The following is a 140056-nucleotide window of genomic DNA, read 5'->3' on the forward strand; positions in this document are numbered from 1 at the left end:
TACCCCTTCAGTAGCACCCCTCTTCACCTCCACGCAGCCCCTTGCACCTGGTGACTTAAGGGCTCCGCCTGTGGGGGTCCACAGACAGGAAAGAAAGAGGTTTGTTACTGGAGATGCAGGCTGTGCACTCGTCAAATATCAGCCTGTCTTACTGTCATTCTAATCCAGTCTCAACATTTATTGATGCCTTAAATCTTTTCATCTTTGAGAGGTTTTTCCTGGGATCTTGTAGGTGGTGCCCTGCGCTGTGGAAAATGTCCTTGTCTAACTACATAATGTACAAGGACTCTGTTGCTTAAGTGACAGCTTCGAGGTCAGGAGAAAAGTCTATGACTGGTCACTGAAGGAGACAAAAATTAGGGACATAAGGAACCTAGAAGTGATGTGTGATTCCCAGGCCAATTTTATTGCTATTGTTAGCATTAGTCTATGATGGCTTCACAGAACACTTTGTTCGGACAACGAGGTTGGAAGGAAAAAGAGGAAGACAGGTAATTAATTGTTCCCCCTTAACCACTCTGAACATGAGGGTCTCAAAGCTGAAAAAAAGAGGGGAGGGAAGGCAAACATTTTTCAAAATCTTGAAATGTAGTTTTCTTCTATGCATTTTTCTCTTGTGAAATGCTTTGGACTGCAGTGGCTCTGCATCTTTTGTCTCCTACTTGGGTGTCTAAACCTCCATGGCAGCAAGTCCTGGTCCACCAGGTCAACTTTTAACTCTTTTTCCCTTATTGACAATTCAGTATTTTGCAGAACAAAGCGCCTGGGAGACTCTAAGCTGCTGCTGCAAGTGTCTTGGCCCTGGGAGTAGAATGCGTTTTAAAACTTGTCACCTTTTTTTATTTCAGCCCTACATCTCCTCTTTATCTCCACAAGCAGGCCATGTCACCACATGCACCATTAATTTTGGTACTTTCCAATCAAGCAGAAGAAATAAACCAGCCTGTAGCCCCTCCTTTGTGCTTCCATAATGAACCAAGCTAGGAATTTGGAAGATAAAGTGCTGACATTTTAACTTTTAATTGAAGAATTTCTTGCTCACGGGGGTATCAACAGGGAATGGAGCATCATCCTTCCTTTAAAATTAAAGGCCAAGTTCCTCTGCTGGTTTTGAGCCAGCATGGGTACAATGGGATGGCATAAAGGTGGCCCCTTCCAGGGCTGAAAAGCACAGCTGAGCTAAAGCAGTGGCAGCTCCGAGTCACTGTGCTAGCTAGCGAGACTGGCGAAGAGACACCTTGACTCTGCTACTCAGAGCCTGCTTGCTGTTTGCATATCCTGCACTGTCTCCAGCTAAACGTGATTCACCCTGTTGACTGCCTTATTCTACCATGTAACCAGGAATTCTCACCTCCCCAGTGAGATCACACAACACTCTGCAGGAGGAACCAGCCACTAAATCAGGTTTTGCAGCCTTCTTTCTGTTACACCTGCACATCTTTAATCTTAAACACAGGCTGCTTCTCTCCTGTGCAAAATAAAAGCTGCAGGTGATCTTTTCAGTGGATGTGTGCACTGTAGAAATACTGAGACACTGGAGTACTACAAGTGCCCCTTATCCTCTCTAAATAAATAAAGTGCTCCTCTAAATAATTACCTGGGTGATCCCTATGGACCCGTTAGAAGGGAGAAAGAGACCCACTCCACGCTACTGGAATACCTCTCCATGGCTGGTGCATTTCTTTCTATAATGAGGTTCAAAGGCTTCATCTCTGCTCACTCTCTCCTGCTCTCATCTTCCCAGTTGAGCTAAACTATCACCTTCTTCACATTTCAGTGTTCTTCATACCAAGACATTTTTGATACAATGGAAATTGCAGTGCATGTCAGAATATTACTCTAACTTCATATTTCATTGTCCAGAGTTTCTGAAGAAGTCCTGTGAGTTATTTCAGCTTAAGGAGCACATCAGTAAATCAATTAGGAGATGAAGTTGACTAATGTTGCAGTAGGTTACAACTCTCGAGGGGGTTCTCGGTGTGGTACCTTGCTCTTGGTTCTCCTCAGTTCCTGTCAAGGAAAGGAGAACCTCGTAACTGAGACTTTAAAACTTAACTGAGCAAAGCTGTTGAACATATACTGAGGAAAGAACATTGCATGGGACGAGACAGTGCAAGGAGCTCTTTTTTCCACTCTAAGGTTGTACTATACATTGTCCCTGACTTTAACAGTGTCTACTACAGCAGACACGAAAGGCACTCAACTAAATTAGACACCAGCTAATATAAGGAAAGGTACAGAATGCCTCGCTTACTTTTGGGCTTTAAAAAAAATTGTAATTTGTATGGATAGTATAATTTGAATGGGTACAATAATTCATTGTGATATTAAAGGAATTTTTTAAGACGCCTTGAGACTGGCAAAATAATTAATCAAACTTTACATTTACTACTTCGAAGTGCAATTGAAATTATGCTTGTTATAAAATTATCATTATCACGTCTGTATTTCAGACTGATTTATTCTTTTGGTGATGGCATATTTTTGAAATAGAAGCCACATTTTCCAGAGGAGTTTCTGCAACATACAGTCCAAAAATTGATTATCTATTTCCATTTGGGCTGGTATAAATACCTCTGTATATACATTTTTACCAATGAACAAATTATTGTAACAGTTCACAACACAAACTTTTTTTTGTTTGATTACACTGCTCATGTGTTATTATTGGTCTGTTTCAAACATATTTTTATTCTCATCTTGCAGAGGTGCACATCCAGCTGATATAAACTCTGGCTTTATGAATATATTTCAAAACCAGGTACTTCTCTGAAAACCTTTTTTTTACCTCAGATTTCAGAGATTTTTTTTCCAATAAAAAGGTTTTCTGTTGTGCAGTCTTCACTGTGGCAATGTATTATTCCTACCAATAGGAATTGCCTCACAAAGGCCTGGTATGTTATTTCTACACCTCTCAGTCACTGACTTACAGCTCCTGAAAGCACGTCACTTTAACCTATTTAAGGAAAATTTCAATTTTCAGAGATTTTATTTCTATACTGAGTCAGTCCTTCAAAAGGCACCTGAAAAATAAGATATCCTCACGTTTTACTAAAACCAAGTTTTAGTAAACTGTCCCATGAAGTAAGATTAGGATCCAGGGACTTCATTTAGTTGCTGTAGATTTACACAAATTCTTAGCATGTCTTATTTTTGCAGTAGCTCATTTGTATCATGGGTTGTATGTCTTGATATTGCATGTCTTCTTAGTCTGTATAATGGGGACATAAAATTATTATGACTTTGTGTTATATTTGACACCTTTGCATTTTGTTATGCCTGTCTCCAAACTATTGCAAAAGACCTTCATCTCTGTCCTTTGGTTACCCCTTACATCTTCTTTTGTCTTCCTTTTTCAAATCCTTTGAATGAGATAAATGCCTTTTCATTAACTGGTAAGATTTTCCTGCAGGAAGCAGGATTGTCATCAGCCCAGCTAAAAGACAGCTGTCAATCTTCAGTAAAGTCCAGTCCATTTCTTGCAGTATTGTTGTCTTGATATGGTTATGAGTACCATCAATTTGACTTCTCATTACCTAGCTTTATTAAGAGATAAGTAATATAATGATTTTTGGCATCACGCAGCAATTGTTTTTTTGTAAGTGCAGTGTACCTTTCCTCAGGTACATTCCCCTAAGAATCCAAATATACCTGACATTTAGCTTGACTTTTATCTTGCTCTTTTCAGTTTGCTCCTTGCTCCCACCGGGATATCCCACTTCTTCACACAGCACACAGATAGATATCCATGGAGATCCTTGTCACAACATGTTGAGAATGCTAAAAGTTTATTGAGTTCAAAAACCGTTTGCCCAGATTAATGGATGAAAAGTCTCTGTGAGTGGATTTCTGAGCCTGGGAAACAAACCACTGCTGAGAGCAAGAGCCATGGAGGAGGGCTGGAAGGAATGGATTTTTTGCTTTGAGTTATACTAAAACCAAACAAACAACCTTCCCCAAAATACAACACCACCATGTCCAAAAGCCCACAATGGATTTCCAAAAGACGTCACTGAGAAAATAACCCTTGTAAGAGAATGGAGCCAATATAACAGGAATTAGCACCAGACCAGATCCTCCTACAGAGATACAGTGGAAATGACAATACTATAGAAGGGTTGAGCAAAAGTAACTGGAGACTCACGCCTACTAGTGATTCTGGAAGATGGAAAGAGCTGACGTGCTTCCACTCTCCGGTACTGTTCAGTATGATCACTGGTGGCATTGCAACACAGGGTATATTAAAAATTCGCTGAGGATGTAAAGTTGGGAGTAACTGTTGAGTACACTGGAGGAAGTATGCCCGCGGATAGAATTAGAATTCAAACTTATTTTGAATATTGCCCAGCTGTTGGGCAATGAGATGCCCAAAATTTAAGACAGATGTCGCCCATGTAAAGACTGGAGGGGAGAGAAGGAATGTCCACCAACCCAGAGAACATGACCTGTGAGAAATGACCGAACAGACTGGGTTTGTTTAAAACAAAGAAGGAAGAATTCAGGGACACATGATACAAGTTTCAAGTATGACTATCCTCAGCTCCAAAGCATTCACCAGTATAATGATGACTTGTATGACAAAAGACAAAAACCTTCAAAGCAGTCTACCACAGGAAAGGAGCAAGAGTGATCAATGACATCATGGAGGCCTTCAGGTCCTGTGCCAACAACATTCTCAGCTTTTAAGGTGAGAATGCAGAGATTATACCATCAAATAGAAATAGGCCATGTTCCATGCAACACATATATTAGGAAAACCTTGAACAGCCTTGCCAGCTTACCCTTGGAGTGAAAGAACTCCTTCTGGGCACAAATCTAGCAGATGATTTTATTTTTGACATGTGAGCAAGGTACATGAGCTGGTCACCGGAGAAACAAAGATGTTTAAAATATTAATTAAGAAAATACACTTCCAAGTTACACATTAAGATGGTGGAAAAAAAATCCTTTGGGCTTTAAAGACAACTAGCAACATAAATATAAAATAAAATTCTTTCACAATTACAATTGATTGAAATAATTAACAAGTATTAAATAACACGTCCTAGAACACATCTGTTTAGCAGTCTTTGCATTGACATCTTGCAAGTACTGTTGGTGATACACAGAATCCTTCTCAGTTTCTCTGAACTGAGGAGGGTGCAAAGTTACAATAAAAGATCTCATTGTCAGTTTTCAAGTGTGCAAGCTCCACCACAACCTGCTTCTGGTACGCTATTATGCTCCTGCTCCTGTAGTCTTCAGTAACAGCGGTCTACCAGCTTTGTGACGGTCACATACTTCATAACCACACATAAATTCCTTAAACCAAACATCACGGTCTATCTTGCCTCTGTGCTGCTCCTTGAGGTGCACTTGAGACAACCTGCCTTTTTCAGAGTACCTTGGCTTCCCTTTAGCAATCTCCATACCTGATGGTGACCTCCACTTGGACTTGTCTGCTCCATGTTAAATCATTTTCTCTGCAGGACCCTATGGTGTAGCATACTCCAGACAGATTTGCTTCACCACATTGCTTTTGTCTCAGGAATCACGTATCTTATCAGAGATCTTGTTAGTCTGACCTGATCTAGCTTTGACGAACCATTCTGTACTTGAATCCATTTTTCACTTACCTCTAAGACCTAAGTTAATGAGGCATGGAGTTGCTGTTCTCCTACTCCCTCAGCCATTTTATAAGAGAAATTTCCTATTCTCTGGTAGTAGTGCTTCATCTCTGACTTGGCTGATTCACTGAAAATGCTGCTCAGAACTTGAAAATACAGTAACCAATTCTTTCAACATTTGGGGTGCATTTTTTTCTGGCTATTTCACAAGAAACGCCCTAATTTATGCTTCCACTTCACATCTACTAATTTCGTCATTTATGTTACACTTACTTGCTTTAGGTTCTCTGCCAATACACTCATAAATAAATTTTTGATTGAAAAGTGAGGTAATGTACACATTCAAGTTTTGGCACAGCCTCAATCTTTATCCCACCTCTGGCATTCTGCAGCAATACATCTTCCTTCTTTGAAATGCTTTTATTTATATAGTTGAAGAATACTTCATAACCTGTTATCCTATTTTGTGCAACACCTGGCTCAGCTAGATTTTTTTCTAAAATCTAGAAGGTAGTCACTTACGCACTAGGTCTACACTTGTATTTGACCAATTCCAACCTCTTTTAGGAGATGAAAGTGCCATACAGGATTTTTTATTTTGGATTTAAAGTAAGTCCACAATTCTTCCACTTCCAAATTCTTGAGTTTTTAGGTCCAGGCAGCCTTACCAAACATTTTTCCATAGATTTTTAGTGTTTGCTCTGTGGTATCCAGGACTGTAGGACCAGATCTATTTTTGACTCTTCCGAAATTTGCAGTGAAGGGCATGAGTAATTCATCAAAGGTTATTTGCTATGGTCAAATTACTTTTTAGAAGACATATAATATCCTTTTTATTTATTGAAAAGAAGCCTAAAGCAAATTCCTTTTGGGCTGTTAAGTCTCTTTGATGGCTGCTGGTAGAAAAAGTTCATTAACCATTACACCCAAGAATACATGCTACATATAGCATCTCTTTTCCAAGTTGTCTGGAGAATGAAAGTCCTCCCCAATTCTCCCTGTTATTTAATGATGATGGAAATCTCCATCTGTAGCCTTCCCTGAACCTGAGGGTCCATACCAGAATTTGGGGCATTTTCATCACTCTTATCCATGATCTCTTTCAAAGAAAGGTTTTATTTGTACCATTGCCTTTTCTGTCTTCTCAATCAATAACCTCATTAATTTCTATTAACAATTACTAACTAACAGGTAGCAAAAATACTACTTCAATGTACATTTTTGTCTTTTGTTATAGGATACAAAGAGAAAAAAAGTGGCTTTGTGGTTGGCCTTAGATTCTGGCTTACTTGGATTCAAAGACTAAGGGTGGTACCAGAGAAAATTGTCTCTTTCTATCTAACCATTTTCTGTGGAAATCATCCAGAGACTGAAGAAGTTAAATACAGGCACAAGTATACATTTAGAGGTGAAAGCAAAAGAAAAACAAGAATATAAACTAGAGTTGTGTTTGTTTCAAGTGGGATAGCACACTGTAGTGTAAGCAAAGCTTTTGGCTGCCTATCAAAAATATTGTCCATAAAAAAATGTGCTTATGCTCTCTGCTACCAGCAAGTCCAGCAAAAGGAACAGCAGGCACCAAAACAAGACAGCGGTTCTTGGCTGTTTCTTCTCAGTCACTCCTTGAATCTTCCCAACAGAGGTCACAAGTCCCTACAGTTAGTAGCAGTAGGAACAGCAGCTAGCAGTTCCTGTGTAGAAGCCGGATAAGTGACTGGATCTGCAGAGGGAATGAAAACCGAGATGGAAGGAGAGGGCCAGTGAGGCTGAGAAAGCAATAGATACTGTGTAAGAAAAAGAACAGCCTTACAATATATCTTGACTATTAATGTTGCCTGTCTTAGCCTATGCCTACCTTAAACTATGTCTCCAAGATGCCTTTGTTACTATTTTATAATAAAATTTCTGTTTGCTGTGGTATTTTATTTCTGATTGATGTTGTCTTTATTTTTTTTTTAAATAGGGAAGAGTAAAGCTGAAAGTAAAGCTTGAACAAGTGACAAATTGCTCCCCTGCCATAGGTCAAGAACAAATCAAGAGGTGAAGCCAGGGCTGAGGTACAGGTAGAACATATAATGTGTTATTTACCACTGCACAAATTTGCCACTGTGTTTTCACAAAGTGTTTGAGGACAGGTTGGATGGGGCTTTGAGCAGCCTGATCTGGTGGGATGTCCCTGCCCAAGGCAGGGGGGTTGGAACCAGATGATCTTTAAGGTTCCTTCCAACCCAAACTGTTCCATGACTATGGTTCTATGAAATAAAGACCTACTCCATGCCTTTCCCTCTGCCTCACATGTTCCAAGATCAGCCGGGAAACGAGCTGCTAATCATGTGCACAGGTAGTCAGGAGGAGAAAGATGCTGAGCCAAAACACAAGGAGGTGTCCCTGCCCATGGCAGGTGGGTTGGAACTGGATGATCTTTAAGGTCCCTTCCAACTCAAACCATTCCTTGATTCTACGAAATAAAGACCTACTGCACGCCCTTCCTTCTACCTCGCATGTTTCAAGATCAGCCTGAAAATGAGCTGCTTGTCATGTGCACAGGTGGTCTGGAGAATGATGCTGAGCCAAAACACAAGGAGAGATGTCCTTGTGCAGGAGAATCTAGAAGGCACTGAGGAAACGGACCTGCACCAGGAGACAACCTGTGGGACTTTTGGCCGTGTTGGATCGACCCAGGAGAGGCAGGGCCTGGGGAAGAGGAGCTGTGTAGCGGCTGAGGTTCCCTGGGCTGGGACACCTGCCCACAAGATGGAAAACCGGGAGCTGCCCCCTCCCCACACCCTGGCTCAAGAGGCACAGCTCCGGACCGCTCCATTCCCCACGCACCATCCACGTTGGACGTGACCCCTCGCTTCCCGAGAGGCTGTGGTACCCCCCCCGAGTCCCTCTCTGTGCCCTCTCCGGGCGGCGACCCCACGGTCAGGGCGCTGTCGGCGGCCGCCGTGGGTCAGCGCCGCTCGCCCCGCCCCGGCGCTCCCCGCGGGGCGGTCCCGCATCCCGCATCCCGCATCCCGCGGAGCGCAGAGCATCTTCGGGAGGGGATGGCACCGCCGCCCGTCCCCGCGCTGCCCGGGGCGCTGCCCGTGCTGGAACACACAGGTGAGACGCGGCACCTGCCCCGACAAGGCTTTCCAGCACCGGGGATACCTTGGCAGCGGGAGAACGGGAGCTTGGATGCGGGGGCTGGACGGCTGGGAGAGGCTGGAGGGGAGCCGGAGGCATTCCCCGAGGAGGCGCAGGGGGTTTGTCCCGCAGAGTGGGTGCGGGGGCGATTCCATCCTGAGATGGCCAGTGCGGGTCCTGCCGTCTCTTTTACTCCTTCTCTGACTTCTTTAAAAATACTAATTTCTCTTTTAAGCTTTAAGCCGCATCGCTGTGCTGGTGGTTTGGTGTTAGAACAGATAGCTATCTATGAGACGTTAATAGGGAATTAACGTGAGATGTATCCTTAGCTGCGGGATGGAAACGACCTGTGGATCAGGTAGGGATGTCAGCAGGGTTGTGGAGATGGTGTAGGGCAGGCTGGTGGCTATGGCTGGGTGCCCAGTGGCTTTTGGTTAGTTCACATCTGACCCCGTGTGCAGTGGGTTTCCTTCTCCCTGTTGTTGCTCAAGTGGAGCGCTGCTTGTGCTGGCAGCGTGCAGCTTGGAAAGTAAAGATGTCTGCAAAAGAAAGGCCAAATATTTCGTTATTCCAGTGAAATTCAATTGACAACATACAGAACTTACTGCTAGGGATTACTCCGTGTAGTGTTTGAAAGGGACTTTGCTGTGTACCCAGGGATCGAAGCAGCCAGTTAAAAGATGCTTTAGATCTTAATTTTTATCTTAAAGTTGGAGGGAAAATTATATCAGTGTTGAAAAGGTATCAGTGGAAGGTGTGCTGTAACTTAAGAATGTTTTTCAGGTGAACAGTGGAAAAAGAAGACTCTGAGCGCTATCTTTAAACTAGTGATTAGTTATGAGCTCATTAAATTATTTATTAGTGAAACAATTGCTGCCAAAACAATGAAGTCATGGTGAAACTGCTTGATATCGCTTACTACAGCTATACTACAGAGTATGGCAGGGTTTGTGGGTTCGATTTATTTATCTATTTACTTATTTTATTTTGTAATAGAATTGTAAGAGAGCACAGGAATGTTTCTTTTGGTCTTGAATATATAACACACTGACGGAGTCTTCCTCAACAAATTCATAATAAAGATAAGAGATGGGCCAGATAAAAGCTGCTATCTTGTGGCTTGAAATGAATGCTGGTGCATCTGGTTTAATTAGTTCAGCACTCTGGACAAGTCAAGCATTTAATCAGAAGAGGGAAAGTAATAACCAATAGCAGGTGTGACCATCTCTTTTAGGCATCTCAGTCCATCACATTTAATTTTAGGAGGCGATGTAGGCTTAACTCAATTTCACTGGCGTAAACCATTTTTGAAAGTACATGATAAAAACCATAGCCAAGAGAGAAATGGCACTGAAGTGAGCACTGCAGTAATTAAAGCCTATTAATTTAGCTCCAAAGATATTCTCTTAAATATTTTCTCAATAGCAGAAAAGCAGCAGATAGCAGTAGGGCTTTGCTTTGATGCTATACTCTTCTGTCTGTGGTGAATTTATTCTTAAATTATCCTGCCATATATAGTTAATGCCACTCTGAAACACATCACAACTCTTAGTAGTGTTCATTAGGTAATAAAAATGCACCATTTTTTTCTGCTACAAAACTTTCCTCCCTTATCTTTTCTCATATTAGGATGCTAATATACATCAGACAGGGACAATATTTGAAATAGGTGTTTCTATTTAGATCACCTTAACTAGATCAAGGTGGAAGGTATGAAATTGTGCTAATATTCTGGAAATGTGATTGTGATCCTAGCAAATTGCTCTACGCTGCAGCAGTTCTTCCCTTGCCAAAAATGATTCCATGCTTCTTAATAGAGTTTATGGTATCTGGAGCTGAATTTGAAATGGAGCAGTGAAGTTAGCGAAGTGTAGCTCCCTTGGTCTAAACGTAGACTTTTTTTCAGTTAATTTACAGATCATATGCATGCTTTCCAGAGATGAGAGATATGTTTTCACTCTGCTCTTTCTTTCTTTTGACCATTGGATGCATTTCATTCCATGGTTATGTTTCATCATAAACTTGTTTGTTCTCCTTTTAAACTCGCTCTTTGCTTCATTCAAACCCAGACCCTAACATTCATCATTAGATCCACCGCTTTGCATCCTACCAGCAATCTGCTCCATACCCTCCCTACAAACCCATTCATTTTCCACAATCTTTCTACAAATTGAATTTATTCCCTGACCATTTTGAACAGAACGTTGTAAATATAATTTTGTTTTCTGCAACTGATGAACAGACAAAAGGTTCTGCTGAGTCAAGCAGAGCTTTGTACTCAGGAGGCACTTCTTCACTCTCTGGAGGATAATTGCAATTTCTCTCCTCACAGGCCTCTCTCTGTCCCAAGGAGACAGTGTCTTGGTATCTCTCCTCCTTGCCCTGATGGTGTTCTCTTTCCTTTCTTTGGGATGGCTTGAGTGGCTTAAGCAGGTAGTTTCCCTGACAAGCGTTTAGCAAGCAAAGCAGGAAGTGTTTCTGGGACTGTTCCTTTTCATGCACAATTTAAGTCTCTGCTAGGCAGAGCATAAGCTGTGATGTGGAAGCAGCATTACCTCTCTAATTTATATACTAACTTTTATTGTAGTGCCCATTGCTGCAGTATCAAAACTCAATTAATACTTTGCTGGGCAAAAATGCTGAAGAATATAGCCAGTAGAAGGTAATAACATGTTCACACCCTCAATTGTCCCTGGCTTCAATCTAATGCAGATAAGGATATGATGAGAAGATTTCTTTCTACAGGCTTGATTTTTGAAACTACAAGAAAATTGGAGTAAGGTCCAGGCTAAGAGTTTATATGTTCATATTAATCATTGTTAAAGAAGTGAAAGGGGTAAATGTCAAAATTATTCTGAGACTCACTTCAGTATTAAAAGATTGGAAAGTCAATATCCTACATTAACTGTTTCCTGCACTACAGGAATATCAGTGTTGGAAGAAAACGCAGCCTATAAGTACTGACAGCAGCGTTTCCTGTGCTCTTAGTTTACCTGCTGTTCTTGTACATGGTCAGCCTTTGGTCCAAGCCTGGCCACGGAGAGTGTCAGGGAAGAACGCTGAGCCGGCCTCTCTGTCTGTGCTGAGGAGAACTCTTCTTAGGGAACAGGCTGGCATTGGGTTTTAGCTCGTAGGTACAGTAAAAGCAGATCCAAAGAACTGCGTGGCAACTGCTACAAACACCAGTCAACAAAAAAAAATCTTGGAAGCCAACGTGATGGAAATAGCAGAAGGGAGCCAATAGCAGGAAACCTTTGCAGCTGTAGCCTTTTTAATCTGAAGACATTATGCTGCTTTACAAATATTACTTAGGCTTCATAGTATGCTGACAACTTATATACGTGTAATTATACAGATTTTGAGAAGGATGCCAAAGAATTTTATTGATGTGGCTAAGGAAATCCAGACAGCCAGAGCAGAAAACAATTTAGACCTGATTTCTACCTTTTCTATCTTCTCTGAGTGTATGGGAGTCCCTGAAAGCAAGGACTTGCGCGTGCCAGTCTCTGTTCCAGAAGGGCCCTTCCTGTGCTCCTGCCTGTAAGTCATCTCTCCTAAGTGTGAAGTTTATAGCCAACAACGTGTAGTTATAAGAGTTTCCAAACTGGAGTTTGAAAAAGAAGATATATGATTGGATGTTTGCCTCTGATTTGAGGTGCAACTGATAAAAGATTCATAAATGTGAGGACTGAAGGATATTGCATATGTAAATGCTTTCTGGCATGTGTAAATTTCCAAGTCAAAATGTGGTTTGGTCCAAAAATGATCATATAAAAAATGGCATCCTTTTCTGTTTTATCTCACTAAATGGACATCTGATTTACTCCAATTACAAATAAAAGCATGCTTTTCTTTAGACATTTTCCAGCAAACTCAGTCTGGGCAGTCAGACTCATGCCTCTCTTTTTTTGCACTTTATTGATAAACGAAAACTCTGGAGGACAGGTTTATGTCCATGTAATCTGATTAACCTTTGGCAGTAAAGATGTTACTTTGAGAAAAATGTTGAAGTTTGGCTCCTCAGGCACTTTTCATGAAAGCAGACATTGAGTGGTTTCAGAAACACTTGGCTGAAGAGCTTTTGCCCCACTGACTCACAGAAGGTTTGTGTTCCTATATCCCTTTAGATTATGTCTACATGGCAGCTGCAGTTTCATAACAGTGGATATGAGCACACATACCCAAGCCACCTTTAGTCTGGCTGTCTTAACTATCATAAAACCATTGAATAATTCAAGTGGGAAGGTACTTCAGGAGCCTGCTAGTCTAACCTCCTGCTCAAAGCAGGATAAACTATGCGGTCAGACCAGGTTGCTCAAGGGTTTTTCTGGTTGGATCTTCAAAACCTCCAAGGATGGAGACAGCACAACTTCTTTGGGCGACTTGTTCCAATGCTTGACTGTCCTAATGGTGATTTATTTTCCCTCTATGCCTAGTCTGAAACATTTATTGTGTGTCAGTTTATGTCCCCTGTCTTTTGTCTTCCTGCTGTGCACCACTATGAAAAGCCTGAGCCTGTCCTCTTGACAACCATCTTGTTGGCACTGGAAGGCTGCCTATAGCACTGCCAAAATCCATCTCATCTGGGGTTGAGCAAAACCTGGTCCTTCAGCCTCTTCTTATACAGCAAGTGTGCCACCCCCCTGACCTTCTTTGGGGTCCTCTTTTGAATTCACTGCAGTTAATTGATATATTTCCTGTACTGGGGACCCAAAATTGGGTGTAGTACTATATGTGGTCTAAAAAGTGCTGAATAGAGGGGTGTAGTTACTCATGTGAGCTACTAGTGATGCTTTCACCATGAGAGTGGTGAGACACTAGCACAGGTTGCCAAGGGATGTTGTGGATGCCCCATCCCTGGGGGTATTCAAGGCCAGGTTGAATGGAGCCTCGGGCAGCTTGATTTAGTGGGATGTCCCTGCCTATGGCAGGGAGGTTGGAACTAGATGAACTTTAAGGTGCTTTCCAACCCTGACTATTCTATGATTCTATGATTCTGTTAATACAGCCCAGGATGCTGTTGCCAGGGCACACTGCTGGTTCATGTTCAGCTCTTTTCTACATAAAAAGTCCTTTTCAGCAGAACTGCTCCCCATCCTGGCAGTCCTTTGCCTTTATCATTGCAAGGCATTGTTTCTTCCTCTGTGCAGGACTTAGCATCTGCCTGTTAGATTCTACAAGTTTTCTGCTAGCCCATTTCTCCAACCTGCCTAGATCCTTTCAAATGGCAACCATGCCCTCCAGGGTATTGACTGACCCCAGTTTTGTGGCATCTGTGAGCTTGAGGAGCAGGCACACTAGCGCTTGCTGTAGGTTGTTGATGAATACATTAAATGGGGCAGGTTCCAAGACAGGCTGCTATGGTATTCCACTTTTTATTGGCCTCCAAGTAGAGTACAATTCGTTAACCACTCCCTCTGAAACCAATAACCCAGCTAATTTTTTAACCATCTGCTTGTCCTCCCACCCAGGCCATGACATCCCAACTGGTTATGAGAATGTTGTGGGATACTATGTTAATAACCTTGCTAGATCTAAGATGCAAGACATCCACTGCTCCACAAGTGCAGACATTTGTCATAGCAGGCAGCTGGGTTGGTCAAACATGGTTTGGCTGTGGTAAATCCATGCTGACGGTTGCCAATCACATTTTGTATGTGCCCAGAAATGTCGTATGAGAGGATTTGCTCCACGTTTTTGGTCCCAGCCTTCCAGGAACCAAAGTGAGGTTGATTGGCTTGTAATTCCCTGAACCGTCTTTTCAGCCTTTTTAAAAGGTAGGTAGAGCATTTGCCTTTCTTGAGTTATTCAGGATTCCCTGATTTCTATGACTTTTCAAACATGACAGAGAGTGGCAAGGCCATCAGGTATTATTTAATATCTGATAGATGTATTGAATAAAACATTTTAGCTTATGGGAAAGGCAATAGATTTGTGGAGTTATGAGACTGAAGTCTGCTTTCCGCTCTTGACCATGTGAACTGGCTTCATTGAAAGAACTGCCTTTAACCCCATACACTTGAGGAAGAACTGATTCATAAAGAAGAAACTCTCCGTTTTCATGTCCCCAGTGACAGTTCCCGGATTGATTAACAGGGAATTGCCAGAGACAGACATCTGGGGCACAGGCTGGAGGGGAGATGTCTAGGGGGTCTTGTGATTTATTTCTCGATATTTAGCCAGAAGATTTTGTACATGCAGGTGTAGAAGACTTACATAAGCTCATTAGATGGTATTTGTCTTCTGTAAAGTTGCTTGCATTTCATACTAAAAAACTGGACTTAGTTTGGCTGGTTCTACTGGGAAACATAAACGAATGCACAGATTTTTATTACAAATGCATTTAGTTATTCTTTGAAATTATTTGACTTGGTTTGTAAACATCACTAATCTAGCCTGGCACTTGAACTGTAAACATTTAACTGAGTTACCTGACTTTAAATTGGTCACATAACTCAAGTCACTCATTGCAAGTGGCTTCTGCTTTCTTTTTTACTTTCCTGTATTTCCTCTGCTTTTGCTTACAGCAGCGCTCTCAGAGCTTGATCCACACAAGGCTGCCATCCCCTCTCTCCTACTCCTCCGTGGCGAGGGCTCTCGCCTCCAGTATTCAGTGCAACACCACAGCCTCTGCCTCATCCTGAGAGTGTGCATGGAAGCAGATTCATGAGGCCATGGAGGGGAGAGATACTGACCCTGTGCTGTGGATGGGTTGTGCTCTCTCTGGAGCTCTGTGCTGCCCAATTGCAGCTTAGGGTCACACGGCATCTCATGGCCCAGTGCTCCACGCATATTTTTGCCTTGCCTTTCAAAGCAAAAAGAACCAGAAAGGGATATCACAGTTTGATTGATTTGTGTGCCTTTTGTTAGTTAGGATCATATATTGACTGCTGTTTTTAAATAAGGCTGTTATGGGCTGGGTCTCTGATGTAATCAGTGGCTGCAGTTCAGATATGCCACTACAATAGCAAGGTTAAATGGCTTGAAGCAGACTGAAAGCAGTAGATGAACCTACTGGCTTTTGATTTTGGGTGTCTGAATCCACATCCAAGTGAGACTCAATGTATTTCACTAAGCAGCTACTCTTTTGAGAGCGTAGTCCCATATATCATTTACTGATATTGAGGCTTTGCTTCAGAGATACAGATCGGTTTGCTTACTCTAGTAAATATGAGGAGCACATTCATTCTCATGAGAGCATGCGGAGTTTCTGCTAATCCTGTTTAAAATACGAATTTTTATGTTCTATCTGGGTAGAGTCAAATTGGCACTTCACACAGGTAAGCATTTAAGGCTTACAGGATCTGATGCATGGATGTGAGTAACACTTAATTACTAACTTTACTGAAGACAAGGCATAATTATCATTGTAACTTACTTTCAGTTCAGCTTAATAAAAAATCATCTCTTGCATGTACCCAATGTACGTGCATTAAGCTGTGCTGAGCTCTGTGTTTTTTAATTCTCCCTATTGTCTGCCAGCTCTTTTCCTTAGTGGGAGAACAACAGTGGGTTAACAAAGGAGAAGTTTAGCAAAAGAAAATAATTCATGCCTTTGTATTTGTTCTGCCATAATTACAATGAAAAGCTCACTGTTTTTTGTTTTTTTTTCTTCCTGCTCCCTACAGGACAATTTGCAAAAAGGAAGAAGACTTCGCTTTGGTTCACAGTCTCACTGCTGGTAGTGTCTGTTTTCATACTGACTATAGGTCTGGCAGCTACCACAAGAACTGAAAATGTTACTGTGGGAGGCTACTACCCAGGCATCGTTGTGAGTAAAGAAACTTATTTTAGATTATTGGGTGTATCCAAATAAATTAATATCAGCTGGATAGAGGAAGGTCTGACTGATGAAAAAGAAAGATCATTCAATCGTATTGCTTTTCACAGGAGAGAGATACTCCTTTGCTTTGATCTAGATCTGCTGTAGGTAGGGTAGTAAACTCTGGTTTTCTGAAATGCCCCAAAGAGGAGGGTGTTAGGGAGCAGAGTGGGGTCAAGATTGCACTGTGGAGCCATGTGCTGGGCTTAGGGCCCTGTGAGAGAACCTGTGCTTGACTTCCCACTAAACGTGGGTGTGTAAGTGACTGGACAGTAGGCATGGGATAGATTTAAATGATGTTTTAGTGTTTTGTTCCTTTGATGTCAGAATGAGCCTCTCTGCTCTTGTGTCCGTGTGCCAGGAATTCTGCTGGTCCATTGCAGGGAAAGCCCTGTGGATGGGCATCTCCCTGGAGCCTGCTGAACATCCTCTTGTGCAGTTTTGCACTCAACCCTCTCATACAAGATCCCCTTCTGCCATCCTTAGTCTTGTTTTTGCCTTGGGAACAGACTGCCTAAACACACTCCTGCACTGGGCACAAGGTTTGACTTCCATCTGTGTAGCTCTTCATGCCTTTGTGACTTTTGGGGAAGGGCACTCCTTCCAGGCCCTTGTCAGTTCAACCCCCAGAGCCCTTTCTGATCTCAGAAGAAGGGATTGGTCATATCCAAAAGGTTGGAAACTCCTGCAGTCAAAACATTTCTTTATCTGGGCTATGTTTTAAAGAAGAGGAATACAGACAGCAGATAGAGAAAGGCTCATCTGCCTCATTGAGTCTCCCCAAGCCAACCAAGAGGAGGCAGAGTGTGCAAGGTGAAGAAAGAAACTCATGTACCGGCTTGGGTGTGTGGCCCCACTACTACCAAAATGTGTTGCAAGATACTGTTGTTTCTCTACGGAATAAGATGCCCGGAGAAGAGGGATATGTATCTTTTAATACTCACATACATTTTGCATTGCCATTAATAATTTGTGAGTTAGAGCTGTTCCTCCTAAGCAACTCCTCTTACATCTTAGTGTCATGCTGAGAACAGGTCTTTCAGAGAGATAATTTTGGGATAAAGTTCTAGAAAGAGTGGTGTTTTAAAAATAGAACAAAAATAGTTCCTAGAATAAAACCTTAAAAGAATGAGTTTTCCTTTCATTAAGTGAAAATAGATTAATACTGATAAGGTCTCATCTTAATGTAATTTGAATGAAAACATTTAAAAGACCATATTAGCTGCATTCATTCCCTTGAAAGGAGTCTCATTTTTAAACCATTGTCTTTAATATGTGTAATGAACAATAAACCCATGTGCAAAAATCAATTTATTCTAGTGTTTAGTTTCTTTTATAAATAGCACAATGTCTATTCTCTCAGCTGAAAAATATGATCTACTAAAATACTTTTCTTAAAATCTTGGAGTCATTAATAACTAGACAGAATAGCTAGCACTTATCAGAACATTTTGAAAACAAAACCTTCTATTAATATTCCCACTCATGATCTTTTGTGCTAAATAATTTTCATAAAATTCTGATTTCTTTTTGTGCACGTGATTGATTATTGAAGTAACTGAGAAAGGGTGATGGGTTAGTCTCAGTGTAAACATCATTGATACACTAAATATCCTAAACATTTAACAAGAGTAAAAGGTTCTACACAAACTTTGCACGATCTCTTGCCAAAAGCCTGGTCAGAGGTGTATGACAGCACTGCTGTGCTCCTGCTCCATTGCCAGAGGTTACTGACTCCGGTGCAGCAGTGACAGATATCCGGGCAGTGGGATGGCCTCTCCTGCCACCTCTTTCCGAAGGAGCTGAATAACCCTCAAAAAGTGTTTCTCTTTTCTGCTGACAGTAGAGGGAGCTTAGAAAACCAGCATTGCACTAGTCCCAAACTGTTAGACACCTAAAATTATAGGGAAGTGAATTTGACGCTACGTACTGAACTGATGGACAGACAGTGTTTTAATTATAATTAAAAATAAAATCTAGTCCTCATAGAATTCGGTGTTAAAATATTAACTTCATAGCTGGTAAGTGAAATCTAAACCTCAACTGGCTTTAGGTAAGGGATTTTGGTCTTAAAAACTATGCAGAATTAGATTCCACCTTGAAAATACCTACAAATGTGAATAAGACTATCTACTCACACAAATCTGCTTGCATCTAGAAGAATTTGCAAAGCGGGGCTTTAGGGCTAGATCGTAACATAATTCCAGCCTTAGTTTAGTTGCCATTGGCTTCAAGAAGAATTAGATGCCTTAATTTCACTGCTTATGTGGCCATTTGTCATTTGTTTTGGGAAAAGCTTTTTTTTCTAAGTATATCTTTGCGATGGTTTGTATTATCTGCATTGATGCATCCAAAGTATTTTAACATAAAATATTTTGTTTTCATAATCTTTTGACCAGGAGTCTGTGGGGTCAGTTACTATACTGACCTGGAGTATAATAGAGTTCGCAACGCAAATAGCCTGTTGTCTAAACAGACGAAAGAGGCAGCGCATATGACCCTATCCAATTTCAGCAGTGCTGTGGCTTACATCATGATCCTCATCTATGGTTCTGCTCCTTCTGATTTAATTGCTGTTGTTCTTTATTTGCTCCTTTTTTTTTCTCCACTTGGATGATATTATTAAGGCCTGAGCCCCCTGCATCTGCCATTTAAGTGAGGCTTTATGGGTTTTTCCCATTTGGATGAAAAATAGGGCTTGGAACTAAGTGTCTTTTTGATCTAGTTATCTTAATCTAGAAAGTTGCTGTCCCCTGAACACAGTGTCCTTGCTCGTGGTTCCAGCTGTCTTTCCTATTTAGCTGTCAGCGTAGATGCACTTGCACACTCTTAAAAAGTCTCTGCTTTTAGTCCTTGTGCCTCCCCTTCATATAAATCTTGCCAAAGCTCTCTATAGCAAATCTCCTTTCCCTACATTTGCTTTCTTGAGAGGGAGTGACAGATTCCTCTTGTGATACTGAGTGAGTACAGTGCTTGCAGGAGATCTGCTTTGTGCTGTGGGTGGTTGTGCGTAACGGCAAGGAATTCACGGACATTGCTCAAGCCCTTGGCTGGGACATGTAGTCCTTAAAAACTTAACTTGTTCTGGGAGAAGAGGCTATTAACTTGATTCAGAGACCTCATCCAAGAGAGGGGTTTAGATTTCTTAGCAGAAATGTCATGCCCCGTCCTTAGGGTGGGTTGGGTGAATGGCCAGGGAGGAGTATCAGCTTCAGTGAAGAGGAGAGAAAGGAGCATGGAAGTGATGGGGAATTGAGACTGAGGTGACCACAGGGCAGAGTGTGGCCAGACAAGACAAGGAGGGAGCTTTATGGAAGGAGCCTGTTGATACCTGCACTCCAACTCTGGCTGCTTCTCAGTCTGTGGACGGCTGTGTTTCAGGTGTGTGTCACCAAGACCTGTTTTGTCCAAGTCCACATGATCCCAGTGGGAGTCTTAGGTCCAGGATCTCATCTGTTGCCACTTTACCTCATGTTAGCCACATATCTAAGGAGTTTCTACTTCCCCAAACCTTCATGGGCCCATCGGAATGAGGGGGCTTTTCCTGGCAGCCTGATGTTGAAACAGCACTGGCAAGAACAGTAAGATCAGCTTACTGTGTCCCTTCCTCCTCTCTCTCCCATGGCGGCTGGAGCTGCAACTGTACTGTGTTGAAACTAACTGTACTAGTCCTTTTGACACTTTAGCAAGAACTTATTCTGGGATGTGTGATAGTGTTTAGTCATTAAAATCAAATAAACCCCACCCTAAGCAGCTGAAATTTGGTCTATTGTGTGTAAAACTGCTTGTCTGCAGTTGCCTAAAGCTTTGCAGTTTTCCAAAATAATGATATGTGGGCTAAATATAAGTGTTCTTTTCTCCTACTTTGCCTTATTTTTGCTTTATGTTGTGTAAAACTGTACATGACTATGGTAACAGTAGCCAAGTTATGGAAGCGTATGTTTATATAGGCTTTCATTTAAAACCTGGCAAGAATTGCTCTGAAATACCAAAGATACAGTTTTGATCATTCTTCATTACGTTGTATTGTTTCTGTCCAGCAGGAAGTTCCACCCTTTCCCCCAACCTTGCCCATTTAGCCCATCTGTATGATACATCAGCTCAGATATTACTGTAATGCCTTCGTATGTTGACCAAATAAGGTGACCTGATGTGTTTCTGTCGTTTTTTTTTATTTGCCTTAGCTTGGCTTTGGATCTTTCCTAGGGATTGTTGGCATCCACCTGGTAGAGAACAGAAGACAAATGGTAAGCAACAGCCATTTTAGTTTTAAATTTTTTTGGCTTTACTGTTTATGTGAGAAAGTCGTAGAAAATCTTTCCGGCATCTGGGTAAAGGAAAGTGTGTAGGACTGGATTTGTGAAAAGTCTTACACTTTCCTTGCCTTTGGCAAAATATAGCAGTGTCTTCGTTGAATAACAGCATGTCCAATATGTACTTTACAGTAGACTGACTACAGCCAAGCATCCTGAAACAGGATTAATTTCATAATGCAGAGCCTTCACTGGTAGAAGTTGTGTGGTGTTAAGCTCAGAGATGAAAATGATTGACTTACTGTCGTCTTTACTAACAAGTAACTACTTTCAAGTAGTCTGTTGTGATTTCCTGCTTCTTTGTAAGCACAATGTTGTTGTCACTATTTGTAGGCAAACTTCTTTGATAATAGCAGATTTTTTTGCATTGCCTTTACATTTCAGTGATGTATTTGGAAGCTAAAAGCCCTGCTTTTAATTTTTATTTCTAGCTGCGTTTCTCAAAGGAATGAGATTTACAAAGCAATGATGTTTGTAAGCATCTTTGCCTGTTTCCCATTCCATTTTTTTAATGCGTTGACCATTTTCAGGGATATTCAGCAGGTAGGTAGAGACTTTAAAGGCGTGCAAATCCTTCAAGTTTGTCAAAATTCACAGGTTGGTAGAGGAGAGAGTTATGAGTTAGTTCCCCTATAGTGGTAAAGGCTGCAATGTCAGCTCACCTCTTATTAAACTCTACAGAATCCAAATGGGACGTGAGCTGTGAGACTCAAACCTGCAGCAGGCCAGTCCTCATTAATTTTGCTACTGACAAAACAGCTTAATTGATTCCAAGAATTATTGCCCCTGATTCTACATCAGAGACCAAGATGAACAGCAGGTTCCAAGTTGCAGACTCAGTGGTGGGCAAGTGAAAATAGCTTTATTTTCCACAGCATTCATGCTACTTTACTGACAGGCATGACATTTTAGGGTTGTTTTATCTTTCATTTTCCTCTAATCTATCTCTTAGTTTTCTACTGTTTCTTTCCTTAGCAGAAAGTAAAACGGCTGAAAAGGCTGTAAGATGGGTAAGAGGCAGTTAAGCCATGTAATATTCAACATGTTGTGTCATTTACACAAGAATGGTGGAGAAATCAGTGTCCAGTGTATTTGGTATTAGTGTCTGTTTGCGTTTCCCAGCGTGGAACAAGGAAAACTGCTTTCTGCTTATAACGTTTACTGATGATCTGACTGCTGAAGGATTTGGCTTCTGGGGAACAGACCAAGAAAATAACTGGAAGTTTAACTGTACTTCTTGCCTTGAGTACAATTCACATTGGGTTAAGCCTTTTAACACTGTCTTTGCTAAGGCTGAACTGCTTGTTTTCAAACATTACGGAAATGAGATGAAAAGGGTTTATGTCATACTGCAACTAATGGAGGTAATTATTCCCCGGGGTGTAACTTGAGTATATTTTATTGAGAGGGTTTAGGGCAGCTTTAACAAATTTACAGCCATCAATAAGATTGCAAGGACTTATGTAAGCACAGCAATGTCATATTCCTGTAACTAAAAATTCTATACACTGCAGCAGAACAAAGGGGAGTGGGAAGGAAAAGAAATTGTTTACTCAGTTGCTTATGTTATGAATGTACTTCCTCTGTGCAGCTACTGCAGTATAATTTGAGTTCCACCCAGAGTAGCTGTAACAATTGTCTGTCCCTGGTAGTGACTTAGTACTTATTTTCTGTTCTTTTTTTTTAGTTGAAAATGAATGTAGATTCAGTTACGTTAGAAAAAAAATCTATTTTAAATTGGCCTTTTCTCCATAAATCTGTTTATCTTTTTGTCTTTAAGTTCTGTTTCCTTCTGACCTATTCTCTGTAAGTCCAGATGTATTCAGGGTGGATGAAAAGCTAAGTGCAAGATGAAATATGTAAAGGTTAGCAGAAGTAGTCCAGCAAAATCCAGCACTCAATAAATGTGAGCACAGGGTTTGAGAGAAAAAAAGCCCAGTTAGGCAGAGTGGACCATGGTTTGTTCTTAAAACACAAGATTAATAATGTTGTACCTCTTTGACCTTGTTCTTGGCATCACAGGGCCCACAGTGGGAGTTCAAAGTGCTGACCAAGGTATAACCTTTAATTCAAAGGAACTGCTGCTTGCAGAAGCAGGCTCTGCCTCATTGACCAGCATGATTTCACTTCACCTCTTAGCATTCATGCTTGGCTCTGCTATGCAGAACTTGGCTCCAGCAGAACAAAATTTCCCTTTGACTAAAGATTTGCACTGATTTGGGATGCTTTTGACTGGCAAAGAGCAGAAATTGAAAAATAATGGGTTGCTGTCCCTTTCCGCCTCTCTTGCCTTCTGCAAAGCAGGTCATGGATTGAAGAAGAGTACAGCTGTAAGTTGTTTTGTTCCAAAGGCACACAGTCCAGCTGGGTGGGTGGGAAATACAATACTGCTCAAATCAAACGGATTTGATTGTAAGACATGAAATGTCCCTGTCTGTTTGCTTGCTTGCCATCTCCTCACATTACAGTACAAAGTATATTCAGTTAGAAAATTAGATGAGGAAATTACATACAGAGGTGGGGGAGGCTGGGTGCACAGAGGGGTTCGTGGCAGCAGAGCTGAGCTGAGAGCAGTAAATAGTGCTGAGGGAGTGCTGTAAGAGGTTTCTTCTCAGATAAATGCAGAGGTGGCATGAGCTAGCACCTAGAAATGAAGAACTCTCTAAATTGTGCAACATTGATAAGATACCATGAATGTTATTTTAGCTAACCCCATGGATAACCAAGCCCTGGCTCACAGTTTCCACTCACACATCTTTCCAATGCCAGCCTCATCAAACTGTACTGATCACAAGGCTGAAAATGAGCGTGCTGAAGCTGTGGTGCCTGCAAGGTGGGAGATGCAAGGCCACCGTAATAACTGTCAGGGTTTTCAACATTTTCAATATCACAGTGCTACCTACAAGAACTCTCTGTAGAGTTGTGGGAGTCACCTGAACAGCAGCGCAGCTACAGCAGAGAGCAGCAAAGGCAGGAAGGGGGTTAGAGGAGGTACAGGAGTGTAAAGGACACAGAGAGGGTGAGGAGGAATTAGAGAAACAAAAGTGACTTCTCAGGGGGTATGAGTTAGTGCGAACCTCTGTAATACTTAACAATGAAGACAGTTGTCTGCAGCAGGTCTGAGACCTGAATTAATACTTTGCTGAGTCTTGCTTGTATTTTCTTCATGCTAACAGAAAGTTAATTTTCTTGATGATGAGTCTGGGACATGCTCAAATACTAATCTGATGCACATGGCTCAGCCTGGTCCTTGACTTGTTCAGAGTGGTGGTTGTAGTGATTTTAGATGAGAAGACATTGCTTCTGAGGAAAGTAGAATTTGAAAACATGAGGGTGGTTAAAACATGGAGCTTTGCACAGAGTCAGAAAAAGCAAAGCTATTTTTTTCAGAATTCTGAAGGCATGCTAACTTTACGTGCTTTAATGTGCTTGCTTCTAGATCTCTGTCAACAATAACTAGCTTTCAAATTAAGTTCTGAAAAGCAACTATAGCAGAAGTTGGAGAAAAAAAGCAATAATTTTCTCTTCTGTTTTTAGTTGATAGATTTCCCTGACAGTGTGTGTGCCCTATGTTAAGATGTATGTGAGACAGTATTTCAGTATTATCTCCGATTACTTTCTTGCCTATAGAATTTGTGTCCGCTTCAGAAGAAAAGCTCTTTTAAAGGAGTTACATGCGTGAGCCTTTTTTTAGAACTGTAAGAGCCATCCTCTTTTGCTTTTCAAAACTGAAATATCTTGTAAATAAATTACATCCATCATAAAATGCCCACTGGACATTTTGTGTGAAGTGGTGGTTATTAATATGTATGCCAAAAAAGAGATACTGATATAGATACCTACTGTGCTTTATTCAAATGTGTTGTGCTTCATCTACTTTTTCATGCAAGTTGAACATCCTGGAAGAAACTGGCTTTAGTGCAGATTTTTATCAAAGATGCTAATTGCTGATACATTCTATACCACATATGAAGCTAATTAAAGCAGCTTGTTTACATAAAGAGAAAAAAATTACAATTCTGTAGGTCTCTTGAGACTATGTTTGATATTCCTGCATAAATAAATGGAAGAACTCTTCATTGCATTGCAGGGGAAATGAAGTCAATGTAAAAGCAGTTGTCATTACCAAGGTATTATTTCTCCATTCAAGCTTCAGAGAAAGTCAACAGCACTTCTTTTTTTCAGTGATCATTTTTTGGTGCTCACATTTCACATAGTTCATGGAAAAATAATTAGTGCTGATGAAAAAATTATAATAATGGAACAAATCGGCAATCATCCTTGTCTTGTTTAGTACCTTTGAAATTATTAAAACTGAAAAGACCTATTGCTCTTTATTCTGTCATAAATGTGCACTAGATTTTGTGATGTCATGTAACTGTACAGAACAGACAAGGAGATTTGTTTAAAGATAACCAGTACGGGTTGACACCGACACTTGTATGAGCTAAAGCATGGCTCTTCTTTAGGTATCTGTGTTCCTTTCAAAAATATAACAGCATCTTATTAGCTGGTAGGATCAAGTAGATTATTCTTTGAGAGCATCTCCCTGCTCTCCTATGTGTAGTTCTTAGACCGCTGTGATGAGGTGCCCTGTGGAGGCATCTCATTCTCCCCTTAGGGCTTGGAAGGATCCCTGAAGAGTGGTTTAGACTAGACTCGGGAGTTTTAGGTAGTTGAAGTGTGGTAAGAAGAATCCCGTGTTACGTGATAATTATATTTCTCTTCTGTAATATTGAGGAGATTAACAAAGACATCATACTAAAACTCTGCACAGTTTTGAATTTAGAGCAGAACACCCTGTGTATAGACTGTCTAGTCTCCTTTTGTGCCATAAACATGGTGCAGTCTTGGGTATTAGCCGCCTTATTTTGCAGGAATCAGCGTTGTGAACTCTTCTAAATACTTCAGGGGGGAAGAATTTTGAATGTGGTCTATCCCTGGGAGGTCTGAGAAATCTGTGTTATTCCTTGTAGTGCAAAAGAATATTCAGCAAAGATGGATAGGAGTGAGATGAATAGCTGGAAATGTTTTTAAGGCTCCGTTATTTCATCTGAAGAGGACAAGTGTGTGTCTCTGGGTATGAAAGCACCATCCAAAGTGAAGACAAGTGAGATTAATAGAAGAAAATTTTTATGGGCAGTAAAAAAAATAGTTGAAAAGTTGCTTATAATTTATTTCAGTTCACATAATATTATGAGAGGCATTTTGCTCTTATTAGCATTATGTAGTCCATGGATGAAGGACTCAGTAAAATATTTTGGATTTTTTTTAATGCACTTCTTTAGCCTTGTGCATTTAAAGTGAAGATTTCTAATTTATAATTAATATAAATATCCATTGACACAGAGAGGTCTTCCTTTCTCCTCTTCCTTCTTTTCCTTCTGCCTCAATCTTGCTGACTCCTTCTTCTCCTCTTCCTTGCTCCAGCTAAAAATAGTTTCCACTGGATTACTGAGTTAAAAGGTTCATAGCCAAGTGAGCATCAGACATAGAGGTAACTGGTAGGGCTGCATGGCGGAGAGTAGAGTCTGTGGGGGGAGTGAACAAGACTTGTCTCTTTTGATAGGAATAAAGTGTTGTATCAGCTCACTCTACTGTGAAATCATCATAGGCACGATGTCTATCTGACAGACCTAGAGAGATGCCACTAAGTACGTACAGCTACAGCCTAACACAGCAGTTCTTTCCCACTCATATGACCTTGTGCTGGTCTATTGGTTGTACCAGTCCCAGGTCTTACCTACCCCAGGTTACCCACTCTGTGACCCAACACTGCATTAGCTGGGTCTCGGTTAAGAAACTACCACGTTTTCACCATTACCATTGGTAGAATGAAATGGGAAATTTATTACAGGGTGAAAAAATTAGGAAACAGATATTTTGACTTCTATTTGGATTGCTTTCTTGGCAACCAGAATGGCTTCAGTTTGCTTCTAGAGGCTTAAATTATATAGAAGTAGATGGGAGTTCTATAGACACGCATATATCTGAGTGTGTATATACAGGTATGCATCTGCACAGCTTATTTTCAACATTGCAATGTTTAAATCCTGGCACTATTCTTTTGAGTCAGAGACTCAAGCCTCTAATTCAATTCAAATCCTCCATCTTACTAAGTGGGAGTCCTTAATGATGTGGTTCCTTTAAGATCTGAGCTTGGAAAAAGCATACAGAGTTAAGTGCATAGTAGGACAAGTTTTAACTGCCAGCTTGTTTTCTTGTGCTGTTTATGTAATGAAAGCATTACTGTCACACAGCTGAAAACAAAAGCAAACTTTATGACCCATGAAATGTATTTGTGGAACAACAAAGCAATAGATTACTTCCCCCAGCAAGCAGGAACAGGGGATAATAAGTCTTGATAAGGAATCCAGGCTAAATGCTCATGTGTGCTTGGTGGAGAAGGTGAGGTAGGTTGTGCCTTATGAAAAGGATAGGTGGTTTCTGATCCTTTTGTTCAAGAATGTGATCAAATGAAACAGATGAGTATCTGTGTTGACCAGTTACAATCTTCCATACTCTGCAGGTAGAAATTCACTACATGAAAGCTTGTAATTTAATTGTAATGCACTCCTGATAAAGGGTGCGTGTTTCTTAAGAAACCAATGCAATCACTATTAGCTGAAAGAGGTTTTCTAAAGATTCTGATGTAAAAATAGTTTCTTTTTCTAAAACAGTGTCAACTGTTGCAGTCTGAATCTATATCAATTCTACCACTTTCTACCAGGAAGCATAAACTTTCATGACACATGGTATGCTATTTATTACTGGCTTATTGTTCTCATAGTGCTCTGAACAGCTGCCTCAGTTTAAGTGACGAAATGAGCTTGTTCCATTTTAATCAATAAAAGAGCATCCATGAGAGGAAGTATGTGATGTATTCCTCTAATGTCAGCACTGCTGATCAGTAAATCTAAATTTATGTTTCACTTTTGTCCCTTTCCTTTTAATGCTGTACCTAGTTTTTGCTTCTTGACTATTTGTTACCCTTAAATATGTAATCATTTTGGCCATTCTTAGATAAGTGCTTTTGCTGATGTTTACTAGGGGGAAATTTTACCAGTTTGAAATGCTTACTGGACTAAGGCTTGCTTAGGCTGGTTCCAAAACTATTAGCATTTCTCCAGCTCTGAAATCCAGCTGATGGGGCTTTTTTTCCTTCTCTGTATAACATCACTCCATTTTCATCAAATCCCTGGCATCCTTCTTGCCTTCCACATTAATCTCTTCCCTCCCTTGCAAGTCCTAGGCAAGTAACAGAAGGGAACTACTGAAGTAAATAGAAAACAAATATCAAAGTAGCCAAGATCAATGAAATAAAAGAAGTATTGACAAGATCTTAGGTTTGGTGGTGCAGATACTTCCTCATCTAAGCTCCCTCTAGAGCCAGTGACAAAAAAAAAGACAGATACCATCAGAAGGTAATTCATCCCATTCTACAGTAGGTGTAGATGTCTGGAAGTGTCTGGCTCTGTGTTGACTACAGAGGAGCACAGATAACCATGTGAGACAAATACATACATTTTAAGTAGCTGGAGTAAAGTGATGAAATCTGTCCATTAGGAAAGTTTCCTTGGCAGTTTCACCACATACAGAATACCAGTCTTGGTACCACCAGCAGCATCAATAAGAGCTACTGCTTCGCTTTGGATGAAGGACCGCAACATTCCCCTTTCGGAAATATATACTGAGGCTTCACACTCTGTACTTCTAATGAGCAGAGCCTGGCTGGTTCTTGAACACAGGCCCATCTGCTTTGTGAAGGTCTGCTGCTCCTGGTTTTAGTATCCCCCAGTTTATACTTATATCCACACAAATGAACTGAGTCATGAGGATGTAATACCAAATGCTCCAATAATTTTGGTCTCAAATATTACCTGGAATCAGTTCATGTGATTTGCCTTAGAATATGGCCACACCCCCCTATGAAATAAAAGGCTAAAAAACATACAGATATAAAAAGGTGAAAATGAATGAAAAAGTACATTTCCAAAAGACAGTTCTTGAAACTAAGTAATTTGGGGGTGCCAGTTTTGATTCAGGAAGTGACTTGGGAATGGGAGACGAGGATTGGTAAACCAGGAGAACATGGCTGGAGAGTAGTGTTGCCTGTAAAAGCACACTACATCTGAAATTCCCTGGGAAGTTGCAGTGCTCCTCTACCTATGTGTAAGAAGCTGAAACAGGTGGAAGGGGGTTAATTGTATAGACAGCACCCTATTTAGTGGGCTGAAAGAAAAACAGAGCAGCTATTAAAGAATTTTTTTAAAAGCAGCTACAGCATAGGTGGAGCGGAGCGTATGTATTACACCTGCTCAAACTAGAGCGGATCCATCATTAGGATGGTTGTATCAGCACAGACTAGGGAGAAAATACAGGAGTGTTGTTTGAATGATCTGAGTGAAGCTGAGATGTTCTGCTCTAGAAGGAAATCAGTCACTGCGTTAATGATTACTGGGATATGAACAGGGGTCTTTAGATGCTGTGGGGCCTTAAAGGAGCACCAATAATAAAACTAACCCTGCCCCAGGAAATGAAAAAAACCAAACCAAAACAGAACTCTTTTAGGTTTTCTGTTTCTAGCCTTGTAAAATGTTAACCAAGTACAGTTCAGTCTTTCTTCCAACATTGTTATAGTAACATCTGCTGGACACTGGTGGCTGGAACTCTTAAGAGTCTCCCAAACTCCCAGGAGACCATCATCAGTGGTGACACTTTTAACTGAGTCAGGACAAGCACTTACTCATCAGTGAATGAATTATCTTGAACTTAATATGTGTTCACTTACACATATATCAAAATCATTCTCAGATTGCAACGTAATGGTGACTCCAGTTCTGAAGTATTCCGTGCACAGAAACTGCTTGATATAAGTTATTTCGTTTAGTACATTAGTCATTCTAGTATAGGTTTGCTTGTAAAACAATTTGAAATAATTTCCTGGCTGATTGAGGTCTGGTTTTGTAGCTCATATTAGATTATAAGAGAAGAAAAAATATATTAATCAGGTAATCTTTCTCAAGAACATTGTTTCATGTTTCCTAATGGCTATTGATTTAATTCCTGACATTCTTTCATTGCTTGAAGATAAAAGTACAGGAAAATTAATCTTTATTTCATACAGCATCTTTTACAGAAACTGTATCTTCAAATGCTTTAGCAGGTTAGAAGAAAAGACATGATACATTACAGAAAGAGTAGTGCAAAGTGGATTAGTATAAATTAAGGGTTAATGCTCAAGACAGCGTTTCTAGAGGATGAAATCAACTAAGAGACCTGGACCATGGAACTATGGCACTTAACATGTAAGGTTTTTATTTGGACAGTACAATGTTAAAGCAAAATGTTTCCCTGCTACTCTTGAAGGTAAATGGAGTTGCAGAAGATTTACACAGCTGTACTCAACACCCGTGAGAACAGCACAGCTCCTGCTAGCTGGCAGAGAGGGGGAAAGGAGGATGGGAAACATGCTTTATGTGTGGAAAGCTGGGGGAACTTTGTGAGGGTACTAAGGGCCAGATTTTAACCACAGGCTTTGACACCCTAAAGGGAAATGGCAAGCAAAGGTGGCTGTGAGCCACCTCCTGTCATGGGACCCAGAATACCCATCACACAACTCTGGGCATGTGTTGCTGTAATCAGATGCTAAGTTCTCCTATCTCCGTAACTAACTGTCACAGTAAACGGCATAAGTAAATTTCTTAATAGTTCAAGAAGTCTGTTTATCTGACCAGTAAAGAAATAGTCCCTGTCCTAAAGACCTCCGTGTGTGCCTGGAGGAGCTGGAGTAAGCAAACTCAGAACCTGTGTGGCTTTTCTTGACTTACTCAACCGTGCTGCATAAACCCTCTTGGGTTTGGGCAGAGTTCAGACCATTAAGTCACGCTGTCCACAGGTACTTCCTCAGTCCTTTGCCCTTTCAAGTAGCCAAATTGATGAGTTATCTGTGAAAGTGGAGCATCAACACTGCTGGAAGGGAAAAAGATAAAGCAATATGGATTAACTGCACCTACATAGGCTATAAATATAGTATCAAAGGCATAACAAAAGGTATTGTGAATTCTGCCTTTCACCATTCTGCCCTTCAGGCTGTGGGGCAAGAAAAACAGAGAAATTTTCTGAATGAAAACACAACCTTTATTTTGGAAGGAGATTTTGATTTTGCTTTTTTCTCCTTGGCATAATAATTGATACCTCTCATGTGGTTTCTGTATGCTTTCCCCGTGTTTGTTTATCTTATTAATTCTGCCATTTTGCGCATGTAAGTTTGCTTAAATTTCTCATGGGGCTTCTCTCTTGCCAGTATTACAACAACTGGCCTTTTCATGTTGCTATTTTGCCTAATTATCCCTGACACTATACTGAAAACAGCACAGTTCTTCACAGACAGTAAAACAAAAGTCTCCTTGACCACAAACTGCAAAATAACCCCAGTCCTTATCATTTATTCATTAAGGCTAAAACCTAGCTTTTACTTTGACAATCCCTAGAAGTGCAAATTACATGAAATACGTGAGACAACCTAAGACTTGCTGTTACCACTTCTACCTTCTTCTGTTCTGTCTTGGCCACATTGTCTCATCCTCTCATTCGCACTGGGTCTAGTGCTTGTCTTGCCTTACAGTTATCTCATTTAACTAATATAGGGGAATAAAATAGTGTTCTGCCTAGTGAGTGAATTGGCTTGCTGTGTATTTAGGCAAGCATGGGAGCTGGTATGCAGGGATGAACACCTTTTGGAGAGAGAGAGCAGGGGTGTGGGTTGGACAGCAGGGAACCAAACTAAGGACAAGAGAGCAAGACACGATTTCTGGTGGCATTGAGCAGTCACATAGGCTCAGCTCTATGCCCTGAGGTGCTACTAACAACAGCAAGAGGGAAGAAAACCTGAATCAAAGATCTGTGTTGTTGCTGATAATATTCAACAACATATGACTGGACTTGCCAAACTGAACAGTGATGATACTGCAGAAAGGCTGTAGATTTCTAACTTGGTTGCTTGAGCTAAACACAAGACTTGATCTAAACACCTGAGAACATCATGAATGCAGCATCTCTGTCTAAGGCAAAAATATGGTAAAAATAGGAACTTCCTGGTAAAATACAGATCTGCTGGGACGTTAGTTACATTATTAGGTGTATTACAGTCAGAAGCAAGTTATGAGTTTAAACATGGGATCCCAGCGCAGTCCTTATCTTCCTGAGCAGTACCAAAATCAGTGCCCTTAAAACCAAGAGATATTTTGTGCTTATTTTCCTTCCCTCCTTCATCTGGAAGCCAGCCGAGGAAACAGTTCTTCAAACGTAGATTGGATAGTAATAAAAGCCTTTCATCGTTAAGAAGTTGTGTCATTGTGCTATGACTGGAATTGACATTAATGAATAACAAACATGACATAATCCTATCTCCTGTGGTGTGACAAACTTCCAGCAGAGCCTCAATTACAGCAGTGCTATTACTGGAGAGCCAACTTTTGGAAGGAATAAGTTGGCAGACCATAAATTGTGAAGCACGTTACCTGGTGTAGTGAGAAACCTCCTAATTAGCCCAGCTGTGAAATCAACATAGTAAGAGCCTTGGCTGAGCTTGATTTTCATCACAAAGCAAAATTCAGTCCCAAGGGCAGGGGAAAAAAATGACTGTTGTGGAAGGGGTCACACAGGAGGTGACTTTCTGAATTAGGGAATATTAATTCTCTATTAAAGGTGCTTTTATATTGTCCCACCTCACAAGACAGGTAGTGTTTAGTTGATAGCAGCATCTGAGATGCAATGCAATGAGTTTAATTGTCCTAGTTTTGCAGGCTATTAATCTACAGCCCTGCTGAGGTAACAGATGCAAATCCTGGTTGAGATTGCACCAGGGGTGGAAAGTCATTCTCTTTTTAGGAATTATGATGTATTTTTGTAACCTTCTGCTCTTACGTCTTCATCCTCAGCATAATGAGAAAGTACTATTTAAACCTATGTTAACTTCTGAGCTTGGAGACGTAGGGCAATCAAACCAATAAAAAGGCCCACAGAATTAAACTGTGGTTTGGAGAATGTAATATTAGGGGCAGCCTACAACAAACTGGCTGTGGTCTTTCTTTTCCAAATACATTTCCTTCAACCTGTTTGGGGATCAAAAGGGTTTTAGAGACCTGTGGCTTAACATTTACAAAGCCTTTTGCAAAGCTTCCACTTTCCAGAGCAAAGGGCACTGGATGACAGTGTTTCTCAGTTTACATTGATGAGGGTAATCAGGATTCTTCTTCTGACTGGAAAAAAATTCCAGGGAGACTTGATGAACAATGCTTGGAGACATTGGAGATTGTGCAATGCAGAAATAGCCACTTAGCATGAGCAAAATGAGCCTGTTAGATAGAATATAACCTACATCTGATACCGAGGAGATTTTTAAAACAAAGATTATGCATTTTCCAAGGTCTCAGATCTACTTAATCTAGAGAGAATGAGGTACCTCACAAAGCATCTGGTGCTGGAAATGACTGTCATTATCTGAGCAGTCGTGCCTTTTGACTGAGTACAGGTAAAGGCTAAATTAGAGCCATGAGTAAATCAGATATGTGCAAGAGCGGAGACTAGGAGACTGGTGAAGTGTTTCACAGGAATGTTGGAAACAGCCAGTGAGGTATCAGCCTGTTGCAAGTGGATTTTTATGCTGGGGAGATGATTTTCTGTGTGTCTGCCGATTTTCCGTGTGTCTCCTAGCAAAAGCTGGCCATGCGTCTCTGTCACACGGCAGGGACATGGTGCCAGCAGCATATGATTCAGTACACAAAGTGCCTGGAGACCTGAGGGGTGGTGGTTATGTGAGAGTGTGGCTGCAGCCAAGGTAGCTTGCATCACGCTCCCCATTGGGTCTGTTTTGTGGACAGTTCTTCATTCCAAAACCATCCCTGGGAATCGTGGGAGACTCTTGGTTGCAAATACCTGTGCCAGGTACTTTTCCGCCAGCCAAACATCATCCGTGACCAGCTTTCATGGCCACAGGGTGTCCCCTGGCTCTGTTGCCTTCGCTAGGCTCACTTGTATGTAGCCAGTGGTGCTGTATGCCTGCTGAAGGACAAGAGGTTGTCTAAAACAGGTGGATTCTGCAATAAAATGCATGCCTTTTCAGAAAGAAGGCAGCATGCCAGAATTTAACAGTTCAGCCTTTCACTAATTTTGCATTTTTGTGTGATTTTATATTTCTGTGACATGACTGAAGACACACGACGACTCTTCGTTTAATACCGTGCACAAAAGTCCCTCATTCCAAGAGCTATTTTGCTCTCCCTTTTGCTGGAACACCTGTTAAACAACTGGCTTTTGGGTTTGATTGTTAGGCCCACACTGTACAGTTTTCAGTGTTTCATAACTGGCTTCATGGTTTCTTCATAAATAACCAAATTATTGTATTCTATACCAGATGCAAGTGTAAACACATTTTGAAAATAACAGCTAAAACCCTGGCTGCGCAACAATGGAACAGTAAAAGCAAAACTGTCTGTTGAATAAGGATTAAAATATATTGTTACAAACAATGAATAGTTTTCCTGGCAAAACATACTGCTATTAAAAATGGAGATGAGGTGATGTGATGGATCGGTGTTTATTTTTTTTAAAGAGCTGTTTCTTTTACCTGTCAACAAGAATTCTCTTATGTTTAAATGAAATGCGCTGCTTCTCTTGGTGGTGCTAGGCTCAAGAACTCACTCCAGCAATCACATACCACTCAGGAAAATTAGCTTTTGAATTTACAACAGCTCTTCATTTGGATGTCTTAGCTGAAATTTTCAGAAGCAATTGATTTTGTACTTTGTTTATGTGTTTCTCACGTTCTCAATAAGGAATGAGAGGTTCTAGATAGAATATAAATCTGGAATTTTATCTTAAGGATTTTTTTGTGTTGTTCTTGTATTATGTATTATCATTCAAATACATATATAAGGCAATTTAAGTCATAAAAACTTCTGAGTGTAGCATTCTACCACTTCAGCATTGTAATAAATATTACTTCGGTCAAGAAACGGTCCTCTTAGTTTGAAAGGGTCTACTCACAGAAGTATTTGCTAGTAGGCATGGATAAAAGCAGCAGACTCTGGTGGACAACCTTAGAATTTCACTGAATTCCTTGAATGGGTAGATGATCACCAACACAACTGAGGAGCGCAAAGCCAGCTCCATAGCTCCCGTCTATACTACAGCTTACTGTGCACCTTTGTATGTGGTCTCTGGTAGTTACATGGTGAAACTGAAAGGCCAGCATACTCGTTAGGCAATTTAAGCTATCGCAATGAGAGGAAAACGTTTAGGGATTTTAGATCATCAATAAGTTGCTCATGTGTGAAATGGAAAGCCACTTTGAGGTCAGCTTCCAGTATATTCATCATGAGCTCAGGCAATTTGGAAACACCTGGCTAAGCCCGCTAATTATTTGATTGAGTGCTATGATTTAAAAAAACAAGATAGAGGTGCCAGACAATAATGACTAAATCTGAAGGTTTAAACACTACCGCTTTTTCAAATAAAGAGATCAGGGTCTGTAGCAAATGCAGCTGCCACAGGGCGGTACAGCCCACTGGTTTGCAGTTCCTTGCTCTCTACAAGGAGCCCACAGCCTTTTTGATCTGGTGAGTTGCATGCCAAGTTCTTTCCAGGACCAGATTCATAAGACACGACCTGTCATACTGGGGAGCTGAGGGATAGCAGAGGTTGAAGGGCAACGCAGCCAACAGTGCTTTCTTAGGGTTTCTGCCTCCATATGGGAGGACAGAGCTGGTTGCAGGGGGGATGCAGCAGGTTCCCAAGATCAGCCAGTGTCATCAGCCTCAGCTGTGTACCCCTTTCCCAAACTGAGGATTCAGATTACATTGCGATCCCTGCAGCAGTGCTGTCTCCCCTCTGATTGCATGATTTCAGAGCCATAAAGTAATGAGAGATTAAAAGTGTATCAGAAAGCATTTGAAAGCTGTGATTCTTCTGCTTTTAAGTTGTGCTTTTTGCTGATTCCCCGAGAGCTCTTATTTTCAAGTGTTTGATATTGCTCTGATCTTTTTGTCTAACCCTATGGATTTATAAGGCTGTAATTTCTTACCTCCCCAATATGCATTTCTTTTAGGAAGTGATCAATGCTGTGTCCCCTGTTGACAGTCTTGATGTTGGACTGTTCTTAGCCTAACAGAAGTCAAAGGCTCAGTTTTTCAAGTGTTTGTGATGCTTTAAGATTTTTACAAATGTGAAAACATCATTTAGGTAATGCAGATACAAATTTTGTATAGACAAGAGGGGTATATGAACTGTATGGATGTAATTTTGGTAATCTATACCTGAGCATTTCCGAAAGACATGTTGTGAAGGAGCAATTAATAACTGTTAAATAACAAAGAATATGCATACCAGTGCTCGGCCTTTCGGAGTCCTATTGTTCTCTCTTCAAAGTGAATCGAGCGGTTAGCTTGCCATATCTGGGGCTGTGCTAGCCCTGCAGCTGTTGCTAGAGCTGCAGCTGAAGTTGTCTTCAAACATAAAGTGAGCACGGCTAGCGGGGAGCTCAGCATGCCCAGCTTGCACAGCCTTTTCTCCTGAGCCCTCCATACCACCACCACTCGTGCTAGAGCAGTGCTTTAGTGTTATGCCATCCACATTCCTGTTGATAAAAAAGTGATGATGCCTAATGTATGAAGCAGCTTGGGAGGTAAAATTAAGGTATGAAGCTATGACTGGTAGGCTGTCATGGACAGTGTGGTGTCTACGCTGCAGCTAGGACATCTATTGAGTTCTTCCATGCTCTGCTGTCCCCTCTCTGAGACTGGGGGGCAGGCCGGGAGCCCAAACAGTGGCAGGGGTCAAAGCAGCACACCCCAGCCCTTCCAGAGGTACCAGTCCTATGAGTCTCTGATTTTGTTGGGGCATAAGGTTTCATAAGATATTTGGGATGTTAAAAGCTTTCTGAGAGTTCACGGCTGCATTAGCAACTTATTACAATATCTTTATCTCTGTGTGTGAGCTACTACTGCTGTAGTTGAGCTCTAGAGATTGATGTGAGCCAACAGGAACATGGATTTTTGCCATGCTACCTATGGACACCAATGCTATTTTATTAAATAAGTTGATTTAGAAGAAATCACCATTGAATTTAATAACTCTTTACAGCTGACCTAATTTTCTCCAGGCAGATTTAAGCCTTTCCAGTAGACTTGATAGTATGACAACCCAGCATCAAGAATTTCTGCCTTTTTTTCTGCCATGTGACTGGCATCCTGCCATGCAGATCTGAAGTGGATTACAGTAGGGGGAAATGTCACTTCAGAATGCTAGAAAAATTGTTTTGCTTTAAGAATTATATTGAAAATACTATTTAATCTGGTTTTTTTTTTCATTCTCAGCTAGTAGCTTCCATCGTTTTTATCAGCTTTGGCGTGGTAGCAGCGTTCTGTTGTGCAATAGTTGATGGAGTGTTTGCAGCACGGCACATAGTAAGTACAGTGATTTTCTATCATCTTTCATTTTTTATTACTTACTCGTTTCTCTTAGGAAAGCATTTTCTTCAGGTTTATGATTAGCAGTGTACTATTTTTTTTAATAATTCTCCTTGTTGGATAAATGTGTTTTTGCAAAATATTGACAGGAAAGCCCATCACTCCAATACCCAGAAGTGGTGCCAACTGCTTATTCATCTTTCAGGGAGTTCCAAATACAGAGGTAACACAAAATGATGCAATGACAGGCATGCTAAAATGCACACCTACTGAAGAAAAGGAAAGCACTTCGGCCACCACCAGCATTTACTTCCTTTTGCAGAAAGGCTTTTTGGGCATATTCAGGGTTTGGAACACCAAGATAGTGATGAGCACCAGAAGTCTCCATGGGATCTTTAGAGGGAAGTGGATTGCAACAGCACAAAGGGAACATTTTTTTGGAGCAAAGACAACAGAGGAATTGGTAGGCATTGGATAGACTTAGTGTGAAAAGGGAACCTCCTGAGTAACAAACAACCCAAAACTTATCATCTGCCTGACATCAAAGGGTGGGGGCATCATATAACCAGGGCAACTAGCATTTCCTCTGTTGCCTTCAAATCCCAGTTCTGCTTCTTCCCCCAAACCTATTGCGATCTTTGCTTCAAAAGGATATTTTATAGGCATTCTTATTACTGTAGTTGCAGTAATGTTATTAGCAGTTCATTACTGTCTGTAAGTGCCTAGGAGCCTTTCTTATGACCCTATTGTGTAAGCAATATTTAGAACATTATTTTTAATTATTATTTTTGCTCACAGAGTTCAAATTAAAATTGTAGACAGAAAGGATCAATAGAAGGACAAGATAGATTGGGTTGTATGGCCTTTTGAATATAGGAGTTTACATGTTAGATATGTGTTGTTTTCTCTTCTGTCATTTGTTACAGAATAGCTAAAACTAAATCTAAGCCCCACCTTTTAACTGACTTTTGATTTCCAAAAGCATCAAGAAATAATTAGTTGTATGTTTTAAGGCACTAGAACTCGGATGTAGTGTGCTACATAATACAGCAGGTTTGATGGTATATGACCCCCTCACTCCTATGAAATATCATCTTTCTGCTTATGTTCATTGAGGGGCAGCATAACACCACTGACATCAGTAGAACTCTACTTAATTTTCTGTTAGCAAATGCTTCAGAATAATTAGGCTTTGGATCAGCTGTTAACCGATTTCTTCTTTACTGTTATTGAAGAAGTCTTTATACTAAATGTAGGCTTCAGAACCTCATGTGCATTGCACAAGGAAGGAGACATTTGTTAGTATAAACCACTGAGTTGTGCAATGTGAGCATGAATAAACGCTCTGGATTGTAATCATATTTTGTTCTATAGAGACCCATGATATTCACATGGTGCTGAAGTGGCCTGCTTTTACTTGGCTTTGCTCTGCCGTTGCTCTGGGTGACACCTGGTATAACTTTGTCTCTCGTTAGCATAAGGCCATAAAGCCTTTCTGTGGGAGCTGCTTAGAAGGGAAGGGGAGCAGATTCCTATTTAGGTTTTCTGCTCCTGAAAACTAGGTTGTTGTGCTCCAGAAAACCATTGCCACTTACTTACTCAAATATTGGATCTACTCCTGATTTCCCAGGAACCAGACTTATTTTTGTCCTGCTTTGATGTGATCATTAGGAAGTGTTCAGGTGGCACTTGTATAGTCTTACACCTTACAAGTGCAATGCAACCATTCAACCATAGCCCCTCAGCGCTGAGGTTAGACATGGTGCCTCCTTCTCTGGGAGAGCTACTATGTAAGAGGACAGTGTTTCTGCTCTGTCAAATTTATGTTGCTCACATCAATAACAAATACATCTTTCACATCAACTTGGAATAAGAAATGTCTCTTGATTTTCATTTTTTTAAAACTTCATTTCGGTTGGGATGGCTGTGAAGAGAATAAATCACACTATTGTTGATTTTCCTTAGTGTGTGCCTGCTGTGGAATGGATGCTATTGCCATTGCACATTTTCTCCTGCTCTTGTAAAACTGTGAATAGAATAATAAAATACTTTCTCTGCTTTATTTTCTTCCTAAGAAGGGATAAAATTAAAAAAAATTCTTCCTGGAGAGGGATGTATTTCAGAAAAGAGGTATTTAAATTGTTTAAGACTCATTTGAAAACACTTTGCTTAAAAGAAAGCTCTGGAGCACAGCACTTAGAAAATTAAGAACACTGAAGGAAATGTAGCTTGATTTAAAATAGCAGTAGCTTATTTGAAAAATAATGCAGATGTAATTTACTGTATAAAGTTAATTTCACCATTGTCCCTTCAGCTGCACTTCTTACCTTAAAAAAAAAAAAAGCCAGAATCAAATGATATAAATCAAAGCTGGAATTAACGTGCAGTGATGTTATTTCAGAAAATGTGGTGATCACAGGAGTCCATTATCTGCATTCATGTTTGCTTGAGACATTTTGTTATTTAGCAGATGAGCCTAGCCTAGTCGTGCAACAGCTAATGGAGATCAGTCAACAGCCTCCTCTCACTACATAGGGAGGCCCCCTGTCCCACGTCACATACACATTCTCTGCAGTACCTGCTACTTGTGGGCATGGGAGATTCCACCGCCGCGTATGCACAAGGACATCGGCCGTATTGTCTTGTGCACAAGTGGCAGTGGAATCTTCTGCGCCCACAGTTACCCTCTTATCCATGACTTTAAGCTTTGACCATTGCCACATGATCCTTAGCTTTGCAGTTGTCCCCTAGGCAGAACCTAAACTAGCCAGCAGCAAGAATTCCTGTTATGAAGTGAGGAAATTGCCTGCAAGACCTTCCTGAGAAGATTAGGAAGATGACAGGTAGAAAAAGCATGGGCAGATATTTTAAGCTGTGGAGACAAATACTTTGTATCACCTTTTCACATGCTCAGCTGGGAATCATGGAACATCAGTACTGACACATGGTGAGTTGCATTTTCCTGACGTATGGGAGAAAAAAAGACTCGGACATGCCTAAAAGCTCTCAGAGGAAGCAAGGGTTTAGGCAGGGGAAGTCTTCTTTGGTTGGCTATAAGAACTGCTTTTTTATCTTGTTGAGTGGAATTCACAGACCCCATCCAGACAGATTTATTAGGGGGAATCCACAAAAAAGAAAAAGCAGACCTCAAGAACTTCAGATAATACCAGTGAGAACACCAGAAGATACAGCAGTGAAATTGCAGCTTGGCAGTGTGGTCATTATCCTTTCTCTGTGCACCTTTTTTGGCTTTGTCTTCTCTATAACAATTCTTCAGGTAATGCAATGCAGCAATAAATATACCCATGAGCCTTTACTTTCTTCTCATTGAACAAGCCCAGTTCCTTCAACGTGTCTTGATACATCCTATCCTTCAGTCTTCTTGGGCAGGAGAGACAGGTGCTGCGTGTATGAACTCAGAAACTGATGGCACCTTCTGGTGGTTGCACATGCAATGGATAAGAATATCAATCCTCTTCCCATCTTTGAAGCTTCTTGTGCAGATTACAGACACTCAGCCAAGAATTGCAGCAGGGTTGCCCAGCGGCTTTGCTTATGACCACTGCATTTTACTACAGGGTGACTTCATAAGCCCATAGTGTGTAACACAGTTTACTGTCACACCCCAAAGTGTTGCACCCTTCAGGCCAGATCTCCTCAAAAGCCATCTGAGAAGGTTCTGAGCAAGGCTCCTGGCAATTTGAAGAAAAAAAAAAAATACATACTTGTATTCCATGTCTAACAAAGTTGTTACCTTGACGACTGGTGGTAGAAAACACAACTTAAAGAACAAGTGATTTCTCATTGCAATTAAGTTAACTAGCTTCTCTGGAGAAGAAAACTAAATGTATCTTACTTTCTCCATGCTGCTACAAGAGACAAAATTATAGCTAATTACTTTTAATTCCATTTGCATCCTGTATGACTCATTAATATAATAGCATGGCATAGCATATACATAAAGCGTTTTGGTTTTAGCAAAGTGAGGACTAAGCATTTATAACTGAAAACTAGCACTAGTTCAGTAATGGTATTTCTATTGATGATCCACCAAGGTGAAAAATGTTTTAATTCTTCTTAAATACAATATTCTGAACTTCTTAAATACAAATTGCTTAAGTTTGCAAGCAGTGCATTTTGAATCCAATGGTCAACTATTAACACTAGTGTTAAACGTTGCATCTGACACTTAGATAGGAAGCACAGGCTGCATTCCTACAGTACAAATTCAGTACAAGGGGGGATTAATTCTTTTTTACGAACTTTATTTAAGGAGTGGAGGAAAGAAGGGCTCTCGCAACCAGCTTAAGTCTGTGCCACAAGACTGTGCCACAGTCAGCCAGTTGCTACAACCAGCTTAAGTCTTTTGTGCCACAAGATGACCACATTCCTTTAACAGTTATGTTCATGCATCCAAATGCAATTTGGCCTATTTTAAATCAAAGGATGAATACCCTTCTTTGAACATCACAATCCAGGTGGTAGAAGAGCATCTCATGCTTTACAAATCTCCAGCCTAGTTGAAAGCCCTGGAGTGAGATATCTACAAATGTCTGGTGATTCCAGCCACATCAGATCCTGGAAGCTCTATGCGCTGTCTGCTCTGACACATACTCAATCAAAATCACCTCCTGTCCCATGAAGATCTCCCCTGCAGTAACTGCAGTTATATTGATGGTGTTGTAAGTTATTGTGCTTTTTACCAAAAGAAACATCCTAAGCCAAAAAAGGTGGGGTTTTTTGATGCCTTTTTTTTCCATGATAGTACTTTCAGCTGATGCACAGGGAGCAGAGTAGAGAAAAGGGACGTCCTAGCTCTAGGATGGAGCCACTGTGTTCTGGAAAGCAGCAAGTCTAAGGAGGAATGAAACATCAGTGTGGTAAAAAATCTGAATGTAAAGTAATCTTCCAGGGAGATACTGTAGCTAATTGAGCAAACATAACCCAGGAATTACTGGACAGTAGTGTCTACTAGCAAGACAAAGCTGAGTTACCTATAATGGCAGGTATTTTGTGACATGTTAGTGGTCACGTTTACTCTGCTGCTATGGAATACACTCAGGCATCAGGCCTCTGTGTAATGGTTAGCTGCCAATTCAGCTCAGCCTCAAACCACCCACACAAGCTCTTTTGAAAGCAAATCTGAACTAGAGGGATAATGCTAAGCCCCTGTGGGCAGTGTAAATGGGACCATGTGGCCTCGGGATTGGAAATCGGCCTCTGGCTTTTGTTCAGCAATATACGAATAGCTTGTGGGACCATTGATAGATAACTGACACCAGCTCTGGTGTTTCTTTGTGCTTTGCAAAGGACATTATCAACTTGGAAGGAGTTCAGAGAAGAAAAATCTGAAATTTGGAGTGGCACCTTTTAGGAACAGTACTCAGAAGTTTCTTTTATTATGTTTATCAAAGAAAAGACTGAGAGGTGAATTGATCTTAGCCTCCCTAAGGTATCTACTTACTCACAGGTTATCTGATAACAGAGGGCTTTTAGTCTCTCACACAAAAGCACAAGTGCAGTGGGTTGAAGTCAAGACTCAAAACAACAAAGCTGACACAATTTTGACAATAAGGAATTAGGGAACAGCTTTATCAAGGGTATGGATGGTTCTCTGTCACTGTAATATTTAAATCCCAAGCATCTTTTTATGTGACCTTACAAAGCATATCCGGAAGTTATGAAATTGGCACTTTTATCTTGGAGTGAAATTATTTAGCCTAGTTATTCAGAAGGTCATTCTAGAGCAGGGTCTTCAAAGAAGGGTTGTGCGAACTGGTTTTATGGTCACATGGAAACTCTATTGCCTCTTGTCAGGTCTCTCTGTGTGGTGCCAGGACCTGTTCTCTGCCGGGAAGTGTTTAGGTGTTCACAGATTAAAACCAGTTGAAAACCACTTATCAGCATTTCTGATTGAGATTTCCCGGTCTTCAAATCTGCAAAGGAAATACAATCTTTAACATGAACATAACTGAAATAATATCTCTACTAAAACCACTCAGATATTGGATAACACACAAGACAACACAATGATGAGTAAATTGGATGCATCCAGGGTCTTGTCAGCTAAACTGCTGTCTCACTAATGCTTTCTGGGCTAGATGTAGAAACAGGGAAGGGTTTCAGGGTATTTGTCCCCATGAATCCACAATCTGATTTTCCTCTGTTTCCAGATAGGTAAATAGTATGAATACTACCTGAATACATTGACATTACAGAGAAGCTAGTAGGATTAGTTTGGTTGCCAGATATTTTCCAGTAAGAAAAATAATGGCAAGCCATTTTTTTGGAAGAGCTTCTTAATTTACTCCCTCTGTTTTGCAGAACCTCTCATGTTGGCAATGATGAAGCCCTTGGTCATACAGCTCCCTTTTCTTTCTTTTTCTTTGTTTTGTTTTGTTTTGGGTTTGGTTTTTTTTGTTTTTCACTGCAATTCCTTTAAGGTTTAGCTGAATTGCAAATTCTCTAAGGTCTTTGTTTCTTCCCTGCTGTGACTTGTTTTCCTAAGGGAAAAAGTCTGATTTTGGGCCAACCGATCAGAAATTAAATCATTAGGCAGTACACACATTGTGTTTGGATGCCAAAGTGGAATTTGCTTGTCAATGGGAAGGAAAAAGAGAGATTCCAGGTTCCTTTCCCAGCAGCATCTCCCTACATCTACCACGTGGTCTTCTTGTGCTGTTCTGGCACCCCAGGACAGGGTTCTCAGAACCTCCTGGCTCTTCATCTGTGTAGGACAAAAGCCTCCATTGCTGGCAAATGCAAGGATTGGTCTTGCTTTCCCTAGCACTGTGACACAAACATTGGTCTCCTTCACTGAGATGTAACAACCCACACTGAGGTCTCTCATTAATGTCATTAGTTTGGTCATTCAAGCTGCAGTAATGCAGATTTGAAGGAAACAGTCCTTGAAGATTCAGCAAGGGACATCTTACTACAATTGCATGACATAGGGAGGGAGGAAGATTATTATTTTATTTTAAATCAGGAGTGTCCACTCTGAGAAGAGGTTAAGGGAGTAGCCACACATTTGAGTATATGAAAGCTAATGGCAGAATGCCACTGCCATGTAATTACATGACCCTGTTTCACACAGAGCCCAATGTCAATGCACAACAGGGAAGAATTTTTAGTGCACCAGGGTAGAGGCAAGTCTGGCACTTCCAATTTCTTTGATACTGAAAATTATATCTTTTTTTTTTTTTTTTAAGCTTTCCTTCCTGTTTAATGAAATAGGTGCAAACTCCACTGAGTATATTGTAAATCAACTCCAGAGATGTGGATGGAATTCCTACACATTTTCCTCATATTACTAACCATATTACTAGTGTGAAAATTAATACCGGAAGTGAGAAAGTGAGCAGGATTTGATCTACGTTTAAAGTGATGTGGGTATTCTACTTTCCATAGATTATAATCTTCTGCATTTGTACATAGATTAGTCTTCTACAATCAGCATCTGTTTCCATAGATTATAGTCTTCTTTCCATAGATTTATAGTCTTCTGCATATGTGTAGCTCCTGTACATGCAAAAATCAGTTTGAGGAGGGGAATTTATTTAACAATATAGAATAGCAGCTTGGATCAGGGGAGATTTACTGTCTGCTTCCATCTTTAACCTTACTTTACAAAGCACTAGCCACAATGGAATTCATGCAAAGCATACAAAGTAAGTTAATTACAGTTTAATCCTAGGAAACATGGGTGACTGGGGCAAAGGGCTTGCAGTCCACTCTGAAAAGCATAATCTACTTCCCTCTGCTGTGCTGCCAGCAGAAAATAATTTCCTTCATTGTTTCCTATTCTCAGAAATGTTTCCAGACTGTCAACAGATGTTTCTGTTCTATGAAAAAAATTCAAAGCTGCTACAGAGATACTTAGAGGGGAGGGGGAGTAATCACCTGCAGACTTCAGACTACTGAAATGCTTGGCATTTTTTTTCTGCCATTAGTCAAAGGTTTGAGTTGCCCTGCGCAGAAACTAGTGGAGTAAAAACAGGAAAAGGTGCTGTTTATTCACGTAAAAGTCCTAAAATTCTACTAGAGTAAAAATTTAGGGTATTTAAGTATGCTGCATTTTGCCATAGCTAAATGTTTAAAAATGCTGGAAGTTTTATTTGTTTCATCTTCAAGAAAAAATCGTGACTAGTACAATATTAATATGGAGCAGGAATTTCTCTCTGTGTGGGTGGATGGTTCAGTTGCAAATAACGCCCATGAAAAATATGTTCGCAGGTATTCATAAAGTTTTGATTGATAATTATTTATGACTCCAATCAGAGCTTATTGAAACATGTGTTGATACATTCTGAAAGTTCACACTTTTAATATATTTATTTAGTCTTTGATGAGAAATTGCAAGTTTTAAAAAGTATGTTTTTAAGATATCATAGTTTAAATAATTGGTTTACTGAAACTGTCTAGAGTTTCTTTGCGTGTATGCCTCAGTGCAGTTCTCTGCACACTCTCAGCCAGCAGTATATCCAGTGGCTTCTTTGCCTCTGGACCTCTGAACACCATGTGTTTGGACGTCTCTGATCTCCTGAAATGCATGGGAGCTTCAAAATGACAAGCCAGTGGAGATGGGGAAAAGCTTTTTGTACCTGAACAATCAAGGGACGCATGGTTCATTTCACTACTTGTTCAGACCATCTTAATTTTATAACTTATGTCCTTCCATTCCTCCTGGGGCTTCTCTCGTGGACTTTTTACTCTCTTATATTTTGAGGCCCAGCGCTGCAGTCCCTTTCATTTGGACAAGCCCTGTCAGCCTGGCCTCTAGCATGCTGTGATGTGTGTTGTTGGGGATCTTCCCTTTACAGGGGTGATAGGGAGCTTTGGTGGCAAATTGCTAGGCATAAACACCTATTTTCTGTGTGCTTTCTGCTCAATAAATAACGTAAAATTTTCATACATAAAGTTGTTATTATATTACTTAGATTAGAATGGGGATGTTTAAAGCTCTCTGTCAGTGGTGTTCCACACTCTAAAAATTAAAAGCACATTAAGCCTCCAGCATTTTATTTGAATATGTAGATATTCAATATATGTATTGCTCAACTAAATGCATTTAATACAGCCTCTTTTTCTTCTCTTTAATGTAAAATAAATCCAAAAGAGTATTATATATATAAACCCACTACATTTCAGTCAGCAAGATATTCGGTATTTTGTATGCGTAAAGGTTAGTGTCTTGCAAAATGACGTTTCTTGCAGTAATATACGAGACACATATTTTGTACATATTCTGATAGCATTAAGGCAAAAGGGGGATATGGGTTGCATTTCATGTATTTCAGTTACATTACCAGAAGCAGAATAAACAGCTCTTGCGTTCTTGTGGAAAAGTTAATTACTCACATGGTACAACATCATTATAATCAAGACAGAGCAATCAGTTCATAGAACAAACCCTATAATCAAGGTAATGTAATCAATGTAAGTAATCAACTATAATAAGAAATTAAATATGTAACTGCATCAAGCAATAACTAAAATTACAGCCTTGAATAATATCAGCTAATTGCATCATTAGCAGCTTGTGTGAAAGCCAATGGTAAATCTAAGTTTTTAACTGTAAAATAGCTGTTGCAGGTATTATGGGAAAGTCTGCAGCCTCATGCTGAGAGATATTAGCTAGAAAACCTTGACTAGAGAAAAGAAGTCATTCCAGTGCCAAGCTTGGATTTGCCAGAGGTCTGGAATATTAGGGCAGGAGTGGGCTTCCTCACTGGAGCCTTGTGTGGTCCCAGCTCCCCAGTACAGCCAGAACAACTGCCTCTGGTGACATACTGGTATGCAGCACGGCAGCTCTCAGGCAGACACGCACAATGTCACTCAGAGCTCTGCACACATCTCTTTTCTTCCTCCCACCACCTACACCTGCACCAGCTAAAGGCACCAGGACTGCTGAACCTCCATGGGGATGTGCATGGGAATCAGCTCCTGCTTTTTCTACTTGTCCGCCTCCACTACATATGTTGGTGAAGGCTGATGGGCCTCCTGACTTTGTGTCAGGGGGAGTGTGGCCAAAAGTCATTGAAAGAAAAAAAAAAAAACTATTTGAAGAAGATTTATCCTCTTATAGTAGAACTATATCCATCTGAGAACAGACCTGTCTGTCCACATCAAGAATAGACCTGCCTGTGCACATCCTCTAGCAATGGGGCAGCTCTGGCATCTGGAGGCTTTTTGTTTGACTTTAGCATTACTACTAGGTCGGAAATCTCCTCCTAGTAAAGGAGAGAGAAACTGAGCCTACCACTACAAAATATTTTAAATAGAAGAAAAATTACTGAGGAAATACAAAGTGAGACATATCCGTGTATGTGTGTTTTTCAGCCATGACAGTATATAGATACTCCGAGTACTTGCTGGTTTGAAAGATCTGAAATGAATATCTACTGTCTCAAGCATTAAGAGAAGAGGATTCTGTAGGATTTAGTCATTCAAATTAAATAGAAATTCTAAAAAGAGCCCCTGGAATGCACAGTGCAAAGTAAATCTGGTTTGTGAGAGTAAAGAAGTGTTTAAGCCCCACCAGCTGCTTTTCCTATTTTCAGCTGTAGTTTGGTTATTTCAGCGTAGCAGACAAGACAGGCAGGGTCCCTAGGCTGGAGCTCAGCATTTCTGGAAGAAGATTAGCTCCTAAGTTAAGTTCATGCAGGACAGATGGAACAAGCACTAGAAATGGTAAGTCTAGAGTAAAGCTTTCAGAATTACTTTCATGGCGTGACCTCACACAAAGGGTGTAAACAAATTCTGGTGCATCTGCCTCCTATTTATACAAAACTGGGAATGTGTTATTTGCATGAGGGAATCACTACTGTCTTGTAGTTACAGTAGGAGTGTGGCATGGACAGAAGCATCGTGTCCCTCTGTCTCATTCTACATCACTTTGAAGGGTTGTTCAGCTGTAGATTTGGGAACTACTGACTTTTAAGGCATGGGCAATACATATAGAAACTGAATCAATGTACACTAGCCAAGCTTGCAGCTTAGATCAAAAGAACATCTAAAAGCCTAGTTCTAGGGCTTATAACTTATCAATATCAGCTAATTATTGACTGAATTTTGAAAACATAACAAAAAATTTGAAAATACTCAGATTTTTGTTCAACAGAGTGTTCCTGATGGTCTGGTGCATTGGAGCCCTTGGCAGCAGCATAACTTCAGGGCTAGGCTGCTACACAGGTGTAGGACTCTGGGAGTCACGAAATGGCTTGCTCTTTTTTTTTTAAGCACTTACGCTTCCAAATTCCAGCCAGCACACACTGTGAACTCCCTGACAGCCCGAGGCTTTCTATGTTACTAGTCAAGAGGACAAAACACAGAGGAAAAAGTCAGAAACAAGCACTGGTATCACAGGGGAGGAAAACTGCTCAAATGCAGAAATGGAAAAACTTGGAGGCCCATTTGATGAAAAAAAACTAAACTGATACTTGGATTCAAAAGCTGATTATGAGCCTGGTAGCAATGAGATAAAAGCTGTTAATAAGTCTAGAAAAGTCTATGTGCATAGTCAAAAAGTGAAGCTGATAGGAGTTGTAATAGAATAATAGAACTATTTAGGCTGGAAAACACCTTTAAGATCATAGAGTCCAACTGTAAATTTAGCACTGCCAAGTCCACCAGTACAATTAATTTTCTTCTGATAACTGTACTTTCTCAACTTCCTCAATTTCTAATAAAATTAAGGGGGGTTATTTATTTGTTTATTTACTTTTTTTGTTGTTGTTGTTTTACAATTCCTGTCTTTCAGGCATCTCTCCATGGTGTTCAGGACTTTATTTTCTAACATCTGAACTTCCTTTCAGTGTCACAGTTTTTTAAAACCTGAAGTTCTGTTGCAATCACAGCATTCAGATTGTTGTCAGCCAAATGCTTACTGCCTATTTATATATGGTTTGAGTTCCTTATTGAATGAGAGAGCCAAAGATGCAGTGACTGGTTCAAGTATCAGCCCCTTTAATATCCCTGGCACTGACTGACAGAGCACATGTTTTGAACCCGATGTGGTAAAGGCCAGGAGTTGATGCCTGACACTCCCATAAGGGCAGTCCCTGATTTTGAAGGTAGAGAAGAGAAGCCAAATGAGTCCCATGGTGGTGTTGGGCAGCCCCAGGGCATTAGACTGTCCAAGGAGGCACATTTTTCTACGGGAGCAAATGTTCCACCCTGCCCAGAGGCTCTTGCAGTTGGGCAGTGACTCTTCCCTTCCTAGTTTCTCTCTGAAATGCAGAAGTTATGAAAATAATGCCATTACTCCACAGAAATAAATTTTGATGAAGCATACAAGGAATAGTATATTAATAGCTATCTGTAAGATATGAGCAAAAAAAAAATAACAACTCATGGATTATGGGTAAGGCATTTTGTTGGTCCACCAGGTAGATGAATATTCTTTAGCAACAAGAGAAGATATTGATCTGTAAGAAACTAGCCAGTTTAAAATGGTTATTGTAATTAGTTTATTTTCTTTTCCATCAGTTGATGTGGGTTCAATATTTGGAAATCTGAATTGGGAGAGTTTGAGTTGGTATTATTTCTGCTCTTTACTTAAAATAGTGAAATTATGAAAGGTAAATTGTTTTCTTAAAGCTTCTTCTGCTCCAGAAGTTGCAAATTTAAAACTGAATTGCATGTTTATCTGCCAATGAGTAAAAGCTCAAAACAATTACCAAAAAAACCCACTCTTGTTTCTGATTCCAGAAGGTATAATAATGTGCTTTATGTGGGATTTGCAAGGGTAGGGACCAAACAGAAGTATAAGATGCTTTATTTCTTAAAGTTGATACCCCCTCACTGCAGTATGGAAGATAGCGATCTGTGTCTTATGCTCATATATTCCTTAATACCCATCTTGTCACAGCCAATATGGAAGCTGTTCATAAGACCTTAAAAATGCACATTATTTCATTGGTTTTTGTGAGTGAAAGCACAAAGATGTTTGTATTTAAATCAGTCCTATGAACGCCTAGGATCTTCCAGCAGTGGTCTTCCTCAGGTGACACCCATCTCATCGAGAATGTTGTTGAAAAAGACTGAGAAACAGTGCTTGGTCAGAGGGAGACAGGAATGACAAAAGGTCTGTAGCATTTCCTCATATTATTTGTACAGAATGGGATCCAGTCAGCTTTAGCTTGGGTGCCCAGACAGTGATCCAGTTTGCCTGCTTTCCCAGACTCCTAGTATGTTGGCACCTTCTTTCATGAGTTTCTTCTGGTTTTGGTCTGAAAGCTCTTGGGTCTGTATGCTCCCAGGTACCATGTGGTCTCAGTGTGAGGCAGACATAGGTACACATGTTCCATCTATCCACCCAGAAAAGCATAAAAACTAGTTGCTGATACAATCTGTTTTGTTCATATTGCTTGCTTGCTTTGAGAAATTTAGTGGAGACCCTGGTCTTGAAGGGAGTGATAATCTCCAGAACACCCAGCAGTTGGCAGAGGGCTGAGTTGGCACTGGTAGGTTGTGTTTTGATTTGCTTTTAGAATTAAAGTTGAAAAATCTTGTCAGCTCCCTCTCCTATTCATTGCTAGCTGTGCTGTAGATTAAAAAGACCTACAAAAATGTTGTAGGAAGAAAACAGAAAATGAGAAACTTCAATTTAATGAGCCACTAAAAACACTAAGTCTGGTTTTGGACTCTTTAATTTTATCTATATTCATCTTTTACATGTGCCCAGGACCATTCTGTGGTTCCCAGGCCAACTGGCATGGTTAAGCCCACATCCTTACTCTTAAAGTCCTTTAGAGGCAGCAAGGCAATGTCCAAATTACTTGCTGGGAATGGTTCTTGGCCTATGCTAATTTCCGAACTGTGGCCAGAAATTATTTTGGAAGAGTGATAAGTTGCCTAGGCCAAAGCCACCGCAGGCACAGTTCTAACAACTTAATGGGCTAGTTCATCGAGTTTCAGACCTCAGAATGTTCTCTGGCACTGATTAATCCACACTTCTGTCAATGCTGCCATGGAAGCAAAGACTAAATAAACACTGTAATTGGAAAAAAATAGCCCTCACTATACTATTATTTCATTAAATTATTAACCATGTTTTGTGTCTGTAAAATATGGTATAAATTTCAGTCAACACAGCTCAGGTTGTATCTCAGTTTTCAGAAAGTGGACTTACACATAAGGGAGATGGAATTTTCACTGTGTTATCCAAAATATATGTCTTCTCCAAGGAAACAAAAACTGGAATAGAAAAATCTACTTTCCATACCTCACTTAAGAGGCATATAACCTCCTCCCCCACAGACATTGTATGGAATCTGCCAAATATACTGTTCAAAGAATATTTTCCTCACACAAATAACATGTTGCAATGCTCCCACCATCAAAGAGAATGGGGCCTTTATTCCATGCTCTTATAAGAAAGCAACCAACAAAACCTTCTATATTTGGACCAGATCTTCTCTTTCTTGGCATAAAGCCTTCCCTCTTAGTCATCTATTCATCACTCCCAGCTTCTAACGCACATGCAAACAAAATATTAAAATAAAAACTATGCAAGAATAGGGAGAATTGCGGTTTGCTCTGTAATTGCTTTCAAGACCGGGCAATTCTGATCTGCCTGAAGTTAAAGGGAATTACTGGGTTTTTTTGACACCTCTGAAAATGTATGACTAGTATTGGGTGTTGTAGGAGCCATGAGAGTCAAATCCCAGAAGCTCATGGGTGGACTTCAGTAGCCCAATCTTAATCTATTTCAGCTCAATTCAGCAGCAAGCTGCCTTTTGACTTCAGCACATCACGTTTTCATACTGAGTGCCACAAATTCAAAAGTATTTTCCAGCACAACTTATTATGTGATCAAATTTTACCAGGAACTTCCTCAACCACTATTATTGGAACGCAGCTTTGCAATACTTCCCACTGATGTGTAATATTAATATATTAACAAATAATAAGTTATGCATTCCCCTTCTCTGCTTTTTTTTTTTAGTAACTCTAACTGGAAATGGACATATGGGTAAGATCTGCTGTTTGGAGCTCCGCTAACATACACAGAGGACAAACACCAATAGACTGGCAAAAAGTGGAGGAATTCTGTATAAATCTGTAGTTGCATACGTGGGTTATTTACTGACATAAAGGACAAATGTCTGGATTTCATGCAATCCTTCTGCGCACTGGAAAAGACAATTTCTTAGCTATTTGTGCTTGGGTTTGTTGTGGTTATTTGTTATCTGTGTTAACACAGAGCTTAAGAGTGGTAGTCATCTTTTCTGCCCTATGCTTGCATATTCAGGTCTTTTTATTATATGTAGAAGTAGCTCTGTCTCTACCACTATTGCTATAAGCAGTGATATCAAGCAGAATCAAAGACTGGTAGGTATCATTTAGTCATACACAGTCACAAGCACACTTATGACTGAAAAAGGTGGGAAAGCTATGTGAGCCTGGAGATCGGAGTCAAGGTGGAGGTCTTTCTGTACTCGATGAAGGCAGATTAGACAGCTCTCTTACTGTGTTAGTGTGCTAATATCCTGTGGTAGGTTTTGACATTCTTCACAAAATCACAGCCGCTGAGACTGGGCAGCACTTCTGGAGGTTGTCTAATCCAACCTCTCTTACTCAGAGCAGTGCCAACTATAGCAGGTTGCTTAGAACTGTGTGTCTCCAAGGATGAAGACTTCACAGCTACTCTGGGAAACCTGTTCCAGTGTTTAATCACCCATAGAGTAAAAACTTTCTTCTTCTGTTTGATTGGAATTTCCTGTATGTCAGTTTTTGGTTTTGACTCTTGCCGTTTTCCTGGGCACCACTGAGAACTGTCTGACTCCATCTCCTTAACTCACCCCATCAGGTACTGATACAGATTGATAAGGTACACCCGAGCCTTCTCTTCTCTAGGCTGAACAGTCCCAGCTCTCTGAGCTTCTTCTCTTATGACAGATGCTCCAGTCTGTTAATTATCTTCACGGTCCTTTCCCGTACTTGCTCTAGCATATCTATGTCTGTCTCATACTGGGAATCCCAGCACTGGACCCAGCATTCCAGATATGTCTCACCAGTTCTGAGTAGAGAGGAAGGATCTCCTCTCTGCACCTGCTGATGATGCTTTTCTGCATGCAGACAAGGATCCTACTGGCCTGTCATAAGGACACATTGCTAGCACAGCAACTAGAATCCTGCTAGTCCTCCCAATCAGATCTGTCCCTGGAAGCCATAGCTAAAGGCTAATGTTTTCACAGGCCTATGGAAGAATGTTGTCCTAATTCAAGACATAGCATATGGTTTGTGTGGGACTTGCTTTTTCTCTAGAGAAGGAGAGTTACTGAGGTGGTTTTTTTCTTACACTCGTGCAATACAAGTAATTTTTTTTTGGATGCAGGAAGCTAACTTTTCCCTAACCCTTAGGAGTTGGTGTCCAAACTTCCTTGGGTTTGCCAGAGTAATCAGAAAAGCAAACAAGCTGCTGGATGAGCTTGATTCATTGACCTGTCTGCATTCCTGCCTAGCTCTGTATTTTTACTGATTATGCATTTTAGGTCAGCAGATTTATACAGTTCACGCTTCACTGTCCAACAAGCATGGACTACTCAGAAGTTATCTTAAGTAGTACAGATCTTTCTGCAGTTTCTGGATTATTCCTGGGTGGGTCATAAAGCTGTAAAACACAGTAAAAGTTATTCAGCACATATTATTCAGATTTCTGTTAACAACTTAAGTAGTCCTTTGCTTCAAAGTTAGCATGGAAAGAGGAGATGGCACATAACGGGTTTCCATCTTTTCTCTCATAAGTGGTCTGAGAGACATACTGGAGAGCACCTGAGTGCTTTTGAAGGCACAGATCATGACTTAGGACTAGATAAGCGACATCCCACACTTTGATTTGGGATAGACATTAGATCACAGAGAACTCTTCAGTTATCAAATCCTCCCTAGGCAAACTTGCTGAGGTGTGCACCCTCTAGCCTTTGAGTGGCCATTCACCAAGTTTGGAAACATACTACTTTAACCTGGCCAAGGATATTTCATTGTGTTCTTCCTTTATATCCATTTGTAGGAACTGTTACAAGCAAAATATGAAATATGAGCAATGAATGCATCTTTTGCAATAAGCATAGGAAGATAGGCAAAACCAAACTTCTCCTTTATGCCTTCATTTCTTCATTATTCTTTTGGTTTACTTTTGGAGTTTGCAATGTGTTGTAGTAAGTGGAATGCTTAAGGTATTAGCTATTTTAATTTGTTTTCACTGTTGACATGGTTGAAGTCCTCTAAAAAGAAACTCACATATCTTGAAGAGAAATAGCTAAGTAATTCTTTGTGCTAACTAAGAAACTGTACCAGGAAAAAGAGTGACTGGACTGTTGTCATAGAGCGGTACCATTTGACATCAGGGGAGGAAGTAATTAAATGACAGGGGCGGTGTTGTTGTAAAAGAGGTGATGGGTGCAGAGAAAAATAAATGATACTCACTCAGCTTAGTGGCAGGATGAGGAAGGAAAATATAACCCTGAGGAGAGCCGTTCTAGAAAGAAAGGCAACAAAGGGGTGTGTGAGCGACTTCACTAAGTGCATTGGCTTCAGCTCCACAGAGATGTAAGCTTCTGCCATGGGGACGTGGGACATGGTGCCTTCACAGTTCCTCCAGACTGAGTACTTTTTTTTTGGCTGTTTTTCTCTTTACAGGAACCCAGACCTTTGTATAACAAAAGGTGCCAGTTTTATTCAAGTGGAACAGGATTCCTATATGATACCTATCAGACAGAGGTAAAGAAACTCACCTAATGACACATTCATTTCTGCTGTGCTTTGAGGGGCCGGGGAGGAGGGAGGAAAGTGTTTGAGAGCACATCTGTGCACATAGGTCATGAGTTGATAGAAACCTTACTGTTTTTTAACTCACACAAGTCAATTCCCTCTTGTCAAAGCCTCTCATGATTGCAAATCATTACAGCTGAGGGTTCGAGTCATCATCAGTGTTTCTATCCAGTACATTACTCTGCAACCGGAATGATTTTTAGTCCATCTATTCTGTATAATATCTGCCTGGGATGTATTTGTCACATAGACATCTTCTTAAGGAGATTAAGAAGAGTGGAATAGGAAGCATGTAAATGAATCCACTTGTATTGTCCAGAAGACTTCAGTTCTTTTCTGTATTTATCCAGCACCAGCCAAGAATGTCAATGGTTTGAATGCAGTTTTTTATAATCTCAATGACATTAACATGGTAAGAAAATTACCCATACCCAAATGGCTAGCATCCCGAGAAGTCCAGATTTAGTTTCTTTTCCTATTTTTTATTTTATTATTATAGGAAATTGGTAGGAATGAAAAGAAAATCAAGTAGAGCAGGACTGAGAAGGGCTAAACAGTGGTATAGCTTACAAGGAGCCATAGGCCTTCATCACCATTCTTTCCATGGCTTAGAAAAAGTTATGGCGAATGTTACCATTAATAATTCTGGATAGCTTAGCAAAGTATATTATCAGGTTAAACAGCTAATACTCCTTAAATCTTGCTGCTAGGGCACCCTGTTGTTCATTTAAGGAAATGTATGACACAAATATTTCATTGACTTCCTTGCGTAAAGAGCTACCCAGACAAACTTATGATCTGTGACAACACCCTTTCCTGTAAGTTTTACTCCATCATATTCTAAAGTGTGTATGCACACTCAGACACAGATATGGCCCAATAAAAGCTTCTCTTCCCTGTGATAAGCAAGCAATAAGCACGTAAAAAACATGTAATAAGCATGGACATCACACTGACCACAACTCACTGCAGGTGACCCCAGCCTCTGACTTCTGGCCAAACAGATTTCCCCAGCTCTGCAGATTCTAGTAATGTGTAAAGTTGAGCTACCCAGAGCACCTTGCTTTATTTTGGCAAAAAAACCCTGTACTTTTAAAAAGCGTAGTTAGTTTGTAATAACATTTTTGTCTGTTTGTCTGCTGATCTAGATTCAGCATGTGCTAATTCAGAGTTAACGATACATGGCATTCAAACTTGGCTTTTGCTTTTCCAAAGTTAGCCAGCTAGTGAGGAGGGAACATGCGCAGCATGCCAGGCAAACACCTAACCAGGAAGGCACGTTGTTTACTGAGTGCAAGGTTCCTTTTGATTGCCATTGCTAGCCTACGAGTGGTCTTTAGCTCATGTAGTTTGCCCGTTTCAATTCTTTTTGATGAAAGCAGAAAGGTTTGGTTTTCTTGCAATTAACTATGAGATGAGAACATGTCTTCAGCTGGTGCTGAGGGGATTGACAAACACAAACAGCCAGAATATCAAAAAGGTACATCTGGTCACTGAAATGAAATAATAGGTTTTGACATGCAGCATACCCACACTTGCTTATACCACATAGTAATTTGTTTATTTTTGTTTATTCACTGTCCTCCTAAATAGGAGTGTCTTGCTCTTTGCATATTTTAAAAGTGCAGTGATAAAAATAGGCAACTATAGTAACACCCTTGGCCAATAATTTAATATGTCCTGTAGCCTAGAAGCAGATAAAAATATATTTAAGATCTTGCCAATCTCCCTCTTTTGTGCTCTTAGGTTTCTACAGTAAAGAGGAGCAAACAGGCCTTATTGATGCTTGGAGAGGAGAAAACTACTTTTATTTCCTATCAGAGGTGTCCCCAAAGCCATGCATCCAAACGAACCTCCTTTTTAGCAGCCCACTCCATCTTGTGAAACCCTCTGATCCCAATCATGCACGTTTAATGGGAAAAGGGTATTTTAACTATGCAGGTCCCAGGCCACTTTGACCACATGAGGGGGTCAAAACCAAAGTCTTAAGTTCCAACCAGTGTAAAATCACAAAGGCATCCCAACAAAATGGTTGTGGTAGTAGATGCATTGGCACACTCTGCTCCGGGACTGGTTTTCAAACTGCTTTGAGAAGTAGGCAGGTGAGATGTTTTGGTCACTTCTGAGCTGGATCTTGATTAAGCTGATATAGATGTTGACAGTAGAATGCTCCTCTTCTGCAGTGAATTGCAGCTCAGGCTGAAGACAGCTGTAGCTGAATGTGACTTCAGGACAACAAAGCCTTTCTGTGAAGTTCCAATAAGTTCAGACACAAAAGAACAAGGTTGATGAAATGAGGTCCTATGTCAGGGTGAGATATTCTTGTGGCAAGTAAGATGTGTATGTATCAAACTGTGAGCTCCATTTCCAGATAGCACCCTAGACTGAGACTGTCCTTTTATAACTTAACTTTCTAGCTAGAAAAGCTGTTTTGTATGAAACACAAACTACAGGTACAGCCTTGTCCTGGGCAGCAAAGCAATCCCAAGACATCATTTTAACTTCTTTTTAACTTTTAGATTTATCATCCTTGCAACTTTCACTGCTCAAGCAAATTCTGCTAATGACAACAAGTCTCAGACCAGATGCAAGATGAGATTTTTCTGGTGCTGATTTTTTATGTGTAAAGGCTTTCCATTTTGCTGGGAATAAACACAAGTGTATAGACTCATTAACAGTGGCAGTTTTCACACTAAAAATGATTTACAGATCCAAAATTAAGGAGCTGAGAAACATGGCTTAACGTCCTCTGTGGATACTATCCTACAGGCTTAAACATTCATGTCGGGACTGTCTGACAGAAGCTTTTCAACAGCAGGCACGTATTCCTAAACATGCTCCTTCTACTTTTCCATTGGAAGGAATTTTCCATTCAATAATGCATTTTATTTGCATTTTGCAGACAAATTACTTCTCAGTGGTTACAGTATATTTTTCCTATAAAAACTATAGAAAGAGTGTATTTTCTGACTTAGTAGCTTTTAAAATCTGACAGTTCTCCAGGATTTCAAAGTCAATAAGCTAAAAATCTCAGGGGTAAAAACATGCCTTGCATATAAAATATTTCACTTAGTCTGTAGAGCCAAATAAAAGTGATTAATGCTTACTGCACTTAAGAAGACATTACAATGATTTCTTATCTAGATGGAGAGTAGCTTACATGTGCCTACCTTTATTATTCTAACGTCTGCCCACCTCTCCAATCTCTGCTTACACAAACTAACCTTTTCCGTTTTCTCTTCAAGAGCCTGAGGTAAACAGTACTTATTTGCTGGAGTGCTTGGATCTTTTCTGAGCAGTTTTTGTTTCTAGATTTGGGAATTGTTCTTCTTATTGTTCCCAATTATCTTCTTCTTCAGGAGGGTGTTACTGAAAGGAGACAGCTCCCATTTATTGGAAACTGATCAGATAAACTGGTTTCTTTGTCTGTTTTCCCCACTGTAACAGACTGTTAGTTTTATCCAGTTCAGTGGCTTGCTATGGTGCATCTCTCAGGACCGATGGGATCCACATCTTGCTGCTGCAGACTGAATCTCAACAAAATAGCACCAGGCAGTGCAGCGAAGTGCTTGAAACCTCTGGCAACCCTGGCTGCAGGCTGGTGTTGGCTCTGGGCACCATAGTGCAATTGCCCAACACTCCGGGGCTCCTGTCGTAAATGAAACTCCTGGGAGCTCAGGGACATCCTCCTGCCCTGCAGTCATGGATTTTGGAATCACAAAATCTTTCTGCACAACAATAAATAAAACCTGATGCTGCAGTAGCTGCTTCTTTGGAGTCAGTGGAACGATTCACACATTGCAGTGATACACTGAGAATAAAAGTCAGTCTCTTCTTTTTTGGCAGGTGACATGCTATACCTTAAACAGCAACTGCCAGCTGAAAGTAAAAAGTAACACATGCTATTGCTGTGACCTGTACAACTGTGAGAAGTAAGTACCTCTGTATGGTCGGTGACCTCCTTGGTTGTTTGTCCCTCCTCTGAAATGATAATGGGCAGGGGGGTTGCTCTTAGGCCTGGAGAAGAAACACAAAGGGCTTGTATACTGTGAAAACCAGTCCCTCTGTGACTGAAGTCCTGATGTCAGCAGAGAAGAGGTCAGGGGTTACATATTAGTGTTGGCATTATTTCAGTTTCATTGTCTTTAAAGTGGTCCATAATCTTTTTGCTGTGTGATCAAAACTGTGTGATCAGTAAGTCATTGCCCTGTCAAGATTTACTGTTGATCTTGCAATGTGTTTTTCCCATTAGATTTAATGAATCCTCTTTTTTTCTACCAGATTGGGGGAAACCAATAGGAACACAGGTGTCCATGAACAGAGATCATGTTGTAGGCATATGCAGAGTTCTTTTGTTAGCAACAGCCTCTGTAGCCGTAAGAATTTGCTAAATTGTCATAGGATAGATACAGAGGTTCTTGTGTTTTCTGAAACTGTCCATTCGACTTCATCGATACCAAAACATGAGATTGCAGAAGCTAAGAGAGGAAATACCTGGATATGCTTACAAAGATCAGCTGAAGGTTAGCACAGGATTACTATGCAGTGATTTAACAGGAGAGAAAAAGGTGGTTAGGAAAACTACATCACAGAAAAATCCAAGGTTTTATAAGGATGAAATGAACTTCCACAACTGACTGGGCACCTGGCACATAGAGATTTCAACTGCAAGCAGCATAATGTCTTGCCAAGAAACTGGGGAGGATTTCTCAGAGCAGATCTTCTGCCTGACTCACTCTGCACACTTCAATATAATCTTATGCTGCTCTCCCTTTGCAGCCCCTGCAACCCTCTACAGTTCACCCACAGTCACATTTCCTTCTTTCCCTCTACACAATTCTCATCTCTCTTCCTTCCTACATCTCCTGGTTTGTTTTGGTTTCAGCAGCCCTAAATAATCCCAGTCCTCTGTAAGCCTTGGCTGGTGTGCTGCCAGACATGAACACTTTAGGGGCAGGAGAATGAGGATGGCACAAGGCTTCCACACAAGGCTTCTGCATAAAAGAGTAGCTCTTGCTCAGATCCCAACTCAACTAGAGAAGCAAAATGAAATTTGGGACTTGAGGGAAGTAATCTATGTATGCGTATTTCTTATGCACACAAGAAATACAAAGTGAGTGCCATCGTCAGCAACCCACAGTGGTCATTTTGTGGCACTGGCATGGATAAATGCAGAGTGAAAACCAGTCTTGCCGCTGTACTTGGCCGTTGCAGTACATAGGATGGCTACAGAGAAGCAGGAGACACAGTCAAACAAAGTGACTTGGTGTTGGCCATGCAACAGACCTATACACAGGCGGGACTCAACTCAGATTTTCTCACCCTCATAGCAGCTGAAGCTATGGGTTTTTTAGTTAAGCAATGCCTGGGCTCGTGATAGGGACCAAGTGAACTCAACAGTAGCAGATCTGGAAAGAACTGCAGGAAACTGTGGTTTCAAATTTTCAGTAGGATATTTCTGACATTCAGCAAGACAATGAGGATTGACTTCACAACATGCCTAATTTACAATAACCAGTGCAGTGTAAAGATAAAACCAAACAATTATTACTGGATAGTACAATCCATAATGCAAAGGCACAACTTTAGACTGTACTGTGTTGCATCTTTTAATTCAGAACCGCAGACACCATAAACAAATGTAGCCAGGTGGCAAAATCTCCTTTCCTGTGGCTGAATTAATGCTTTAGCAACTTGCCTTTCCCTCTGTTAGCAGATTTCCAAGTGAGCTGGGAAAAAAAAAGCACTACTAAGTATGCTTTAGCTGGTAGCTAAATGACAAGGACAGCATCCATACGACAGGATTATGCCTGTGTTCAGAGATCCTCAGAAAAAAAAAAAGGTGCACACCACCAGTCAGCCAAACTAGGATTGGTATTAGTTGGACCAGGTTTAATGTTGGCATTAGCAGACCAAATTTTTGTCTACAGTAGAGCTTTCTCCAATTCATCTGAGCAATGTTCAGTGGGAACATGGGTGAAGCGGTTTGCCAAAGAGGGAAGTAAGCAGGAGGGATTCAGATTCTCTGGTGCTATGTATTACATGCAAAACCATTCCAACAGCAGTCACATTGTCTGCATTCCCTTTCAGTGCAGAGCAGTCCTCCAGCTACTATGAATTTCTCGGCGTGAGCAGCTGTCAGGACGTGGTTCACCTGTATAGGCTGCTGTGGTCCTCAACAGTCCTCAACATCATTGGTTTGTTTCTGGGGATTATTACAGCAGCCATTCTTGGGGCATTTAAAGACATGGTAAGGCTCAGTCTTTTGCCTTCTGTGAACACCTCTGTGCTTGTTGGAATCAAGTAGATTAAACCCAAGGAAGCATAAGTGTATAAAAAAGGCACTTTAAACCTGTTTCCTGTGTGATCTGGGAGTCTGGAGTCATGTCTTTAGGCTAAGCTGTTGCCAGCTGCTCGCAGCTAAGTAGGTCAAGCCTGGTCAAATGCATGAATGGAAGGGAAAAAAATATGCGCCTGTGTGAACAGATGCTGGCAATTCACTCGCTGGTATCTTTTTTTTCTTCTAATTCAGCACTGAAGGTGGGGCCCAGTTTAAGGATGCTAGTTTGTAGCTAATACGTAAAACTGGGGTCCTAGGTGTGGCTATTTAACTTTAGGTAGCTCTTTTCCCAAGAATAGGGATTAACTCTGAAGTACCAGTCAAGTTTATTTAAACAGTTATATTCAAGTCACATTAGTCTCCTCTTTCATTTCACTAAGGAATGCCACCCTCCAAGTGCTTTCTATGCCACACCAACATGTTGTGCTGATGTGCACCAGTGCACTCAGAAGAGGTGTTGTGCTAGAGGTGATTCTGTAATACAGCGTAATACAGTATCTCTGTCTAGATTTTATGACATGTTAAAAGGGTGAAGTAGCTGTTCTGGGATTATCACTGTCCGTGGTCACGTTTAAAGCAGTGTGTGAAGACCAAGTGGCTCCTGATTTACTGGGCATTCATGAGGGGTAGATGATCCTAGCCCAAAGACCTTCCAAACTAAATGAGGAGTGGGGATGGAGGTGAAATGCAGGAGCCAAAGGGAGATGTGATAACAGCACGGGTCATTTTAGATCCTTGATATCTCTGGTGACTATTACAGAGAAGAAACGTAAACAGAAAGACAAATGAAAAAAAAAGAAAGAAAGAGAAGATCAGGTCCCATAGACTTATATATGTTTAGGTTCCTTAGGTGGTCACAAACCTCACCCTCCTCTACTGTGGGAGGGGGTTTACCCCCTGGTCACCATCTGTCCCATGACCCAGGAGGGGTGAGGAGAGTGGTTATCGGTGAAGACTGAGACAAAAAATTTGTTAAGTACCTCAGCCTTCTCATCTGTTGATACATGATCCTCATTTCCAGTCATCGGTGGAGTATGTTCGCTTTGATCTTCTTTTTTTGATTGATGTACCTGTAAAAGCCCTTCTTGTTGGTCTTTACTTCCCTTGCCAAGTTCAGCTCCAGCTGAGCCTTGGCCTTCCTGACTTCATCCCTACACATCCCAGGTTACCTGTCCCTGCTTGCATTGCCTGTGCAGTTCTCTCTTCTTTTTCAGTTTAACCAGCAGATCTCCACTCAGCCATGCGGGTCTCTTCCTTTTCCTGCCTGATTTTCTACATACAGGGACTGAGCACTCTTGCGTCCTGTGGAAAACTTCCTTAAATATTTTCCAGCTCTTTTCTGCTCCCTTGTCTTGGGGGTCCTACTGAGTAATTCCTTGAAGGGCTGGAAGTCTGCTTTCCTGAAATTTAGCATCCTGACTGTACTCCTCACTTGTCCCATATCCCTCTGGATCTTGAACTCCACCAGTGCACGATCCCTGCAGCCCAGGCTGCCTCCGATCCTAATGTCACTGATGAGTTTGCTTGTATTGGTGAACATAAGGACCCGTATTGCATCTCCTTGGGTGGGGGTCTCTATCAGCTGGATTTGTTAAGAGATTGGTTAAGGGTGTCTATCAGCTAAACTTTGTTAAGAGTTGCAAAACACTTGCTGGACGTATTCCTCTCTCTAGCTTAAGGCAAACAAGCATGCTGAGCCTTTGTATGTAAGAAATGTGCTACTGAGTCGTCCTTTGTGTGAGGGAACTCTTGCAAGGAGTTGATAACAAATTGCAGCCAGACAGTGAAGAGTTGCAGCTGCCTAATGAGAGGGAGTGGAAGAAACTTTCCCAGTTTAATGTATCCCCTCACTGTGAGAGGAGCAATGGCAGGAGTGGAACAGAAACAACCACAGTGGGAAAGGAGGGGAAGAAGAGCAACATGAGGAGGGGAAGGCAGACATCATCTACAGTAAGTCCTTGGTAGAGCATCGCAGTTTTCCATTGCTGCTGAGTATTTTCCCCCTGCATGGCAGATGGGTGCAAGTACCTTCACCAGTGACAGCTGTGGGAGTGCTCCCCTGCCATAGGCAAGGATGCAAGAGGCAGCCTGAGTCCAAATAATCTCTCTCACACGAATTGAGGCTTACATGGGATTCAGGCTGATGCTTCCTAGTAGGGCAAGCTCCTACCCAGGCACACCTCTGTGCTGTGGGGGGACCATTGCTGTATTGCTTGCAAGGGAGACCAAGCCAAGAAGACATTCCTGGGAGAACTGATGTCTCCATGACATTGTATGTTCCCTTGCTGGGAAGCAGAGCCTGAGTCAGAGACTGAGTCCTCTGGGCAGCATAAAGCCATGCAAAGAAATTGCAGCAGCATTGAACGTGCAGCTTTCTCCCAGGCACAGATGGAGCAAGTCAGTTGGGGCTCCAGCTGAAAACCTGATCTGAATAAGCTGTTTAATGTCTCCTCTGCAGAGGGTGGGAAGAAAACCTTCACTAGATTAAGAGACAGATGACTTGAGTCAGTTACCTCAGCACAGGAGCCATGCTATGCTTCTGACAGTGACCGCTCCTTGTTCCCGCCTGTGCGTTTTCAGGGTCCTTTCAAGTGAGGTCCCAGAGCTGGTGTGATAATCTGTTGTGTGCTTTTGTTATGAAAGGAGTAACTCTTAGAGGGAGACAGAGGCCAAGAAAACATCAAGCAGAAGAGGGAGAGAAAGTGGCATGGAATTGAAATAAGAAAGTACTATTGAAACGTGTGTGAGCAATTTTCTTTCTTTCAGGTTGTCACCTTCCCAGAGAAATGCTCACTGGCATTTTACAGGGGGAGCTGCAAAGCCCGCTGAAATGCCCTAGGGCATTCCTCCAAGGCTGATTTATAGGAAACACAGGGCCAGGCTGACTAGTCAAACAAGAAGCATGTTTATCTCTGGGGAATGCTGGCAGCCAAAAACATGTTACAAAGGGGAGAGTCTGCAAAACAGTGCCGTTGCCTCTAAACCCATCACATTCCCTGGACACTAAAAAAATGAAGTGCTGTTATGCTTGTTGCAAGTTTTCTTTCTTGTGACCTGCAGACCCCAAGGTGTCAGCTCTCAGTGGAACCCTGTGTCACCCATGGGGGTGTCCTCTGTGATCTGCTGGGTGCTGGAGAAGCTGCAATGATTACAATACCCTTCTTTTCAGATCTACCATGTGCTTGGATATAAGACACCAGCCAGGCAGTATTTTTAAAGTTTAACCTACTTTGACAAAAAGTAGGTTAAGATATAATCTAAATAGAAGCATGTACTTTGAGTACCCAAAATGGTAAAAACACTGATTATTTTTTACAGAACACAGAGGTAAAGAAATGCATGGAAAACTTCACTTGCTGGTACTAACAGTTAATCTAGAAACTCCTTTTCCTGAACCAGTATTCATAGGATGACTTGTAGATGTTTTCCTGACACACCTTGCCAAGGAATCTGCCTGCCCTGAGTTTAGGGTTGCATTAATCAGAACAACCACGGTTCCTGGGGGGTTTTGCTCAGGGCTTTTTGGGGTTTTTTTTTCACTTAGTCTCCTTCTTGGAGTCCTCAAGGGAATCTGAACAGTTTAAATATCATTCCCTTATTTCCTCCTCTTGCTCTAACAAGGAAAACAAAATGAACCCCTAATTACTGAGCTACCTTCCATATGTTCATGCCTTCATATAACTAAAGGTGCAGACTGATGTTAAAAGTGATTGTAGCTCAGAAATAAACCCTTTGGCAGGTGTCTGTGGGATCAGTGACCAGACCTGCCTTGCTCTACAGCCCCCAAAGCCCAGCAGCTCATGGTGAGCAGCAGCATGCTTGGCTGGGTCAGGGGCAGACAGATAGCCTCTCTGGCCACCACCTGGCTTCCCCAACCTCCCATGCCTGCATGGCACTGATAGTGCTCCCCGGCCACTGAACAGCTCCTTATCTCTTTGACTTGAATTGTGTTTCATTGTAAAATGTCTCCTCCTACCCTAAGTGTTACTGATTTAAGTGTTACACAGCAATACTCGATAGAAGCATCTAACTAGCTTCAGTATATGCAAAGCATTGCTGGCTCCAGGCTAAGACCAGATAGCCTGATAGTAAGGTGCTTTGATCAGTGGATTTAGGATGGATGACTCTCCAAACCTGTTTTTTGGGACTGTTGTGCTGCTTGACCTTAGCAACGGGACCGCATTCCTGCTATGGGTAGATAGAACTGAGAGGGGTTCCTGGGAGGACAGAAGCACCCAGAGGGACCCACACCAGAAAGCTGGTGACAGATGCAGAACAGGCATGTGTGTTTCATGTTGGGCAAAACAAGTGTTTCTTGCCATGTTTATGTCTGTAACCAGAAGGACCTTATTGTGCCAGGGCCTCCCTCCCCCAAGGAAGGGCACACCCTGGGGGTGGATCCAGCCCCAGCCGGGGTGGACCACGTCACTGGCCCCAAACCTTTGGGTCTCAGGCAACCTCATTAGCTGCTTCTCACTACTCCTGTGTGAAAGTTAGTGTCTCTCTGTTTCTCCTCACCATATCCACCCAGCAGAGTCACTAGAAAGGAGGCGTTTTGATAAGGATGTCTTGAAGAGGAGAGAACTCCCTTCTCACATGAAATAGGCTTTATGCTTTCACGCCCAGCCTTTCTCTGCACCAGCTCCTGGGAGTTTCTCCAAAGAGCTAAGGCCTAGATTAACCCCATGTGGTGCATCAGTGACCTAGACAATGTTTTCCATGCACACACAATTAATATACTTCTTTCTCAATCACACTGAGGTCTCATACTGTCTCCAGAAGATACAGTGATTTATGTATCTCACTGAGTTATCTGAAACAAAATGCCAAAAAAAAAATCCTAGCTGCTGCTTTCAACATTTGTCTGGCAAACGCTACATTTTATTATTTCAGTAAAAAGGAAATTCCGCACTCTCGTGTAGAAGAATTTGCTAGGAAAAACAAAGGAGAGAAAATAAACCGCTGTATTTGTCTTGCTTTGCAATGGGGACATGAAAATCTTGCACAGAGCTCTACTGTCCGTCAAAAATGGGTATATAGCACAGGATCTTAGGGGTTAACACAAGCCCTCTTTTACATTTAACTTTTCCTCTTTTTTTTTTCTCACACAGTTGTATCATCTGGTTTAATATGAGCTATTACTTCTTCCTGCAAACCTCATCTCATGTTGCAGTTAAGGGACATGCAAATAATGCCATAGGATATGTTAAAGATTTTGCGCAGCAGGAATGAGATACGTGCGTGGTGGGTAGTATTGGACAGCCAGCAGCAAACTCCATTTCACAAGTGAGAGGGAGCTGCGGAAGATGAGGTATTTGCAGATCTCATAGGAAAAGAGAGAGAAAAGACATGAGGGCATCAGGTAGCTGCTGTTGGAAAGAGTCTGCAGAAAATTGTGGAGGACTGGGTGTTTGGTGCTGAAGTGGAAAAGAAGAGGTGGTTAAAAGCTGTATACTGTGCTCTTCAGGGTGTCCTGGGTCTGGAATCCTGCCAGCGCTTCTGTTTCTGGTGCTAGGGAAGCACCAGCAGTCTTTTTCCAAGGCAAGAAGATTAAAATAACTGTGTAATTATTGCTAGAAAATTCACTCCAGATACACACTGCTCTTAGACTGCTGCCTTCTTTTTTTTTTTGTAGCACTGGTATGTTAGAAAACAGAAAGTTGTTAAATTGCTTAGTTGCTTGTGGTAGGATCAGTTCCTGCTCCAGCCTCCTCTGTGCTGTGCTGATATATTGTTTTCTTCCGTGTTCAACAGGCACCTCTGTCCCAGATTGCTTTCAGTGCTGCACCTCCTCCTCAGATCCTGTACAACCCTGCCCAGCAGATCCTGACATATGCTGGATTCTGTCCTTCTGCAGCAACTATTTCTACATATCCTTCCTACCCGTTACCTCTTCAGGTACAGTATGAATTGGCACCCTTCTTACTCCACCAGAAAAGCATTATCAGTTCCTTAGTACAAACTCTGCAGTGATAGATCTTGGCTCCTGGGGTTTGAAACGAGCCAAGGAAGCTGGATCCCAACTAAGACTTATCTCTGGGATAATTTAGCCTGGGCCTAGTTCTCAGGTCTTGAGAAGAGAGAACAGATCTGAGAACAATCACAGGCTTTCTCTGGTCATCATTTGGACTCTGTGGATGAGGAATCCCAGTGTGGGATTAGAACTGTGCTACAGTAGTCATGAGGGTGAACACAGGACAACATAAAGAAGGAGCAGAGACATGAAAGCCAAAGGAAGCATCTGATGCAGAACAGGATTTGGCAGAAAAGTTTATGCACCTTATTCCACCTTACTTATAACATGAACGTAAGTAGATTAGCACTCATTAGATGGAAAGAAGAAAAGAAAGGGAAGGAAATGAGGTCTGTGAAACAGTGATATGGAAGGGATTGTGGCTGGATATTAATGATAACTAGTCATTACACAAAGCTTTTGCTGCCCAAGCAAAGCTATTAAGTGGTAAGATAAGCTGGAAATAGGGACATTTTTTACACACCAGAGAAGATTCAAATGCCACAGGATGTTGTGGAAGAGTATAAATGAGGGGCTGGGGATTAGTCCATTCGCTGCTATTAAACATAGGGATTCAGGTGTCACTTGCAGCCCAGCCAGTCCCCCAGATGGTGAGACAAGAACAAGTGGGGGCTCATCAGAAGATGGAGCCCATTTTCTTTTAGCTTCCTATAAGCATCTACTGCAGGCACTGCTGGGAGACAGGTAAAGAGCTGCTATGGCAGTTGGCAGAGGCTGGTGAACCTTACTGACCAGAGGCAGCTGGCAGGAAGGCAGGAGGGAAAGCTGCTGAAGATGCAGTTTTCTCCCCTTGCAGGAAGGAATGCAACATGAGCTGAATCAATACTGTTTCACCTCCTTCATAAGGATGAGGTGCAAGTCATACTCCAAGCCTGCGTTGCATCCAGCCAGAGTTGGCCTGGAAAATGCAGGGAGTGGTGCCAAGGATGGTGTTTGCTTTTTCTTTTTTTTTTTTTTGGCTGCAGAGTGAGATGAAGAATGTAGGGTGAGCTGGTAAATAACTGAATGTACTGAGACCCTGGAGCAATCATAAGAGTTTCTAGATTTTTCTAAAGCACAGTAAGACTGTTTTGTTCAGTCCAATGACTTGTTACATTTTGGCTGTGTAGTGCTAGACCAATGGGTACCACAAGCTTTGCGAAACTCCTTAATTGAAAACACTGCTTGTTTAGCATGAACTAGCTGTGGACCAGCTCTCCACAGCCTCCTGGGCTACATCTGTTCATGGCCAATAAGTATTGGGTCAAGATGACCATCCAGCATAGTGAAATGTTAGCATGCTCCTAGTACATTCTTAGCCCAGACCACCTAACAATCTCCCAAAAATGCCCAAAAAGGAGTCAGGAGACAGCAAGGGCAATGAACCATTCCTGGTAGGTAGTGTGTATAGAGTCACGGTGGTTTGGCGGTAAGAGTTCAACTGTAGCTATGTGATATGTGTTGTGCCAGTTGGCTTCACAGCCAGAGAACAGTTCTTGGCATGTCTTATTTGTTAACAAAAAATGGGGCCAGGCGCTTTTGGAGATCATGGGTTGAGAGGAAAAAAAGAGCACACTCAGAGATCTCTTTTTGTTTGCTTTTAGCTGAAAAGCTATGGTGTTCTGCAGAGTTCAGTTAGCATGTATCCAAAAGCAGAGAGTGAAGGGTATAAAAACAGATGAAAGGAAGCAGTTAAGCAGAAAAGATGCATGGAATTAGTCGTGAGGGTCAATTGTAACTGTTCAGTTCTGTGTCCCTAAGAAGCAGAAATGCATCATATTTACCCCAAATTCTTAAATGCATTCCAAAATAAACAGGTTTTTTTCCTTTAGATTTTTAGTTTTTCTAAGAAGTGTGTTCTGGGCTGAGGCCAATGGCATGAGGTTCAACAAGGCCAAATGCCGGGTCCTGCACCTGGGGCACAACAACCCTATGCAGTGCTATAGACTGGGGGAAGAGTGGCTGGAGAGCTGCATGGAGGAGAAGGACCTGGAGGTAATGGTTGACAGCCGACTGAACATGAGCCAGCAGTGTGCCCAGGTGGCCAAGGCGGCCAATGGCGTCTTGGCTTGTATCAGAAACGGTGTGACCAGCAGGTCCAGGGAGGTGATTCTCCCTCTCTACTCGGCACTGGTGAGACCGCACCTTGAGTACTGTGTTCAGTTCTGGGCCCCTCATCACAAGAAGGATGTTGAGGCTCTGGAGCGTGTCCAGAGAAGAGCAACAAAGCTGGTGAAGGGGCTGGAGAACAAGTCTTACGAGGAGCGGCTGAGAGAGCTGGGGTTGTTTAGCCTGGAGAAGAGGAGGCTGAGGGGAGACCTTATTACTCTCTACAACTGCCTGAAAGGAGGTTGTGGAGAGGAGGGAGCTGGCCTCTTCTCCCAAGTGACAGAGGACAGGACAAGGGGGAATGGCCTGAAGTTCAGGCTGGACATCAGAAAAAAACTCTTCACAGAAAGAGTCATTGGGCACTGGCAGAGGCTGCCCAGGGAGGTGGTCGAGTCACCTTCCCTGGAGGTGTTTAAGGAATGGGTGAATAAAGTGCTTAGGGACATGGTTTAAGGGAGTGTTAGGAATGGTTGGACTCAATGATCCAGTGGGTCCTTTCCAACCTGGTGATTCTATGATTCTATGATTCTCTCCCCTTCATAACGTTCAGCAGCAGATACCACCAGCTGTCCCCAGGCCAGGAGACGTTAGCAAGAAGCACTGGGCTTGAAAAGGGAAAGCACTTAATCCTTTTCCTGAGGAAAAAAGAAAAAGAGCAAATCGCCTTCTTGCATGTATGAGCTCATTATGTTGTAGTATGGAGAGAATTAATTTTCTGCATTAGTATACGAGTTAAAAAATCACAATGAACTTACTCAAAGCTACAAATAGTGAATGTCAGGAGCAGGCCTGATTTGGAACAGCCAGAAGTTGAACCATCATCCACCTCCATTACTTGAGAGTTGTGGGCTGAATCCATGGGGCTGGAGGTAGGTCTTCATTATAAACCTAAGTGCTCCAAGCAGTACCCAGCTCCTGGATTCAGGCCTTCACAAGCCCTGCTTAGCTTGTTCTGGTCCTTAAGGCAACTACAGACCCTCAGGCTGGGATTCATTTGGTCAAATACAGGGCTGTTGACATGTAGGGATCTAGAGCTGTCTGATAATTGGACCAGGTCCTGGTCCTCTGGGAGTGTCCAGGTCCTGTTGTCCCTAAGTCACATCTTTGTGGACATCCGGTATATCCCATGGCATCCCAAAAGGACTGGGCACTTACACGTGGAGCTGAATTGAGGTCTAGCTGTCCACAGTGTAGGAGACTCCACCTGAGCTGGTCTACCCTTCAGAGTCCTCAGGGAGAGCAAGGCACTTCCCACATGTTGATTATCTTATACTAAAGATGCAAGATGTGAGTGATACAAATACACCCCAAAGGCATTTCCACTCACTAGGGGTAAGATTCAATTGCTACATGTACGCTTAGATATCTGTCTCAGTCTTCAACTGAGACACCAAAAACTGAGGCTGAACCCTTTATCTGAGGGCTGCAGTTCAGTTGCCTAAAGATATGGCATCTGAGATGGGCTTATGCTCACAAGACATCCATACAGGGCTGTCTGATATGGGCCAAGGTCTACGTGAGACTCACACATGTATCTGGAGCAGCTGGCAGAGGGTGCCCTTGGGCATCTCAAAAGGCATCTCAAAAGGTTTTGCTTCCATGTCAATCAAGACTGACATAAGGGCCCCAAGATGCACCTCTTTTCTCAGGGTTCCCTTTATGTCACCAAAGCTTTGGGTAAACACTGTTCCTAAGCCCTTGCATTTCATATTGCCCTGCGCTCACCCCCAGCTGGGGCAGGGTCACACACATGGTGGTTCAATACAACAGAAGAAGTCACACCTTCTTCAGCTTAGAGTTGGGAGAAAAATATAAGTTAATTGATGCCAGTTAATGAAGTAAAGCAGTTAGCAATCAATTACTAACTAATAACTCTAGTTTGAACTCCCACCTGATCTAGAGGAAAACCATACCTTAGTTCCTCCTCCCAGGAACATATCCCACCTCAGATTAGTCTGGCATGCAACACACCTAGCGTAAGTGTTGCCCCTGCTTGCATGGACTGAAGCTTCATTAGCTCAAAGTCCATGAACCTGAGTTCGCCTGTGGCTCCCACCACTGAGCGGATTCATTCCTAGTCCTCTGCTGAATCCGGTATCTCACTGAATAACTACTTGCCTGAGGGGCAAACAAAGTGAAAATAATCACAACCTGAGCTGGTGGTAGACACTCCTCGGTTCACCTCATGCTTCCTTGTCTACAAGCAGAAATCAGCCAAATGCAAAAAAAGAATGGGTGATAGCAGGAATGCATTTTGACAAAGATGTAACCAGCATTTTTTTGTTTACTGTGGCATGTGCTAACAAAATCATTCATGCCTTACTAATACAGTTCACTCATAGCTAGTCTTGGTAACAGGCCTGCCAACTGGTCAGGTAGATGATTAACTGTGCAGAGGCTGGTGGTGATGACAGCAGTAATGATTGTGCCAGTCATTCCTGCCAGAGGAAAGCTCATTACAGAAGCAATTCCAGGCAGACAAATGGAAACAGTGGCTTTAATTTGAAGGGGAAGGGAAGTAAGAACTCCAAAATAACAATTAAAAAAACAAACAAACCCAAACGACCCAAAACTACAATAATCAGGTTTGGAGATGATCCAGCTAGCAGTCAGTATACCTGCAGGATAACATTCTCCTTACCACAGGGCTTTGACCCAGGACAGCAGCCCCTGCTGACCCAGAGCTCCATGGAGAAGCCAGCCACTATGACATGGGGTCTGCCAGTCCTGGGCAGTTCTGAGGCGTCATTGCCCAAGTGCCAGCCCTTCTATTGGCCTTCTAGATGGTGATTATCAATTTTTTTTTAGCAGCAGGGAGAAGCATCTTGATTTTTTCATTTCCCTTGAAAAAGATCTATGACTACTAATCTTCAGTTTGTTTTTTAAACTTCAGGCACTTCAGGCCTGAACCTGAGGGGAAGTAAGCACAACTCTTGTGATGAAACCCAAGGAGTGCCATGTGCTGGCATATGAGGAGAGGAGTGAAATCCCAGCCCTCTTGATATCAATGACAAAATTTGGTTTAAAACAGTGGTAGGATTTGATCCAGAACATTAGTCCCTATGTGAAATCTTTTGTTTTAACAAACTCTGCTTGTTCTTGAAGATGGGCTGATTCCTAAACTTTATCTACCTTTCGTGCCTCTCTCAGCCAAAGCTCCACGATAGCTTAGGCAGCCAAGGAGAAAGACCTACTACAGGGAGACACATGCTCCCCTGTAAATTTTTCTCTTAAGAGGAAGCTGCATTTGGCACAGGAATAAGACCTTGCATTTATGCAAGTATTACAACTGAGATAAATTACATCTGAGATAATGAAAATTTCGCTGTGATGCCTGGAAAATATCAGCTACGTGTAATGTTATCAGCCAGTCAGGTGCAGTGCCTCACCCAGGAAGCCAAAGCATCATTTCCTGCAGAAATTCCTGTTCTGCTCTATCGCCTAGTTGTATGTGCAATGCCTATTAAAAGTGATCTGGTTTACAGATGACATCTGCTTTGTTTCACTAGATACCATCACTGCTATACTTTAAGCAAGTGCTTTAATCTAAAGTGAGTTTTGTGCTGCAATGCATGGGAAATTTAATTATGGGGCTTATTATATAGTTCTTACATGGCAAACAGTAAATGCAGATCTGCAAATGGGGTCATAATCCTTGACTGAAGAAGGTATTTTTCTTTGTCTATATACAGCCTGCCAGCAATTTTCCAGGAACATCATCTACTGACATTTCTTTATCAGAAGAAACTCAGCCTCCATCTCAGTCCAGCTCCAGCTATGGTCTTCCCGCCAGTGCTCCAGCCCTCTATACACCGACTTACTTTTTGCCTGGAGAAAAGCCTCCACCATATGCACCATAGAAGAAAGAATTTGTTTCAAGTACATTGTAGCTTTTATTTTGTTTTTAAGAAACCTCTGAAAAATCATGCTGTGCAGGCACTATACTTCTCAAAGAACCCACCACACAGAGAGTGTTATGGCCACTCTGCTTTTACCCACAACTTGCTGTGAGCTGGGCAGGATATATAAGGGCAGGCATATCACCAGCAGAGTGACCAGTCACCACCGGTTTGCCTGCAGTCAAATGCAGTGTTGCTTTCTGGCTACCGTAAACATGAGTTTTTTCCTTCTCCATCTACTGGAGAATGATTTTTCTTCAAGAGGAGAAATGAAGAAAGCACCTCAGATACGTGTTCTGCTCTCATAAATCAAGTCAGAGGGGCTTTAGCCTGTATTGTCTGAGTGTGTAGTCTGGAGCTTTCTGAGTCAATCATTTTGGGTAGAAAGAGACAGATGTTTGTTGGCTTGTAGTATTTATTTAATAACCCTTTTTGGTGAAAGTGTTGTACCAATAAAAAGAAGTGTGGCAATTATTTTACAATAAAATCGACTGTGTATATTTATACTGTACCTAAGGCTGTGTATATTTGTAAGGACAACCAAAGAACTGAGAAAAAGTTACCCTACCAAATCACAGATAGTTCCTTCTTTTAAGTTTCAAACAGAAGGGTTAATTTTATTGGGATTATTTTGTCCAAACTTTGTGGCAGTCTACTCTGCATAAAAAAATTTTATGTCAGTGTGCTAAAGATGCGGTTCCCAGACAGGTATTTAAGCTGCACTTTAGCTTTCAAATTAAGTCCTTTCAATCAAACAGGGACTACAAACAAAACCACTCTAAGTTAAACCCCAGCTATTTTTTTTTAAACTGATCAAGACCTGATCTAAGCATTTTACAAAACTGAACCGAATGGATGAGTAGTCAGAATTTCTTCTATTTTTTTTTTTTTCCATTTTCTCCTCTTGTATAGAGAAAATACGTTGACAAGGCTAGACAGCAATACCTGCAGCAGTGCCATCAGTGTCTTGTTCCTGTTGTGGGCACTCTGCCCCCTTACCGTGCATCATGTTAGCTGCGATCTCTCTTAGCACATGGCTGCTGTATTTTGGGGCAGGAGTATCTTAGGAGCAGGAAAAGCCATCAGATTGCTGTACCTCTTCAGTGCATTTTGCTCCTGGAGGAAGGGTGGTGGTGCTGCTTGCTCTATGGATGTTACAGTCTAGACGGCAATGAAGCTATAGAAATTTCCTGAAAGGCCAAAGAGCAAAGCAGGGAAAGGAAGGTATTTGTCACTAACTTTTTAAGCAGCTGCTTCATATTATGAAAATATAAAAAGAAACTATATAAACAAAACCAGCCTGCTTGACAGTTTCCTTTGAAAGGAAGTGACACCATCAGACTAACTGAAAATAGCACAAAGAATGATCAGCCTTTTATATAATATTTTCCGCTTTTCAAGAAATTTGTTAGTTTATGTGTTGTACCTCTATGTATAAAAACCACATTCAGTACCAAACTTATAAGATCAGAGGGTAATTTATATGGACAATGAAAACCATGTTTTGCTCAATTAAGAGGGATTTTCTGAGATGCAGTTTTAGGCCAGCAATGTTAACATCAGTGACAAGATGCCTTACGTATATTGTCGACAAGGTGAGTTATATGACCCCAATTAAGAGAAATAGAAGGCAGAGAGGAGACCATTATTTTTCCCTTAAACAATAATTTAATGCATTCAAAATGCTTAATTCTTGTGCAAATGCATGATGTGAAGAGCACAATCACCCTGGTCATGAAATGCATGTAAACTACTTTTACTTCTTTTTACTCACTATGAATACTATCGGGGGTCCACCAGTCTTCATTTGAGGGACTTACAGCTCAACTCAAACTTTCTTCCTTTGAGTTGAGCACCTTGACCTCTAATAAAACAAAAATTAAATCAAATATTTCTTTTGGGTTGATGCATAGTGACTAAGAAGTAATGAAGGAATACTTATCACTTTTTTTCTCTTTTCAATAGTGTATAGAAGCAGCTGCCTCTTCTTCCGGCATGGTACTGCTGTAGGTTATTAAAAACAATCCAGCTTGACACAAGGGACGCCCACTTTCTTTAATTCTGCAGACTTACAAAGTCTGTCCTTCTCTTCTACACAACATTTTGGGTTTGGAGGTGTTGTGGTTTATGCAAAATATCTTTGCATACACGCACACAGATGCACAGTCCCACACTGTACCACACTGTACCATAGGATTCATATATCCAGGATCCAAAACAATTCTGGCCTCATATATAGCACCACTTACATTAATACAAAAGTCAGACATGTTTGTGATTCACTCATACCACACCGTAGTATTTTGAGAACTACCACAGAAATTATACAAAAATACCAGATATAAGACCATTTTGCTAACAAGCTTCCTTTGAAAAGAACAAAGTAATACAGGTTTTGTTCCATGTACTCGGTTTATAAAATAGTAGGTATCTTCGGAGTCTGTACTGTTTTCATTAGAGCTACTCCAGGTTAAAAAGATGGCAGAAGTATTTTGGTAAAGGATTAAAACAACCATGAAAAACACATAGAAACCAAAACATTGCAGTGTGGAAGTGCTATTAACCACAATATCTTCAGGATTCCCGGCTCTCACTGGAGATACTAAACTAATGTTTCTTGGGTTGTCCATCATATCACAAATTGATTCAGAGTCATTAACTCTCCCAGAAAGCACTCTCAGGAATACCATTGTTTTGATTCCTCAATAAAGAAGCAAAACCATATCACTACTGGATTTTCCAATCCATGCACATTCTGCCAATAAATTATTATTGTCTCATGAGCAACTCTCGTTTTAAACTTGCATCTGGTCACACCTGAGTGTAAAGAGCCTTTTGATAGGCCCTTCTATAAGCATAAATGAGTAGGTCAGTTGAAAGCAATAAAGCTTTTGTCTTTTCTGTCCTACTGCATTACTACTGACTAATTTGGCCATGATACTGAGCTATAACATCATGCTGTCTAATGGCTAAGAGAGTACCTTCTTCTTTGCTAAATAAAGTAGGGATGCTTACCAGCAAGTACGTTTGGCACAGTCTTCCCCCTCTTCTATCCTTTCCGCTGGGACAGTTATGTCTCCACAGCTTGGTCACAGATGTTGTCACACATGGTTTATCAGGCTAATCTGTCATCTCCATATTCAACTAGGCAAAACATGTCAAAGAATGGCCAGGCATAATTCATAAAAGACCTTGCAGGATCAGACATTTTCCATGTTAACCCTCTGAACCATAGGGTAACCTTAACCACAACAGGATCTACCTGTCTTTCTCAGTTCATTAATCTGATGCAAGACAAGGACCAAATGAAGCAAGATTTTAGTGTCTTTTAGTGTCTTTTAGTGCAGGCTAGGCAAAGCCCACCCCAACTGTACAAGGACAGCTTAAAAGCCAAATGTACTTTATGGCTCTACAACGTCTCCTGTGTAAACCCACCCTGCATATTCTCACCACACTGCAATTCGGCTTGGCTGACTCTCACAGTCTCAAGCCTCTCTGCTTCCACTAGGCTCACAGTGAATGAGCCAACCTAAAAATTAAGCAACAAAAATATGTCATCACCAGATAATATTCCCCAGTTCTTGACACCTCATCATTTGCTTCAGCAGTTATTGACACAAAAGCCATATGGCTTTCAACTTATTCAGTCTTTGCTTCTAATTGTTTCCTGCTGTCCCAATTTTCTTTACAGTTTTCTGTCGACTGAGAGTTTTTCTAAAGGTCACAACTGAATCTTCTTTCTGTGGTACCAGGAAGAGAAACTCTAGCAATAAGAATAGCATCAACTATTTGCTGTCCAGCCCAGAAGATATGCAATACTAACATAAGCATATAAAACCCCCACCTCCAAACAAAAACAAACAAAACAAACAAAAAAGCCCCCCACCAGTGTAATTTCCACATCAGGCATAGCCTGAGTCATTATCTCCAGACAACAGAATAATCTCAGTACAGATAAATTAAAAACTTGTATGTAAATATTTTATTCTCTCATATTTTGCAAATCAGAAAGCAGTGTTTGGTAATAAAAAATAATACAGAATTATTATTTTTCTTCCAGTACACACTCATATATTAGCAAGTTTTCCACATTACAGATAAAACTGTCTTTTACAGTCTAAAGCTAACATTCATTTTAGGTATATTCTATACTTTGGGCTTATTTAATATTAGTCTTCTGAACTATTTACAAATATATTACAACCTTTAAACCTCAAAGCAAAGGAGTATTTCAATAATCAATCTGACATAAGAATCAGTAGCTCCTACATAACTTCAGTGTTTAAGAGAAACTATACACGCAGTGTGGTTGGTCTGAATAATTTATGTCTTTAAAAAAAAAAAAAAAAGAAAAGCATTGAAAGTTTCTGAGTACAAAACTTCCTCATTGCAGTGGTACCTACTGACCCGCCTCAACTGGAGGACAGGAATGTGAGGTGATGTCGCTGTGCTTGTAGAGAGCCTCGTCCAAGTCCAGTGCCTGGTTGCTCAGCTTGACAGTCATGCAGCCGTGGTACGATGCCGTGACCGGAGTGGAAGTCACAGGAACGTCTGTGTGAAAGGGAAGACAAGCATCTCTGATGGCTGGTTTTTAATAAATACGTGCCCTACCTATGCTCAGATAAGCTTCCCTTCAACTAATTCAAACTCTCCTTTTCTTCACTTTGTTTCTGCCTGGCCCCAAGCCCTCTCATCAGAGCACAATCCCAGACATGGGAAAAACACCACCTGTTCTTGAGCACCAAAGCCCTTCTACCAGACTGAATCCTTGCTCAGCTGCTCCGTGTCTCTGCAGGGCCTCCACTTCTGATGAAGCTATGTGCTGCACAACAGCAACGGTTCACTCCAATTCCACACCATGTTCATGCTGCTTTACATCTCAGTGTTTCCCCTCCTCCATATCTGGACCCTCTACTTTGTCTTTTGTGAAGTTCTTATAGCTTCCTCTAATGTTCTCCCTTTCTCTCTTCAAAGTTCCTGCCAAAAGATTATCAAATGAGCTTCATGACAGGAAGGCTCCTCTTGTACACAGCCTGTACCACCTGCCAGACTGATCATTACCCTAAATAGCACAAGGAGGTTGCTGGCATTCATCCAAAAGGGGCTGGAATACATCAATCGAGTCAGTAAAATCAATGAGACTATTTTGTTCTATGGAGATCCACTGGTGACATACTTTTTTCTACCAGAGGCAGAAAACAAATAGCAAGGAAAAAGACACAAAGTACAGAGTAGAGGAAATTAGTCAATCTTATTACTAGCTTCTGCACCACCATATACACACTGACCTTAAATAAATAAAACCCCACACAGGAACATAGTAACATGAAAATTTATATGAACTGTAAATTTTCTCTACCCTTTCCCAAATGTTATTCGTTTATTTACAACCCAAAGCCGACCCAATCAAGCTGACTGTGCAATACAAAGCAATGACATCTCAAAGATCATTTATCTTTACAGATATGCAGATAGCTAAGTAAACTCCTTATCTGTACACTGAAGCAAGGACAACTTGAACAATAGTTCATCCTATTAACCTGAGATTATATGCAGTTTAAAGGGTTTTGACCGGAGACAGGTGGGGCCGCATTGGAAAGTGATGTGCTCAAACACAGCTCAGACAGACTCTAGAACTGAGTGAGAGAAAGAACATTTAAGTGGGATGCATAAGCCACAAAGACACACTATAAGTTTCTCAGCTTCCTGGCTGAAAAGTACTATTGCTTGGTAGCTGCTCAAACTAATCATTTTGGCTATTTCCTATTCCTCCTCATTTACCAAATTTTATGCTGAAGAGAAGGGGGCATCTGTGTTGTAGTACCTCACAAGACTGTAAATTAAATTTTGACTCAGAAGAAGTTGAAGTGTTGGCTTAACAGCTTTAACACTCATCTAAGGAATCACGCAGACTGCTGTTCTACGTGCCACAGGGCTGGCTGACAGTGTAGACTTTCAGTTGGATTTCTAAGGTTTGTACAACCAAAAATAATTACAAAAAAAATTCTGCATGTTATAATTGCAAATCAGGTCAAATATTTCATTTTCTGTTACAACTAGAAATGGATCTGTCTGAAATCTGCTCCCATGAAGACTTAGAATCCCTATTTAAAGGCTCCTTCACCTGGTGGCATATATATTGTATGGCAAAACACCTGCGCATCATATAAATTACATCATTTAGGATTTACCAGAACTGATAATACCATAGAAAAGGTAGTAAATGCCTGGATGTTTCCTTCTATCTCTTGAAACTCTAAATAATGTTTTTTCCACATCTTCAATATTAGCTGTACTTAGGATCAGACATACTAAATACAATGTCCCAGAATTCTTTCTTTAATTGTGGCACATGGAATAAAGACATTAAGTGTGACCGCTGCACTTCGGTTTTTCCACAGCCTATGTAAGTAGGGAAAAGCCAAAAATTACATAATGTTTTCAAAATTTGAATGAGCCAAACTCACTTAGATCTGGCCATTTGGTATAGTTATTTAACCTAGAGTGATGAATCTAACCAAAGTGCTGAAATGTTTATTCATTTGGCAAATTACAAGGTTTCTAGATGCAAGTGCTGGGTTCCTCTTAATGGCAAAAGCAGAGCACAGGCAGAAATTCTCGCTGCTGAGCAAAACATATCAAAGAGGGAAAGCAGCTAAACCTACAGAAGCCAGCTGAGTCTAAACAGCCGTGGCTATGACATCTCACACTTAGTTCTGGCTAATTAAAATCTGTGCTTCACCCAGCACAGTTAGTCTAAGCAAACCACAGAGAACTCGAGTGGGATTCTTTTCTGAGCTGTGTAAGTCTCTGCTGTAGGTTCGAGAGCTACTTCAAAGCAAGCAGGTCACTTCTCTTGTTTGTACAATGGCCAGCTTAGACAATTCAGATCCTGGAACATGCCACATCTGGAGATTCAGCCTTGTTCTTGACAGTCTGTGAACATTCCAGAGTGTGTGGCCTCCCTATTTTAGGTGTGGCTAGGAGCCATTTACATAATTGGCATAAATACTCCGTAAACTGTTGTTCATGGTAGGAACAGTCATACCATTGGTCCTGGCACACATGGTACCTCAACCACCCTCTTCAAGCCTGACCACTGCAGCACCTACCAAGAGGCCAACATAGCTGCCCCTCATTTGCTTGGGCAAGTAAGGGCAAGATTTTGCTTGGCTGCTGGCAATAAAATAGGATGTACTGCTGTGCATCAGAGACTTAAGTGTTAACCTTAATCACACTCCTTAGCAGTAGGGACTGATAAACCAGTTCAGCCAGAACAAGAAACAACACCCCAAACTTGGCCAAAATTCATGATTCAGATGGAAGTTTGATCTTTCAAATTCAGAATAGAGGAGGAAACCGACCTCCCACAAGAAGCCCTGTTGTTGCTGAAAAGCCAGCAAAACTATAAATGGTGGTACCCCCTTGGTTGTGCCCCAGGTTCGCTATGCTGGACAGAAATCTGCCAATTGTAGAATGCTGTGATCAGTTCAGAGAGAACATCAGCCAGGATGAATCATCACACTAGGCTTCCCAAGCTTCCATCAAAACAATATGAGGTCCTTGTAGTCCCCAGGCATGTTCCTTACATTGCAGGAGCCTGTGGTTCAGCTCCTATGGATTTTACCAGGTATAAAATAATGATCATGCTTTCAGCCACCCTTTAGAAAAATCACTCCTACTGCTGGCTGAGCAAACCCTCCACTTTCTATTTTTGCTTTCAGCTGTCCTCAGAAGGACACAATCATTCAAGAAAAACCATAACTGTCAAGTACACTCTCACATCTGTTGAGGTTACATGCCTGCATTGCAGACAAAACCTGCTCAAGCAAAAACTGAGACGGTTCTCCTGACTGCTCAGCAAGGTGAGTTGGGAGTCTGTAGTCCATGCTGCAAATCTGGATGCTCACCTGGCAATCCTCCCACGTAAGTCTTCACTGCTGACTGCAAAGAGCTCTCCAAGATGGACAGGCTGTCCTTTAACTCAGAGATGCTCAGTTCACTTTCTCCTGCTACCCCATCTACCCTCAGGGATAACTGATCTTTATTGAGGAGGATGTCCACAGAGTGTTCCTTCTTATCGCAGAGATTTATTGCCAGTCTGGACACAACCAGGTTCTCCAAGGCTACGATGATAAACTGGACAACAGGGGGAAAAAAAAGGGGCAGTGAGCAGAAATATACCTAGTCACACTTATCCAATATCACAATGACCCCACTGTAGCCTTGTTTACAAAGATTTTGCAGAGCGACCACTGAATTAGCCTTATTACTATTGCTGATTGTGTTCTGTGCTCATTTGCACAGATGAAAAAACAACGAACTAGTGGGACTAATTGTTAGTTTTAGCCACCCTCTTCTCAGAAAGAATCCTTAGTGCATCTTACAGAGGCAGCTATATTGCCCTGGAACCAAAAGACTAGAGCTGCCGTACGAGAAATGAAAAGTTGGCTTGTGAGTTTTAGTGAAATTATTCCTGATTTACACTCACGTAATGCCAGAATCTAGCCCTTTATTATGAATACTATTAAACCAGTAGCTTCAGAACTCCATCATAACTGGTGCTTCGCAGCACCTGGAACGACACCTAAGCCTGTTTCTTAACTACCTTGCAAGGACTATTATGATGAGCTCCAGAGAATGGGAATCCTTTGCTCATGGCATTAAACAGCTTCTGTCCCAGAAAAAAAAAATAAAAAAATATGCCTGTATTCAAGAGATCAGTTCCAGCTTTTACCTAGATGACATCCTCAAAGAGCTCCCAAGTAGTGTCTGAAATGTACCCATAGGACGCAAAACTTTGATGCAACCAATCACCTCAGACTCAGACCATATGCTTAACTGGTGGGAGCAAATAACCAGGCAGGTAGCAATCCTGACAACTTTCAGTTCCCAGGAAATAATAAGGAACCTTCTCTAGAAAAATGCTTAACTCTGTACCTGTTGTTTCAGTTTCTTTGTGGAGTGATAATCAATCAGAGACAGTGATAAAGGGACTGATGCTTCTTCTGTAACTAAAGCAAACAACACGCCAGTATCTGTTGCTGGTTGAATTGCAGCATTTACTTCTATTTCCCAACTTATCGTGGAGTCATTTCCAGAAGAAGGTTGGACTGAAGAAAAAGAAATGCATAGCATGAGAAACTAAGACTAACATGTCAGGCAGACAGGCTGTCCAATTTCTGCCTGGAGAAGAGGATAGATGGATGAACATATGGAAGGACTGCCACATTTCTTTTACTCAAAAACACCCCAAACCCTCCAAAGTACCTGAACATAAAATCAGAGAAGAACATGGCATCAGTTTCCTCTTGTTACCTTTTGCATTCTGCTGCTTTTCAGAATGCCAAGGTTAAGCTTTTTTATCACAAAGAGATTCCAATTCCCATGGCTGTTAACCCAACACGTTCAAAGAACTGCTGCAAGATAGGGCAGCCAATTTTTGAATCGTTCTTGACTGTCCGAAGATAATTGAGGAATCTAAGTCCAAATCTGACATCCAGGTAACATTTCTGTGAAAGGTTGTGTTAAACTGGAAAAGGATATAAGCATATTACGCTGATCACCTATCTGATCATTTTCGGATCACCAGCCTCTCAGAAGCATGGGATGCTTTATCTCACCTGCTGAACTCTGAATTAAACTCCCTAGCATCTTTCTGACTGACTCAGTGCCCTTGTAATTTTAAAGTTGGTGCTGGCTAAAAAAGAAAGATTTCAATCCTGTTTCTACAACCTCCCTTCACAGAAGTATTAGCTTTGCTGGTTCAGCACATCTTGAAATACAATAAGTAAGTTCTTTACAAAGCTTACCATTAAAAAAGCAAGTTTGTAGAAAAAAGAATATAAAAACACAGGTGCTGAGGACTCATCTCTGCTGAGTGCTGTCATTTACACTTTGGATGCTGCCTTGTCTTTACTTTGCAGCTTCTGAATCCATGTGGTAAATGAGATGACAGACACCTGATAGTCTCTAATTTACAATGGCACAGCAGAAAAATCTATATAATGATGCACAGAAGGCTTCTCCAGAGGAGGAATTGCACACAAAACTAAAATAGATGGTTGGCATTTGTTTAAAAATACTGACAGTTGACAGCACATATAAACAAACAGGATAATCCAGAATAAAGAAAAGGTGCCTTTCCGAGTGTTAAATTAGTATAGGCAAGTTTGGTTGCAAACTTACTGTATCTAGGCCAATTTCATTCAGTTTGTATCAGAGACAGACTTAGTGTGTTTGTCCCAAGTGTAACAAATACCACCCAAGGACTGAAAGTGAATCTGATCCTGAACATTTTGCTTCAGACAACATTTATTTTCTGTTCATCATAAACACAAGATATAGCACCATGGCTTGCAGCTCTTCCTATTTAGGAAAAAACAGCAGATAGGGCTGGAACCAGCTACTCTGCTGACAGAGGAATGTGAAGACCCTAATGCTGAAGATGAGCTGGAGTCAGCTTGGGTATGAAATGCATTACCAGAGCTACACAGAAAGAACCTTATTCTTGCTGGGCATCATAAATAGGCCTTCCTTCACTATGAAGCACAGATTTAGCTATTCCCACTTCACCCACATCTACCAGTCTCTTCTGCATTGGTCAACACTGAGCTTGGCATACGTGTACATTCTAAACTATTTATTAACCAACCATGGTTAGTTGCAGGACAAAAGGACAGAAATAAAAAAAGAAAAAAGTACTTACTATAAGTAAGATTAAACACAGCAAAACCTCGGCCAGGATAGAAAGACCCTCGTCCTGCTACAGAAAAGCACTGCATTTTTTCATTCATCTTTATGGTCTCTTGGATAGTGGTGTCCTCCCCATTCAGCCAGTTCCATGCCCGCATGCAACCATCCAGTCGAGGGTTTATCTAGGAGGATAAAGACGTATCTCATGCCTTGAACTACTATGCAGTGAAGAACAACCGATTTTGGGTGCAGAGGAATCTTGAGTTATATTATGATATCAAATAGGGAAAATCATTTTGACACATTATGAACTTGCGAATCAACTGGCAGCAACCCCAATCCTGCAATCCCAAGCAAGTAAGTCATCAGTATTCCCCAGGAAAATCCCTTGAGGACAGCTTGTCTCCACAGGACAGAAAGGTACAAGCTAATGCAGATACTGATTTGGTTGTATTGATTCTGTTAGCTGCTTTCACATGCAGTACATCATTAGTCCAATTTACTCCTAAAGCTCTGTAGCCAAAGCTATACAACTCCTGTAATTCTGCATTGCAAATGTTGGGAAGCTAATTTGAAGTTAAAACCCCAGTCCTTTGTGTCATTGCAAACAGCCTTCATGACACACAAGACATTGGACCTGTTCATGGTGTAAGTTATTGGGTTCTGGCTTAAGGGAGGTGTGCCTGAGCCACAAGATGGGCACACTACTCTGTATACACCTTCTTCTTCTTCCCAATTTCTAGTTATGTTATCCTGTACCAAACGTCAACATTAAAATGTGAGACAGTATGTAAAGAGAAGGTTCCTTGCAAAGCATCTAAATCAGCATCATTACGCTCAATTAACTGAAGTACAGAAAGAATTAAGTGTCAGAGCCAGGATAAAAAGCCTCAGAAGTTTTTGGCCGTCAATCCTATATTCAGACCACACCCCAAGCTGAATGTTTTAGACAAGCTGTGGCCCTGAATGACTTCTTATGAGGAACAAAAGCCTTTCTCAGCTGCTGCACTCCCAGTCACAGAGCCACAAGCCTGACACCTCATTTAGAAATAAAGAGATGCCAATTTGGGTTTCAAGGTGCCAGCTCTGTGTGTAGTGGACATTCACACAGCCTGAGCAGCAGCTATTTCATCATCCAGTATCACCCAAAGAGTGCCTTAATTCCTACTCATATGCCCTATCAACTTGAATTAGTAGGAAATAATGAAAAATAAGCTTCCGTTTTTTCTTGGGTTGTACTAAACTGAAACAGCAAAAGGAGGCAGCAAAATGGTGATATGCTAAACACAAAGTGCAAACTTCAGTCACAACACAAGAATTGTCCCCAGTGCTGTTCCAAGATCTGGTGGGCACAACGGTACCCTCACACAGCAGTGTGTCTACTGACCCACTGGGGCCACTCATGGTCTCCAAGACAGCGCGACTACCAATAGTTGTCAAGGCTTTGTCACGTGCTCCAGTTTTGCTGTGTCCTAATTCTGCAAGCTAAAGGTGGTACACATTTCACTCAAACTTATCAAAAAATCAGGAGTCTCACCTTTGCTACTCCCTTATGCTCCCTCTGTATATAGTCAATGGAGAGAAAGCTGTATCCAGAAGGTGATAATTCCACCTATTTTAGGGCAGGCTGAACTGCTCTCAGGAAGGACCTACACTACCCCAAGAGAAGATGAAATCAAGGCCTTCAGGCAAGCAAAACAACATAAGTCATCCTGCTACACTTACCGGTAGAATAAGGTCCTTTGTTTTGAAAGGAATGCCTCCTACTGTCAAATTCAGCTGATACAGCCCTTTGTCCAGCGTAAACAGATCCCCTGAGACAGCTATTTTCATAACTGCATCCCTGTTGACCTTTATGACCAAACTTCTTTGGAGTTCTTCAGCAGAGATCTGAAAAAGTAAAATTGCAAATAGAATAATTCATTATATAAATGAATCAATATCTGCAGCCTCAACTAAAGGACAGATGCCACTAGTGAAATCCCCAGGATGGACATATATTTTCTATCCCCAAGCCTCTTTGTCTACCTTTTAAGTTACACTCCACCTTGATATGCAAATCTTTACTCTAGGAAAGCAATGTGGGGTTGCGATAATGATGAAGACAGCTGAGCTACATCAAAACAGCTACACAAAAAGACAAGTGAATTAACTATATGATATTTGTAGGTTGCTCTATGCAAAATGTAGATGCAATAATGAGTTATTAATGGAAACATTCTATTGCAACTGCACGTGAAAGAAAAAACTTAAAAGACAGATCTGAAGATGTCTTTTGTTGGATCAGTAAAAGATAAAGCAGAAGCCTTGCAGCCACACTAAGTCTAGTCTTTGAATATTAATCTCTGAAACAAGGAACAACAGAAGATATCATATTTAAGAGGACAATAAAAGCGTGTAATAGACAATAATTTTTCTCTCCAAAGGTCTCTGCAAGTTTTGCCTCCATGCCTCTGAACTTACAGGAAGATTCTATCACCACTGACATTTCAAAAACTACTTCAAAATTTTAATTCTGACCAGGCTGCAGAGAGAAGCACTATAAAGCAGCCAGCTCTGTGGAGGGAGAGGAGCAGGTGAAGCACAAAGCTGTCACGCAGCAGATTCTGTGCCTTGAGAACTGGGTTCTGCTACCGATGGGTTGTTCTGTTGCTATCGCAGAAGACAACCCCTTTCTTCCTGCAGAGGAGAAGAAAGGAGCACAACTTGGCTATTCCATTACCTTCAACACAGCACTCCTTTTCCCCCCTCCATGACAGATAGCCCATCTACCCACTCCTCATCAATACAGCTGTGTTCCCTGGGACACCCAGACACTGCCTCCACCAGTAAGCCACTGTATAGAATCAAGTACTTATTTCAGTGGCTGTTTAGACTCATGCTTCCCTCTCTCTGCTAATAGGCCAGGTTATGAGCATCTCTCTCTTTGCATTTCAAGAGCAGCTGCCCCAAAATTGCTTCCACCAGCCACACCGAGCTCTCTCCCTCTGTGGCTGTAATGTAAAGGATAACAGAGTTCAACAGATTTATTCCTGGACATTCCCTTTGGATTGCAGTCATCAGTAATGAAGTTTAAGGGAATTTGATAGACAAAAACTTATCCACAAAATATATATATTTTTAACTTCTCCTGTGGATCCCAGTATGGTCTGGTTTACACTGCTAAAACACTGTTTACATCTGGCGTGTTGCTCCATGCTGCATCCTACAGGACATGAATTTACTTGCCTGAAGCTTGCTTGTTTAAAGTGGCATGTACACCTCCTCACTGCAATCCATGAAGGCACACAAACCAGGCTCAAACAGGCTTTTTTGGGCATTGGCAAGCTGTATAGTCCACTCAGGGAACACAAGCCCACAGGTCCCGGCAGCCACAGCCCGACTGGTTTAGCTACACTGGCTATCAGACACCTCTGCTTGGCGCGGCAGTCACCTCTGCCCTAATGCAAAAGGATGCAGAGCACCACAAGGAGCTGGCACTGACCATCTTCCTGTTCCTGGCACAGATCACAGGCAGCCATCGAACAAATAGGAATGGCATAAAGCTGTCTGCAGTAATGCCTCTACTGTGCTTCCTCTGCGAAGAAATCCTGCAACTCACAGGCCCACCAAAATTGCAGAGCCTTCTAAAATTTTATTAGATTGCATAGAAAGTAATAGCATATATTTTTTTTAAAACAAAGTCTGAGTTCTTAGCTGCTTCTAATCATCAATATAAACAACACAAATTCTGTCGATTCTTCTGTAGGAGAAGGGGTTAATCCTAGTGGCAGCGTTTAACAAATTCAGGTTTAGGAAATTACATTCTGCCTACTTCTTTCTGCCCTCTGGCATTTTCAGCTTTGGCTCTTTATATTCAAAGCTTAATTGCTGGCACACCACCATCACCTACAAACTAAAAGGGTAAGCATTTCAGCAGTTAGCAGGCTCCTGTAATTCCCACCTTGCAATTAGCTGCTGCCGCCTGCCACAGTGTGCCCAGGGAAAATCAGACAGGCAGTTCTCATGGCTAACAGTTCCCATACAGTTAGCCATAACGGCAATCCATTTTCTGGTTTGGATTCATGCCCCAGATAACTCATAGGACAGAGCCAGTCTGTCTACTCATTGCTGAAAAACAAGTGGACAGCACTGAGAAGGGACAGGACTACAGGCAGCCACAGGGTTAAAGCCAAGAATGAATCTGCTTGTGATTGCTTAACCTTCAATTCTGACATTTAACAGTCTAGGTAGATTATTATTTTTGCTAACCATACTGTCCTCATGCCAACTAAACACTGAAAATAAGACAAAATGATGACTCTTTTTGGAAATGCAAAACAAACAGAAGGCAAGTGCTTTCTCCACTATCATCAGTTCATACATGCCACTTTATCCAGCTACATTACACACAAATAACTACTTTAGAAGTTCTTCCTGAAGCTCACTTGTTTGTGTTTTCAGTGCTGGGAACGAACATTTAAAAACAAATTAGGAGGGATCAACATCACATAAAATACCTAGGTAGAAATATTGGCCTGAGGTTTTTCAAATGCCTTCAAATTTCCATAAAAGTATGCAACTTTTGCTCAAGATACCAAAAGGCACCCACTGCTGATGTTTTCCGTCTTGTTTTGCTTTTAAATAGACATTAATTTTTTATCTCCTTAAAGTTAAATAGTAAAATTATTATTTCCTCATGGCCCCTATTATGTTCTCCCAAGTGTCCAAACTCCACTGTTCTAGGCCTAACCGAAACTAAGGGCTTGATCCTGCATGTACTGAAGTCCAGACTAAAGTTCCCAAACTTCATTTGAGTCTGGACTGCAACCTTTGAAGGTTGTTGGAGTTGTGCTTCACAGAAGGGGAAGATGAAAAGTCCAAACTTAAAATGAAATGTGCATCTACATGTTTTATAAAAGGAGACAGGTAAAAAGGAATAATACTTCCCTCCTCAAGAGCGTTTCCCAAATTAAAAACCATGCTGTCCAAAGGAAAAAGGAGAAATGAGGGAGAGAATAAAATGAAGGAATAGAGTTACAGTTGCATGGCTCAGATTAAGTGATATTTAGAGACAGAAATGACACTGGATGTCAAGCAGATGAGAACAAAGTACCTGCAGGGTGGAGAAAAGGGAAAAAAAAGAGAGCAGACAAGGCAGAAATCAACAGCAACTCCGTAATGCAAGCAGCATCCCAAGTCTCAGAGGTGAGTCAACAACGAGGTCAAGAGGCTAAAGGGTCCTTCCTCCTGATGCCTTTCATCTCTAGGTACATCCTTCCGCCTTTGGCCTGCATCAGGCACATCATTCACAGTTTCACTTTGGGAGACACTCACCAGAGCTATGGCTATCAACATGCTCCAAGCAAGCACTCCTGTGCCAGCCCTGCCTGGTTCTCCCTCCTCCGCTCATACCATACAACGTCCCTGGCAGCTCCCACGCCCTGCTCAGCCCTCTCACAGCACCCACAGCTCAGTCTGCACTGTCCCAAAAAGCTTTGAGGGAGAGTTTCCAGGGGATTTATGCAATCTCTAAAAAACTGCACCAGGAGCGCATTGCTGCAGTAACTCAACCAAGCAATTTGTTGGTTATGACAGTATGTACGGATAAGAACCATGACACCCCTGGCTGGCAGGAGACCAATAACTCCTGCCTAAATATGGTACCTACTGCCCTCTCTACCTGCAGAAAGCAAACACAGCCTTTGTTTATCCCTGTAACTCCTATGTGCTTGAGCATTTTTTCTATTACTTGAAGAAAGAAAATACATTTCAGCTGTTTCTCCCCACACTACCATGGAAAAGTCTGTAATTATTTCATAATGAGGTCTGGCACTCAACAAGTATTTTACACTGCTTTAAATGGTTTAACATTGTAATGACTGCTTTTTGTGAATCCCAAGTCATTCCAGTGGCATCAGCTCTGCTTTTCACGTCTTCTCTTACCATCCTCCCTGTGCAGGCAATTACAATTGCCATATTTCAAATTAGCAGAACAAATCTTACAGCAAATTTAGTAAGAACTGGCTTGAGGCCAATCCTATCTGTAAAGATACAGGATGTAATACATTTTATCTACAGTTTTGCTGAACCTCTACAGCTCTCCATTTGGAATCTAAAATTGCTTCAGTGGCAGTAAAAGAACTGAATTAAGCACCACCTCATCTGCTGGAAACATTAGCAAATGTCAGCAGTCGACAGTGAATGCACTGAAGGACTTCTTTATTTATTCATTAGAATATACTCATGAGAAACAAATTTTTTTCCCACCTTGCTTTCTTTTTTAATGAATAATCCTGGTTTTTTTATGCTAAAAAATCTATACCAGAAAATTGCTCACAACTAGCAGCATCCGTATGTCTCATATGTGAGTTAGCTGAGAACTTCCCACCCACTCCCCAAGAGACTTAGAAGTCAGAAGATCCAATTAAGTAAGAAAAAATGAAAGGGAAGGAAAAGGCATAAGTGAAAAGATGCACATAGAAATTCCTAATCTAGTGTACATCATACTACAGGATGCTTTTCCTGTTCCTGTCACAAACAGTAACACCTGTTATGTGTCGTGAACGACCAGGAGACGTTGAGACAGAATCAAGAACATGAAGCCTTACAAGCTCCAAGATGCAGTGCATCACCTCATGAGGTTGCTGGGATTATGTTATTAGTAACCAGAGATCTGCTTCATTTCTAATGGACCCCAATATCTTTACAAGGGAAAAGGATACGTTTGTACATAAACAAGCCTGAGGAGTGTAAAAATGGATACTGTAGCATAAGAGATTTGTCAAGGGCTCTGACAATCTGAACCCTGTGATTAAATAAATAAACAAGGAGATGAATAAACAAAAACTACCATACAACAAGCAAACCACCTTTGGAAACTTCCTTAGGAGACAGCTACAGAGTTCCTATCCTCTTTCTCTCTATCAACCCTCACCCAGAGGGCATCTTCTCAACCTAAAGTGAAATGAGCTTAGCACTGTTGCATCCCAGAGGCTCTCTGTCTGCTCTGGTTGTGCAAATTAGTGATGTAATCTAGTTTACAACAGGTACAAACATAATTAAATTTGTTAGGACAAACCTTAGAACATTTAATGTACAGGCACCCATCGAATGGATAAATGGGTTGGAAAAGCATCTTCTCAAAAATACACAAATTCTAGCTGGCCTTGACAGAATGCATCAGGAACAAGCCAAGCAAGGGTAAGATCTCAGCAGTGGTCTGGACTCACAGTTTGCCACATGCCATGGTTGATAAGTGGTCCACTGCTGGTCACGCGGCCTATTCCACTGTACTTCAGCTGTAGCTCTAGCCGTCCTTTGCGCAAAGCCAAGACTACCCATGTGCTGTCTCGATGGCCTCCAGCAAAGAAAAGGATACCTTCAGGATCAAAGGTTCTAAAGTCGAACTCGGCCACAAGTCTGACCACACAGGTGCCAAGAAATAAATTAGTTATGCAGAGTTCAAAAACCACAGAGTACTTTCCATTCAGATATCATTCATTCTAGCAGTTATAAAGCTCCATTAAGACATACTAGCTTTTAATGCATTCCTGAAAGACTTAAGCTGTGAGGATGGATTTTAAAGTAGTGTCAAGAATAATGAATACATTCCTGTACTTCAGTAATTATCCTGGGGGCTCTGTAGTCAAAGCTGTCTTTCTCAATTACTAGTTTGGATAATGTTTCACCTTACAGGACTCCATAATCCAAACAAATAAGGATGATTATAGGAATAATTATATTGTAATGACTTAACTCCATTGCATGCGCAAAAGCCAGACATCACATTTGAATACCATTCTAAGCTGTCCTCACCTTGTCAGTTGTTTCCTTTTGAAGCGCAGCCTGATAACAGGAGTGCCGCTGAACATCCTCCCCAGGTACAAGGATTTAATACTTTTTCCAACAGCAAAAGGCACACATGGTATTATGTTCTACAACCAAAACACATTTTTTGAGTGATTATTCTCCTCACACAGCAGAAAGAGAATCAGAGAGTATGTCTCCTCTTCTTTTCTCATGTAGTTGGTATACATATAGCAGGCTAGGGCACTTTAATATTTATACTCTCAAAATACTGTTGTTTTGGTACAGAGAACATTTCCTCTTTCCTTCCCTCCTCCCTCCTATCTGCCTTGGAGGAACGTTTTCCTGCTACAAAAATGAAATCACACTCATAAGGTATAGCATAAGGTTTTTTGCTGCAACACCCTGCCTGCAACAAAAGATATGCCAAGAACTTGCTGTTAGCTGGTTTCTGCAGAGGCAGCCTGCGCCACTGAAGCCGATCCACCTTAAATGCCTGGAGGACAAACGTGTCAAGCGCAAACGCTGGTCTGTAAGTTACACCATACACCCTGAGACTTTCACACCATCCTACTGGGTTTAACTCAGAAAAGCTTGGGCCACCAGAGGTAACTCACAGCCAAACATAGGGCCGGCAGGGCTACTGATGCCACACTCATATTAGAATGGGAACAAGAGGAGCCTGAGATAAGAGAATTCCAGGAGAAAGTTTCTTTTCACGAGAACAACTATCCCCTGCTCATATGACCTTGCCAGTAGGACTCCTTCCTGCTGGTCACTCAGCTCAAATGCCTTTGGTCCAGAGCTTCATCAGTTATTCTTTATTGCAATGTAAAATAAAGGTCTGTTCTGCAGTTACGGCAATGAAGACTAACATACCTCACATGTATTCATGTCGCGGGAAAGTTTTACTCCCCCTTTGCCATCGCAATAACAGGTATAACTCCCTGGTGAGTTGACACAGGTCTGTTCACAGAGCTTTTCTTCACATTCATTTATATCTACACAAAAACAGCAAACAAGAGAGGAGAAAGGAGAAACAGAGTTTGTTTAAACATGAATCGACTAGGGCAAAAAACCATTATCGGTATTGTTTTGTAGCATCTTTCATTTGAGCGTGCTCAGGTGCTCTGCAACCAGTACTTACCCTATGCCACAGATTTACAGGAGGCAAGAGTTAGAGTTAGCATCTGCACAAATCTATGTTCACAGACAGATTCCAGCTGCCCAAAGATACACAGTAAGTCTGTGGGAAGACTGGAAGCAGAGCTGAACTCCTTGTCTTCTATTTCAGAGCCCTGGGCTTTAACTTTTAGACAAGACTTCCTCCCTTCAGGCCCCTTCTGTTATGCCTGTGCTGACTGGCTCCTGCTCCTTCAATTCATGTTTAGGTCAGGCACTGCTTCTTTCAATGCTACGCAGCAGCTGGATCCTCAACAGACAAGTAAAAGCTGAGTTTCTCATTCATTATTTTCTTTTTTTTTTCCCTTTGGCTTATTTCTATCTGCTTCAAAAACAAATGCAGGAAAACATATTGTGATGGCCCACAGGGATCTCTTCAGGCAGAGATAAACACTCAGAGGTAGGGCTGGTGGGCGTGTGAATCATGTCATTATGTTAGCTTAGACAAAAGGCAGGGAACAATGCTAGTTTTGGAATACTTTCAAAACTTACTCCGTTGAGAAAGCTTGCAGGCAGTGTAGCCAGCAGAACTGTGCATGGTTCCAATGCATATTAAGCTCCTAGTTCAGAGTAATACCACAAGACAGGTTTTGAAAGAACAGCAGCTACTGCTCTGTGACTTTTCTTGTCCTACAAAGAGAGACAGCAACATGCACAGATGCTTCTGAGCTTTCACCAGATCTCACACTTGTCATAAATTCAAGAAATCTCAGCACTCTAGCTCCTACAGCTTGACTGAAGTCATGAAAGATGACTGCAAACTTGAACTCAAAGATGACTACAAACTAATCTCATTCACAACTAGGGAAAAGGAACAGAAGTCCAGTCTGTAAGCAAGATTAAAGAGAAAAAAAAAAAAGCTTTTATGGAAGCCTGAAATTGAACTTCTGGGCTTTTACAGCTTTAGATCATGTAATGAATGCCAATATGATGTTATTTCATGAGCTTACCCTGACAAGTCTTCCTCAAGTCATCATACTTGTAGCCTGCATCACAAACACATTCATATGAGCTTACTAAATTTTTACAATGAGCTTCTCCACAGATATCCGTTGATGCTGTGCACTCATCTATGTCTGCAAAACAAGCAATTAAAGAACATGACTTCAGACGAGTATAATCACTTCATTGTTCCCACACTGGAGAAGGCTCTGGGTCAAATGAACCCTCTATTAATAATATCGGTAACTGGAAAAATGATATTTTAAAGAATCTACCTTTAAGATTAGATATAAGGAGTGACTTAAGGCTTTCAAAACCAGCTAGTGTTTCTTTAAGCCATTAACTAGTATTGTAAAAAACATTGCAAAGTGAGCCAGGAGAAATGTCACACAAAAATAACTCCCACAAAACAGAAAAAACCCCACTCTGTTCTAGGGTCTGAAATTGGGTTAAAAACAGCACTGAGAAAAAGCAGTATGAATTTTACAAAAACACAGAAGGAACACACAGCCTGTTGAGCACCACAGATTTCTTTACTCCTTCCTCAGACAAGCAAACCATCCTATTTCATGCATTCAAAAAACTAAGATCTATATCTGCTGAGCTGTAGTGGCAAAGGGGGATTGAGGCAGCCAAAGTTATCACTAAGAACAAGTCATATCTGAGAGAAGTTGTGGGGTTTCACCACTAAAGCAGGCAGTGGACTGAAACTGGAGGTCCATAAAAACAAAGAAGTATCTTTCTAACACGCCAACTGATACCCAGAAAAATGCTGGTGTGGACAAAACATTTGCACTATGCTGAGAGTTTAATACTTTGTTTTTGCTTTCTACTACTTGATAAAACCACAACCACATGTTACACTTTGTGATTTTCCCATGTATGAGTGAACTGGCCTATACATATACGCTGCATTCACACTGCTCTAGTAGCCAGTACTAAGGTATCATACAAATATACAGACATATGAAAATAAAAGTATTTGTGAGCCCACTTGGCGTCCACCTGTCCATGCCAACCAGCACCAAAGGACAATTTGGAAGTGAAGTTGGTTCTTCTAAACATCTGCTTTCGTTAGAAAGTGATACCATGAAACAGAGAGATCTAAACAGTGGAAACGACACAAAAATAAAATCCTGTTCTTTGCCTTTTTGCTGGTAGCACTAACAAGTTGTTCAGATCAGGTATGTAAACTTCTTAGAACTATGTCATCACACCCACCTCTAAGACATACATGGAATTGCCTAGTTTTGAGATACATATAATTTTAACAGCCACTTGTGACCATGAAGGAGCCCCTGCCTCAGCATGCAGCCTCCTAACACTTTTAAAATCTCAGTTGCTTAAGTTTGGATATGTAAATTAATTCCAAAGTTTCAATCACGACACTTGAGATCCTCACTTTCTGTTCTCAGCTGCTATGTAAAACAGTTGCCAACCTTCTTTAGGGCCTTTCTACAGCTAGTAATATTCAGTTGCAGTGACTTTAACTATCTGTATCTATTTGAATCCATTAGCTGCTGCACATGCCCAGATTTAGAAAAGTAAATTAAAATAAGGAATGCACAAAACAAAAACAAACGGCTCATAAACTACAACACCGTGAGCCTGGAAAGAATCATAACAACGCATCTGGCTGGCCCTTCCTCCTCTCAGTGTCAGGATATGAGGTCTGATCAGCTGAACCGATTTAGTACAATCCAAGCCACAAATCCTCTGTGATTCATGCCTGTGTTGTTTATATCGGAGAGGTGCACAGGCAACTGCTGACAAGCCCAGGCTTGTAGTGCTGTCTGGAGCAGCCGACACAACCAGCAGAGCGCAGTTAACAGGAGCTACCATCAAGTCTCTGGTGGGTGAAGGAGTGGACCAGGGCTGCTCAGTGTAACCCAGCTCTCTGAAATACAGTCTCAAGTCACTAAATATCCGCCGGCGCAAACTGAGAGGCCCCCAAAAAAGCTTACCTTCGCATGTTTTGCTGTCTTTAAGAGCATAACCACTGTAGCATGAGCAGCGGTAGCTGCCTAGCTTGTTGAGACAGAGCTGGTTACAGCCGCCGTTCTGTGCTCTGCATTCATCAATATCTGCATCAAAATAAAGTGTTACAGTCAGCTGTTACAGAGTAGGATAGGCATTGGGAAGAAGAAAGACCAAACAAGAAACACTATTATAGCTGCAATGCAATGATTATAAAAAGCACAAAGATTTCAAACACATCAAGTACCTTAGCTCAAGTTGATTTAATCAAAAAAAATAAAAACCACAGAGAAGAAACTTTAACTGAGCGCCTCCTTCATAGCTCCGAGAATGCAGAGGAGTATCCCTAGTCACTGTGGAAGTGCGGAAGTTTGTTTGCAGAAGCAAACTAATTGTAACTAACGTATTTTATATCATTACTAACTTAAAAAATGATACTATGAGCAGCAAGCTCAGGATGAAAGCTTTAAATGTTAATTCTGGCAATTAATATTGGCAGGCAGAAAGTAGGCAAAAAAAGAAAGCAGAAAGCAAAAGGAGGGAAGATAACTTTAGTGTTTCAGAAAGGAACAAAGAAAGCCCTCTTGGGCCCTCAAACATCTTGCACAAATAATTTCTGCCTGAATATTGTCTTTGGAGTTGGTGGAAATACTCTGTGGAATGTAAGCCGACGTGAAATAAGGTCCTACTAGCAAGGAGGCTTTAACAAACAAATTTCATCTGCTTATGCATCATCAGAATCAGACTGGTCATCTGCCTGCTGAAAGTCACTGTTCCCATAGCAGGGGTGCAAGAAAGGAAGACGGGGCTCTGCAGTCTGTGATCTGTTACATCAGGGAACAGTTGAAGCAGTTCTGATTAAAAACCCACTACAACCCTATTTCTGCTGCCCCTTTCAGAGGGGTGGGACAAAAAGTCAGAATGTAATTTCTTAGATGACCTTGCTAAGACTGAGCAGAGATCCATGAAATATATATAAAAAGTGTTGATATGACAGGGTTATGTGATTCACAGAAGGGTAAAAACACGAGTGGTGTGTAAGATAGGTTCAATTATGTGGCTTTTTAATTATGCAGCACAGTATCTTTGACCATTTGAGAATACAGCAAAACCCAATACATCTTTGTTCCAGGATAATAGGTAATGAAACCCCATTACCTTTTTCACATGTTTTTCCCTGCCAGCCATGCTTGCATTTGCAGTAGAAGTCCCCCTTGAGATCTTCACATTTGATGGTACCCTCTTTGTGACAAGGATCGGGAGAGCACTGGTTTGGCAAATCTGATTTATATAAGGAATAAAAAAAACCCCAAAACAAAACAGAATAATACATTGAAATTTCTAACAAACAGGTATTTCACTCTCATTAAAACTGGAGAAACTTCAACAGTAATGGGGAAACCACTATCAAAAATACTCACACCTGGCAACACTGGAAGCTAATTCTTAGTTGTCACATGCTGAACAAGCTGTGCCAGGAATTTTGCAGAGCACATGCACTAGAATTTATTTCACTGCAAAAGGGAGTGAGCTACCACCCCCGTATCTGAAGGGCAAATCCTGAAAGAAACCACTCAAAATAGCTCATTTCTAAGAAAATTAAATCTACTCTCCTTAGTTCTGGAGAAAATAAAAAGCAGGTTAGCAACTAAAGCACTCAAGGAAGGACGGCTACTCTTTTTCAATTACTCTTCAATTGAGGATCTTGCCAGGGTTGATAGATTTGTGGCTAACAAATGTTTATACCTGAATTTTTTGTCCAAGCGGACCAACTTAGGCTTTTGTCTTATGTAGAACGAGAATAAAAATTACCCATCTGTTAACAGCGTAAGAATAGCAAACCACTAATCCCCTTTACAGACAACACAATGTTCCCATCCGGCCAACACAGAGTAAAGTCTGCCACTGATTTTTAAGCTGAGTTCCAATAGTTGGAAATGGATTTTCTCCATAGGAAAGCAGCAAGAGAGTAGTCACCATACTTTGGGAAAGACTTATGAGTCAAGCAGGACAAAATAGATGAAGTGAAGAAAAGAGCTCTATAAAAGGTCATAAAGTATCACAGAGCTCCAGCAGGGCAAGAATTTGCATATCTAGTTGTGATTTCATCCACCTCTACCAAAATACTGCCAAAACACAATGGTTTCATGCACTCGCACCTCAGGTGTTCCTCTGCAAACAGCATAGCTTTAACATCTAGCTAGGGCAATGTCATTAAGACAAGAATTCATGCTGAGCCTCAGCAAGGTGTTCCATTGTAGACAAGCGAGGTGACTTGGTCAAAGAAATGCCAATTTTCAGTATTTCAACCTGAGGCTCAGAATCTAGTGGCTGGGAAAACTCTACTGGAAAAGCATGGGTACACAATCCTAAGAGCCTTGCAGAAATAACCATCCACTCACCACAAACATGGCGTAATTATCTTTCTTCCTCATCACTCCAGCTGTGCAAAGCCATGGCCAATGTAAAGGCCAAGCCACACAAAAGACAACACAGCTACAAGGGCTGTCTGAACATTCACCTGCCAGAATACCTCCCAATAAATTACTACCCAGTCCACACACCACTGGAGGTAGAGGAGTCGGGGAAGGAGAGGCCAGGTTAAGGGGGAGATGAGCCATGACAGTCTTGCTCTGATTAGTATGTTTCTTTTCCAAGGCTGAATAGAATTTCACAGAAAGGGTCATTGGGCACTGGAATAGGCTGCCCAGGGAGGTGGTTGAGTCACCTTCCCTGGAGGTGTTTAAGGGATGGGTGGACGAGGTGCTGAGGGGTATGGTTTAGGGAGTGTTAGGAATGGCTGGACTCGATGACCCAGTGGGTCCATTCCAACCTAGTAATTCTATGATTCTATGTATATAGTAGGTATAGTAAACCAAGGCTGTTTTTTTGAAGCAGCTCAAACTCAGCCATCCAGACGTGGCAGTGGTTTCGAAGTCACTTGATAACTAAAACAAGTCAACAGGGTTGTGCATGACTTATCTGGTGTATCCTCAAGCTTCTGATTCTTTCCCTCAATCTGGCTTCTGATGTGCCTTGCAGAGCCACATGGAAATAACACTGCCCAGCAGAATACCATGCTATTGCAACCCATGGCAGGAACAACCATGGACGTTTTTATCACATCAACGCTGTGCTAGTAGTTTGCTTCCTTTTTGAGTGCTTGAGAACACCAGAGAGTCTTATCCTCTCCTGGTGGCTTCACAGCCATGCAACTCTACTAACGTCATAGAAGGTGCTCCTGATTTAAACCACTGCAAGGCAAAATGGAGCTTTTGTTTCTATTCATTTACGTGACAGATTTTAGTCAAGGTATTAAAAGCAAGGAAGAGTATGAGTTTTTTGTATGCTCTGAGCTGTCTGATACCACGTATATAGCTCGTAAGTGCAGACTGAGAAAAGAACCGTTCTGCTGATCTGTCTAATCACTGTCACAGTTAAAACTTTTGCCTTATTTCCATTATAAACTAGTCTAGTAATCACCTTCCAGCTCTTGGGTTGTGCAATGTCTTTGAAAACCAGATTAAAAGTCTTCCACTACCTTGTTTTGAGAGGAGGAAGACAAGAAACTAAGTTTAAATGAGTCTTGCAGGCACAACCCCACAGAGCTACATAGTCTTTTGGCAGCATCTGTGAAAAATTAAGTGGCATATTAGAACTGGCCAAGCATAAAGCCTGTCTTTCTTCCAAGTGCATTTTGGGCTCCTTCTCCTTTAGTTCTCCTGTGAATTGCCAATGGCTAGCCAAAATCCAGCCATTGAAAAATATTTCAGTATTTTAATGGGGAAAAATGTTATCATTTTATTTCCAAACCACTGCATCTGCAATGGAAAAAAAATACCTAAAAACCAATTATTCAACTTTTCTTTTTCCCAGATTTTTTCATCACTACCCCTTAGACTTGCATTTCCAAACCATCTCTAAACTGATTTTCTGCTCGGAACAACTTTTCACCACTTTCAGCAGGAACTCCTGCCTCTTTGCTGTGCCACACGTGAGCAAAAGGAAGCATTCAGGTTCGCATCCCACTTTGAATGAGCTGGCATATTGCAGTCTATGTGGGTACCACAGCTCTGAGGATTTCCAGTTCAGAGAATTCAATATTCACAGGTGATACTGCTGCATTATATCACGGCAAGTCTTAACACATCACTCATTAACCTTGGAATTCACTCTTCGGAGAATGTTGCTGTAATGCAATTTATAAATAGGAAAGTTCGATTAAATTCTGATCCTGCTCCAGTAGCCCTGGTATGAACAATGGCAAATCAAACTGGATCATAGTAGGAAGCTGAACCACAAATATAAAAATGAAAAGAAATATACATACATGTGATTTTCTCCCCGTTTGAACTGATATGCTCCTAGAACATATTTAGAATACACACGCAGCTTTATATCTTTAGCACTGCTAAGATCCAAGAGGGAATTAGAAGAGTTAATTAATTTCTGATCTTAGTGTTAGTGATGAACAAATACCCCTTCACCTTTGACACACAAATTGGTTTGAATTATTAAAGGTTGCAATGTTTAGACCACAGTCACGTGATGTGTGAAACTGATCTTCTCAATGTAAAAAAGTCCAGCACAAGCCTGGGTTTTTCTATAAGCTTTTCTTAAGGTAAGTACAAGTTAGTATTCAAGAAAAAAGAAAATTAAGGTCAAACACAGTGTACAACCTTCTGGTAAATTCTATTTCTTATGCCTCTTGCTTTTCAGATTATTTAGACCTTGGGGAGCTGGTGGGAAAGAAATATCTTGCATCTTAAAATACCAAAACACTGAAAGATGACACTGAGATGGCAAAAGGTCATAAATGGGAAAAGGCTTTGTATTTGCTCAGATATGACAAGCAATACAGAGTCTCAAACGTAGAGAATAAGAAGGCTTGTACTAAAATACTGTAAAAAATGGAGATGGCTGAGCTGGTCCCAGTCTTTCAGGTAACGTGAGAAAGTATTTAACACAATATACAAAACAAAAATGCTTACTATGAACGCATGTAAGGAAATCTGGACTTCTTGTATATGGCGACCCATATTTCTGAATGCAAGCTGAAGAACAGAAAATGAAATTGTTATTGTTACAATGATGACACAGCAGCTATTCAAAGCCTGTAAAATCATACTTGGCCTGCTGTTTCATTAAGCAAGGATTTGGAGGGTGGATGCAAAATCTATGCAATATTATAATCTCCCAGATGCCTTCAAATTCTTAAGTTCATCAAAATTTTTTAGCTCTGAGGTACAGTGGAGTTATAATCCATCTGAAGAGGATGATCACTTTAGCAGATGCTACTATGATTCTTAAAGCATGTTAGTAGCTACTCAGATTTGATCTACTAAATCTCTCCAAAAATCTAAAAAGCACATGGATTTTTCTAAAACTATTGGCATTTGTGATTTTACATACTATATATTAAACACAAATAAAAAACAATATGACGTCATGACTACTATACAGTCAATAGAACAAGCCAGTGGATCAATCATTGAAGGTAATTTTATTTTTTGAATAAGGAAATTAGTTAATAACTAAGTTAATTAAGAAGTGGGAAAGGTAAACTACAAATTATTTACTAATGCTGCAAGCTACAGATATAAATGTAACTCTAACATTTCAACACGCAGAAAACACATAAATGATCTCTGTATGTAAATTTATACATAAGTAAAACCAAAATCACAGAAGGAATGTACGGTCTATCTTAGAAGTTAGAAATGCATGTTTACTGCAATCAGATTTCCATCACTTTCCTTAGTAGAGACTTCAGCTGTGACAAGCTCCAGTGTTTGGCACTGCCACCAAGTGAAAGTAAAAGTTGCAACTCACCCAAGTATCTCGGGTAAAAATATTCCTGTAGGAAGACACAAAAAAAAAAAAAAAAGTATAGATTTATTGAATAATATTTGCTTCTACTGTCATACTATTTAAGAGCTGCTGTTAGTTTGGTGGTCTTGTATGGCAGTAGTTTAACAAGGTCCAAATACAAACTTCCTCATTTCTTTTTATCCAGAGCCAGAAGCTGCACAGTATCATACATACATTTTATCTTTTGAAAACGAAAGAAATATTAGGTCCAGTCTCAAGGTATTTTTTGACAACAGCTGACCCGGTAAGTGGTAGTGACAGAGTGTGAAGCCACTTGCCCACTATCCAAGAGATAAAGAAGTTGATGGTGGCGTGAGGTAGGGAAAGGAAGAGGAATCTAGAGACAACACCCCACAGGAAAAGTACAGAAGCTTTTACTCACTCATAGCCTCCTCAGAGGCCTTCTGCTAATGCAGGACACAGACAGCACCTTAACACTGTGACCACTAAAGTAAAAGGGTACCTTTTGGTCTTGCAACAATAAGCACCCTACAATTTCCCAGCACCCACTGACACACCACACACTCCATCACATGGAGACTGACCACTCAAAGAAGGGAATGCTTAAAGTTTGCAAGTGAAGGGAAAATTTACTTTCATTGACCTAAAACTAGACTGCAATAGGCATTCCCATTCCACTCGTGGTACACAGCCACGTGTTAGTGTTCCCAACCTTATCAACAAAGTGTAGCCATACAGAGAGTGTGGAAATTTGCTGATGTGATATGGATTTAAGCATGCAAATTCAGGTCAGTGAGACCTTGACAGTTGCATGATTGCTTCCATCAACCCAGAGAAACAGCAGGAAAATGCAACCGTGCTTCATGGAGGAGTGGGACACTGGCCTAAACTGACTACTAAACTATATCCTTAAAAAAATACAAAAAATTCATGGCCAGGAAAAAGGATTTATTTCCAACTTCACTTTATACTGTATTTATAATGTATACGTCACTAGTTCAAGTGCTGCTAAAATTATAGTTAGCGTGTCCAATTGGAGGAAATTTGCAGATTGTATCTTCAGTCTTCAAGATTTTTTTGTTAAAATAAACCATTTCTCAGCTAATTATGAAAGAATGCACGTAGTGTAATTGTCTTCTGTACAACATGAGCAATTTTCATATAGCACTATCTGCAGTAAGATTGGGACAGCAACTATCCTGTATTCTACAAAATTAATTTGGTTTTACACTACACATGATAAGAAACTGTTTTATCTTCTGTTTGATGTTTGAATAAGCATATATGTACAACAAAAACAGGCACACACCATAGTTCAATTTGATCTGGACTGTCTAATGCAATCAATTGGCTAACAAGGTCACATAAACTAAAAGTTTTGCATTTCTGTCATTCACCAGAAAAATCAATCAATTCTGGCATATGTGCTCCAGTTACTGAAATGCATCATGTAAACATTCAGCCTAAACCACGAAAGCATCAATAAACAAACAGAAAAAGTAACTTACGCTTATTCTAATTTTCAGTTCTGACATGAGGGAAACAGGGGTGAGTTGAGTTTGGTGTTGAGTTTTGTAATACCTCTTTGCGTTAACAGACCTAGTGAGGCACTCAGAACACACCATGGTCTACTCTCCCTCTTTTCTTTTTTAAGGTTTAGTCTTGGAAAAGACAAGCCAAAAAAATACAGACAAAATAAAAATAAATCTAAACAGTCTAAGTATTCAGATGAGTGCCCTGCTGTGCAATAACCACAAACCGGACTTCAGCCAGCACTTGAGGAGAAAAAGATAGCAGCATGTGATGAAATATTCCAAACATGTTTTTTCATTATTTCCCCTTTGTTCTATGTACGTCACAAGAATGTGCAGATGTGTTTAACCACCACCAAGATAATCCAGACACTGGCAAGAACAACTTTTTTGTGCTCACAGGGCAAGAAATAGGAGCTTTCTTATTCATGACCACCAGCCTTACTGCTCCAAGTCGGTGATGGCAAAGACATAAAAATTCATTTTCTCCTTGACCTCTAATGAATGAGTTGAGTTCTAGAAAAGTGATAGAGTTTACTTTTGAATGAAATGTTAAAGTAACTAGCTATTTTTCGTTGCACAAATAACCTTCCAAATGGAAACTCACTCTATATTGATTCAATGCCGGTTGAACAACAGAAGAGTGAAACTCCAAGACATTGTACTACCACAAGCTTAATTTCATGAGGTATGTAACAGAAGTGATTTAAATAGGAGGCTACTAATAGAAATGTAACCCTTCTTTCCCTATCTTCCTCATACAAAACTACTTACTGATCAGTAGCACTTCTCCAGGCATAAAAGACCTGCTGATAATACCATTCTAAAACAAACAAACATGATTGCAGTTTCTAATGTTACCCATTCTTGTATGATTAACTTTTCATTGTTCTCTACAATCAATATTCCTTACAACAGGCTTCTGGTAATGACAACATATTTCCATTCAGCCCAAAGATTAATCAAGAATGAAGCATGAACAATCTTCCACTTTGAGAAAAGGAACTTGCTTAAATTGAAAGTAGAGTCCCTGCTGAGAAGTTTTCCCAGTTAAAAATTCAGGTTGTGCCTAACCTGCACAGGACAGCCAGACATGCATTATGTCTTATATGAGTGCTCAGATCTACAACGCCTCTTCAGTTTTCTGCACTATACTAAGTCTTAACGACTTACAGATGCCCGGGAAGATGAAAACACTGTATAGGGCCAGGTCCTTGCTAAAAGCCTGAGATTTATCTTCCCTCCTGCAGAAGTCCTCAACTATATTTTCAGGATCTGTCAAAAATGCCAAGGGTTTTGAATGTTGCCAACAAGGAGTTAGCATAGATTCTCTGTTAATACTTTGCTGACTTTTCAACTAGTGACCCTCAATATCAGGCTCACCAAACATCTCACCGGTCAGAAAGCCATCCAGGATTCACAGGATCAAAATGCAGGAGGTTACATATCTGTGACAACAGTGGTAGCAAAAATCACCACAGAATTATAGTAAGTGTTAAATTTTCGGCCTGGACTCAGGTAAAAGAAGTCAATATTCAAAGGGAAGGGCTGACAACGTTTAGATTTACTTTCCTACCTACTGTTAAAAAAAAAAAAAAAAAAAAAAGGAGGAGCAATGGCCTTTTTTAAATAAAAAGCTACAAACAAATACATACTGGACATAAACATCCTTTGGGTAATCTGACGTACAGAGCTTTCTAACCAATCTGTCCAGTAGTAATGTCCCAGTCCATGCAAGAGGAACATAATACCTTGTGGAAGCACAAACCTCCACAAGAGACCAACCTTCACAAACACAGTTTGAATATTTCCAGCCTCTGTGCTCCTATCAAGAAAACCTTACTTTATTTCCACCTCTGCTTCTTCTCACCCAACACACTTTCTGCCTGTCTGGTTCCCAACTATCAACCAGTATGACTGGGATGCCCGAGGCTTCGATTATCAAAGACCTGGCACCAGGACATCCACAGCCTGCAGAACCTCACGGAGTACAAGTTACACACCATGTGTCATGTGCCACCAGAAGTAAAATTCAGCAGAGATCTCAGGTAAAGAGGGAGAAATAGAAGAGACTGGGAACTGCCTCACATCTGCAAGTCTCTGCTCAGTTCAGTTCAAGAGACCTTTTCCTTGCCATCCGGAATACAGAGCTGTGCTTTAATAGAAAAGCTTTAATCTCTACAGCCCCTTTACCCCTTTCACACGAACATGCTAGAAACAAGTCTTTTGATGCATTAAACACAATTATTGTTTTCCACCAGAGTGCAAAACTTAAGAGTGCATGCTTTTATCTCATGCTAGAGTAAAAATAAGCAGTTTTTAATGGGGTTAAGAAGTTCCTCTCCCACCTATATCCAGAGCTCATTCCTACCCTTGTAAGACAGCCACTACAACACTTAGTGGTTATCTAAAATGAAAAGAGAGCTTAAGTTTAAAAGTGTCCTCAGAAAAACCAACCCAAACAAACATCCCTAGCACTCAAACTCCAGGTTGTTAATTTTTATATTCGTTTCTAATTCCAAATGTTAATAGTCGCAGTGAAACAGTTAAGAATGGTTTCTGTGGAGCCACTTCCACAATACCCTGCATGGAAATAACTGAGAAGAACAACAACATGAAGGTAAGAATTAGTAACACAGCTGTGGAATGGAAGCGGCAGAACTACCTACATCAGCTTCCCTGCAAAACGAAACCTACAACATCACTGGGGTCACCATTTGTTTTCAACTCTCTGGCTAAACTCTCCCTTAGCGGTAAAATCCAGAAGTTAGTGAAATTATACTGGCTATGCATTAGTCCCTCTGCATTTTTAGCGGAGATGGAAGAACACCAAATCAGAACAGGCATTAACATGAATCACTGTATAAAAATAGCCCTTCCAAAAACATAACAATGACCATGCCTACAACAGGAAAATGTTCTCACTGTTGCTTAAAGTAATTGGCAACACTCACAACCTCAGCCAAAAGGGCCTGCCAACTGCTTCTGTTTGTTTTGCATGAGTACTAGGTCAGGTAAGCCTGATCAGCACTGAATCTAAATGAAAATCATAATTTAGCTTTAGTAGCAGCAGATAAAAGATATAGTCTACGGAAGGACTTTTCATGTTCCCAGGCAACCAAGCACAGGGGTGGACCAGATGACCTCCAGAGGTGTCCTCCAATCTCAACCATTCTGTGATTCTGTAACTGCAGCACTGCTAACACTGGAGGATCTCACAGACTTGCGTTAACAATGGTAATTTCTAAAAAGTACTTTCTTGGTAACCTAGTTACCTCTTAGTGACAACTCCCACATTATGCCCTTTTCTCATTTCCATTTAATGAGTCTTCCTTTTCCTTTTTCCTTCAGGACTGAATGTTTGTCTTAGGCATGCCTGACCTCCTTGGAAAACAAGGGAAAGGTCACTACCAACCAGAATTGGCTATAATTTAGTGTTTGACTTTGGTTTTCTTTTATACCAACAGTTGTTTAACTGTTATAACATGCAAATGCAAATCTCACTGATGCTCGGGAGCTTTGCATTTTTTAAAGTCACACCTCAGATCTCATGCTGAATGATTAGGCCTTCCTCCCATACAATGCAATTAAGTAGTCCTACAATTTAGAATTTTAAATATAGAGAACCCATAGTTGTAGATTTACATTCAAATCAATGCCACGCTGCGCACACAAGTTTTCCCTCTCTTTGTGAGGAACCCTACACTCAGCCAGGTTAGTTGGCTTCCTATTTGCTTTGGGGCAATGTACATTCTCCATGCAAGGAGCAAAGAAAACTTCTCTTGACAATTTGGCAAGCGAGGCTTTAGAGAAGAAAAGAGGTCATGTTACAATCCAAAAGTAGCCTCAGAGCCTCCTCTCCTACCACCAGAGTTACTACTGTTTGGAGCAGCTTTTACATGTTGTCTTCCTTTGCAGAGTATCCATTTCACTGTCCAGCAATTCTGCTGCATGAAGACTACGACTGCTGCTCCCACTGAGTTATTTACCTTTTCAAACTAGCAGCATTCCAGATCACCCTCTCGAGAACCACCTGTTTCATAGAGATCTCTGCAGGATCCAGAACACTGGAAATAAAAAACATCTCTTGCCATAGCTTCCCTCTCCCTGTTCGGAGAGGCAGGACTATTTGCCAACAGCATACTGTGGTGTAACTTCTGCAAAAGATGTTGTTCTGCAATGAGGAAAACCCCACCAATTATTAGAATGAACAATTACAGGGGAAAAAAAAAAAGTCATAAATGGAAAAAAAAGAAGGAAAAACATTCCTATATGTACAGCCAAGCAACACACAGATCCTTCACATTTGTGGGGGCACAGAGACATGATTCCTACAGACAGTCTGAGGCAGGGTTTGATTGGACAGTAATGGTGTGAAATGAGGTAATTAGTGCCAAAGGGTATAAATTATTCTTGTTGGAATATTTAGAGTGCTTCCAATGAGTTGACTGCATGCTCTTTGAAGTTATTCTTAATGCAATCTAATCATGAATGCTTTGAAGCATCCTCCAGTGCTTCAAGATTGAAAGGCTACTTTCCCTCCAGCCATAATGATGTACAATTTGAAAAGAAGATCCCAATTTAATGACAGATCTTCACTTGGTGTTATGTGTGAATCCTTAGTTATTGTAATACAGTATCTGTATGTGTAGTTAAACTAACACTGGCTTAGAAACTCCAATCAAATTACGTAAACAAGGATCTGACAAAACACCTAGGATAAGTAAAAGCCTGTCTCTTTCAGCATCCTGTGTCATTGTGTCATTTCTCTACAATTACTTAAACCACATTTAAGGTAGAAGAGATTATATATCCCATACAACACGATTTAAGTGTTTGTGATCTCTCTTATAGGTTCTGTAACATCTGTAACATCCACTGAAGCAAAGAAACACTGCATTTTCCCCCTTCCTCTAATCTAATGATATAGTTTCTTAGGATTTTTCTTACCTGAAGAGGTTGCAACTCACAGTAACAGCGTTCAGCCAGTTTAAGGCATTGATGAATTTTGCATCAGTGTGGACAGGCAAGCAAGGAATAGGGAAGTGACATCTGAGACAACAGTAGGTCCTTGTGACAGAATCTGATCTCATACTTCCCTGTTCACTGCTTTAATAACTAAGTAACTTTTGCTTCTCTGTTCTTGTCCTAAACATTTTCTGGAATTGGATCAGGACTCCTTGTTCCAGGAGTTGGCCAAATGTGGTAGCTCTCCAGATGTCTGTAATTTTGTACAGTGCAACCATGTTCCATTCTTCTTTTACCTCTTCATTTAAACACCCTTCTGTCCTGGCAGGTGTGCAGAGTGAAGGCAACACCAACACTTGCCCCCGTCTCCCTGTGTATCCCCCTCACTTTCCAGCTTTGCTCTTTCACCTGATCCCATTGCTGATGCTTGAAGGAAGAGGAAGAAAACCCAAAATAATAAACAAGGAAACTTCCTCACAGACATGTGCATGTGTGGAAAGCCTCTAGAACAGCAGGTCATAACAAAATAGTGATGAAGGTATAGATACAGAAGGGAGACCTGCTGAAAATCTTCAATCAGATTCTCCCAGGCTTGGTTATTAATTCACTTCTTTGACAGTATAAGCTGTTGCCTCCTCTTTCTGCTTCTCCCCTGGCACTCGGCTCTCCCATCCTGTACCTACACTGTCATTTACAATCTGTTGGTTCGTGCAGCCCCTTGTGAAGCTGCGTGGTGACCTGGACCAGGGAACTGATCCAGCTGAAGTATGTTCATTCTTCTGTCCAGACTGCTTTTCTTTAGATCAGTTCCTTAAATCAATCCATGCAGTTGTGCCGGCAGTGTGAGCAGAATAGGAAAGGGGGCCGCCTACTCTAACTACATCAGCTGAGCTCCCAAACGTGAAACCAAACCTGGGAAGATTATGATGTGAGTGGAACAGAGGTAAACTGGAAGAATCCCTTCCCTCCGCCCTTTTCCACTGGTTCTGTTTTCAAATTGCCATGGTTTCGGTCATTTAGCACTTGCTGAATTACTTCACTGGGGACCAAAGTATGAGATAATGAACATTCTTGCTGCTTCTCTAGTAACTGTCCTGCCTGAAAGCTTTTCCCTCTTTGTACCCCAGCTCTGTGTCCCACAGCCTCCAGAGCAGTTGTGCTGTGTGCAGCTCCCTTGCTATGTCCATCCTGAGTTTCTTGTAAATCTCTGACACTTATTCCATTATTGTTCTTCATTCTTAGTGGAAAATAATTGCTTGTAATCCATTAAGTTCACTTAGAGTTTGGAGCACACATGAACCACAACTGCCAATTTATACAAATTCAGTGTTCTCTTACCTGGTTCTTCTGCAGCTGTACTAACAAACTGTATTAACTCCTAGCAGGCTGCCCCTTTTTTTTGTAATTTAAAAATAAAATTAAATGATCCTTTAGCCACAAAATTCTTTTTTTATATTTTAATTGGCTTTCCCCACTCACATATTTATTAAAATATGTCATATTCCTCTAAAAAAATGACTTAATAACTTTATCTGCTTTTTCTATTATCTTCCTTCTTGACCCAAACCTGTATAATGCCCCGGTTCCAATTTACCATTCTTAGCATCTTCTTCTGTCCTTCAAATAGACCCTCAGTGCAATATTCACCACTCCTGCTTTCTCTTGTTCCTTCTCTCCGGCTGCACAGGAGGATTAGCGTGCAATACCACTCCACAGTCCCAATCTGTTTGCCTCCCAGATCAGTTAGACTCACTGGATTTTGGTACAACTCTCTCTCATCCTGTGTTTCCTTTATAAGAAACTAGGGGGAGAAGGAAGAAAGCGAAGGGAGAACTCCTGGCGCTCACCCTGACCTCCTTCCAGCAGAGAGCTGGAATGCCACTGTGGAATCTATGTGGGCACTCAAACCTTTCTACTTCCTTCTTCTTTCCTTCAAGCTGTTCCTGGACAGAAGTCTGAATCTCCCTGTATTTCCTTTCTCTACTAAGCAGGTACCATTGTGGCTGGGAATCCAATTCTTCCATATGCTGAGTCCAAGCAGGTTATATCATCAGCACGGACTTCACTGTAACTCTTTCCCTCTCTCAGATGAATTCTGCACCAACAAGAAGAGATAAAGAAATTTATCTCTTTATTATCTTTATTTATAAAACCAATGAGCCAGTAACGGTATGAAACACAAGCAAACTGACCATGATTACGCCCTATATATTGCTTCATCTGCATTTCGGCTTCTTGATAAACCCAGCCCAGCAGAAATAATGCTGACATTGCCGGATATCTTGTTAGGATCAGTAATTTTCTAGACATGACTAAAAAGTCCTGAAAAGACTGGTCTGGTCTCCCTGCTGCCCTTGCTACGAATGGACTAGAGACCTCCTCAGTCCCTCTCAGACCAAGCCACTGTGTGATTTTCTGCCAGTGTTTTGTGTATTTGTCAGGCCATGGATTTTAATAGCAATTTGGATGCAAATCCCTCAAAAAGCAACAGAACTTTTCATGTGAATGCCTGTGAATCAAATCTTCATGCTGCACACATACAAAAACGAGCAGGCTTCCCATGGTACTCTGTTGAGGGGCAAATCCACAAAGAGTAGACACAAGTGGCCAGGCTGACCTGTGTCAGTGCTTCTGGCCTAACAGCTTTCAGAGTATTCAGCATGGCAATTTCAATGGCAATCTGCAGGAAGACCAGCAATTCTTCAACAGTAATAATACCAAATATGATAAGCAGTGCCAGATGTTGCACTTATAAACTGTGGTTCCAAATGATAAAAGGGTTCAAATACCTTCCTTGCGCCGAGTGTTTCAAAACAGAGAAACGCCTTGCAAAAGGACATGTTTTTGCTGTATTAATTCTTTAGTGAAATGCAACACTTCTATGAACACCAGCAATTACATTCCCTTCTGCCCTTTGTTTTACGTGATTTGATAACCACATTTTTAGAACAAGTCAACCAAATTCCAGAGTAGTTTATCAGTTGGCTAACAAGCTGTAATGCCTTGACTGCATACCAAGGTCAAATATTTCTGCAGTACTGCTTTTTATAAGGCCTTATCAACATTTCAAGTAAGATAATATTCTTATCTCTATATCTAAGTTATTTAGCAACTTCATGCCATCTATCACACCTAGCATATCTTTTTGATAGATTGCATTTAGAATCAATCCTCATACCTCCCATGAACACATTTTCCATCTTTATTTTTTTCTCACCATTTATCCTTTCATTTTTCTCTTTGGTACCATGAGCACAAATGAAATTACGAAACAGGAACCATCCCAAAGTTCCGCAGTAATATCTAAGGATATTACAATTAGCTCCTGAAAAAACCCAGGCTGCAAGGCTCATTAACCTAGGCTCACACTTGTTTTTACCATGTATAGTCATACAAATGGCACAGCCTGACTTTTGCTCTGCCTCCTAAAAAAAAATAACTCTAAAACTGTTTCAATTGATCTTCCTTCCTCCAGCCTGGGTGAGCTGATATTTCTATTTTCCATAACGTAAAAGACAAAAGCTGCACTGGCCTGCAAATGAATGGCTGTTTAGCCCTGCCTAATACACTATTCTTAGCAGTTGATGTAAGTAATCACACATGTGGCAACACCCGCATTCAGGTTTGAGAATGTGTATCTACTGCTGACAGCTTGCAGATGCTGCTTTGGAAAGCTGATCACTAGAGCAGAGGAAGGCACAGAAAAAAAGAGTGCTCTGGTATAGGTAAACGACATTTCATTCCACTCATTACCTACACTAGAGGACCCTTTTCCTGTGCCTTCCACTGCTTCAGTAGGTGTCTTTCCATAAAACGTTGTTCTTGGCTAGATGTAATAATTGGCTGGATCAAGCTATGTTTTTGCCTATGAAGCATCACATAAGCTACACTACAGCCTTGCTTCATCGTACCTGAACTTCTGGAGCTTCCTGATTGAACCAGTTAATATTATTTCATATCACATCTTGAAGTCTTAGGTTTGAAAATTAGGCCTTCAAATTCTCTTCACACAACCACAGGAGAATTAAGAATGGTAAGCCTTGTATAGAAGACTCGTACATTTTATTAGATCATCTGCCAGGGTGGGTAGGAAAGAGGAACAATGCTTTTGTGCTTACATCTTAAGCCTTTCTTGAGGTCAAACAGAGAAACAGCAAGCTATTAACTAACCTCAAACTAACCCTCAGTCGTCAAGGCTTCAGGACCATTGCTCCCAGGGGATGGTAAAAGCCAAATGCCTACATCCTATCCATGCTCATCTGGTGCTTTAAAGCATGAACCCCAGGAGACACGGACAGACCTGAAAGCCCAGATCAGCAGCACATCGATGCGTTCCTCACAACTTGCCTACTACAAGGTTAGCCATGGGGCTCAGTGCAGGACAAAAAGTGCTGTAGCTGTTTCTTTCTGCTATCACCTAAGTAGTTAATCCCTGTGACCAGGTTCAGAGGGCAGAGGAAAAAAAATGTCAGCCTTCCTTTCCTTTCCTACAAGGAAATATCATCTGTCAACAGTAATCTGTACATTTTCCTGGTCCATACTTTACCTGCATGGACCAGCTACAGCCTGACAATATGCTGATGTGCAATTGTAGTTACCGCAATTCCTCTAACTGCTAGGTGTTGTTTTATCAACAATTTTCATCTTTCCTGAGTCAAGTCTGCCTCGTCTAGCTTCCTTCTGTCAGTCACCAGGACAGGATGTACAAGGCAGCATCAGTGAAATGACAGCATGACAACCTCCTACCATTTAAGAAACACTTCTATTACCTAAGGTGCACATTAAAGAGATGTGAAAAGATCCAGTCAGATGAAAATGCAGATGAGGAAAACACTCTGCCCATCAAATCCACAGATACTCTCAGAGGAGTAGTCACCTATGCCTTACAAAGCACAGAAGGCTTCCAGGTATAGAATAAAAACAGCCTGAATACATGACCTCTGTCACCATGCACTAAAAACCTGCTACTGAACAGCAGCTCCTGCCTTCATGTCACACACTGATTGTAAAATGGATAGGAAGGGCCATAAATCTTCCCGATAGGTGGTGGCACACTTGCTTCTCAGTGAGATCGAAGCAAAGCAACAGCATGAAGCAGGACATACTGCATGTAACAAGCAAGTTCACAGCTTTTGGGAGTTTTGTGTCCCAGAACAGGTAGGATCTCATGTCACTACAGGCCTGAACGTATTATAAACTACAGTACTTTGGTGTAGAAGCACATGTAAAATAAGCAAGGGGGTACAGACACTAGCTTATCCAGCCTAGGAGCTATTTCATCGGGGGTCTTTCAGAACCACAGAAAGACCTGGCTGCAATAACAGGGGAAATGCACCAAAAAAAAAAAAAAAATAATTTTCAATGACAGAAAGTTTGTGCTGTTCCTGCAAAACATGCTTAAATGGCATGACTGAAGAATTACATTACGCATGAAAAATATTTCATACCAAATTGATTTCACTATTTTCATTACAGTAGGAGATCTGTTTATTTCTTCTAATATACAGGATAAGTACTGAATATAGTTAAAACCTCCTGACACTTTTACACAGTCTTCCACACTCCGAAGTGATCTACCAATGCATCGCCTTTGGTTACTTTCTGGGCCAGAAGCCAGGTAGCCAAGCTGGTGACCTCAGATCACCTTTATGCCAGAATCCCATTTGGGATATTTTTCCCGCATTTGATGCTATATAGTGAATATTTATACTGTATTTGAAGTCATGTTTTTCGAATATGGAAATAGTTGTGCTAGCCATTGCTACTTCACAATGATCCATATTCTGAATTAGCTCAGTTTTACAGAACAGAAGCAAACTTTGCTGCAAGCAGATGTGACTACATGTACACGTAAGAGCCGTACCGTTAAACGCTGCCTGGGCAAGTGCTCCGTATTAAGCTCTAAATTAAAGACTGTCAAAAAGAAAAGCCAGCACCACAATGTTTTTGCTGTACTTACTGCTGTTTTGTGACAACAAGCTACTGTACCGTATATCCAGTGCTAAGCCTACTACTGTGGCACACATGTCAAGACTGGTCTGACTGAAGCATAAAACATCTCCTAAGATGAGTCCCTCCCTTGCCTGTGGTGTGTTTGTGTCTCTGTACACACACAAACACACACACACTCTGTCTCTCTGTCTCTCTGTCTCTCTCTCCCTCTCTCTGTCCTACCTTCTTCCTAGAGCATCCTACCATTAACAGGAACACACTGTGCAATATCAGTCTGATATGTTCAGTCTGAACACCAAGAAAATCCATTTCCCGCTGCTAAATCAGTGCTAGATAAGCGCTGCAATGAGAACAGTCTACCCAAAAAGGCAATGAAAGGAGGTGTAAAGTAATTGGAAGAGCAAGCTAAGCTTTGTAAAACAACAAAACTGCATCTATATGCTGTTCCAGGTGGGAAGAAGACTGAAATGAAAACTGCAAAAGTCAGTTCTGCATGCAGTGTGCAGGCTGCAGCTGTGTGAATCCACGCTTAGTTTTAGAAGTGCAGCAGGACCGCATTCCCATACACATGCTTTCCTGCTGTTGTTGTGACAGGTGCTCACTCTACTGATTGCAAAACCTTAACCAAGCTGGACATGGTTCAAAAGGATTAAAGTGTGTTTATGACATACTTCTGAGAAACTCCTATTCTGACATTTGTCACAACATTAAGGGGATACAGATACAGATGGGATGAGAAGATGAAGGAAACAGGGATGCTAAGGTGTCCAGAAAGAGAAGACATAGCTTTATGGCACAGTGGTCTTGCTTCATGGATTTATGCTGTGGGGGAACAGGGCCCTTCCACTCTCCAGAGCCAGCAGCCATGCCAGCTGGCACCAGGCTGGACTGCTCACCCAGACCATCCTCACCCAGGCATTTCTACCGGGACAGCACTGACACAGTCCTTGTGCAGGCTGAGTGCTAGTTCTGCTCTGAGACCACCCAATGGTTCTGGTTCCTCCTCCTCCTCTTCCCGACGGCTTCCCCAGCTGTGCAGGCAGCTGGATGGAGGGAAGGCTGGAGCGCAGAGCCGGACCACCCACCCAAATCCCTGTGCCCTTACCGTCTCTGGGTCGTTCTCGAACACCTCGCGGGCCTCTTCCTTGCTGCAGTGCTCCTCCACGCACTCCCTCTCCAGGTGCCCTTGCTTGGCTTCCTCGAAGATCTGGTAGGCTCGCCGCTGCCTCTGCCGCAGGAACTGGGATGCCTCCCGGGCGCGCAGCAGCACGGCTGGGCCGTGGGGGGCGAGGAGGAGGAGGAGGAGCAGGAGGAAGGGGAGGCAGGGGTGAACAGCTGAGCCCGCCTGGCTGCTCTGTATCCCACCCACCCGGATCCTTCTGGCTGCGGCCCCGCTGCCGCACCCGCAGCCGCCGCCGCAACCACCGCAGCGCAGCCGCGCAGCGGCTCCTCCTCGCTCCCAGCAGCTCCCCCGCACCGCAGGGGCACACACGGGGCGGTGGGGGATGCTCCGTGGAGCATGCAGTATCCTCCCCTCACCCCCCAGCAGCTCTCCCGCACCGCACGGGCACACACGCACGCTCGGGGCGGTGGGGGATGCTCAGCGCCGTGTGCAGCATCCCGCCCCCCCTCGCCCCCCAGCAGCTCCCCCGCACCGCACACACGCACACTCGGGCCGATGGGAGATGCTCAGCGGCTTGCGCAGCATCCCCCTCCTCACCCCCAGCAACTCCCCCGCACCGCAGTCAGTACACACGCACACTCAGGGCGATGGGGGATGCTCAGCGGCGTGTGCAGCACCCCCTCTCTCCTGCTCCCCCCCCCATCCCCCCATCAGCTCCCCCGCACTGCACACTCAGGGCGATGGGGGATGCTCAGCGGCGTGTGCAGCACCCCCTCTCTCCTGCTCCCCCCCCCATCCCCCCATCAGCTCCCCCGCACCGCACAGTCGGGGCGGTGGGGGATGCTCAGCGGCGTGTGCAGTGTCCCTTCCTCACCCCCTATCAGTTCCCCCGCACCTCACTCAGCACACACGCACATTCGGAGCGGTGGGGGATGCTCAGGGGAGTGTGCGGCATCCCCTCTCTCCTGCCCTCCCCCCCCCCAATCAGCTCCCCCGCACCGCACACTCGGGGCGGTGGGGAGGATGCTCCTCGCCGTGTGCGGGAGGGACGCGTGTCCCCCTCCTCCTGCTCGCCCAGTACTCACTCTGCGAGGAGTCGGCCGCCAGCAGGACGAGCAGCAGGGCGGCCCCGAGGGGCGCCGCGGGATGCGGCATCGATGCGGCGGCCGTGGGAGCGCGGCGGGGCGGAGAAGAGCGGAGCGGAGCGGGCGGCGCGGCGGGCGGGGAGGCGGGGAGGGAGGGCGCTGCTGCCGCGGGAGCACGGCGGGGGAGCCGCTCGCCCGTCCTACCCAATCGCTCGCCAAGTCCCTTCCGAGGCTCAGCGACACACCCGCGTACCTGCCCGCCCGCTGGGGAGCGGCGGGGGAGGATTTACGGGGCTGGGGGGCGGGCGGCAGGGACCGGGAAGCCAGTGGGAAGGCTGCTCCCCGCCTCACCTCCGGCCGTGCTGCCGGGAGCATCGTTTTAATCGCTCTGGGGGCCTTGAGCAGCCTGGTGTGGTGGGAGGTGTCCCTGCCATGGCAGGGGGTTTGGAACTGGATGGTCTTTAAGGCCCTTTCCAACCCAAACCTTCCTGTGGTTCATCACCGAGAGGGAGAACCTGGCACCCAGTCCTGCCTGAAATTAGGAACTTGGGTTCTCCCCACCCCCCAACACATATTTTCTTCAGAACTAATTTTTCAGTTTATATCAGTGTTTTAAGATAGACTCCTTGGGAAAGAGACAGACGTGGTTTGTACAGATGTGTTGTGAGCTGCCCTTTGCTATCCTGGTCCACTCTGGTTAAACGGGCACATTGACAGGCTGAGAGAGTTGGGGTTGTTCAGCCTGGAGAAGAGAAGGCTCTAGAGAGACCTTATAGTGACCTTCCAGTACCTGAAGGGGTTACAGGAAAGCTGAGGAGGGGCTCTTTAACAGGGAGTGCAGGGATAGGATGAGGGGGAATGGTTTTTAGCTTAAAGAGGGGAGATTTAAACTAAATATTAGGAGAATTTTTTTTTTTTCCTGTGAGGGTGGTGAGGCATTGGAATAGGTTGTCCAGAGAAGTCATGTGTGGCCAATCCCTGGAGGTGTTCAAAGCCAGGCTTTGAGCGACCTGATCCAGTGGGACATGTCCCTGCCAATGGCAAGGGGGGTAGAACTAGATGATCTTCAAGGTCCCTTCCAACTCGCACCGTTTTATGATTCTTTGATATACCCTGTGAGATGTAACCCAGAGCTGCAAGGTCAGAACTCAGAGCTGCGCTTGGACGGCCTATTACCATGACTTTAAAGCTACCTCTGTTATCTGCTGAGCAGACATGTAACTGTGACAGATAACTCCATCTATACTTTCTTCGAGATACTTCTAATGGCACAACTTGTATGAAAAAGAATTTGTCTAATGTAATTTTAGTAGTTAGGTGTGTCTAAGATAAATCGTGTCTCCACAGTAAATTCCTGCAAATATAATGTAACTAATGTAAACAACGTCATTATATTGCATACATTTGAAATAAGGTGCATGAAAACATAAGAGCCAGCTTACTTGTTCAAAGCAAATATTCATAGGGTGACATTTTCTGCCTGACGATGGCTAACGGTAGACAGCGCTAACAGGTATAAATATATATATATATATAAAAAAACCAGTATGGAGTCTTTTCTTTCTGTTTTCAACTTCTGAAGTGCAGAGGAAAAACACTCTAAGGTAAAAACCATGTCCACTGTCACGCTAACAGCCACAAACGTGCATCTTGCCTGTGAATTTGTCAAACAGATTCTTGATTGTTGGTAATTCTGGCTTCCAGGAGTGGCAGCAAGGTTTCCGATGTGCACAAAGGCTAGACGGGAAATTTTCCTATCAGCTTTAAATACAATGCTTAATAATTTTTTAGGGTATCTTGAATTTCTGTCTTCCAACACATACTGAATTATCATGCCCTATTTGTTTTCACTATGTCATTTTAAAGACCTCTGTTATGTGCTTTCAGGACCATCCCTTTTCCTAAGCCATGGAGCTTTGTCTTATTATTTGTTTCCAAAACCCTTTGAGCTGGCATTGCTCGAAGGAGTGGTCTCACCAGTCCTTTTTGTTTGTTCTCATCCTTCGGTCACATCCACATCTTGTGCTGGCATGCAACAAACCTGATTAGAGTAGTCAAAGAAAAATGATTAATTTTAATTCAGATCAGTTCCCCCACTGAGTTACTTCACAGCTATGCAAACACCAAAAGGAAGAGGCTTTCAGGGGTGGCAGCAAGTGGCTGCATGCAAAGGAAGCATGGGCCTGCTAATTTAAGCAGCCAAGCTGGCCAAAATGGCCTGTGAACTTACAGCTGCAGGCATAGGTTTCGTAGGAATGGCTGTTACATTCCCCCCTCCATTGTGTTTCCCCCTGTCCATGTCCTGAGATGAGGCTGTACCATTTCAAGTCACTTACCTGGAAGGAAACTCTTCCTTTTTTTTTTTTCAGTGCATAGATGTTTTCTATCAGGTTACTCTACTGAACAAGTTCAGCAACAGGTCTAAGAAGTGTGGAGTGGGATTACAGAAGTAAACCCATAGACTGCTGTGGGATTGCAGCCTTCACACAGAACATTTCCCGTATTTATTTCCATACTTCTCTGTATCTATTTACATTTCCTCTCAGATGAAGAGGACAAAAGTACATACAATATCAAAGGTATGGGTTTACAGTGGCACTGTCCTACTTTTGCCTTACTTTTGTTTGTTTTTTTTTTTTTACTATTTCCAAACATTGTGCAGGTTCCTTTGTACTTTCTTACTTGTTATTTTCAAAAATGAATTTTATATCGGCAAAGTATCCTCATAGCATTAACTTTTCTGTAAAATTCATGGAGATGTTGAACAGCGGAGATTTTTTCTGGTTCTGGAAAGTGCTATATATTGTGTAATATAGTTATGAGTTTCCTTTCTTTTGGACAGTTTTTTATCCTTCTTTTATTCCATACAAATACACTGACAGCCTGTGATAAAACACCAGGTCAAAAGCTTCTTGAAAATCCAGGTATGTAATACTATGAGAACCATGCTTATCTACACAGAAATCACTCAGTGAATCTCTAATGGGCTTGCAAAACATGAAATCCTGCCTGATATGCAATGCTGGTGTCATTCAGTCTACTCATTCTATTCTTCATTATAGTTTCCAATAAATTGCCTGGCACAGACTTCAAACACTGATTTGGGTGAGCCCTGAAGTCCTTTCAACAGTAACTTTTTCTACCTTCCCTTCTTCTGACACTGTAGCGTTTAAGGCAGATTTAAGCAATGAGTTGCATCAGTTTTGTTTTTTTCGAGATTCATGGCTTTATACCATCTGATCTTGGCTATCCCAGTGAGGTCTTAGGGAACAGAAAAAACAGGGTAGAGATATAAAGCAGAAAATATCGAAACAGCATTACATGAACTGCTTGTACTCTCAGCATGTCTTACCTTAGACCCCCTTTTGACTTTAAAATGGTCTAGGACAGAGATTTCCAGATGTAAATCTGAGTTTGTAGGATTAAGTACTATTAGTTAGTAGGCACTAACCAGAAATACGAACCAGATTTAATGGATTTTGAGAAAAGTGATAAAAATACCACTGTAAAGTATTCGTTAAAGACCAAAACCCCCAAAAATTACTTACTGGGTAACAGAACCTGAGTCAGTTATTCCAAATTCTGATGCCTATCAGTCAGTCTGTCTTCCTTACCTAGTCCCAAAACAAAAACCAAACCTTTCAACCCAAAACAGTTTCTTAGGTTCCTTCAACTAATTAAATCTGTAGCTACCAAATCATAGAATGAGACGAAAATGTCCTAAAAACAGTAAATAGCCTTACAACTTCAGGGTCAAAGATGCTGAGTTATAGAGTCATAGAATCATTAAAATTGGAAAAGACCTCTAAGATCATCGAGTCCGACCATCAACGCAACACCATTATGCCTACTAAACCATGTCCCCAGGTGCCAGGTCTACACAATTTTTGAACACTTCCAAGGGTGGTGACTCCACTGCTTCCCCTCGCAGACTGTTCCAATGCTTCACCACTCTTTCAGCAAAGACATTTTTCCTAATATGCACTTTAAACCTCCTCTGGCACAACTTGAGGCCATTTCCTCTTGTCCTGGAGGAAGATGGAGAAGAGGAAAGGTGGACAAGAGGAAGAGGAATCCTAAGTGTGCTCTTCCTTCCATCCATTATTCCCTCATCCAGGGGCACTACAGAGGGTGGGTCTTGATAACTTTTGAAGTAGCACCTTTTCCAAGTACTGTACTTGTCTGACCTTGGGGAAAAATTTAGTAGACACATGTCCTATGGGTATTTTCAGACTGCCAAAGTATCTCCAATTTTAGGGACAAGTGACTGTTTCAAATACCCATTCCACATTCATTTCTCGTTCTTTTTTCATCAGAGGTGCTCCAAAGATGACATTCCTTTTTTTTTTTTTTTCCCCTTCCTATTCTGTGAGGAGGAAGGAGTAAAAGGATGTGAGGTTACATCAGAATATTTTTTTAAAAGAAATTATGGAAGGCAGCATATCCCTATGAAGATCCCTATGAGAGTAAACAAGCTGATTCCATGATCCTTGACCTGAATGCACTACAGGCTGGGCATGTGCCAAATATCCTCAGCACATTAAGATCTGGAACTTACTGCTTAGTTGTGTGAACTACAATTTGCAGCCTGATGCCAGGAAATAAACTGGAAGTTTCAAGGACAGGAAGCTCTGAACTGTCGTTGTCCCCTCCATGCCTTTCTTGGTTCCAGGTCAATGGGATTTCCTTTCATTAGAGGTCAAAAAGTTGACTGACATCCAAAAATGGCTTTAGGCACTAGCAAAAGCAAATTGATCATCTGGGCAGTGGCACCCCCTCTGTGGCAAGTGAGGCAATGTGCAAACTTCTGGGCAGAGTGTGCCACCATCCTCTATGGGTGATGTAATGACACAGAGCAAAAGCACTAGATCTTTTGACTCAACCTAAAATACGTCATGGCTCCCTGTTTGTTAAATGCTGCTGCAGGTCATTGAGGGGATGAGGTCAAGATGGAAGCCCAGAGCGTCTGTTTTCTGTGCACTCTGAGTCACCACGATGCATTTAGCATCGAGCACCTGCGAGGTGGGAAGCCCGATGGAGGAGTTGTATTTTCAGGGCAAAAAGAGACTGCAGGTAAGAAGGAGAAAATAGGAGAGGTCCTTACAACCGACTCTGCTTTTTAATCCTTACTCCCTTTGGAAATAATAACTTTGAAAAGAATAACTTTGCTTTCCTCCATTTTAGAAAAGACCTCTGGATCCCTGGGATCCAAGTACTAGGTTGGAGAGTTACCTGCTTTTTTCAAGGAAGCCAGAACCTTTACCATACACCTCCCTTTGTGTGTTTGTTATCCAGGAAAGGATATTACATTAAGGTGTACTGGATTTCTTGACTGAGTACAAAGCACCCATCACACCATCACTAAATACTTCTACCATATCTCCCTATGTTGTTTTTTGGTATGAAATTTCTGCAGAAACTGAAAAACATCTTGATTTTCACCTACATGTGAGGAGACAGACAAGAGAGCTCACAAACTGGGACAGCCTATAAATAGCTCTAGGAGGTACCTGACAGGTAATTTACATCAAAATAACAGCACCCCAAGTATCCTGTTGTCTACACACACATATTTTGATCGCATGGAAATCACACAACAAATCCTTACCGAAACAGTGCCATTTTGAAGAAGAGCTATGGATTTGCATTTCTACTTCACCCAGAGAAGAAAGAGCTCCTCTAGCAGTGTGTAGAGTTTCCCCAGATGGACCTAAGTTAATGAGAACAAATAAAGATTCCTAGGCAAAAATATTTAAGATTTCTTCTCTTTAGCAGGAATTGAGCACGAAATGCAAGACAAGAACTTTTCCAACCTGCTGCTTGGAAAACCCATGTGGTGGGTCAGGCTGGACCTGCTCCTAAAGTGCTGCTGACGCAAATGGGCTGGGGCTTTTTGCACAGCCTGCACTTTCTTATTTAAAAACAAGAGTTGGAAACACATCAGCTTCACTTAATTTCTGGCTGTAAAACTAATCAAAATAAATCAAAATTCTGAAGTGTTTGTATTAATGAGAGGAGAAAGTTGGAAGCATGAAAAATTAGGATGGAAGCCTTCTAAGACAATTTTGAGACACTCAGCTTAACAATGGACAGTCATGCAGCTCTGTTGAAAGATCTGACTAATGCATGTATGAAACCTTATTCAAAGACACAGATTGATCCAGAATGAAAATGATCTTTCTGTCAGAAAGATGAGAAACTGCATCTAATAACAACTAGAACCCACACTTTCATTGAGGCTATTCTCAAATCCCTGGATAAATATGGAAAATTACTCTCCCTTACTCTTTTCCAAATATAAATACTTCCCCGAGCCACACAAACATGTATCTTTGTTTAGATCAAGCTGATATTTTTGTGGGAGGATGTAGAATTTCATCAAGAGGACTCCAATAAAGCTAATGGTATAAAATTCTTCTTATCCAATATTTGAATTAAACATTTTCTAATAAAAACAAGCACAGAAAATGTCTTGTTATGCCACTTAACTCTCTTGAGCAATTAGTGTATATTTTCTCAAGAAGAAAAGGGTTAAATTTCAAAATATGCGTAATTCCTGGGCAGCCAGGAACAGAGAACCACTTTGGGCTGTCCCCCTGGAGAGTCAGCCGTGTAGAGTTGTACTGCAGAGAGTTGACTGCGGAGTGTTGGCCATGGATAGCTGTCTGTGGAGAGTTGTCCTAGACCCTTCTATTCCTATACATTCCACACGTGCTTGTTTTCCATAGGATTTTTTGTTGCTTGAATAAACCCTAAAATAAATACAAATAAATTTGAGAGTGACGTGAGGAATAAAAGAACACTGCAACAAAACAGTAAAAACAAATATAACCCATACAGTTTGCTAGGCCCTACAAAACTGTACCAGGGATAACATAAACACCAGGTTGGCAAGTGGGCTTACTGAGAGGTTACATGAGCGTGAGCTGTTTCTTGGAGACAGAAGGAGTATACTGACACCCATTACTGCCTTTGAAACAGGCTTCTTAGCAGAAGAGCATAACGTAGTCTTTATTTTGCTCATTAACTCAAAGTAATAAGCATTAAATAAGTAATATAAGTAATAACTCAAAAATTGCTTCTATGTAGATAAAAAGGTGGCTTATTGGAAGTCAGTGGCTAAACTCCCAGCTATATAATGCAACACAATGGGATGGTGGGACATGCAGCCATAGTTTTCACGAGGGACAGCTCTTGCAAATGCTCTGAGCTCTTAGAGGGAACCCCACACTGAAACAGCCTCCATGGATTGATCTGGATTTGGAAAAAGAGAGAACTGTCACTGCATTGTAGCTCCTGAACCCTGGTCCCTGGGGCAGCCACTGGTGGTTGGAGAGAGTTGCCTGGTAACATGGAGCTGCCTTCTTCTCATTTCCAGTTTTTAAATTGCATTGAGAGGAGCTGAATAAAACCAGAATAGAAACCTAGCAGATCATTTAATAAAACAAGATAGGAGCCATCTAATGGCATCTCTAAATTGTTTACCTGGGTAACATAATTTCTTACTGGCAAAGTAAGCTAAACTGTTTCAAACTTTTGCAGCAAAGACCATTTCTCTTGTGGACGCCTTTTATTTTAAGCATGTGGAAAAGCTGGTAAGTCATCAGTAAGTTCTTGTGCTGATCAGCATAGCAACGCTTTAGTTTTGTCACCCACCTTTTTCCTGTTAGTGGCAGGAAACACTGACCTCCTAGCAGAAGCCAAGTGCATCCATTCTTTTGTCATCCCTCATTAAAAAGCAAACAAAAGGATTACATAGGTAAAACTCCCACAAATGTGAAGAACCTTAAACAGAAGCCAGCTGCTATTTCCATATTTTGTGTGCAAACACCCTAACCTCCTGTTTGTGTGTATACGTAGATATAGAAATTCAGTGGCTGAAAATATGTTTACTAAATATCGTGAAGATGGCATTTTGCCCTCTGGACTACAACTTTATTATTTTGTATTGGAAGGACATGTGTTTTGCAGCAGAGTTCTAGCAGGTCCATGTTGCAAAACGAAGACAGAACTTTCTGTGATCTTTTATTGATTAGCTCTTTGTTCCAACAAGACTTGTCAGTGAAATGCTGTAGCTTCTGATGTGTGTGAAGGATTGGGAAAAGGTAATAGCAGAGGGGATTATACCAGAGCAGGACAAGGGATAGGTATAAATGAGAAACTGAAAAGTCATTTTTTGGAAGTGCATGCAAATATATGTATTGAAATATAAAAATATAGGTTTAATTTTTTTAATGGAAAATAGAATATTTGATGTGCTGGTGTCTTTATCCAAGTGGAAATTTGCATATTTACATTTCAATAGAAGTAGTAATAATAATAATAATAGCAGCAAGAGTTCTGAGTTTAATTCTAAACCAGAAGGTGTTCTTTTTTTGTTTTCTGTAAGGGAAATTCTAGTTGCCTGGCTTGGGAGGCAATGAGACATGAATTAGGCCTGTAACTTTCTTTGTGGGAAACAAAAAAAAAATGAAAGTTGTGGTCAGGCAAGAACACATGGTCATTCCGCTACAAGCCTGCCATCACTGAGGGAAAGAGTTTAGAGATGTCATGTTGTTGAGCAGCCTAGGATTGACTGCCATGGCATTTCCATCTCCCAAAGCTTGAGGAAAGGAGAATGCCTGCAAAACCCAAAAGCAGCAAGCCAAAAGGAGGTGTGAGGTACAGAGGACACAAGAGATGGCATTAATATGGACTTGGGTGTGGGAGGCAGCCCAACAAAGAACTGCTTGTGGATCCTGCATCCACTCTTTTGGAGGGCACAGGCAACGGAAAGAAAAGGCAATCATAGTTCAGCAACAAGTTATTTTAACTAGGAAAATTAGGGAGGGAGAGGGATATCTAGGTGAAGTATCACTTCCCTTATAAATTATAGATTGCTATGAAACGTACGGTAATGTGACAACACATAGTTGGTGAGAACTGGTTTTGAGCCTGTGTTGTGCTGCATTTATCAAAATACCAAAGCTTTCTAACATTGGTGCTTCAAATGAGCAAGAGGTCTATGTCAAGAAAATGTTTCATTCATATGCAAGCCAGTCTCCAGGTAAAAGTATTGATGCTCTCTTCTCTGTGAGAAATCTTTGGGTCTTAGGAAGATAGTTATATTGTGAAAAATAAAAGTGGGAGCATATATAAACATAAAAACAGTGTGTACCCCATCCATAGACGCATACAAATATGCACATGTATGTATCTCCATATCCACATATGTATTGCCATGTCCCAGCATCCTACAAACATGGATCAGTTAGGCTTCTTACAAAGCTTCTCTGAGACTGGAAGGTGCTATTCTTGTTTACAGACTAGAAAGCTAAGTGAAGAGGTGAGGAATGTAAATGTAAAACCCAGGAAGAGCTAGAACTGACTCTACTTTTTTAGGTCCAATGTAGTTGTTTGGGTTTTTTATGTACAAGATTTACAATACCATCATTTCTTTCCAATGTTTGACTTGACTTCACCATTTCTATGGCAAAGAGAGAAAAATCATGCGATAGAATAGTGTGGAAATGAAAAGGGAGAATTATTCTTTTCCTCTATGTTGAGTGAGTGAAAATCTTTAACATCTTGGCTTGTATCAGAACACTAATTTAAAAATGAAGGTCTGATTCTTCAAAAAGGAAATGTCATTTATGCCAGTTGAGCCTGCAAGCTCTACCACAAGAAGAAGTGAATACGCAGTTGAGAAATCCTCTCAATGAATTACACTCAGACTACAATTAAAGCCCTTGGATCTTAAGGACTGGAACCAGAAAAACAATAGCCTGAAAGAAACAGTTCAGCATCATTGTATTTTGGCATAGGCAGACCAGTGTGCCATGCAAAACACAGCAGCAACACCCCTTTACAAGGAATAAGCAGGGCAAAGTAGGGGCAAGAGAGGCAGCAAGCACTTTTATAGACTGATAAAAGGGGCATAGGGAGAGGACGCTCAGCAGAGAACAGGGTATCTTTTTTGTTAGCCTCTTTCAGTATTTAGTCCAGTAACTGCAAATTGTGTATAGGGCCCAGACTAACACTGGATGCTGTGCTCTGCTTGGGATTCTTCTCTAAATGTACTCATAAATGACTTGTATTGACTCTCTCCAAAGGAAACGTGGTCATCCAGTAGTTGTGCTTTGGCTATCATCACTTTGCTTTCATCTATGGTTTGGCAACAGCTGCACCAGGAAAAGGCACATAATTACACCTTGCTTCTAAGTTATTTAACCAGAAATTCAAATTTGAAGTCCCAGAAATTACACACTGGTTATAACTTAAAAAAAAATTAAAAAAATAAAATGTATCCTTTTAAAGAGTTAGTATTAAGCAGAATACTCCTGAGTAAGTCAAACCTATTGCAAGACAAACACCTTAATAACTAGAAAAAACCCCTCTCAGTTGTTATCTAGCTAGAAAATTAAGTTCAGCTGTTTTCTTACTAAAGTTTTCCAGTTCTTATTTTTATTAAGTATTCATTGTTTATGCATTGTGCTCTAGAAATATTTTATTACATAAATGTTTGTATTGAGGGAGGGAGGAAAGGGTGGGAAAAAACCAACAAATAAATCCATCCTATTTAAGGCTTTCAGTCTGTACCAGTGCTGCAAGGAAGATGCTCACAGCATGACTCTCTATATATATGGTGCATTTGCTGCCTGAAAATGTAGCTTAGCTTTCCATATCACTGGCAACTCTGTCAAAACCAGAGTCTTCAACAATGTCCATTGCTTGTGCAGACACCAGCTTTTAGGGAAGGTCCAGTAAATGTGCAGCCAATGCACATTTTGGGTGAAGCTAAACCCCACATGTGATATCCTGACAGCAGGCCCTCACTGCGTGAGAGCTGTACAAGCTACACATCTTCAACAGAAGAGCTGCCCTTGCTGTGCAGTGCGGTGGGGTTGTAACAAGGCCAGTCAGAGCTTTTAAAGTCATTTGTTGGGAGATGAAGGGGAAAGATGCTGTAACTGCTGCACTGCCACTGCCCTGAGTCTCCCATGAGCAGTGCTATGCTCTGGCCTTTGGGCAGAAAAGGCCTCATGAGTACAAAGCTTTGTCTTAGATGTAAAATGTAAAGTTACAAGGCTGTGGCAATGTCACTGATGTGATTCCTACATGCCAGTTAACCCATAATACATGAGTTTGTATGTGGTCCCATGTGTGTACATCCTGCATAGCAATACATGTTCCTTGTAAGCAGTGAAGATAACTGCCCTCTAACATGCTTTAGGTCTCTAGACTCGAAGTGCTCAGTTCACCCAGGGGGCAGAGGCATCCAGCCTCCAGCAGCCTTCACCTTCCATCTCTCCCCATGTGCCAAGGTATCTCCTAAGTGACATCTGCAGCCTAATACCACCAATGGGAGCCACAGAGAAACTGCAGCACAAGCTATTCCCTCGAGATGATCCCTGTACCCCAATACTGTCTCCCCATCTCTCACTGCACCAGGAGAGCAGTACTCCCATCCCACTCCTGGGGGGGAGTAGGGAGGCTGCTCTGGCCGGCCACTTGCAGTGTTCCCCTGCTGTTCATGGGAACACTGCCTACACCCCAAAAGGGCTCCCTCCAGGTGCACTCCTTTCTTCCTCCCTTGTGCTCAACTTTAAATATATATCACTACAGCATTGTGCAGCTTCTGATAAGGGCTGATAAGCAGATTGCAAAGGCTCATTTTTTTCTGGAAAAAAACAGAAAACGAGTGCAAGACATTCACTGAGTTTTTTTAATATGTGCAGCTTGATGCTTATTGGCCCAATTGTACACTAGGGAAAAGAGTGGTGGGATTGTTCTCTTTGTCCTACATGGAGTTTAACGAGAAAAACTGTGAAACTCTTTGTGTTGCAGTTGAGCTTTTGCATTTCCAGAAGTAAAGTTGGTTCTCTGGCCAAATTAAAGAAAGTGCAGAATTGCCAAAGAAAACATTTTTGTCTAGCTGAGCTTATCTGATATTACCAGCATGTAGTGATACTTTATTGTAGTGAGTTATTTCCTCTGTTAAACAGAGAAGCAAGAGCAAGTATGGATAAACAATGCATGCAACCAAACCCCAAATGTTTAATTATTTTAGTTTACCATGGTGGGAAGCAGGGGTGGAGGGGGGAGAGATAAAATTAAGCAACACTCAAAGAGCCCAGCTACTGCTCTCTGTGCTGGGACTGTTTCACTCAGAGAAGAAAACCTGAAGCAGAGAGCAAGTGGCTGTCTGGCAGCCAAAAGCACTTGCAGAGCCCAGGTCTGTTGAGAAAGACAGGCAGTCTGTGTGGGATTGGGATGGGTGTCTTAAGGAGACATCTCAGGTCTCGTGGTCTGGGAGATGCACAGGAGGAAGCAAATGTCTCACTTGCCTTTAGACATGTCTGGAGCAGATGTTTGTGTCTGATCCATCCACCCCAGGCTTTTCTCATGGCAACAGGAGGGATGTAGACACCTTTAGGGGCATGGACTGTCTGAGCTTTTTCAAGTGTCTGCTTTGGGATTAATTCACACCCTAAATACATACTCATTAGTTAAAAAGAGATTACTCCATAGTGGATGTCTGTGCTATAAACATCACTATTGCATCAAAAGAGCCTAGAGGTCAGCACAAGACTTTCTTGTGGCAGTTGCCATCAGCCATCATCTTTGGCCATTAGGAGCTGTAGGGCTCTGCCCACCTGAGTGGCAAAGGGAAGAATGGGAATGGGAAGCCGGAAACTTTCCTTCCTACAAATAAGATCCTAACCCTCCAAAGCAAAAACGTAAAACTGCACTGCAACAAGGAGGAGTGGCAAGGATTATCTCCGCAGATAATGTACTTTCACGATTACTTATCCCTCTGTCCTTGAATTCTACAGTTGAAGTATTTAGAAAATTACAGTGCATCCCAGGCCAGGAGCCTTTGAGCAAAAGAGCACCTACAGAAATATTTAGAAGGGAAAGGATACGGTGCCATAAACATAACTCATTACCACCATAAAGCAGTCTTTAGTACAACAGTTTGCTGCCGAGCTGCTTGTTAGGAACATAAATTTTTATGCTGTCAAGATAATATACAAAGGGCTGAAGGGATTCTCCAGGATAAAGGGTTGTATTTCAGGTTCGTGTGGCTGAAACAGGAGTTTTGTGCCGTAGTACCCCATTATCTCCGTAGCTGGAGGATGAGAGCAGTTCCAAATGTCTTTAACACGTCAGGATACCGGGAGGTGATAAGCACTCTGGGATGAGGAGGGAGGGCAGAGCCTGATCCTCCCCACCAGGGAGACCATGGCCAGTCTTATTTGATTTATGATTACTTGAAACTCTTGTTGGTTAATTATGATTTAGTGCAATGTACTCATGGTGAATTATGTGGTGTTATGACAGGAAAGCTCTGGCTGAGTGTCCAGAATGAGCATTAGGTTGCGAAACCTCTGCGTGGTGGAGTAACGATGACTCAGCTGACTTTCAAGACTGGCTCAGGTAAGGCTGTGTCAGCACCCTACCACATTTCCCATTGCTTGGAGAGTGAGCCATGACCTAGGATGTCATTTCATCATTGATAATCCCTAAACCAATGAGCCTCGCTTGCACACAAAAACATACTTCGATGTGGAAAGTTCCAGCATCTGCCTATACCTTTTCAGTTAACTCGGGCAAGGTGAAACATGGCCTCTTCTGATAACGTATACTGATTCATAAGCTAAGATGTTTATTGGCAGAGAAGAAAAAAATGTGCTTGATAATCCTTATGTGCATCAAAGAGGTCCTGATGGCAAAAACAAGTTCTGCTGAAGGTTCCCAGGAACCTCAAAGCTGAAGAGAGCACCATAGGGTCATCCCCTTCCCTGCCAGCAATATTTGGACATCATCCAAAATTACCTGTGCCTTCTTGAGTTGAGTTCAGTTGAATTGAGACATAGCAAGAGAAGCATGTGTAAACATCTGTACATGTAGAGGCAGTGAAAGCAATACATAGAAGACTGTACCTTGGTAGCCTAAATATAAGTCTAAGGGAACACTATAAAAAAGAGTATATACACTTAAGCATTTATGCGTTTTACAGTGGACAGTTAAGAGTCACAATCTAAATTCATGATCCTGCAAGTCAAGATGCCTTGACCCATAACAGGATCAGTCACAACTGAGCCTCTGGAAGGAGCAAGTGCTTAGGATCTCCTTACGTTGTCGCACAGTGGGTTTGAGTTATATTTTTTCAGGCTTTCTGAACTAAACCCAGTCTAGAAAAGCTCTCAAGTCTGTGTTCCTTTAGGCATACAAGAAGTCTTTTGTATTTCTGTGATTTGAGCTGCGCTTCTAACCTTCTTTTGTAGCGTGGAGCTGTAAGTCTTGATTCATGAATGGGATTCAAATCCTAGACAGGAATTGAGAATGTCAATGCCTTTGTGAAATTAAACCTCTCAATCAAGTCCTGGATATGTTCCTCTAAACAATCCTCAAAACTTTACATTAAGAAGAAGAAATCCAAACAAACCATGAATCTAGATGCAATCTAATGAGATTTGAGACTACAACCAATATTATTCTTTCATCAAGAAATGGAAAGTAGGTTGATATCTGCAGACAGTGCCTGTGTTGATAGATTTTCTGAAACTCATGCAAAAGTAGACTCAGCAACATAAAGCCTAATCTAAGTAATGTCTGCTTCTCTCTTAACTAACGTATTGGATTTAGGTTAGAATAAGCCTCTGCAGTATAACAGGCTCCAAATCTCAGAGGAATTTGTTATTGCTTTGCAGTAGGCTGTGATGGGACTCGTCTGAATAGGACAAAGTAGGATAAACAGTACAGGGGTATCAAACTGCATAACATTTTCCCAGTGTGCTTGCAGGCATGTCCGTGTAACGTCTAAAACCGAGTCTTGTTAACACCAACGATTCTGTGGACGTGAGCAGAAGAGAAGTAAAACTGAACCAAACATGCCAACAGGCAGACTGCATTGTATAGTAGAAGCTCTTCTCCATTTCTGTGCAGACACATCAGTTGCACCCATACCAAAACAGCTCATCCCCACGTACCGTGCTCCACCTGCCAGGTATGGTGTCCTAGGTGGTGCATCAGTTTGGAACATCACTTCAGAGCTCATGTGGAGCTAGCAGGGGGGCATGGACAATCCTCTGCTTTAAATGTATCTTGATCTGAGCATAGTCAACTTCAATAGATTGGTTTATGGATCCAGTTACAATATCTGCAGGAAATCTTAGGACCAAGGCAACTGGGCTTGGTGAGCCAGCACTGCTGTGCCCAACAGCTCAACTACTCCCATCCATTGCCATATCAGCCTAACACTGATACAGATGTCAACAGTGGAAAATTCAAATTTAAAAACCCAAAAGCAGTCTTTACTTTTGTTTCTTCATCTGTGGGAAATGTACAGAAGACTGTGATTGGAATCAAAGGGTTTGCAGCGAGGAATACAAAAATCCCCAAGGGACGCTAACTGGTTTGAAAGACTTCAAGTTTGTTTACATCCACTCCTTTTTCCTTTTTCCTTATTGTCTGCGACTTTGGGAATACTGTTGCACAGAAATATCTTAAAATGGAAAGGCCAGGACACTCATGGAAAGATACACACTGAATGAGATTCCAGGGAAGATCTTGCAACCCACAATAGTAGTTTGAACAGGGTTACTTTTGCGTGTGGGCTTCAGAATTAAACAGACTCTCTTGACTCAAAGAACCTTACGACCTCCTGTAATTATAAATGGGACTGGCTGAAGTTTTTGGTAATTCTGTTTATATTCAAACATTCTTATCTTGTTACAAACTGGGGGAGGAGGTTGTGGGGGGTTGTGGGTCCTTTGTGTTTTGCCTCTGTGACTGTGGCATATTTTAAAAAAACTCTGAAATATCAACTATATCAAGAGGAGATCACAGTGACTGTCTGGGACTACTCTAAGCACTTTCTTTTCTACAGAAGAATGATAAGTTTATATATGCCTTTAAACCTAGGGGAATATCTTAAGTCTTCCAGGAATTGTGTATTGTTTAGACAATTTTTGTTGTTGTTGGGTGAAACAGCAAAGTTTGATTCATTGCTAAGAGTTGCTTGTGTCTTCAGAAGCTCCTGAAGGCTCATGCACTAACTGATGTCACAGTTACTCCTTCCATCACAGCCACATGGACCCTCACTACAAGACTTTACTTTGCTGTGGAAGTCAGATGTCAGTGCAGTGGTCATGCAGTGAAGCTTTAAGAGTACTCTGTTTTTTATACAGGAGGTCTGCCACAGTTTTACCCCTCCCTGGCTTGATTGGCAGCTAAATGCAAGCAGTTGTGATCCCAATTCCCTTCCCTTTCTCCTGCAGTAAAGGGAAAGGGAAATGAGAGAAAGAGACTTCTGGCTTGTGAAGTAAATTTAAATTGCTTTAATGAAACAACAATACTAATAAGAAACAAACCTACAAATAACAAAATAATAATAATAATATATATATGAAATTGAACTCCCCCTCAATGACTGCATCACCACAGATGCTACAGAGCAGCCATAGGGAAAGGTCCCAGGCTGGACTTAGTTGCAAGAGGGAGATGGACTCAAGAACTAGATTCAGGAACATACAGATCCGGGATCAGGGGCAAAAAAGACAGTTGAGGTCTGTATTGGACACCAGCTGTCAAAGAAGACTGCTTGACCCTTGTGATCCCTCAGTTTTATACCAAGTATGACATATGGAGCAGCATACTCTGTCGTCGAGATTCAGTTTTATACCAAATATGACTTACATGGAGCAGAATACCCAGTTGGTCAGATTTGGGTAACCTGTCCACAAGTATTCCACCAACTTGACAATGGCTTTAATTTCTCTAGGTCTAGGTATAAGCAATGCACTTTCTGCATGCCAATACCCATGTTTTCACTTCTAGAGAGAAACATTGTCTGAAAACATCCAGTTAACTTTCAGAAAATGAAGTTACTTAGATAAGACCTAGCTGAAAAGATAGAAAACTGATTCTACTCTAGCTCAAACTGAAACAATATCCCAACTCTCCCTCTTCTGTTGCCTGTGTGGCAGGGACCAGTGGTACATGGCACATCTTAGTGTAGTCACAAAGTTCAGAGCTACCACTTCATTTTGAGTAGTTTGGTTTCTTCTTAATTTTTTGACTTATTGTCTTAAAGTTGATTTGCTTTCCAAAAAAAGCAGAAACATATTAAAAAATATATTAAAACATGTTCTCCCATAATAAAAAATATGCCTTAAAGAGATGAACATATTTCTACTGAATCTATGTTAATTAGTGACTCCAGTAAAACTGAGATTTCTTAGTGTTGGAGTTTCCTCTCTCTGACAGCCTTTCCACTGTTTTTCCGTCAAGGTCAATAGAAATAATCTGGCTCAGAGCACACTGAGACTTTTCTGACATCTCCACAATGCAGGTGAAGATGTGAAAATAAAACAGCTTTTGACCCTTTGCTGAAAAACCTATACATTGCCACAAATCTTCCTGCTTCTGTCTGTTTTACAAGGAACACAATTTTTATCTTTGCTTAAATTTATCTTGAAACTCGTGTTACTGGGTTCTCTACCCCTTGTCCATCTGCAAATTTCAAAAAGTGTTTTCCGTTCCCCTTCTGCCTCTATTTTACTTTCTGTTCTCTTACAATGAGTCTCCAGTGACTCAGGAGAAAAGGAGTCTGTAATTTGTTGTACAGATGACATATGCATAGCCTATATCATACTCTTTGCTATTTTTCATAACAACTTGACAATATTGAGTCATTGCAGCCTATAACCCACTGAAAGTTGCAAACCTAACTGTGAAACTTCACATTCCTCTTACTGATTTTTTTTTTCAAAGTATAACATTCATTTATCAATATCTTTTTTAATTCCATTCCTGTTCACCAAAATGCTTATTACCATTCCCAATACAGTGATCTATAAAATGAGAAATGCTAAGTACTAAGAATACTCTTTAATACGTTATTGAGGTTATTAATGACAATACTGAACATTAAAAGACTTAGGCACTTGTAAATACCTGTTTCACAAATCCTTCTATTCTGATCACAGATCACTGATGATAACTTGCTGAAAACAGTTTTCCAACCACTTTTTTATTTCTCTTGATTTACTCTGTGTAACATGCATGGGGATATCATGTGAGCTGGCTGCAAGACCTTGTCAAATTGAAAAGATATTGCACCTCCCCTATCTACAAATAATATATTGGAATAAATACATAAATCTATTTCCTTGTGAGAACAGTGCTTTATTCCTGCTTGACCTGTCCTTGAAAAAATTTGTGCTGTTATAATTTGTCCTTGTTTTTTTCCCCAAGACGTCCAAATTGCTGATTTCTGTCCAACGGTAAAGCCTATCACAAGTAAATGAAATTGCCAATTCAAAGCCAGTCAGAAATAAATGGAAAGATTTTCAATAGTCAAATTGAGCAAATTTTGGAAAATAAGCAAGATGGTCTCAATCCACATTCTAGTAAGCAGGTGTACAATGATATACAGTGGAGAAGATGGAGAAGCAGAGCAAGTGCTGAAAGCTAATATTCATCCCTTCATCTGTACTCTCTTCAGAGCTAACTTCTTTGTCAAAGCGCATTGTGTATAATCATTTACTATTTACCAAAAGACCTAAAATCTTAATGGCTAGATGTTCTTTGATTATATTTGGAGTTCACATTGCAGCCTGTGGTAGAAAGAGGGTACGCCATATGGGAAGGATTTAAAAGTCCTGCAATATTTACATCCCACTGCTCTGGTAAAATAAGTAGCAAAACTTTTGCTTACTTTGGTGAAAGCTAAGTTGGTTGATGTCTCAGCGTGTTTGAAAGTTGTTTGGTATTCGATCCACTCAGTTAATTGGTGGATTAAGAACCTATTGGACAGCTCTCCCCTCTCGCATACCAAAGCTGAGCTACCAGAGGATGTAAAGTCCTGCACTTTCCTCTGCAAAGGATGGCAGTAGATGGGGGAAGCCCTGAGGTCCCTGTTGGCAGCCCCTGCACCCAACCGCAGCCCAGCCCACCCCATCCCTCCTGCCCACTGTGCCAGTCTCACCAGACCTCCAGGGGCTGCAGAGCTGCTGCCAGATGGAGCCCTGGAAAATACAGATGTCTCTCATCCGAAGTTGCGGTTAACTTTTAGAGTAAAAAAAGGATTAAAAATGCAAAGAGTGTAGCTGCTTGTCCTTACCCCCCCCACCACCACCAATCGCAACTTCATGATTTGCTGTCTCCTCCAAACCAGGCCTGTCCCAGCTAATGTCTCAGCATGCAGTACTCAGGGGCACTATGCTAAGTCACAGCCAGTGTAATCTGCATTTTGTAACCTTGAAGAAGGATAGCTTTCTTACCTGCATCAGTGTTTGCAGACCTACAGTATTTTAATGTACATCGAAGTGCTCCCTTCTGCAAGTCACTTCAATTCTATTTCTGGATTTAATGGGACTAATGGCAGTACTAAATACTCCCCTTGGTCGCAAGCGAGTAGATCAACTTCATCTGACTGAACAAAAATAAAATAGACATAATATTTTCCTTCTGAAAATAAATAGAAATAATAGCTCAAAAAATGAACCTAGAATAGCCATTTGTGTAATAAAAAGGACCTTTCCTTTTTGTTATTTCAAACCATAAGAATTTATACTCATTTTGGCTCTTTCAACGGCAGCTTGTGTCTCCATGAAGTAACTGAAAAGGAGCATGAGTCACTGAATCAGAATTTAGTAAGTAATGTAGCATCATGACTTATATATTCCTGTTAAGTGACTTGCTGCACTCGTATGGTTCCAAGTTGAAAAGAACGTGCATTTCATTAGGAACATATAGCTGGGTGGTTGGAAAAAAACATAGAGAGGGTAATAATAAAAAAACATGGAGCTGAACATGGAAAGACAAGGCTGTGAGTTACTGCTGTTGTACTTTTTCTTGAAATCCATCTGTTTATCATAAATATTCATGTCTGTAGAAGCTTATGAAGAGGTATTCAGTGATGTGGTAGTTATTGGTATCATTACAAAAACAACAGGCCTGATGAGAAAGCCATTTTTTCAGCATTTTATTTACTATTCAGGGTAAGCCATAAAACACACTTGAAAAATTTTAAAATTTCACAGCTGCAGTGAGCAACCACTTGGGAAGAAAAGCCCAGTTTTGCAGCAGGTTTCAATTATACCTGTAGAGGATTTCAGGGCAATTACATCACCACCTACAGCTAAGCAAATCAAGAGGCTGATTAACATGGATGAACTGTGTAAATAAGCATCTTGTGTTTCTTCTTTCAGTTATTTCACCTCCGTTTTCTTCTGCTATCACACAGGTTTTTTTGAGAAGCAGTTGGTGTTTTCAAAACAGCCCAATAATGAACTGTAAGCAGGATTTTTTTCCTGATCAGAAATCAGGCAGATGATGAAATTTTCTTTCCTGAGAACCCATGAGTCTATGAAATTGTTGGCTATATATTTGGGTTGTCTATTCAGATATATTTTAAATTCTTACCTTACACAAGCACTATTTCTATTCCACTATTAAAAAGAAAAGAAAATAGCAGCATGACTGTTTTCCCAGCTTGATCATTAAGAAGTAGACTTGGAGAACAGGTTTTAAATGGGAGGAGGGGGAGACTTCACAAAAGATTAAATTATTTATGATTTGGTGATATTTTAAAAGCAAATGGAGAGCTGGAAAAAACAGCTGTAGGCTAAATAAAACCCCAGTACAGAGTTCTGCCAGGTCTTTAGGAAGACAATTGCAAAAGCAGCAAGCCAAACACCATAATCAATTGTTTGTCTAGACTTAGTCCTCCCACCTCCTTCCCAAACTTTGTCTCTCTTCATGGCCATTCCTGAAATATCTCGGCACTGAATGCCTGCACTTCCTTGCAAGACAAGCAAGGAATTCCCTTGTGATGGCTCAAGCATCCCGGCAATTCTTCCTTCCTACGTTTGACTCAGAGAACCAGTTTCCTCAGAGGCAACAGGAAAGTGAGGAGGAAGCATAGTCCAAAATTATGTGCTACCAGTAGGAAAAGGTGAATGCTGAGTGGGAGGTGTTCTACACAGATACAAGGGGGCTGGTGTGTGTGTGGCTGCAGTCAGGAGTGTTTATGAAGATGGTGACCTTGCCAACCCACCGAAGGAGGTGCTCGCTCTTGCCTCCGCCACTGCTCACACAGGGAGCAGTGGGGGCTCACGTGGCTGCGAGAGCCATGGAATACCTGCTAGAAGAAGGTGCAAGCAGCCATAGGAGGATTGTTTGGCTGTATCTCCCTTTCCTGGCCTTGACTCTATGATCTCAGCAAATTTTGAGGTGAGGAGGAGACAGCAGGATCTGCAACACAGTGATGTGGTTGAGAGCGAGGTAGATGGTGTGGTCCCATCTGCTACACACAGGTGTGTTCAGCTATGGCCATAGGCCACACAGGCTCTGAGGTTCACGTCGGCAGCAGCAGGGAAATGGTATGTGGGAGGAAGTTTGATTCACAAAGGGGTCCCAGGGCTGCTTGGCAGCATGGCCTGGCACAAGCACTGGGAAGGCAAGGGACTGGTGGAAGTACAGGGCTCCTGGTAGCCCAGAAGGCTGTAGAAGGAGATTTATTGTGAGCTGGGTTGGAAGGCTGGCTTTGCTGGAGTGGGGGAATACGTATGCTTTAACCCACAGAGCCATCAAAGGGGAGCACACTGTTGGTGCACACTGAAGGGGAGCCTTCAGTTGGTTGAGGACAAAAAAGTTCCAGTGAAAAGCAGGACAAACTCCTGTCCTGTCATTGCATAGTTGGACTTAAAATAAGAGATTGAATACTATTTCTTTCCCAAAACATGTTGTTTTGAAGCAAGCCTGTATGTTTCACAGATGTGCCAATATACTGGCTAACACAACTCCTATGCCAGAAGAATATATTATTTTTTCTTGATAGGAGGTCAAATAAAGAAGGGAATGGATTGAAACCACATTCCAGTATATTTGTTATTTCCAAGGTCCTAATTGAGAAAAACGGTTACACAATGTTCTTTGCAATTTCATCCATGATTGTTCTCTGAGGGATCAAACATTACAAGAGACACTCATGTGGATAGCCTGGGCAAATATCTTCTTAAAAATTCCATCAGGATGAAGAACAAGACTTTCTGGAAATCACTTGGTGCAAAGCACTGTCCAGATTCCATTTGACCAAAAAGTCATGTCCACAAAAGAAACACACAGCCATCTTTCAGGCTTCAATGGCAAGTCTGTTTATTTCAATCTCTGCTGTCAAGTAGGAAGACTCCTGTGCTCTTCAAAATGCTATAAGCACAAATACCTCTCTTTTTTTCCTGACCAGGATATTGTGGTTTTAGCTTCTTTACTTCTGGAGTCTTCAGAGTGAAATATTATGGGAACAACAGCTATTCTGCTCAACAGAAAAGGCCTGGGGAGTCAGCTGGAGCCCTGGGCTCCTAATTGCCCACACAGTTCATGGTTAGCTGTGTTTTGGACTGCTCTGCACAGCTTGCTCTTGCATAAGCCTGACCTAAAAGAGCCCTAAGCAGCACAAATGTGAGCCTTTTGATGTTTCTTTACCTTTGTATATGACCCTTGTTAGTTTAGCTTTGAAGAACCACCCTCCAAGTCCTGCTTCTCTGGAAGAGCTGACCATCCACAACAATTGTTTTCATGACATATTCATGGCAGTCAGGGATCCAAACCCCTTAATTTCCTTCAAATTCTTTGATCTGGCATCTTAAAGAAAACAGGGAGCTCTGTCGTTTGCATAGAGGATTTTGGGCTAATTGCCATGTTTTCTTTTCATCCTGCAGTTCAGCACCTTGTTGAAACTTAAAGCTCTTCAGTATTTAAGTTTTGAGAATCCAAGATAATTCACTACTCTCTATTGCAACCTTTGGCAAGATAGAGCTTTGCCCAAGATGCCTGTGTGCCATACATGTGTCTGAAGGGCTGGATGGCTTATTTAATGATTATTTGCTGTACAAGGCACAGGCAGAGAAGCACACATGCTTAGCCGGGGGGAAAGAAGTTAAACTACTGATCCCAGCAATACAACAAACATGGCCCAGGATTGCTTAACTGGATATGTCAGCAGAAATCACCTCCAGCCCTGGCAAAAATGCTGCAGTGGCAGAGGAATTTATAAACATAATTTGTTTCATCCTCCAAGAGTGGAGGATGAAACATACACAACACATATTTTGGCTGGAATAAGCATCATAAAATTCATATTGTGGGACTATGCCTCCATATAATGTTAGGAATTATACTTTAGAAAGAACAATCAGGCTCTACTTCTGTCCATCTTTCTGGCTACCACAGGACATTATTCTGCTTTCAATGTCTTTGAGAACGAAGTTGTTGGGACAGTATCCCACTACCTGAAGGACTGTGCTGTTAAGAGTTTCATCCAACCCCTCTGGCTCCAGGTATCACGCACCATTTTGGAGGTGCAGTTGTGTCTCATTATCAAACAGGAAAAACAAAAACTCTTCACTTTTCTTCACTAGCATTTGTGGTATCTAAATAGCATCTTCTCACTGCTGCTGTTTAATTAGGTTGCATATTCTGGTGACAGCCTTGCCTCAAACGTCACGCAGG

The 140056-nt window shown here is 41.4% G+C and overlaps 2 protein-coding genes across 3 annotated transcripts; one reads left to right on the plus strand and one right to left on the minus strand.

Annotated features, from left to right (window-relative positions):
- The first annotated feature begins 8631 nt into the window (after positions 1-8631).
- On the plus strand, positions 8632-76799 carry TMEM255B (transmembrane protein 255B). Of its 2 annotated transcripts, none has more exons than XM_054070972.1 (9): positions 8632-8711; positions 16364-16506; positions 20742-20804; positions 37247-37336; positions 54986-55066; positions 58964-59049; positions 61208-61367; positions 67212-67355; positions 73272-76799. In XM_054070972.1, the coding sequence occupies exons 1-9, from the start codon at positions 8654-8656 to the stop codon at positions 73437-73439; spliced, it is 993 nt and encodes a 330-aa protein (XP_053926947.1). In that variant the 5' UTR covers positions 8632-8653; the 3' UTR covers positions 73440-76799. The 2 variants fall into 2 exon arrangements, with proteins under 2 accessions (XP_053926947.1, XP_053926958.1); XM_054070983.1 differs by lacking the exon at positions 8632-8711 and adding an exon at positions 9001-9093.
- A 558-nt stretch (positions 76800-77357) lies between these two features.
- Positions 77358-116799, minus strand: GAS6 (growth arrest specific 6). The gene is made up of 15 exons (XM_054070992.1): positions 116555-116799; positions 115452-115618; positions 101895-101919; positions 101054-101116; positions 97221-97343; positions 96050-96169; positions 94094-94219; positions 92841-92962; positions 91971-92089; positions 91385-91574; positions 85899-86063; positions 84187-84355; positions 82419-82591; positions 81389-81617; positions 77358-78029 (listed from the first exon to the last, which is right to left on the minus strand). The coding sequence occupies exons 1-15, from the start codon at positions 116622-116624 to the stop codon at positions 77878-77880; spliced, it is 2013 nt and encodes a 670-aa protein (XP_053926967.1). The 5' UTR covers positions 116625-116799; the 3' UTR covers positions 77358-77877.
- Positions 116800-140056: the final 23257 nt, after the last annotated feature.

The sequence above is a fragment of the Cuculus canorus genome, chromosome 1 (genome assembly GCF_017976375.1).
Source record: "Cuculus canorus isolate bCucCan1 chromosome 1, bCucCan1.pri, whole genome shotgun sequence".
NCBI lineage: Eukaryota > Metazoa > Chordata > Aves > Cuculiformes > Cuculidae > Cuculus > Cuculus canorus.

Excerpts from the sequence above, each read along its gene's own strand:
- TMEM255B (XM_054070972.1), top strand. The coding sequence starts at position 8,654 with ATGGCACCGCCGCCCGTCCCCGCGCTGCCCGGGGCGCTGCCCGTGCTG. Across the intron at positions 16,507-20,741 it reads GCTACTACCCAGGCATCGTT|CTTGGCTTTGGATCTTTCCT; the intron begins GTGAGTAAAGAA and ends TATTTGCCTTAG. Across the intron at positions 61,368-67,211 it reads TTGGGGCATTTAAAGACATG|GCACCTCTGTCCCAGATTGC; the intron begins GTAAGGCTCAGT and ends CGTGTTCAACAG.
- GAS6 (XM_054070992.1), bottom strand. The coding sequence starts at position 116,624 with ATGCCGCATCCCGCGGCGCCCCTCGGGGCCGCCCTGCTGCTCGTCCTG. Across the intron at positions 92,963-94,093 it reads CTTGAGGAAGACTTGTCAGG|ATATAAATGAATGTGAAGAA; the intron begins GTAAGCTCATGA and ends GTTTTTGTGTAG. Across the intron at positions 91,575-91,970 it reads AAAAGGAAACAACTGACAAG|ACTTGTGGCCGAGTTCGACT; the intron begins GTGAGGACAGCT and ends CTGTGTGGTCAG.